Genomic DNA, 141,263 nt, shown 5'->3' on the forward strand with positions numbered 1-141,263 from the left:
AGCATCTCCTATGGCGGTTCCTGCAAAACAGACACTAGAAACTTCCAAGGTTAACCAAGTTCGAACAATGTTCAAACTTGGATTTAGGTACTGCTTTAGTCATCATATCCGAAGGATTATTCTCCATTGGAATTTTTCTTACTTCTATTTCTCCACTAGAAATAATATCTCTCAAAAAATGCGGTCTAACATCTATATGTTTGGACCTATCATGATAAACATGATTTCTAGCCAAATGAATAGTGTTTTGATTGTCACAATAAATTGTAACGGCTCCACTATACATTCCTAACTCTAAGCATAGTCCTTTTATCCTTATAGTCTCCTTAAAGGCTTCAATCATGGCAATATATCCAGCCTCCGTGGTAGACAAGGCTACCACCGACTGCATGTGAGATTTCTAACTAATAGCACTACCTAAAAAATAAAAGACCATACCAGACAAAGACTTCCCGGTATCTAGATTTCCAGCATAGTCAGAATCTACATATCATTTTAATCCTATTTCACAATGCATATCTTTTTTATCAAATATTAATCCTTGCTGTTTTGTTCCAAACAAGTATTGAAAATTTTGTTTTAAAGCATGCCAATATGGTTTTCCAGGTTTGCTCATAAATCTACTCACTTGACTTACAGCATAAGATAGATCAGGTCTAGAACATATCATAGCATACATTACACTACCAACCATAATAGCATAAGGTATTCTATTCATAAACAGTGACTCATCTTCAGTTTCAGGACACTGTTTGTTAAACAACTTAACATATTGTGCAACAGGAATAGAAGTAGGTTTAACATGGCTCATTCCAAATTTTTTTAATACCTTTGAAATATAAGACTTTTGAGACAAGGAAAGAAACTTTTTATTCCTTTCTCTAGTTATTTCCATACCAAATATTCTTTTAACAGGTCCTAAATCTTTCATTTCAAATTCAGATTTAAGCATGCACTTAACTTGATTTAACATATCCATGTCTTGACAAGCAACCAACATGTCATCAACATATAATAGCAAATATATATGACATTTATCACATGGTTTAAAATAAACACAACCATCATAATTGTTTCTACATAAATCATTTTGAATCATGTAAGAATCAAATCGTTTATACTATTATCTAGGTAATTGTTTCAACCCATATAAAGATTTCTTTAATAAACATACATGATTTTTATTCATTTCTGTATCAAAGCCCTCGGGAGGTTGCATATAAATTGTTTCTTCTAAAGTACCATGCAAGAAAGCAATTTTAACATCAAGTTATTCCAAGTGCAAGTCATGTACAACAACAAAGGATAATAGAATTCTAATAGAACTATGCCTAACAACAGGGGAAAATATTTCATTATAGTCTACCCCTTCCCTTTGTGTAAATCCTTTAGCCACTAACCTAGCTTTATACCTAGGTGATTCAACTCCAGGGATTCCCTCTTTCCTCTTAAAGAAAGATCCCCTTGGATCCTATGAGTTTTTGTTTTTCCGGTCTAGGTACTATCACCCATGTCTTATTCTTGTTTAGAGACTCACTTTCTTCTTGCATTGCAAGAATCCATTTTTCAGCCTCTTTACTATCCATGGCCTCTCTAAAAGTCTCAGGCTCCACCTTAATTTATGTTTCAGCAACAGAAATAGCAAAAGATGTTATATCAGTTTCCACATACCTTTGAGGAGGTCTTATGACCCTCCTCTCCTTAGCTCGTGCTAGAAGGTAAGTTTTACTTAATTCAGAGGTTTCCGTTTATGAGTTTTGCTCCTAAAAAATTGCAGCATCTGTTTCTAAATGGCTATGAGAAGTGGAGGGTTGCTCCACCTCAAGCTGCGAGTCACTGGTATCAGAATGCCTAACACTTTCATCTAAATTTTCTGGTTTTCCCCCCATTGTAGTTTCATTAAAAACTACATCCCTGCTAATAATACATTTTTGTTTTTCAGGTTCTATAACCTAGAGCTTATAGCCTTTAACCCCCTCTGGGTATCCCACAAAAATGCATTTAATAGCCCTAGGGACAGAAAATATCTAGATACACCATGAGAACTAACCGTAGCAGGCCCCCACATGTCGAAATGTATGTAATCAAGAGTTTGTTTCATAGTGTGATTGGACTTCTTAAAACTAACCCTAGTAGACTTACCCAAGACACACTCCTTACAGAATGACAATTCTTCAAGTTTCCTATCTCCAAGGAGCCCCTGTTTCTCCAACTCCTTTAGGCCCTGTTGGCTAACATGTCCTAGCCTCCTATGTAACAAGGAAACTTGATTGTCAACCCTGTGATTGATAGGTGAAGCCTCACCAATCACTGTCTTTCCTACCAAGATGTATAGCCCATTCTTTAGCACCCCTTTCATCACTAACAGTGAACCTCTACAAACTCTTAGGCTACCTCCTTCATGCTTAAACATGTACCCTGTCTTATCTAAGCTACCCAGAGAAATCAGGTTTCTTTTCAGTTCAGGCATGTACCTCACATCTCTTAGCACTCTTTCCATCCCATGATGCATTAGAAGTCTCACAATCCCAATACCCTGTATTTTACATGACTTATTGTTTCCTAGGATAACATGACCTTCTTCTAAGCATGTAAAGGACTCAAACCAGTTTTTCAATGGACACATATGGAAGGAACATCCTGAATCTAATATCCATTCGTTTCCCGAATCTCTATCAGAGACATTCAACACTTCTGCACTATCATACCCATCTAAAACTACAGCTGTCTTACCCTTTGATTCAGAGGTGGTGGCATTTGCACCATTTTTCCTCTCAGGGCAGTCCCTCCTAAAATGTCCTTCCTTGTGACATGCAAAACATTTTAGTGCCTTGCTCTTAAACTTTGATCTAGACCTCTTGCCTTTTCCTTTCTTGTTCCTCTTTTCAGACCTACTTCTCACATTTAACCCTTCCCCTGACCCTGATTTAGACTCAAACTTAGTGTGCAATTCCCTAAAGTGCAAAACGGCTTGCACATCTTCTAAAGTCAGTCTCTCTCTCTCCCATACATCATAGTTTCTTTAATATGGTCATATGTGGAATCAATAGAACTTAATAAAAGAATTGTCTGGTCTTCTTCATCTATACTAATATCAATATTAGTAAGATCCAAAAGAATTTTATTAAATTCATCTAAATGTTCATCAATCGATGTTCCAGGGGTCATTCTAAAGGTGTAGAGTCTAGTCTTCTTATGGAGTCTATTTGCTAGGGATTTTCTCATGTACAAACTTTCCAGTTTTGACCACACTCCAACTGCAGTATCCTCATTGGCAACTTCCCTAAGCACTTTGTCTCCTAAGGACAAGATAATGGCACTATGTGCCTTTTTAAGGATTTCGGGCTTCACTTTGTCGGTGGAGGGAAAACTTGGTTTCCCCTCTTGTGAAGTGGAAGCCCCTTTCTTTTCTTCAAGAAGAGCCTCCTCAAGCCCCTGTTGTACCAAGATGGCACACATCTTAATCCTCCATAAACAAAAGTCATTTTTCCCGGTGAATTTTTCTATTTCAAACCTAGCAATCCCCATCACATAGCCAGGCTCTGATACCACTTGTTGTGTGTATAACCAACTGATTGCTAATTCCAATTTTCAGATTTCAATCAATTGTAAGCAAGCCACAATAATAATCTGAATTTGTCCAAGCATCAACTACAATTACACCTAAACTTAAACTTGTTTATTTTTACGCGTGTGTGCTAAGCCTGATCAAGAAAAATATATGTTCACCAAATAATATTCAGAAAAGCATAAACATGCCAATCACACAGTCACAATCCACAAGAACACATTTACGTGGTTCGGCCCAAAAATTGGCCTACATCCACGGCAGAAACTCACCTCTAGAGACATTATATTAAATGGGTGGAAATAAATATACATACATAAATTTACCCTTTCTTGTCTTATCGATCTCCTCTGGAAATCAGCCCAAGAACAACCCAAGAAACCCCCTCTTTGCACCTGCGAATAACCCTAGGTTTCTTCCTATTGTTCCTCCCTGATTTCCCTATAAGAAATCCTCCCAAGAAACCAAATCTGAGCTTACCTTGCCTTACCCTTGCGCGTGCCTCCGCTGGAGGTTGGAGATCCCCCCAAGGCCGAGCCTCCATTGTCATCTCCTTCTCTCGTGCGGCTTCACTCTCCCGCGTGACTAAAGAACCCTCAGCTGCAGGTGCTCTTGCTCACGGCCGCTGAAAACCCTCTGTTGAAGACTCATAGCTGGCTATGGAAGAAGACACTAGGCTGAAGGAAACAAGGAAGACCCCCTCCTGCGCTCGGGTGTGGCTGCCCTCTGAAGCTGCAAACAGAATGTGAAGTCCAAAAGCCCCTCTCCTGTTTTGAAGTTGCCCAGCGAAAATAATATCCCTCGCCCCTCAATTGTTTGTCTTTTATTTACAAGAAAGAAAAGAAAAGGAACAAATTACATCATTGCCCCTCATAACAATAAAAAAAAAAAAAACTGCAGCCATTGGATCTCTCCAATGAAACGGACGGCCTGGATTTCCTTCAAGCCTTGACACTCCAACAACTGGATTAGCTTATTAATGTTGATGAGAGTCATTGAGAGATGAGAGATGCGGAATTTTGATAATTTAATTTTTTTTTTTTGCTTTAAAATTTTTAAATAATTACTTTTTAAAACAGTAATTATTTAACGGGCGAATTAGGATTTATAGTGTTGTGACCCATTTAACTTCGACCTGTTTACGATCCAACCCGTTTATGGGTCCTATTTTCTATCCGCCTGGATCCAGCTTGTAAATCCGTTTTGCCACTCGTAATGTATTAGGGCACATTATAAAGTGGACATGTCCTCCTGCTATCCCCAAATTATGAAGAGAATTTTATTCATAATAAGCATAATATTTGAAGAAGTCAACAGCTATATATTTTGCATCTAAATAAAAGACACATAAAAGTTTGGTCGATCCTATATAATTTCTCTTATATTAGTTGGTAGAGTTTGACGAAATTATGATATAACGTGGTTGGGTCATTTATAGGTTGAAGTCAATTTTGCAAACAAAAAATCCAATGCTACATCCACCGATAAGCCTCAAAAAGGGACTAATCAAGCTTCTCTTCTTTATTTTTTTCTTTGGTCCAAACAAAAGGTTTATTATTACGGAGAACATTAGTAGAAATAAGTGATAAAAAATATTTAAAAAAACAAAACAAAACAAAAAACAAAAACAATCAAAAACAAAACAACATAATGACATTTGAGAACAAAGAGTATCCAACAAGTGTAGTTAAGGTGATCTAGTAGGGAGGCCAAAGATGAAAACCCTAATTTGTAGTCAATTTTGTTTAGTGTTGAGATATATGGAAGTGCGGTCCTGAGTAATAGTGCTAGTAAGTAAAGAGCGAAGTTATTGGAATACCCTTACAAATAACTGCAATTAAGAAGAAACAAGCATTGTGTTGGTAAATAATTTAAGGTTTGATTAGTATCGTTGTTGTTTTTTATTTTTTGTTTCTATTTTTTTATAATGAAAAACATATTGTAAAAATATATTTGTTTATGTTATTAGTTTTCTATTTTTGTTATTGATTTAACTATTTGCAAAAAATTGAAAATCATAGTTTATAGTTTTCAATTGTTTCTACAACCTATTGTCGTAAAATTTTAATATCCAAAAATAAATTTTTTTTTATTAAATCATTCACTTTATACACACTTATTAATTAAAATTAAAATTAAAATTAAATGATCATATGAATTTAAATATAATTATCCCTTATAATATTATAAAGACATTACAAGCTCATAGAAGTGGAAGATAGAAGCCCTTTGGACAAATAGTCTTTAGGGGAAGAGAGAACTTAGAAGGCCATGGATGAGATAAGAACACCAAGAGGAAAATATATATATATTTTTTCATTCCAAACTGCTCTGCCTTACAAGAGGGAAGGCAATCCCTTATATAGAGGTCTGAGACCCTAAAGCTTTCACGCTACGCAAACATTGAGAGGGATATAAAGCAAACATGATAAAAATATAAAGTAGATGACGACATAAAACTAAAGTGGTTGAAAACTTTAGCGACTACTAATAACTGACATAATCAAAAGGTGACAGCACATGGGCGGCTGCATTTGTGCGGGAGTGACCCACCACCTTTAATTTTGCAACTACCACCTTTAATTATGCAACTACTTTTGACTCTAAGCCAACAACTTTTGTCTTACATACAAACTTATTACATAAGTAGACATAAGACGGCCTACCATTGTGGACTTTGGTGACAATAATACATAAAATATACATAAAGTGGTCTACCATCATGGACTTCTGTGAGATGGCGATAGGTTGGGGTTGATGTAATCCTCATCTGTGATCTCTCCGTAGATCGGATGGTGGTAAGTTGGCTGCTTCCAGAGATAATCTTCATTAGTATCCATAGGGTCTTGGTCAGGGAGGTCCTTGTCAGGTGGCTTGGGAGCTGGAATCTTATCTGGAATGGCTTTGACAAATTCAGAAAAGAACTTCAGTTCATTCATTTCACATAGATGATTCAATAGTGAAGGTTTGTAGCTAGGCTATGTGCTGGGGAAGTTGTACAATGTATCCCATTCGTAGACTTGATTCTAGGACCATAAGAGGTTCCTTTTTGAATTGTAGAAATACAGTCTAGATTGGTTGCTTTTCTTTGGCAGGTCTTAGGGCTCCCGACTCTCGTGTGGTATAAGAGCCATGACCTTTTCTTAGAGTCCAGGAGAGTTAAGATCGTAGAAGTGATTTTTAGAAGAACGAGGCACAAATAGTTTAAGGGGAAACTTCACCCATGGATTCTTACACTCAAAGTACAGAAATCACCTCTGCTTGACTTTCTTCTTCCATTTCTCTGCCTCCCTCCATAAAAAGAAACACTTCTTCCAAGATTACCAACCTAGTAGAATACTCCTACATTCCTGACTCTGCTCAGATCCAGGAAACCTCCCTTCCACTTGTAAATCCCTAAAATATTTTCAAAAGAAAAATATCTCTAGCCAATCAAGTCCGTACTCTTCTTATATCTTATAACAGACCTCAAGTCAAGGAATTCGTCCAAACTACAGCTTTTGACAAGTGTCTTGTCTCAGCCTCCTCCAAAGAGCAATATGTAGATCTTGAGCTTGATCAAGATCTGATCAATCAATGGATCAGAGAAGGCTATACTCATCTTCATTTTGGTGCTAACAAACTCCTTCTTACCCTTCATGGCTGTAAAGGACTTCCAGTTACAGCCAAAATCACTTTTCTTAATACTACATACACTCAGTGTGAACATGCAGCAATTGGCACTTTGCTGACCACTCTTCAAGCTGGTAGCGTCTGTCTCACGTTCTTTCCCAATTTCAATATTCCTCTGAGAGACAAGAATTTAAAGAACTGTATAAAGGTTCAACTTCAAATAACTGGTGCTCCGCAAGTTTCTACAGCCTACATGACTACTCTTCACCATCATCTCATCTACAGACTTCAAGATCATGCTGTTGATCTTCCCCTTCCGAGACAGTCTGAGGACACAATCCGGATCACTGCTGAAAGAGAATGATGTTCCCACTATTCTCCAAATTCCACGATAGATTCCCAGAGAAGAACTAAAGCAACTCATTCCTCTAGAGTGGATTTCCAGCTATGAGCAACTTCATCAGCAATTGTCACCCATCCATCTCTCAGATCCCAAGTTTCAAAGACTTCCATATGGAAAGGTAAAGACGGTGTTCAACCCAAAAGATACAACTTCATCCAGCACTCCTCCGATGTTTCAATCCTTGATGATAAAGCCTGTAACTTTTGAAGACAACATTCTTGTAAGTCACATTGAAGCAGACGGATCCCCCATCTACATTGATAAAATTGAAGGACATTTCATTTGGGATGTTGATCCTTCAATGTGCGATCCAGATTGTGATAGCCACAGATCACAACAGAGGGAAACCAAACCATCCTGTAAACCTTTTTCTCCTCAGAGAAAGCCTGATGACCCAAGCAGCCCATGGATAGGAATCCGACATCCAGATCCAAAACCTAAGCCCTTATGGATCTATGACAGAGCCCTTGAAATTCTTCATAAAGAAGGACTCTTTCCACCAGAGGAACCCAATCCAGAACCTTACCAATCTCCAGTGCCTAAACTGCCCCATTCACAACCAATTCCCTATTTCATGGCCTCTCCATATGACAAATAGTTTCCTCCCTTAGAACCCAGATCATATATAGATTCCAACCTTCATACCAGACCCTTTATCCAACCCTCTGAAGTCCAACCAGACGGTTCCTGAAAGCTTCCCTCACAGGCTGAACAAGTTCTGAATTGGCAAACTCAGAACGCCATATCTCAGAATACAACTCTATCTGCCATTGATCACAAGGTCGATAAACTCCTACATCATGGCACTCAGATGGACCAACGTTTTGGCCACCTTGATTCCAGAGTCAAAGCTTTGTACGTTGATCTCAAGAGAAGAATAGATAATCTTGATGCTGAGCTTAGACAATTTATTTCTGCAGGATATTTTGGATCCATGTTTAATGATAAAGAAGCAGAAATCAAAAAGCTTAAAGACCAATTATCTCAGATAGAACGAGATCATCATCCAATTTCCCCAGCTACCTATATTCCTAAAGCTTTCCCATATACTCCACCATACTCTTTGATTCCTCAATCACCACCAACTCCATTCTACCAACAGCCAGATTATTCCAAGCATTTTAAAGCCACTACTGAGATCTTTAAGAGACATTCTCTTATTCCATCCACACCTAGTACTCCAAGATCTCCAATCCCGGCAAAACCTTTACCCTTTGAACTTGTTGATCATAAACTCAAGAGCCTATATCTACCACCTGATCAACCTCCATCTTTACTTGCTGACTTTGTCCCTGAATCACCCACTGATGATAATAGTGATGTTTCTACTGAAACATCGTCCTCCACCTCAGATCAAGAAATCACTTATCTCACTAATATGTTGATGGCATCTCCCACTGACCCAGGATCATCCAGAACACAAGAATTCCATGAAGAGACTGATACCATGGTTCCCTTTGTAGAAGAACCTAGTGACGCTATTTTAGCTATTCCTCATTCGATTCCTCATCATTCAACCAATGGTTCTTGGTTCTCTTTTGATGGATTACCTCCAATTAAGTGGAGAGATCGAATTGGTGAATTTGGTGTATGGGTTGACCTTCAACTTTCCAAGCCTGGGAATACTTTAGAAACAGTTCTAATTGAATTCACATCCAGATTTACTAGAACTTTAAGAGACTGGTTTCAAAGTCTTGGTGGATACAGACAAGTGACATTCATTAAATCCCAAACTCTGTTGACCTTATAGGTCACGCCCTGGTTTTGATAATGACAAATACTCTTGTATTTAATAAATATCTAGTTCATGTACAGGTCCATATTAGCAGATCATTAATGGCACTTAACAGATCAAAAGCTTGAAGACAATTTCATATTCCAAATTGTAATATCTCTAAGTGAAATTTGTCTATAATAGTAATTAGGGGATTCGGTTTGTAATAAGCACACACATCATATGCATGATTTATTTTGTAAGCTCATACCGAACCATGAATGAGAGAGGACCGTAGAAAGACCTTAGGGTGCACCTTCGGTCGACCGACACCGGACTTTTTCGATGTTTCCAAATTGGACCCCAAGTGACCTTAGGACACACACATTCACATACATTTGTTAGGCACTTGATTAAGGACTTGTTTGGTTCAATACGGGATCGAAATACACACTTGGTGCACTTTCGATCGACCGAAACCTGTAGGTCAAAAGGCCCTAGTCGACTGAACCAGCCCTGGGTCAACAGTTTGACCAAGGCCCGGTCGACCGAGACCTTATAGTTCATTTGACCCCGGTCGACCGAACCACCTGGGAGTCAACATTTTGACCTCCCGGTCGACCAACCAACTTTGTACTCCAACAACCTGGTCGACCGAAGGGTCTCGGGGAAATTTCCAGCGGTATAGTCGACCGAACCACACAGTTCAAAAGGGCCCAGTTGACCGAACCTCGGAAATTTGGAAAATCACCTTGCCTCGGTCGACCGACCACTCAGTTCAAAATACCCCTGGTCGACCGAGCTACTTGAGTCCTGGTTGACCGAACCATTTCTGGTCGACCGGACCTCTTGGGTTGCTCCTATTTTTACCGTGGTTAATAATTTTTTAAGCAGGGTTAAATTGTTTTAAATGTCATTAAACTTTTCCAATAATTCCTAATAAGTCCCTAACGGTCAAAATTTTCAGTATGTCTATATATACTCCTTCATTTGGTGGATTAAGCACTAATTAGCAAAAAGATTAAGAGAACATCTCTCAAGCAAAAATATTCTATCTTGCCTCTCACTGCTTATATCTTTTTGAAAATATACTCAAGCTTACCTTCTTCATCCATTCATATTATTTGTAAGTGTATTGAGTATTGCTAACTAGAGGTTTGCTCTCCCAAATTGTTGCATATTTGAATCGAATCTTTTGAGAGCATAACCTAAGTTTTCTTAGGAGGCTTAGCCAATAAGCCTACCCTAAGAAAGACTTGTGGTGACTTCCCAAGTATTGCATTCTGATTACAATAACTTAGGAAGTTCGTATTTGTTTAGGGTTTGCAAAAATATTTTCAAACATATTCGAATATCTTGTGGTGTTCATATTAATATATTTGTGAAAAGGTATTTGTGTGTGTTATATTAATCTTTGTAGCAATATCCATTCAAGTCTATATCATTTGCTGAAATACAAAGATTGCATATATCTTGCAGTCCAAGCACATATATATATATATATATATATATATATATATATATATATATATTCATGGGATTGATGCATTCTATTGAGTGATATTATTGAGGCTGTTTAATATTCTGTGTGAACACGTTTGTTTGAACACTCTAAAATACATAGATTATTATTGACACTCTCACGTACTTGCTACACTGATAGAAAACATAGTTGAGAGTTGACATATTTAGATCACACAGAGCTTACATTATAAAATCAATTGTGGTGTTTGTGTTTGTGCGCATTAGTGGTACAAATCTGCTTTACGTGAAAGCATCCATATATTGTACCGTTTGATTGTATATCTGAGAGATTCCAGGCGTGGCCCGAGGGGGCGGTAATCCAGCCCGGTAAGGATTGGTGTAAAGGTTGAGGTCAGCCCTGTGGTAATTTAACCTGGTTTATATAGGTGCCGCTCCACCCGTTTAAGTGAGCAAGTTATTGTGATAATCCTTGTGCTGGTTAGCCAAGGCGGGGACGTAGGCAGTTGGCCGAACCTCGATAACATATCTGCGTGTCATCTTCTCTTTACTGCTTTCTGGTGCTTGTATGATTATTTAAACTGCTTTATTTAATTTATGGTATATTTACATTATTTGCACTAGATTGACCCTAGGCTTGTGAACATACTGCTGCTAGGAGGAATACCTAGGAGATAAAGTTTAAAAATACCAATTCACCCCCCCTCTTGGGATCACGGTAAAGCTAACAGACTCCCTCCTATGCTTTGTGTACACTTTATCGAGAATTTATTGGAGATCTAGATACTCATGCTAATGAAGTTCGACAAGAATAGTTTGAAATGAGATGCTACTCCTTGAAAAGAAAACATCTTGATTTTCACTATCAAAGAATGTCCAGGCGATATTATCTTCTTGGCGGATTTAATGATGATAATCTCAGACAAGTTTATATTAATTCTTTGCCAGAGATATCCAGCCAGATTTACAAAGAAAGATTACATCTCTCTCATGACCACTCAGAGATATCTCAATAGGAGAAATTCATCTGTTGACACTCTTTGCTCTTGAAAAATTATGTGATACCCATCACTTGTTTTCAAAAATGTTGAAACAGAATCATAAGTTTACAAAGCAATGTAAGAAGCCTTATTTGCAGATCAAGTGCAAAGAAAAGGATTGCATCTGTAGTCCTAAAAAGAAGAAGCACTTCAAAAACTATGGTTCTGACAAACGTTTCAGAAAAGATCCCAGAAAAAGGAAGAAGTTTAGATACTTCAAAAAGAAATTTCGACGAGGACATGACAAATCTCCTCGCTGTTTCATTTGCAAGAAGAAAGGCGACTATGCAAAACAATGCCCTATGAATAGGACAAAATCTGCAAAGCTTGCCCAACAGCTACAGAATGAAGAACTAGATGCAGATGCTGAATTTGTTCTTTCAGAACAAGAAGAGATGACTGAAGAGACTATTTTCATCCTTACTGATTTAGAAAACTCTAATTCAGAAGTTGACTATCATTCAGATGAAACATTCCAGGTCCAACCTATTCTCTCTTCTGAAGATTCTTAGATAAGTCCTCATGTTCAAATTCAGCTCCTCCTTGAAAAATATGGTAAGTCCATACCTGCTGTTGCATACTTTGATACGAGATCTCATAAGACCATGGTTAATCCAAAAGTTCTACCATCAGATTGTTGGTCTTCCCATACTCAATTCTTTAGAGCTGCAAACGATCAAATTTTTACTCTCACTTTGATTTCTAAAAGGAAAATTGGGATTAAACACCTTCCTAATTGCATCATTTGGACTCATGTTATTGGCCATCCACTTCCTCAAAAAGATGTTTTATTAGGATGGGATGTTTATTGTCTTTCAAAATCCATAAGGATTCTTCCCACTAGAATTAAGTACAAAAGAGAATTCAAGCCTTTTACCCAGACAAACAAAATCTATTCTCTTTCATATTCTCCTCTAGATTTCCAGCCCATTCAAAATAAACTCCTCAAGTTGTGTGCAGAAAGTCATGATCAGTTCATCCATGATCATCCACTCTGGAAAAACCCAGACTTTTTCATCCACATTCCCTTCAAGTTCAATGAAGATATCAGTCCAACCAAAGCTAGCCATCCGGGAATGACTCCATCAGACCTTAAGCTTGCCAGAGAAGAATGTTATTCCTTATTAAAGCAAGGTCTCATTGAACCAACCAATTCCTCTTGCGCATGTCAAGCGTTTTATGTTGAAAAAATATCAGAGAAAATTAGAGGAAAGAAGAGATTGGTTATCGATTACAAGCCATTGAATGTGTTCATCAGGGATGATAAGTTCCCTATTCCAAAGGCCAGGACACAATTCATCCATCTTGCTGAAGTAGAAATATTTTCCAAATTTGATCTGAAAGGTGCTTTTTGGCAACTTGGTATTCATCCAGATGATAGATACAAGACAGCTTTTTGTATTCCAAATGAACAGTTCCAATGGACTGTTTTGCCATTTGACTTAAAGATTGCGCCATCCTGTTTCAAAAGGCGATGACCAGGATTTTCAATCCTATCCTGCACAGTACCCTGATCTATATTGATGATATTTTATTATTCTCAAAGAGTCTTGCAGATCATCATCACCTTCTTGAACATTTCCACCTGCTAGCATCACAATACGAGATAATGCTGTTAGAAAAGAAAAGTATGATTGGACAGCAAGAAATTGATTTTATGGGAATGAAAATATCCCATGGAACCATTTGCCCAAGACCTTATCTTTTCAAGCAATTATTACAATTTCCTGATGATAATCTCTTAGTCAAAGAGATACAACAATTTCTCGGCATCATTAATTACATTAGAGACTTTATCCCGCATGCAAGTCAGTTCACTAGTACCCTATCACAGCTGTTGAAAAAGAGGCCACTCCCATGGGGCCCTGATCAGACACAGGTTGTCAAATACCTTAAGAAAGCTACAAAGGATCCACCGCCTCTGACTATTCCATCCATGGGAAATCTTATCCTCCAGTAAGATGCTAATGGCCATTATTGGGGTGCATTACTGCTTGAAGAAAAGGACAACAAAAGAGCCTACTGTGGACACGCAAGTGGAGAATTCAAAGAATCTCAAAAGCACTATCATACTGTGTTCAAAGAAATTATTGTAGTGAAAAATGGAATTCAAAAATTTGACTTTTACATTAAAGCAAAGCACTTCACAGTCGAAATGGACAACTCATCCTTCCCAAAGATGCTTGAATTCCAGAACAAGATTCTCCCTGATCCACATATTCTCAGACTGAAAGACTGGTTTTCCAGATATGACTTCTCTGTGAAGCATATAAAAGGCGACCACAATGTCCTTACTGATATGTTATCTCGCCCTTAGAAAACTTCCTTCCTCATATCCAAACACCGAGCCATTCCACTTATCCTCATGGCCTCATCCTCCTCTTCACCTCCAGACATCCTCTATCTTGGTGCCTCTACCCAGATACAATTTCCTCTATAAATGTATCCAAAAACCAACGAGCCATCCAAAATCAAATCCTATGCAAAGACCTTCTATGACTACTATGCTAGTCTACTAGACCATCACCTGACCTTCCCATCATACCCTTTCCTCAATCCATACATCATCAAGTCATCATCCTTTAATACTCATGTATTAGTATCTATGATATATTTCTGTTTTGCAGGTACATGCTGTATTCCTCCCACTCCAGGAGACGTACGCTCATCTTGATGATCCAGCCAACCAGAAATCCATGTTCTGGACTTTCCTCTAGCTGTTTGATCCTCTATTCACATGGAGAAAGAAATTGACCACCCTTATGGGTAATCACAACCTTTGGAAGATGGACCCAGCTGAAGCAGCCGCAGTACACAGTATCTTCATCCTGCAAAGACCATATTTCAACAATTCAAAACATAATAATTAAGTAAAATAATGGCAATAATTTCATTTTATTATAATATTTTTAATTTGTATTATTTTGCACTTTTATTATTTTTATCATATTTTTAAAATGTATTATTTGATTTAAAGACAAAATGAGCATTTTTCTAATTATATTTTAAATTTGTTTTAACTTTACAAATATTAGCCAAACAAGTTGTTAGTTTTTGTTTTTTATTTTTATTTTTTTGTTTATGATTTTTAGTTTTTGTATCTAATTTTTATTTTTTATAATTTTTTGTAGTGATATCAAACAACTCCTTATAAAACTAATGAGAGATGAATAGTAAAATCAAAATATTTTTGGAATGTTGATAGGAAAGTGTGTCATTGATGAATGAGCAGAAGAATCTAAGACCTCATAGTGTGATGTAGAACACAAATATCTAAAATAACCTTGTTGTCTATAGTAATTTGAGCAACTACCATCATACTAATTTGTTATTGGAAATGAGCCTTTTTTATGTCACCTGGAGAATTATAGTATGTAAATCCACATGGTGTTTGTCCAATTTGCGTGCAAATACCTTTTGAATGTGGTGAGGTAGCGATTGGTAGTAGTGTACAAAATTAACCGAAAAATCGAAAACTGACCCGAAACAAATTGAAATAAGTTTCGGTTCAATCTTTCAATTTTTTAGTTTCGGTTTCGATTCTTGAAAATAGAAAATTTCAGTTGTCGATTCGGTTTCGATTTCCAACCCAAAACCGAACTAAAAAATCCAAAAAACCAAAATATCTTTATATATATATATATATATATAAATAAATATTTCAACTAATAATTTTCCAGTAAATTCAATTTTGAATAAAATAGACATCTTCAAATTCTTAATTTTTTTTATTTAATTTTACTTTGTCAAATTATAAATTTGAAACAAAAAAAGATAGAGAAATAATTTGTGTTTATAAACTTGGAGAGACTCCCCTCTCTCACAAGTTTTCGATGTGGGACAGCAAGAGTGTAAAAACTCTCAATGCTCTCAGCCTCCCCACCTAGTCTTGTCCCACATTGGATGGGGGTAAACTCTCAATGCTCTCCCTCCCCATCTATTATTGTCCCACATTGGATAAGGGGAGAGATTTGAAGTCTCTCCGCCGCCTATAAATATTGTTGACTTTGGTGTATTCCCAAGAGGGGGGTGAATTGTGTATTTAAAATTTATTTCTAGGTATGTCACAATCAGTAGTAATAATATTCAATCTAGGCTCTGTCTATATACTCATAAACCCAAATGCGCAGATAAATGTAAGATGCAGAAATTAAATTATGCGCAACATTCATAATATAACATATACGTGCAGTAAATAAATTGCAGAAATGTAAAGTGCACACACGATATGTTATCAGGGTTCGGCCAATACTGTCTACGTCCCCGCCTCTAACTTGTAAGCTCGAGGATACCACTAATATTCACTTAACGGGTGGAGCAGCACCATTTACAACCAGATCAATTAACGGGGCTAACCACAACCTATAACCACACCTTACCAGGATGGTGCACCTAACTTTCCTAACTGAGTTTAAGTCAATCCAGGACTATTCACTAGGGCTAGTCTCCCTCTTTAGGCCCACGCCTAAAATACAATCAATTACAATACAAGATGTGTACAAAATAAATGCTTCTCAACCAAACAAATTTGTACCCGTATTAATCAACGCACACCAATAATGTAGAATTATAAGCTCAATGGTGTATATGTGCAATCAACACTCAAACTAATGATTTTCTCAAATTTAAGCACAAGAGTGTTTCTACAAGTTAATCTTTGAAACTATGTAAAGATAAATTTTAATCACAGTTTTAGGGTTTCAAAGATTTGTACCAAGAGAAATTTAAAATATCTCAAAAATTATTTTCTCAATATATAGGCACAAAGAGATATTCAAATATAAGCTTGTAAAAATATTTTTGCACAACCAAAAATACGAGTCCAATGAGTCTTGCAATAATAATGCAAAGACCCACTTAGCTATAAGGTTTTCCCAAACACAAATTTATTAAATAAAATCGGTGGAAAAACCTAACTAAACCCTCAATCCGAAAATCAAATATGCAATAAATCAATGAGGGTTTTTAGCACACTAAAACAATTAATAAACACTCACAAGGCTTTGATTTCTTAAAAGAATGGTAGTATATGAGTGTATAGAATGTGTATGAAGAAATAAGGTTTAGGAAATTTCAGAGGAAATTTTTGGCTAATCAAATCCCTAATCTCTCTGTAATTTTTGCAAATGAAGGTATATATATAGCCTTCAACAAAAATATAATTGTTAGGACACAAAGGGTATTATTAAATTTATTTAATGAATTTTAAAACCAATTTACCCTTAATTAACCCGAGTTAGAGCGGTTAAAAATTAAGCAACCCGAGATTTTCGGTTGCCTAGACTCTAGGTTCGGTCGCCCGAACACTCACAATAGGAAAAGACAATTTTGAAGTTCGGGTGCTCGGTGAAAACTTCGGGTGGTTGAACCAAGGCGATTTTCATTCTGTCTGAGGTTCAGTCGCTTGGTTTTGAGTTCGGTTTATTGAACTCACATGTTCGGTCGCCTGAGGGTATTTTGAACGTAGAGTTCGAGTGCCCGAGTTAGTGGAAAAGGTGAGCGTACGAGTTCGGTTGACTGAGGACGGTGAAGTCCTTTTTGGTTCAGTCACCCGAAGTCAGGTCAACTATTTGACCTTTCAACAGTTCGGTCGATCGAGGTGTTTTGAAAACCACAGTTCGGTCGCCCAAAATCTAACAAGCTTAGCCCTTTAAGTCCTGATTTATTTTAATTGATCCCCCTGATATTATATGTGATTTTGGGGATTCTCTTACATGTAAATGCAAGGACCTAAGGTATTTCTAAGGTTTTAGGCATTTTAACTTAGCCTAAAAAACTTGGCGTCGGTCGACCTTGTCTAAGGTCTCTTGATTTCCAAGTGATGTGTATGGACCTAGGGTCGTTCTAAGACCTTTGAGCTTGTAGTTCCTACATGCATGGTGCACATCAATTATTATAGACATTTTCCTATATTACTATTACAGACCCGAATAAAGCATAATATAAATTACAACAAAAATGAATCTTCAGGGTCTTTAGTCTTTAAGTCTTCATATGCCATCAAGTGATCTTACTAATATGAACCAGCACACAAAGTTGACAGACATTAAATACTAGAATATTTGTCATAATCAAAATAGGGTATGACCTATAAGGTCAACAAATATAGGTTCCCTCTTCCCTTCCTTTCCAACTCCCAGCTGCTAGCTAATGGGCCAAGGGCTTGCTTTATTGCACCTGACGCATATTTGGCTCTCAAGGCTCTCCATAAAGCCTCTTTAAATGAAGGCACAATTGTTGTATTGCGTTAAAATTTAATTCGGTTAGAAACCAAAAATATATATATATTTTTAAACCAAATCGTCTATTCACGGTTTGGTAATAATTTTTAATTATAAGAACCAATGTGTTTTGGTTTGGTGTTCAGTTTTATCCAAAACTGAACCAAAAAAACTGTACCCACCCTTCTTAACAACCTTTATGGAAAATAAATATTAAATATTTTGAAAATCGGTTAAAAATATTAACTAAACCGCGAATTTTCGGTTCTCCATGGGATAAAACATTCGGTTTTGTTTCGATTTTGAAATTTCAAAACCACAATTTTTGGTTCGATTTTCGATTTTGCCCATAACCGAACCGCACTGAACCAATTATACCCCTAGCAATTGGTTGCCAAGATGGTAAATTTGGGTGTGATGAGAGGTGTAAGGATAGATGCCTTATTACATAATGGAGTACAGGGACTTGGCATTGTATAAATTGTAGAAATTGTAGTTGGAGTGAGAAAATAAGGAAATGAACATATTCATATTGGAGGAGAAAAGCAAAGGATAGAGAAAATGAAGATGTTAAAAGTTAGAATAGTTAGAGAGATAGAGAGAGAGACGGATAAAAAGACACTATGGTCGGTAGTATTAGCACTAGGTTAATTCAAGTACGTTCAAGGTGTCTTTTATAATATTAATGTCAAAGCTACTTATACCCATCCCAACTCATCTCGAGGGTTAAAAATAGACTCATATTTGTACAAAATCTTGCTAATTGATAATCATATCATAAATTAGCATCAATTTGACAAACTTCTTAACATAAAAGGCCTTTTTTGACATTGGCATTTTTTACAATTGACTGTCCCTTTTACTTTTTCAACTCCTCCCATTCTCTCGTCATTAAGTCTGGCAAAATTTTTGATTCCCTTCTCATGAGTTTCTTAGGCCTTGTGGGCGATGGTAGCAAAGGCCAATGGTCGAAATCTCTACTATTTGCTTGAGTACCTCTATTTTAAGATGCTCCTCATAACTTCGTAAGCAAGGTTTATACCATTTTCACCTTCCCCAAATAATGGCCAAGGGGTATTTCATTTTCATAGTCCCTATTGCCTCTTGTCCTTAGTCACTTGTTGTGTGGAGTTCCAAGTATCTTTTCAAGCTCCTTCTAATTTTGATCACTGATTGGCTAATTGTAGATTCCTATTCTAGTTTCTTAGGTGACAACTTAATTATGAGGCAACATCTAGCTTTCCACACTTGCATGACCTTGTATATTCAAGTTGTGGCCTACTATCAAGCCTCTCGCACAACATTCTAGGAAAATGCACAAATATTACACAAACAATGCCCCCATGGTGGCCTGTTTTGGGCAATAAGATGCTCATAAACAATTAGGCATTGCTTGTGGAAGATGCCTTAATGGTTCATAATACCCTACATACCATGTCTTCGACAATTGGTGTTAGCACTCTAACGATTTTTCACTTAATACTGCACACTAAGTGTTGTCGCTAGTCCCCAAGGACGCCTTTAGCTTCTCAAGGGAGTCAATCATTAGGATATTTTCCTTCCAAAATTTGACATTTGACCCTATTTTAAACCCTTCTTCATTTCCACTCCTTCCTACATATCTTTCTACCATTGAGGAACTCCTATAAACTCCTTATATTCCCCCCCAATTAAGCAAAAAAAATCCAATTTTTGCCTTTCAGTGTTAAATTCCCTATTTTGTTTTGACAAATTATTTTTTTCCAATTTCCCTTCATTTCCTCATCTTTCACAATTTCTATGGCATCTAAGGGAAACCCCCCCATAGTTGATTGCTTTTAGGATTCTACTCCTCCTAATAAATAAGTTTCTCCACGTTTGTGACTGTAACGACCCGAATTTTAAATGGAATTTAAATAATAAAGAGAGAGGGAAATAGAAACAGAAACAGAAGGAGGCCGTAGACTTTGTCGACGACAATGCATTTGGGGAATAAAATAATTTTTAAGAGATTGCTTGAATTCGTCGACGAACACAGGCTTTCGTCGACGAAGGCTTAAAAGATTTCGTTGACGAACACAGGGCTTCGTCGACGAAGAAATACCGAGAGGGGTTTTTGAGCTAACTGAATTTCATCGATGAGGAGTGGATTTCATTGACGAAATTTGTTTCGTCGACGAAGGTCAGGCTTGTCGATGAATTCTGCTGTATATATATATATATGAAAAATCCAATTTTTATTCATTTGAAGCTTCCTCTCCTCTCTCTCTCTCTCTCCTCTTCGGCCCTCTCACTCTCTCTCTTCTATTTTGGCCCCGTCAGTCGCTAGATCGAAGATTTGAGGCTACCACGACGCTCCTGGCGAAGTTCTTTACGAGTTTGCCGAAGCGAATCGTTGGGAAAACAAAGTTGAAAATCATCCCAGAGTTGAGGTAAGACTTTTTAAGCCAAATTAGACTTTGTGGTAGTTATAAAAATTGATGTACGCATGAAAATACTGATGATTAATACTATGAGTTTTGAGTTTCAGGGTATTGAGTAGGAAATCCTACGGGGGTCAGGTTAGGATTTTAGGGGTTTTCTTAGTAGTCAGGTAAGGGAATAAACTAAAACAATAATTTCCCATGCAAATTATTATTGATTATGAGCAAATTTATTTTCAGAAAAAGCATATGTTATATTGTGTATTATGAATGAAATCTACGATTGGGAAAATACTGTTATGATGATTAAAATATATATGTATGTATGAGATGTCAAGAAAGCATGATTTTAGAATATGAAGTATGAATTTTAACAGCACATGTGTGGCATAAACATTATTTTTATGTGAAGTGAATCATGATATGAATGATTTTACGAGCAAAGCATATTTTCAGGTACTTTGAAAGGACTAATTATGCTATACTGAGTTTGACGAATAAATGATAAATGAGTTATTTTCAGAATATAAATACCTGAAACGATTTTGGCACGAGGCCACATGTATGTTATCGGCACGAGGCCGTATTTACTATGATTTTGGCACGAGGTCATATGTATGAGTTTGGCACGAGGCCGTATCTATGTTTTTGGCACGAGGCCGTGATGATGTTATGTATGTTTATGTATTATATGTTATTACGACCAGGAAGTTAGTTTAGTTCAGTTCAAGGCTCGGTACCATAGCTATATGTGTAGATCAGATATCTACGTCAGATTAGTACTAACCATCCCACGAGGGGATGGGAGATGGATAGTCGATGTGGCTTTCAGTAGAGTGTGGACGTCCACTTGGCAGTCTGGACCAGGGTGTGGCGGGCTCATCTTACTTGCAGACATATTTGATTCGACAGTGGTCGGCCAGCCATTGTCGGGTCCCGCCTTCGGGTTGCACAACCCGTCATGGGGGGTAATACATGACACCAGCTAGCTATTCGTCGTGGGTATATTTTCAATATTACAGTTATAGAAAATGTTTTATGTACGTTATGAGTTATTAACAAATATGAAAAATGTATGATTATTCAGTAAGATATGATGAACGTTTTTTCGATTTATGAAATGTACTGTATATGTAAAATGCATTAAATGTTCATGTTGCCACATAGCTGTATTTAGTTTATTTTCTCTTACTGAGAAGTGTCTCACCTCCAACATTAATTAACTTTTCAGGAAACCCAGAGAGACTGGCAGGTCAGGGCCGCCGTTGAGTGATTGGTGCTTCCCTACTAGAAGGGTAAGCGTTGAACTAGGATTCGGAGATTTTTGTTGTATGGTTCTAGTGTTGTTTTTGACTTTTTGGAGATTGTACATATAAACTGTATATTAATGATATAGTAAACTCTGGTATTATGTTTTATGATTGGATGTTGAGATTTATGTTTACTGCTGCTAGGTTTTTCACTGTGTTTGATAGATGTCCCCGCTACCCACGGGTTCGAGTTGACTATTTTATCTATTATGTGACATTTTATGTTTAGAAATTGAGGGACGTTACAGTGACGCCCCGATTTTCATACAATTTTTTTTAGAACAATAATAAATAAATAATTTACACATCATCGACAACATACACAAATCGGTCACGTCAACAAACCTACTACCATTCGTACGACCCAACCCGCATTGGGTACCGAGTAAAAAGTCATCTTATTTATAAAACCTAACAGTGGAAGACAGTATATACATATCAGTCAAAATACAATACCCAGAGTATCCATATACACATATACATAATACTATCTCATACCCAAAAACAATACAACCCTAGGGAATCACACTTCCCTAGTCCAAACTTACCCTCTATATCAAGGTTCCAGCTCCCTACTATCACAGAGCTCTATCACCCAGTCGGTCTCTATTCCCTGAAAAATTTAGATAAATTGGGTGAGACACATCTCAGTAAGAAAGAATAAATTGTTTACAGTGTGTGGCCATATGAGTTAAGTTATAACATGCTTACTTTTTAAAATAACATTTCATTTGAGAAAATGCATTGGCAAATATATTCTCATAGTTGTATAGATATACAACACAAGCTTTTATAAGCTTTGAAACCATTTCTCAAATTTGATTATTTCCAACAAAATTTATCCGCGAAGTTCTTGAGAATAAGGAAGATTACCCGCCCATACAAGTAGTTTCCCTCTGCTCTAACACATTATGCAACCAGATATGGTCACATTTGATACCTATCAGGACATTCACCTTACTTAGTAAGCCCTCAGGCGGAGAGTTTCACTTCGTCTCAATTATTTGTATTATTAACTCACACAGTTCATTTTTCATATTTAACATTCTTTATTTTTCAATTTCCATTCTTTCTTTCATTTCTCATTTTAGCCAATTTTATCATTCTTTCACTTTCCATTTTCATTTTACTTTTCGGCTTATGAGTATCCTTCGTATCAAATACCAACATCGCGTCTGTAACTCATGGCCACCCTGAGGATCTTTCTATCCACGCCATGCTTCCCCCTATGGTCAAGGTTGTGCGGCCCAGACTGAATCTAACTGCGGTTGGCCGACCCGGTTAGATCAAATATTAATCTAGTGTTGCTTTGAGCTTCTTTTGGATCACTTGTTAATTAATGTAGTTTGATGGTCGACAATGATCCTTGTTTTCTTGTCAAACCTGAAACACCATTACTCCACCATTCCAAGTTAAAATATCATTTGTTTGTTATCACCAAAACTGATTGAAAAGACCAATTAGGCCAACCAAAATCCAAGGGATTTCAAAGCAAATATGAAGTGGATGATTTCAAGCTTAGAGTATAAGGTTTTAAGAAGAACAATCTAAGTACTTCAAAGTTAAATATCTATTGAAATATCTTTTGAATCTCTTTAGGGGAATTATATGGATTTAGAACCTATTTAAAAATCCCAGAAAATGTTTTATAAAAGAATAAAAAAAGAGAGCAAAACATATTTTGAATAAAATCAGAAAACAAATTTGTTCAAAAGACTGAAGTTTCTACTCAGAAGCCTAAAGTGGCAACTTCAGAAGACTGAACTTTAAGTTCGGTCGTCTGAAAAATTACTTCATACGTCTGAAGAAAAAGTTTAGTTGTTTGAAGAATTTTTGGTGAAACACAAAAACTAGCAGTAGCACCTTAGAAGACTGAACTCTAACTTTAGTCGTCTGAACCCAACACTTCAAAAGCCTGAACCCTAACCTCGTTCGTCTGACCATGTATCCAGTTCAAAATTTTCAAAGGTTAAGGAACTTCAGAAGACTGACCTCGAAGGTTCAGTAGTCTGAACACTGTTAACGAGCAAATTTTTTAAATATTTCAAATTTTAAATATTAGTTGTTTGTGCTCCAAATTTTCTAAAAACTTGGGAAATACTCCAAGTAAACTTGGGAAACACAAAAACACTCTTGAAAGCCTATAAATACATGGTTTTCAAAAAAAAACTTACCAAGAATTGAAAAATCTGCTCTAAAGCTCTCTTGCATACAAAGTTCCTACTTGCTTAACTACTTGCAATCTGAAAGTGCTGGTATTCTAAAAGTGTTGATCATTAATCCTTGAGTTCTACTTACTGATTTCTCATCTGGAGAAAAGGGAACTTGGTGAATTCTAATCTAATGCTTTGAATTGTATTTGATTCTTGATATTTAAATTCTGGAGTATATAGATTTGAATTGTACTAACTTGCTATGTGTGTGAGCCCTCTTTGTACACATCCTCTTGCTGTTTCTCTTGTAGTTATTGGATGATTCCAGGCTTATTGGATCGTTGACCGAACGAGAGTACATCGTTTGGAGAGGCGGGCTCTAGCCTACTTCAAAGAGTGGTTGTAAAAGGTATTGTTCCACCCGGTAAAGGAACTACGATAGTGGAATCCTTTGGTGGTTTGCCAAAGGCGAGGACGTAAACTATGTTGAAACCGAACCTTGTAAAATCTCTGTGTCTCTCTCTCTTCCTTACTCTTTATTTTCTGCACAATATATTTTTGTGAATGATAAGGGCAGGTTGCAAGGCTTAAAAATCCATATTTAAAGAAGACTCTTGATTTTTAGAAAGTACGTTTTAATTAATCGTTTACGAAAACCCACAAGGGAGTACGTTGGTTAATTTGCAGAAATCTTGATCAAGAAAAGCGCAATACAAATTTCATTCAAAGCAAGTTTGCAAACAACTACCGGCCAGCTGACAAAAAGTATAAAAAATCTTGAATAATTGTTTGAATTTCATACTTTGGTTGATTGGATTATATGTTTAATTTTTCAGTACCTTGTGGTAAAATTTGGTTGTGGTCATTAGCTAATTGATTTATTTTCTTGTTGTTATATTAAAACAAGTAAGAAGTCAAAAAAAGGTTTAATTTTCAAATAAACCAATTCACCCCCTCCCTTGGGAAAGCTATTCTAATTTCAAGAGTGATTCACGCTAACGAGGTAAGAACCGGAGCGATTCACACCTGCACCATAACATGCCAATAAATGGCATTACAGCTTTGGGTCAACCTCCGTCACTATAAATAGGGATTTGGAGAATAGGCTAAGGTATCTCATCCTAACACACTTTACTGTTGCATAAAAACCTCTCAAGCCCATCACTTACTTAGGCATTAGAGAGGTCCCCCGGAGTACACCCTAGGTCCTCCAAGCCACTTTTATTTATCTCTTTTTAGGTGGTCGTGATCAAGGATCGATTCGTGAAGATTATTCAATTTTTGGTTGCAATAGTTGGTGCCGTCTATGGGAACTTCTTAAGAGGTATTCTCTTTTAATTCTTGATCATGACTACATCAAATAATTGAAGGTCAATCCATTGGCTTGATTGAGATCTTCTCAAATGCCACCGTCTGACACCTAGACTTACTCGACGTCGTTCGATCCATCGCCGATCAGGACCCTACCCAGCCCAAGCTCTTCATTCATGGCCTTGGATGGGACACTACCATCAAGAACCTCCACAATCTCTTCTCCACCTACGGTGACCTTGAAGAAACCGTCGCGATCCTTGGTAAGGTCACCGAGAAAAGTAAAGGGTACGGGTTTATCACGTTCAAGCACGTCAATGGCGCTTTTCTTGCGTTGTAGAAGCCAAGTAAGAAAATTGATAGACGAATAACTGAGACCCAACTTGTGATATTGGGAAATTTCGTATCTAATGTGAACCCGACTACAATTGATGTTTCTATGCGCAAGATTTATGTAGCCAACGTGCCTATTCTCAAGGTATGATTTTTTCTCCATTATACAATAATAATTCTAAAAAGAAAAGTAGTTGCCATAGTTTCAATGCTTGAAGAGCTCCACCTTGATGGCTAATAATAATTAATAGAATGCTCAAGTTATTTAATTGATCGAACAATGACCTATGCCCTAAATGCATAGTGGGGTCATGACAACTGCATTACCAGTCAAATAAACAAAATCAAGCTTTGAAATTCAAATGGGTTGGCCGAATGCACCATGGGGTCGGCAATAATGACTCTTACACATTTATGTGCGCTAAACGGTGCTCTGAATAGTGAATTTGAAATTGCAATTGGAAATTTGAGTTGAAATTGCAATGCACACTAAAATTGCACCATTGCAGCAACTGCAATCGGCAAAACCCCAAACAGCAAAACCGAACTCCTTAGTGACATTCTGTCGAGCACCTATAGCTCAATTAGCTGAACAATCCACACCATAATCAAAATAAACAGTAACAAAATCACCGTCGTCAATGGTAGACATCTCGCAGATCTCAATCTCAAACTTCAATCTACCACTGCACTCACAACCCCACGTCCAAAAAATCCAAGATGTGACTCACGGATTAACTAGGATACAATCGAATAATCTGAGTTTATAGACCCCACAGATGACATAGACGACACGAAAATAATCTCCTAAATGTATAACACTGCACACTCACCTGCAGTTCCCTTTGCCGCAAATGATCGAACACTTGGTTCATACACGTCCAAACCCTTTGAAACAAATCCATCTCGAATTGATTTTAAATCCTAACTGATATTGAAAAAACCAGAACTCACATTTTAACCCCAATGAAATCAAAACTGAAAGAACCTGTCAAATTGAACAACCATCCCAGCATCATAAAGTACCAAAATGTTACTGAAGATATAGCCCTGAAGATGAGCACAGCTCATTAGGAAAAGAAGAATCGGCTCAACTGACGAGCAACGCTCGTGAGGTCAGAAGACTGCCCAAAATATGAGCACAACTAATTAGGCAAGTAAGAATCGGCCCAACTGATGAGCAACGCTCGTGAGGCTAGAAGACTGCCCAAAAAATGAGCACAACTCATTAAGCAATAAAGAATCAGCCCAACTGACGAACAACGCTCGTGAGGCCAAAAGACTGCCCAAAAAATGTGCTTAACTCATTAAGCAAAGAAGAATTGGCTCAACTGATGAGCAATGCTCGTGAGGCAAAAAGACTACCCAAAAAATGAGCACAACTCATTAAACAAGAAAGAATCGGATCAACTAACGAGCAACGCTCGTGAGGTCAGAAGACTACCCAAAAAATGAGTTCAGCTCAGTAGGCAAAGAAGAATCGGTCCAACTGACGAGCAATGCTCGTGAGGTCAGAAAACTGCCCAAAAAATGAGCACAACTCATTAGGCAAAGAAGAATCGGCCCAACATACGAGCAACGCTTCTTAGGCCTACAAACGGCCCAAAATATGAGCGCATCTCATTAGACCAGAAACGGCAAAAAAGAAAAGCACGACTCATTAAACCAAAAGCAACTCAAAATGCCTCAAGAAGAACTGCTCAACAAAAAAAAAAAAACCAACAGCAACAAGAACAACTTTCAAACTTTGGAAGCCAGTTTCAAATATTTGAACCTAAGGAGGGGCAACTGATATACCCCAAATATATCACCTACTTAGAAGAGACCAGAGTGCAACATTATGAGAGCAGTTATCGCTCAAGTCAACCGCCCGGCCGGAGCAATTGATGTCCGCCTTATAATAAATAGAGTGATTCACACCAACGAGGTAAGAACCGGAGCGATTCACGCCTACACCATAACTCGCCAATAAATGGCATTACACCCTTGAGTCAATCTCCGTCACTATAAATAAGGATTTAGAGAAGAGGTTAAGGTATCTTATCCTAATACACTTTATTGTTGCATAAAAAGCTCTCAAACCTATCCCTTACTTAGGTATCGAAGAGGTCTCCCGGAGTATACCTTGGGTCCTGCAAGTCACTTTTATTTGTTTTTTTTTCAGATGATCGTGATCAAGCATTGATTCTTTAAGATTGTTCAATTTTGGGCCCTTCATGAATTCCAAATGAATATATGGTTTTACCTTACGCAAGAAACAAGAAAAATCTGAAGCATAGTTAACAATGAGCGTGGGAAGCCTGATTATTACTGACCTATGTGGAAGCCTCATTATCCTACGTTAAGGGCTTTGCAGCGGGGGCAGGCTTGGCTCCTTTTTGGGGTTTAGTGCCCATTGATTTCTCACAAATTAACATGAAAAAAAAAATAGTACACATTCCACTTTGCGGTGAGTGCCACGTTTTAAAATTCATAAGCATATAAAGGCATAAGACTCCTAAGCCTTGGCATCTGCTTAATTCATTTCATTACTGATTCATAGTTTAAAATTCATGATGTGTCATCATGTATAGCAGACGTTATTCATGCTGGTAAATGAAAAACTACATTAGAATATAAAGGTATTAGCTTTAGAAATGGAAGCTACGTCACGCTCAAAATATAAAACTAAATTGGAAGGCTCTCCCATAAAGGAAAATTGAAATTTTTATTGTGAATGACTTTATGCTATTTGTTTTTAGAAGTTAAGAAAAATCTAAGGTTAATGGCGTGTGAAATAATTTATTTTTTCATCAATTTATTATACATAAAAAGTGATTTTTAAAAATTTTTCCTTTTCTTTTCATTGCTTTTCAGGTTCCAAGGGATATATTGCATTACACCCTAGCAATCCAGTGGTGAATTTCCATTTCTTGAGAGAGAACAAAACGGGGTGAATGAGAATTTTTCAAGTAACTGGAACACTCAATTGAGAAAAAAATTCCACAGAAAAATGCTTCATCGAAATTATGAGAATAGTCCAAACCTATTTTTCTGCTAGTCTAACAAATTAATAAATTAGTTTGTCTGCTTGCTGGTCTCCTATTTTTATAGTGTTTCTACCATTAAATTGATTTGGCTGCTAGGGACTTTGTTCAAACTCTAACAAATGAGCTATGAGTTTGAACTTCTTGGTTCCAAGATGAGGCTTCAAATGTCCCCTAACATGATTAGTTGGTAGTTATTGATTTTAGGAACTAATTCTTTTATTATTCTTAGCTTGAAGAACAAAAAGCACAAGTGGGCAAGCTATCTTTGATTAGAATTGGCATTGTGGATCATTGGATTACATATATAACTTGAATTAGTATATTTTGGCTAGTCTAAATTGCAAACTGCAACAATGGATTGCTGATAAACTTTATAGCTGCTCTGCATATCATATGAAAAATCCCTCTACAACCAAAGCAACTACACATTTATTTCATGTGAGATGTACTTTGGGTGAGGATGAGAATATGTTGGCCCAATCTTCTCATATTGTCAGGCCATTGATGATAACCTACTATTTTCAAAAGATATAGCATCCCACGGCAAAGTCCTAAGGCAATTTATGGAGACTGTTGCACGCTATGGAATCATGCTGTTAGAGAAGAAGATGGTAATTGGTGTTGAAGCAATCAATTTTCTTGAAATGAAAATTATGTGGCACCACTTCACCAACTTTTGAAAAAAAAAGGTGGCACCCCTTAGGAATCCATGCACACAAAGACCGTGAAATGGCCACCACTTCAAATTCCTGACAAGGGCAGGAGAATCCTACAGACTAACACCAGTGATTACTATTGGGGTGCAACCTTAATAGAAAAAGAATATGAGACTAGACATGTATGTGGATATAAAAGTGAAGCATTCAAAGAATCGAAATCACACTATCACTCCATCTTTAAAGATATTTTGGCAATAAAAAGAGGAATTGAATCTGTAGCTAAATCTTCTAGGAGTGCTTTGTCTAAGATCCCACATCTTCATATTCTAATGGCAGAAAATCACAATCACAATTTAAAGGGCTTAGCATGTTAATCTGGGGAAAATCATCATATTTTGTTTCCTTTCCTTTGTATTTGACATAGTAGTCAAATTTTCCCAATAGTTCTCCAAACAAACCAACTTTTGAATCCCTGCCTTCGTATCTCTTCTTACGTTTCTACCGGGAGTTCTTCTTCTTCTTCTTCTAGTTTGAATCGATTTGATATTCAAATGGATTGGGTCGAGGTGCCAGCTTAGTTTTATCTTTTAAAAAAGCAAATAACATAAAATTATAAGTGCCATTGGACGTTTTAAAGAACCTTAACATCACAAGAACACCCACAATATTTAATGTTTGGCCCTCTCTCCCCCTTCGCTTGTTGCATTTACCTTTTTGTTGTCATATTCAGGTCTGATTGCACCTTCAATCCATCGTCCTACCCACAATTCAATTTGTGAGAAATTGCAATGCACAACCCAATCCAAACACTACGGAAACCAATATTTTCATGCAATTTGACTTGATTTGGGTAGGGTTAGTCAGTTCTATAAACACCCCTACAACCATCCTTTAAAAATTCAATAACCATTTCCAAAATTCGAGAAAATTAGATAAACTCCACCGAATCAGAAATGAGGGCCTTGTAGTCTAGAAAGTTTGAGATTGAACAAACTCCACACAAGGGGCGTTGATCTGCTTCCAAAACAGCCGTCCAGTCGTAGATATGAATTAATGATACGTTACTGCTTACATGGTTTTAAATTAGGGAATGGCCTGGCTTCTCCATCCACACCCACGCGGATTCCTTCAATTTCAGCGCACACACTCAGACGGTGCCTGCTCTGCTTACTGTCAAATGTATTTAGATCATGCCCTGGAGGACGTAATAATTTCTCCATTATCATACTTACTACTCCAGTAAAATATGAAATTACAATATGCCACAATATGAACAGTATATACTATATAGCATTGCTCTTCTTGAAAAGCAGACTTTTTGTTTGGGAACATGGAATTCAGACCTTAAATTTGAATTTATATATATATATATATCTTCCAAATCCACACAAATTCAACTTCATGCCCTGAAATTCATGCTCCCAAACACTGCCAAGAGCCATCATTTTATGTTTGCTCTAATTATGTGCATTGCAAGCCGCATCCTCATGCTGCCTGTCAGTGACTATTGACACAATAACAGGATTCCCAGAATTGGCTTCATTCTTCTCCAGAATGTCACAAACCAATCATAATATTTCATCAGATGGAGGACTTTCTTTCGATGGGATCATCACATGGACTTCAATTGTCTTTTGCAGAGAACTCTTAACAGCATAATGAAAGTGAAAAACTCACATCCCAAGTGAACATTCCCACTTTTGATCAGAATGAAACAACCGACTTGGGATTTGTCAAGGACTGCATCTGAGATACAGCAGTGTCGCATTCCTCATTCTCATCAAAAACTAGGGGGGGTGTTCCACCATGCCTCCTACAAATAAAATAATAAAATAGTAAGTGCAAATAAGAATAACATTCTGCAACATGATAATTGCATTTCCCTTCCTTTTCCTCCCTTAAAAAAAATAAAAAGAAAAAATAAGTAAGTCAAAATTTGTATATTATTCCCCATCTAGTTAAAGTTTGGGGAGTGTGTCTGGTTTGTTGTTGCCATACTGATTTTTTGCAGTTTGCAACAGGAAATAGTTTGGCATGCTGTTTTGAATTTCAAATGTAAACCGTTTTTCTTTCTTTCCTTTTCTTTTTTTATAAAACAAAAAAATCACATCTTACAAATCAAAAAATTTGAGGTTAAAACCTATGGCCACCTTTGAAGTATTCATGGTTCATAGATTGTGCAATTACTATTTTACGGATGAGGCCATTTCAATTAGTCTCTATATCCTACCATTAATGCCTTATATCCTACTCTGCATCATTCTGTTCAGCTCAACTGTTACCCACATTCAATTTTGTTTCATATTGAAAGAGATCAACACTATAAATACCAAAACTACAAACACCTATAGATATGGGCAGAAATTCCATCATCACATGAAATGTATACAAATCAATGTGACATTTCAAAAAATAACCAAAACCTTTATAGTGCCAGATTTGATATACCAATTATGGACAGTGCATTTTACCTGGTCAGACCAACCATAATTTGGGCTCATTCTTACACCAACATACTGCAAGCCTTGGTTTTAAAAAAAGGAATGGTGACCAACCCAGTTAAGCCATGTGATTGATCGAATTGGTCATAAGGGTGGTGATAGTTATCAATTAGTCAATTAGAGCAATGGAGTTACCGTTACTACCACAACACTACTGCTCATCATAACAAGCTTATTGCCTTTAGATGCTCAGATTATGGTTCCTTAAACATGTTAATATAGAGCAGAGTTCGGGCTTAAGAAAATCAGAGAAGCAAACCTTCGCAGAAGTTGTAGGCAGCGTGTCAACGGGGAGAAAGATAGATTCAGGAAAGAACGATAGGGAATCCCATGATTTCAAGAAAGGTTTTGTAACTTCCCTATCCAACCCAAAGTTTAATATTGCTTCTGAATTTAAAAAGGGAGAGGGAAATTTGGGCCTGCAACCAGCAGGCCTTTTTGACAACCACTAAATGAGTAATTAAAGGAAAAGGGGGTAGCAGGCCAAGCAATATCCAAAGAGGTGGTGGGTCTGTAACAGATTACAAGTTGATGTTTTTACCCAGTCCCAAGAGAACATTAAAGAAAGAAGTGAGGAAGGCAATGAGGGCAGAACTGAGACAGTGATTAAAGAAGCAAGCCCAGAGGTAGAAGGGACCAGAGAGCACACTAAGAAGTTTACTTAGAAGCTCAATATTTATACAGATAAGACTGAGCAACCTATAGACACGATGATGGAATTAGAGGGGAGAAGGGTGTTTCAGCCAAAGGGTAGGTAGCGATTTCTGATGATGTAGTCTTGTAGAGGGATAATTTAGAGGATCTTAAACAAAATTCAATTCAGTAGAAAGAGGGCAGTATTTTTCTCAAAACTGATCCTAGTAAGGGTTTGCTTTCTGTTGCATGTGAAGGTACACATATAGATGATGATGATGATGAGAGGTGTTCAGAAACAGATGATGATCTCAGCAGCTTTTGTGATCCTGATTCTGGCTTAGTAGTTGATCAGTTAAGAAGTGAGATAGGCATGAGAGGAGAAGATAATTGGGGAGAACTTGATGGGGATTTGTGCTTTAATTATAGAATGGAAGAGGTATTACTGAGTAAGAAACAATCACTTACACATCAGCTTACACAGGAAGAGTGGCCTTTATTGTCCTCTGATATCAGACAAGGGTTAGAAGGTTCTGTAAAGCATAGGTCTGATCAGAGTAAAACTTTGTTTGATAAGGGACTCTTGCACCTTGCTCCTGAGCCTATTCTTGAAAAGGTGGTCGTTGGTGTCAGTTCTCCGGTTGTCAGGAGAAGTAAGGATGAGGAGACTGTGGATCCATTGGGCAATCTGAATTCTCTGGAACCTGGAAAAGGTATTCTTCCTATTCCTGTTCAGTCCTTTTTTTCTTATGAGTCTTTATGCCACAATGAGGAAACTCATGGGGGGAGTGACTTTGGTGTTGGCTAAGGGGCTAGCGAGACAAATGAGTTCTTATATGATATGGGGTTAATGCTAGTGAATCCTGTAGATGTTGAGGTCAAGTTGGGGTTGAGTACAAAAACTTATAAAGAGGGGTGAAAAAAGAGGGTTGAAAAAGAATTAAAAAATATGGTTTCTTGCATTAATTATGGGGGAAGGAAGGGGACAGGGAAAGGAGGTAAAGCATGTTAGATTATGAAAATTATTATTTGGAATGTTAGGGTGTCAAAGGATGTTAAAAAAAGGTGATTGATTAGGGAGGTTTTGCTTAGGAACTCTCCTGATATAGTTTCAATGTAGGAGACTAAGCTTAAGTTAGTAGATGAGGAGGTTTTTAGAGGGATTTGGGATGGTTGGCGTAAGGATTGGGCTTTTGTACCCTCTCAGGGTGCAGCAGGAGGTGTTCTGGTGTTATGGGATGCTAGGTCTATCACTAGAGTGGATAGTTTAATGGGTTTTTTCTCTCTTTTGGTCCTTCTCGAAATTAGAGGCAGGGGTCAATGGTGGATTTCCTCTGTGTATGGTCCTTCTAGGCCTGCTCTTAGGGATTCTTTATGGGATGAGATTTATTTTGTTTCTGGGTTTTGTCGCCGAGGTGCATTATGGGTGGGATTTTAACGCAGTCAGGTTCCCTTCAGAAAAGAAGGGTGGTAGGGTCAATGCATCTATGCAAAAGCTTGATTTGGTTATTTGGGAGTGTGGGTTGAGGGATCTTCCTTTGGATAACGCCAAATTTACGTGGTCACTGCGTGGAGCTAGGGAGGTGGCTAGTAGAATTGATAGGTTCTTGTTTTCTAATGAATGGGGGGAGTTTCCTAATCTTTCTCAAGTTGTATTAGCTAGACCCACATCTGATCATTTCCCTATTCTATTGAAATCTAGTAAAGTTCTTTGAGGCCCCACACCATTTTGCTTCAACAATATGTGGTTAGACCCATGGCTCTTTTCAATCCTTGGATAGTGATTCATGGAGTAAGGATGTGGAAAGGGGTCGGGAGGGGTTTAGATTTAGGAGGAAGTTGAAGAGATTGAAAGGCAAACTGAAAGTATGGAATAGGGAGGTGTTCAGAGATATTAGGGTTAAAAAGTCAACTCTTATAGGAGATTTGGAACAGTTAGCCAAAAAGGAAGAAAGAGTGACTCTTTCAAGGGATGTAGAGGAAAGGATTTCTTTGACAAATAAATTGGAAGAGCTGATGTTGGTTTTTTGAGTCTGATTTCTGTTTTGATGTTGACAAACACAAGTGTCTTATGTGTGTAATTAGTGCTTGAACATGTCATAATTCTAGACACACATAAGGGACAGGAAGTGGATGCCAAGCCAGGACTTAAAGCGCATAAAACTTGGAATATTCCATGGAGTCTTCAAAGAAAAAGAAGAAGACATATTTGATTTTTATTTGTAATGCATTTAAGTTTTATTATTTTGATATGTAATAATGCATGCATTTGCATGATATGACTTGAATGCTCAAATGACCGTAGACAGACCTTAAGGCACCTAGAGTTTAACTAAAAACCCTTTTTCATAAAAATTAAAATCAAACAAAGGTTTTGGAACAACCTTAGGTAACTTCGGTTAACCTTCGACGTTGGATTTTTGGGCTTAATTTAAAAGCCCCGTCGACCGAATCCGTGGTAGTATAAATGCCTCGGTCGACTGAACCAAGCCCGGTCGACCGAATCCTTAGCTATATAAATGCATTGGTCGATCGAATAGGTTAGAAGTCAACATGTTGACTTTGCATCGGTCGACCATTCTATTTTGAACACATCTTTCACGGTCGACCGAATTAGCACGTGTCTAACCACCAACTACTTAGTCGACCAAACTCACAATTCAAATTGGCCACGGTCGACCAAACCATATGAGCGGTCAACTGAACCTAAGCCATCTACGACCGAACCTACGAAGAGTTCAAAATCGCCCTATCCGTAGTTCAAAATTGACACGGTCGACTGAACCTATTAATATGGTCAACCGAACCTTGAATATGGTTGACCGAACCTCTCGATTGGAAATTTTTTAAAGGGCTAAAACGTCATTAACTTTTAATTAAACTTTTCTAAAATACCGAACGTGTCTCCAACGGTCATAATTTTCAGAAAATCTATAAATACCCCCTCATAACTCCAGATTAGTAACTTTGATTAACTCCAAATTCTCTCTAAACCCTTTTTTAATCAAAGTTCCCTCAAATCAATTTTTATTGATAAAATCATTTCTTTGGGGCATATTTTTTATCAAATCTCTTCCACTCTCTTTCCGTTTATTTAATTTAAATTTTATTTTGAAGGAGAGCATATTTATTTTGAGCATTTATTTTATATTCATTTACATTTACTCTCATTTGCATCTTCATTTATTAAAATCGTTTTTTAGAGTAGCCTTAAGATTTCTTCCGGTTAATTTTCTTGATAAACATTTTTGGAAGAAATCTTTTATTGCACAAATATTTTTCTTGAGCTTAAACTTCAAATTCTCCAAACATTTTTATTAGCAAAAATCTTTGTTGGAGAACAGAATAATCATTTTGATATTTTCATATGTTTTCTTTATGCATTAATTATTTAGATAAGCATCATTTACTCTACTGAGCTTAACTCATATCATATTAGAGTGCATGTATTGAGTTGTAGTGTTGTACACATTTGCTTGTATTAGAAGCATATTTTGTTGTACAAAATATTTTATTTGATTATCTGTTGTATTCCCGACGCGTTGGTCAGAAGAGGGAGACTAGCCTTGTGAATAGTCTCAGACTTGCTCAGACCCGATTATGAGAGCACCGGATTGGTTTAGACCCGGTTAGGAGAATTAGGAGATGCACCCTCCTGGGAAAGTGTGCAAGGTATTGGCTCCACCCGGTAAGTGAGCTGGGGAATGTCCGCCCCGGAAGGACATTGTAAACAGTTTCTGCTCCACCCGTAAGTGAGCAGGGTTAGTGGAATCCTTGGGGGGTATGCCCAACGCAGAACGTAAGCTGGTTTGGCAAAACCTCGATAACAAATATCGTGTGTCTCTCTCTTCCTATCTCATTTTAATTTCCGCACATAAATTTCTATATGTGTATGCTTGTTCATTTACTATTACAATTATTTGCATGCACACACTTAAATTAAATAAGATATACTGCACACGTGAATGCCTGCACTCGTGGTTTAATTATTTTACATACATGTTTGTATTATGAATGGGATATGATTTGTGGTAAATCGGCGAAATGTTTAAATTAGCCAAAAAGTTTTTAAAATCCAATTCACCCCCTCCCTCCCTCTTGGGATTACATCAATTCCAACAACTGATTTTTAAGGAAATCAGAAGTTGGAAGCAAAAGACAAAATTTAAGAGGGCTAGAGATGGAGATTGCAATTCTAAATTTTTGCATAGGATGGCTAATGGAAAAATGAGAAAGAATTGATTAGGGAGATGGAGATGGAAAGGGGGGTTATTATCATAGACTCTAATAGAATTGCTTTGGAGATCACGGATTTCTATTATAATTTGTATTCTAGGGAAAATGAGAGTAGATAGATGGTGGAAGGATTAGAGTAGGATCCTCTACCTGATGATAAAATAGCTTGCTTAGAGAGACCTTTTGAGGAAGAGGAAGTTAGGGCTACAATTTTTGGGATGGAGAGGAATAAAGCTACTAGGTCGAACGATTTTAATTTAGCTTTTTATCAAGATTGTTAGACAGTGGTGAAGAATGATCTTAGGAAGGTTTTTAATAAATTTAATAGGAACGAGATTCTTAGCAAGAGTATTAATTCTACTTTTATCACTTTGGTGCCTAAGAAAAATAGGTCAATTAAGATTTCTGATAATAGACTAATTAGCTTAGTTTCTAGTGTTTATAAAATAATAACTAAAGTGCTAGCTAATAGGCTGTGTGTGGTGCTTGATAGGACTATTACTAAGGCCCAGAGTGCATTTGTGGGGGGAAGACAAATTGTGGATGCAAGTTTGATTGCAAAGAAAACTATTGAGGATTAGAAGGAAGAAGGGGCTTGAGGAAGGGTTTAGGATAAAAGTGGCGTAAATGGGTGAAAGGTGCATGTCTAATGTGAATTTTCCGGTAATAGTGAATGGTGAGCCTAAATCTTGGTTTAGGGCCACGAGAAGGGTTAGACAAGGGGATCCTCTTTCTCCATTTCACTTTGTGTTAGTGGTGGATGTTTTGAGTAGGTTGGTTCATAGGGCGGGGGATAGAGGGTTAGCGAAAGGTCTAAAATTGGGTACAGAGGAGATTATGGTTTCTCACCTTCAATTTGTGGATGATACTAATTTTTTTTTTCTAGAGGACCATAGGCTTCTTCGAATTTTTGAAAAGGTATCAGGGTTGAGGATTGATATGGGAAAGAGTGGTATTGCGGCTATCAATATGCCCATAGAGAGTGCTAGTAAACTTGCCTTGGAAGTGGGTGTGGACATTAGGAGTGGTTGATGCCCTATTTAGGGGCTCCTATGGGGGCAATCCTAGAGTAGCAAGGATCTGGTGGTGGAGAGAGTGTCTAAGTAGTTAGGTGGGTGGAAAGGAGCCTTTTTCCCACTGGGAAGGAAGATTACTCTAATTTAGGCTTGTCTTTCTGGTATTTCGTTATATTTTCCGTCTATTCTTAAAGTCCCAATGGGAGTTGCTAGTAAGATTAAGAGAATTATGAGTGATTTTTTATGGTCAGGGGGAGGGGGTTTTAAGGATCACTTAGTGAATTGGGAAGTGGTGTATAGGACTAAGAAAGAGGGTGGTTTGGGTCTTTGAAATTTGGTTTCTAAGAACATGGCTCTTTTGGCTAAATGGCTTCGGCGGTTCCCGTTAGAGGTTTCCTCCTTGTGGCATAAAGTTATCAAAAGTAAATTTGGTCTTGATGGGAATGGATGGGATACTAATTTAGGTTCTAGATGTTCTCGAAAAGCTCATGAAAAGCTATTTCCCAAATTAATTCTCTCTTTATTCCCCATACCAAACTAGTGATGAATAAGGATGATGAAAAAGGGTTGTAACATTTGTTTTTGGAAAGATATATGGTTGAGGAATGCTATTTTGGCCACTTCTTTTCCTCGATTATTCCCTTTGAGCTGAAGGCAAAATGATCCCATCTCTTCTTTTATTGTAGATTAAGGCGGTCCTCTACCTTCTTGAGATTTTTGTTTTAGGAGAGCCTTGAATGATAGGGAAACTATTGAATTATCTTCTTTGTTGGTTATGTTGAACAACTATAAGGTGTCGTCCAAGGATGATAGTTATTCTTGGTTGTTGGATTCCTCGGGTGCTTTTTTGTGTAAATCTTTCTTTGATTTCTTGGGTGGTACTAATCATTCCCTTCCACTCTACAAAGTAAATTGGTAGGTTAAAATCCCCCGAAAAATCAAAGTGTTTCTTTGGTTGGTTATAATTAATGGAATAAATATTAATGACTTGCTGCAGATAAGGAGACCTTTAAAGGCTCTATCCCCTGATAGTTGTATGCTTTGTTTGGATTGTTTAGAATTTGTTTCTCATATTTTATTGCATTGCAATTTTGCATGGAAGGTTTGGAATAAGTTATTTAATTATTTCGGAGAAAACTGGGTCTGTCTGAGAACAGTGGAGGAGTTCTTGGCAATATCTTTTGTGGAGTTTGGTAGGAGGAAGGAAGGTATTGTGCTATGGAATCGCGCTTTATTTGCAGTGTAATGGGGCTTGCGGAATGAACATAATCTACGTATTTTTTCAGGGAAGAAGATCCCATATTGGTTGGTGTGGGAGAAAGTGCTTTTTATGGCTTCCGTTTGGTGTGTGGACAATGAAAACTTTAAGGGGAAGTGTTTGACAGATGTTCAAAGGGATTGGAAGTCACTTCCAAGGGCATGCTGATTTGAGCTAGCTGTTTTTTCGTGTTTTCCTTCTTACTTTTGTTTTTTGGGGATTCTCAGATTTCGCTCGGGCGATGTCTTCTCTCTTGATTGTACATTCTTTCTTTATCTAATGAATTTCTTTTTCTATCAAAAAAGATTAATCAATATTTATTAAATGCAAAGTATGTTGCAAGTGTGTGTTCATGCGTGTGTAATTTGCTAAATTATAATTCCAAACTACTGAATGTGAGCAGTGGTAAGATCCTTTCCCATATTCCCCCAGCTTCAGTTTCAAATCTTGTTATGCATACTTTCGAAATGTCTCTGTTTCTTTTCTTTTCTATGCTTTCTAACTGTGAGGGTACACTCCCCCATTTTTTTGTTGAAGGGACCGGCTCAACCCATCTGGTCCACCAGGTCCAGCCAAGTCATTCAGTTTTAGTTAGTTGACACAGTATCATTCGATTCCAGTTTCCTACCTGGCTGATCAAGGTTAAAAACTATGCTCATATGCTGCAAGCCACACTTTTTTTCCTTCAGGCAAAGAGGTTGCAACTTGCAAGAAGGGGGGAAAATAAATAAATAAATAAAAGTAAAATGTAGTTGACACATAAATTGTTATCAATTTGATTCCCAGAAACATGGTAAGACAAAGGAGGCAAAAAGCAAACCTTTGTGAGATGAGACTTTCTTCTGATAATGCCTTTTCGAGTCTCTCCTCAAATGGTGTCGCATGCCAACTCACTTTCTGATCCTGCAAGTAGGACAAGCATACCCTTCAACATTGATTTTAAAGGAGAAATCCACGAGCATAGAATCTAGAGAGATTGTGATTACCTCCTTGTATTTATTGGTTGAATTAGGGATTCCATTCCCATCCCACCACTTGGTGGTGATATGAGAAAGATCCTCTTCATTCCAATGTGTAGCAACTGTTCCAAGAATAGGTCTGTCACAAGGAGTCTTGCCAAAATTGGGACTTTTACAAGATCTGCCCCCACAATTTCGATTTTTGTCATCCCGAATGGATGGCGGGGGCTTCAGCCAAGTAGACAAGCTTGCTTCAACCTTCAACTCTTCCATGTCAGAAGTTTCTCTCTCCCTTTTTTCAGATTTGGAGGTAGCTATTTTGGGCTGTTCAAGAGAATCTCTTAGTTGACCTGACAATTCATAGGAGTTGGAATCTTCTTCCTTCAGCACCTTCCACTGAGACAGATTCTCAACAGGGTTCAATACTGAGTACACGTACTGGGACCTGATCCGAGCATTCTTACCATTTTCTTTAATTTCTAAATTTGCAGGGAAGACAGTTCCAGGTGTTTGCATCTCATCTGTTAGATTTAATGGGGTTGAATAAGGTGAAGGATTTGACACACTACGATTACCTGACAATTCAGCTTTCTTCGACTGTTCACCTACAAATTCTGATGAAGAGCTTCTTAAGGAAAGGAAGGGTGTACTAGACTCACATTCAAAATGCACAGACTTGTATTTGCAGTGAATGTCTACCCCTGAAGAACCATGTAAGGTTGAAGAAGTTGAAAAATCATCACTTTGTTCAGCATGAAGTTTGACAGTCATATTGACACTTTTAGCCCCACTAGCTTTGCATGATCCAGGAGCAATCCACCCCATATTTTGCCCATCGGAAACACAGCTGTATAAAAAATTTAGAAAACAAAAAATGATATCAAAAACATAGCAGGCTGATGCAATTTTTTTTTTAAATCCAAGCATAACCAAACAAAGTATGAAATTAAACATGTGATCACATCAAAATGAGCCTCAAGGTCTAAGGCAAAAGAAAAAGACCAAGATATCCTTATGGTTTATAAAATTTAGAAGATCAGTTTGCTAAGATTGTGTTTGGTAACACTTAATTATTGAATAATCATTTCTGTAATAAGTGATTTTATATAAACACTTTTATAGTACAAGTATTATAATAATGAATACTTGTTTAGATTCAATTAAATTTCATGTGATCACATCAAAATGAACCTCAAGGTCTAAGGCAAAAGAAAAAGACCAAGATACCCGTATGGTTTATAAAATTTAGAAGATCAACCTGCTAAGGTTGCATTTGACAACACTTAATTATTGAATAATCACTTCTTTAATAAGTACAAGTATTATCATAAATGCTTGTTTAGATTCAATTAATCAATAAGCATTTTTTCATATTATAATAGCTTATATTGTAATAATATGTCTTTGGTGCCCAAATTAAAAAAGTACTTTTTTTCTTATAAAAACCAACGTGTAATAGTAGCAATTTAATCCATTTACAAAGTTAAGCTAACCGGTAATATTCAGCAAAGGAAACAGTAAAAGAACTCAAACAAAGTAATCCAAAAGTTACAAAACAAACCATAAATCATGAATAGAGCAGAAACAAAACCAATAAACCTGTTCATTACTACTGTTCACAGCACTGTTCATTGCTGTTACATCAATTCATTTACTTTCACAATCAGTTCATCCCTACTCTTTATCTGAATTGACTTTTCACAACTTTTTTCTGTTTCTTTAATCTTTCCCAGTTGACTCTTAAATCCGATGCTCCCTCTTGTTTAAAATTTGTTTTGGACCACTTGTAGTCTTGGGTTGTTTCATCTGTCAATGGATGCAATGTGTGGTCATAAGGTGCTGCTGATGTGAAAGCAGTTGAATCTTGATAGTAGAAACTGCTGTTGCTGGTGAATGTATCCTGGGTTGGTTGTGGTGTGTTTGACCATGTGAAATTTATTTGGAATGATTTATTCCCACCTGAGCCTGTTCACCTGTTTTAGATGTTGATAGTATTTTGACTTCCCTGTCTCTGTTCATGCCTGCATCTACATTCACTTGATGTCAAGCAGTATTTTTGTGAGCTTCAGCGCTAGTTTTCAAAGTCCCCTGCTGTTTGTTTGATTATGGCTAGTCTATTAGACTTCCAGCATGGTTTTCTCTCTGCCTTCCAACCTACTTAGGCTGCAGTAGTTGCTGTACTGTGTTGCTGTGCTTTGTTATGGCTGCGGTTGCTTGTTTAAGCCTCTGTGCATCTTCAAAGTGCATGTCTGTGTAGCTGTGCGCCATAACTGATACGTTCAGTGCTGTTTCTGATCTAATATGTGCTGTTCCTGCTGTGTTTGGGTTAAAATGCCATCTACAGAGAAAGCTTCACTGATACTGTCAATGTGCAGATCAACAGAAGGTTATACCAAAAAATATGCTCTACGAATAGTATGAACCATTCAAGTGCTTCCTCAGCTCGGTCATCCATTCCATAACACCTTATCATTGCATTCCACACCACAATATTTTATCACAATCAAAATCAAAAACATCCCGGAGCCTGCTTAACCAGCCACAATTTGCATACATTGAAATCATACCACCGCCCAAAGCATCATCAATCTCCATCCCAGACTTTACAGTGTAGAAATGAATCCACATGCCACCTTGGATGGCTGCTGCTCGAGCACAAGCAGGCAGAACACCTACAAGTGCAGCATAGTTAGGTGAAGGTATCCTCTTATCTTGCAGGAGTGCATGGAAAAGCACGAGAGCTTCCTCCACAAGGTTTCTGAAAGGCATTTCAGGGAACACTTTCCTTGATGTCCCAATGTCCTGGCTCTTGGCATAAAATTCACAAGAGCATTTCCCACGAACAGGTCAAATTCAAATCCGACCCTTCTTTCGATCTTTCATTGCATCACAAGCCTTCAGCACGTAAGGGTAAGTGTGTCAACTCACAAAAACACCACCCCTTCACATTTCACCATAAATATTCATATCTTCGAATAAATGACCAGAATTTGCATGCCCTTGAATCACCGTGTTTCATAGAAAACCATCTCTATCGGGAAAAAATCAAACACTTTACTTGCCTTTTCCATGTTGAGCCACCGTACTCAAATAAGATCTTAAAAACAAATCAAACTCTTCGATTATTGGATACCCAAATCAAGTTTGGGAAACAAATCTACTGCTCCAATTAAAGTGCATGATTCTTTTGTTAGAAGCTCAAATCAGATTTGAAAAGCCAATCTCTTCCTAAAACCAATCTTGACCTAATTCTTTCACTTGAGACTTATTTGCAAGCAGAAGTTAGAAATTTCAACTTCTATTTATCCTCTTAATTAAGTAATAAGATGATAATTACTTTTAATATAACTACTTATTTATAAACAATCCAAACACTACTTATTTTTATTAAAGTTACTTATTTAAGCTAAAATAGTTACAAGCGCTTATCTTATAGTGTTTCTAAACAAGCCCTAAGTGCATCCTCACTCCTAAGTTCTCAGATTGGTTGACGTGAAAAACTGATCAAGTTACTCATCCTCCTCATGTAAAGGTGACAATGAAAATTTAAATATGCATGCGACAAGCATAAAGCATGTGCACATGCGTGTGAAATGCATGAATTCAGTATATTCTATCGGACCATTTACGACTAAGTTCAAAAATCCAACCTGCTTGGTGTATCCTCTGAAGAACTGGACAACATTACCCGCTCTCCACTCTGTTTGGCTGGAGTATGGATATTATCAGATTGCTGATCTAACTGGAGCTTCTTCATGCATGTGTCAGGAAGCCATGAAGGGAACTTTGAAGGATCTGAATCTCTGTCAGGAGTTGGTGAACCTTCTGAGTTCTTATATGCTTTCCGTATTTCAGCGGGCGTCTCAAGCAAAGTACCACAAGCTTTAAGAAACTTGGCCTGCATGACACAATTTATTCAATTAAAATGTGGCTTCCTAACTGCAGACTTCAATAGAAAGGATTCGGACCATAAAATCCAATAATCATTAACAACACTTATTCATGCTCATTTATGGCATTACTAATATGAATGTATCAGTATCATCCATCAATTTTCTTAAAAAAAACAAAATACAAAAAAATAGGTATTGTAGAATATTAACATCAATTTTGTATTTATTGGGGCATGAATAATATCCTGAGAACTAATGAAGAAAATAGGTAAGGAGATCGAGACAAGGGAGGGGGGAGGAAGGAGGGACTCATGTTGTGCAAAAAAGAGCCTAGCCTTCAAGAAAGAAGAGGCCTCAAGTCTTTGACCCTTCAGCAGACCAGCAGAGAAGAAGCTTCGACCTTCAATGAAGGCTGAGATCTCGATGAAGCTGTATGGTGTCCAGCGATGAAACCAACCCAGATCGTCCTGTCAATGAAGGCTGGGAGTATGCTGAGAAGGGGTTGCAAGTGCCCTAGCAGGTTGTTCAACATTGCTCTATTGCTCATCTCTTGTTTGTCTACCTCTTTTCTTTTCTTTTTTTTTCATTTTGTATTAAGTAGCCAGAGCAAGCTAAACATGGCTTTTTGAGTTAAGACGCGTCTTGAGCTTGTCCGTTCCATGTCCATAGGTGTTTGGAAGTGTCCTTCCATGTCCAAAATAAGAAACAGTAAAATTAATTCTAGACACATCATACACACACCTGTTCATGTCAAAGGCATGTCAGCGTCCAATAGGTGCTGGACACATACACCACTACCTTTTTAAAGTATCTGTGTTTCCTATGTTCATGCATACGCAGATCTTCTAAAATAAGTTGAATTATGGTATTCCTATAAAACAATGGAATCAACACCATCAAATTATAAAACAGATAATGAACCATGGTATTAAATAACGGCCGTTACGCTAACAGAAAATCAAGCCTCCGATACCGTTACAGGCCGCTAATGCACTGAGCAGGAAATTCACAGCCATAACGGCTGTTACACTTATGTTACGGCCTGTAACAGCTGTTACACCACTAACGGATGCTGACAGCCCCCACACCTTATCTCCTCAAATCTGCTCCATTTTTTGTGTTTCTCTTTGCATGTTGCTGCTTCTTCCCTCTTCGTCTCCTTTGTCCAGCTTAGATCTACTAATCTGAAGCTTCAAAACCCCAAAAATCAGCTTCAATCTGTTGTTTGAAGTTGTGCTCTGCAGGTCAGCTGAGTCTCGGCCCTTCAACTTGTGGAGATTTTCACAATTTGTTCGCAAATTTACTGTTAGTTGGCAAAGTTTAGGGTAGATTCTACAAGGAAATCTTGAAATCAAAAAGAAATTGAAGGATTTGGAGTCTTCCAGCTCAAACTCACTCCATTCGCAGCTTCGGCCACTGTTGGGAGTCCCAACTTGGGTATATGTCTTCTTCTGACTCCAGTCTTCCCCCTCCTTTTTCTCAATCATTTCTTTTAATTTGAAGCAGCAGAGGCTCCACCTAATACAGTGCTAGTGTAAGCTGTGTAGCCTACTAAATTACTAATGAATTAGCAATTTATTTTATTTTATAATTTTAATTTTATACTTAGTATTCAATTACTTTTATTTTATTTTATGTATGTAAATTTGTAAATAATTATACAAGTAAAATTTATTAATTAATATAAAAAATTAGTACAAAATATAGAATCTATAGAGTACAAATTTATAATTAATATTTTAGCAAAAAAATATTAATTAATATAAAAATTTCTGCAAATGATAAATCAACATATTAATTTTTTTAAAAACATTGACAATTAATAATTAAATATTAGATCTACAATTTATAACAAATTCGAATTTCTACACAATTAGTCAAGTGACTCAAGTAGACTAACTTTTAAATATTTAAATTGTAAGATCTACAATTCTATAGTTATTTTGTTAAATTGTAAATTGTAATATATATGTATAAATCAACTAAAATTTTTAATAGTTAGCAACCTAAGGTCTTAAATTTAATCCATCATTTATGTTATATTGTTATGTAATTAGCTCATTTAGTAATTATGTACCATTTTATTCTTAATTTCTTGTATGAGGATCATAACTTTTTATTTTTACTTACGTGTACAAGTCATCTAATCAAGCATCAAGATGTTGCGTGATAAAAAAGGAAGTGAAGAGCTACCTAGTGAAGACATTGGTTGGCATTTTGCTCCTCCAGGGGAAGGTAGTAGACATGTTGTCTTATGTAAATTATGCAGAAAGCCAATTAAAGGAGGGATTAGACAATTGAAACAACACTTGGCACATTAAAAAGGTCAGGTGTCTTCATGTCCAAATGTAACCATGCAGGTTAAAGAAGAAATGACGAAACATCTACAACAATATGCAGAGAAGAAAGATAAAAAAAAAAAGGCAAGAGGAACTAGAAGCTCAAATCAGAGGAGATTTTGAAAATTTGAAAGAAGAAGAAAATTCAGATGAGGAAAGAATGAGATTTGCTCGACAAGAAAGCATACGAGCACAAGAAGAATGAGAAGAGAGGCAAAGATTTAGGGCAAGAACCGGTGGAAGTGGTAATTATTATGAACAGTGCGGTAGCTCTGGTAGTGGCAGTGCTGGTGGTTTTGGTAAAGCTCGGTCACAAAGTGTTCGAAAAGTTGGAGGTAGTGAATGACAATGGATTAATCCTAATGCCACTGAAGCTAGATTAAAGGCAATGAATCTGCCAAGCAACCTAAAATAAATACCACAATTTTGAAGGGGTATAAGGAGTGAATACCCTATGAGGTCTCTGAAATATATATGGAGCAAGAGTATCAAGAAATGAAAAATTATATATCTTCTTTTGCTGGAATTTGGAAGGAGAGAGATGTAACCATTATGTGTAATGGTTGGTCAAGGCCCACAAGAAAACACATAATAAACTTTTTAGTTTATTGCAATAGAGACACTGTTTTCTACAAGTTAGTTGATGACTCTGATGTGCCGAGTCGAACAGCTAAATATTATTTCAGGTAAATTTCTAATTTTGATTGACTTGAGTCACTTGATGACTTGCATATTTTTAATTTAATAGTAATTGTTAAACCTATAATTTCATTTTATATTAATGGACAAGGCAGTTGAAGAAATTAGGGAGGAAAATGTTGTCCAAGTAGTAACTGATAATGAAGATGTAATGAAGCGGGAGGAAAATTATTAATGCAAAAGAGACTCAATCTCTACTAGACAGCATGTGCAGCTCATTGCATAAACCTTATTCTTGAAGGCATTGGTAAGAAAAGCAATGTAAAGAAGGCCTTAGAAAATGCAAAAATAATAACCTCTTTTATTTACAACCATATGTGGATAGTGAATTTCATGACAAAATTCGCAAATAATAGAGAATTGTTTTGTCCTTCCATCACTCGATTTGCCACCAATTTTATTGTCTTAGAGACCATTGTTAGGCATAAACAAGCATTGAGGGAAATGTTCACATCTAATGTTTGGAAAAACTCAAGTTTTGGGATGGCAAAATCAAGCCCAGCATATGATGCAAAGAAAATTATCCTAGGGAAAGAGTTTTGGCAAAAGGCCTGCGATATAATTACAGGAACTCTTAGTGAAAGTTCTTAAATTGGTTAATGATGATGAAAAACCAACCGTGGGTTTCATATACGAGGCAATCGATAGGGCAAAGTTGGTCATTCAGAAAGATTGCCAATTCTACAAATATTATTGGAAAATTATTGATAACAGATGGAGTTTTCAATTGCACCAAGACTTACACGCAGTTGGTAAGTGTAAATAAAATACAATTTCTTATTATTTCAATTTTTAAATCATGCGTGGTTGCATTAAAAACACTATTATTGATTAATATATTTGTAAATTTAATTTTAGGATATTTTTTTTACCCCCAATTTTTTTATGGTGCCCCACTCTCTCTTGAAGTTGCTAGAGAAGTCATGGATGGGGTTAAAAAAGAGATAACCAAGTTGGTACCCAATATAGACACTCAAATTCAGGCTATTAATCAAGTAAGTATTGGTTCTATCAAATAATGAATTATTTTAGTATTTTGTCCTACTTTCTATAATATATATATATATCTAATTAATTATTTATACTTCACAATCCTCCTTTTTTAGTTGTTGCTATATTGGGATAGGCAGGAGACATTTGGAACTCCGTTGACACAAAGGGAAATGAAACAAACAAAACCTGGTAAATGTAGCTAAATAATGGTTGAATGGATCTATTTTATCATTTTTAATTCAAATTTGACTTTTCAAAAATACACTATATTGACATATGTTTTTCTTCAATTATTTATGCAGCCGAATAGTGGATTCATTATGGCATGTGTGCTCTTGAGCTACAAAAAATAGCAATTAGAGTTCTTAGCCAAACTACATCAGCTTCGAATTGTGAGTGTAATTGGAGCACCTTTAGCCTTATCCATACGGAAACAACAAATAGACTAAAAGTACATGAAACTACAAAAACTTCTTTTCGTGCATTACAACATGAGGTTAAAGTTAAGACATACAATAAGAAGAAGCCAACAGGACATTGAAGACAGTTTTAACCCTATCAATTTGGACTATATTTTCGAAGAAGATGATTCTTTGAGTCCTAGTTAAAGAAGAGAGAAACACCATTACTTGACGATCAGGACAACTCAAATTCATTAGATGAAGAGGATTGTGGTACTGCAGAAGGACCTGATCAACACCAATAAACGTGCATGATTCAAGTTCAAGTCCTGAACATACACAAAGTGACGATAATCTAGGTTTGAGCCCACCAAGTGATGATGGTGGTAGTAGTGTTGCGATTGGGGCTAGGGGTAAGTAATGGTGGTGATGGTGGCAATGCAAAATATGATTATGAGTATAACACAGGGACATCATTTGTATACATATCCTCCTAGTCGTTATGGACTACATAATATACCTGAAATTATGACTTGAGTATTCCTCCAAAGTACCAATCTTCACAACTCAGGAGGAGGAGTGCTACTAGCGGTGGCCCTAGTGGGAGTCATGGTGCACAAACTAGAAGAACTCACCAACATCGAGATCATGACTTTGCTAAAGATTCATATGGTGTGGTTCGTAGTTTTGGAGACTTTGCTTTAGATGACTCACATCTCCCCAAGAATATCCACCACCTCAAAACTATGATCCATATTACATGTCTCATCCATATCCTAGTGGGTCAGGATCTAGTGAGTCTTCTTCTGCACCTTTGTAGTTAAAAGCGCGCCCTAGGCAAGAGGCACAATGAGGCGACCAAGCTAGCGCCTCATCCTTCTTTCAGCGAGGCGACCTTCAAAAGGCGCAGATAGGTGCACTAAAGCAAACTGATTCTCCAAGCACAATGAGTCGCGCCTTGAAATTTTTTAAGCTATTAAGAAATAAAGCCCCAACCCATTTCCAACAATCCAACCTTCGACAATGTTAGGGGGAAAGGGGAGGAAACTAGTATACACAGATACATCCACGCAAAACACACAGAACACAAATCAAATTACGTGGTTCGGCCAAACTTGGCCTACATCCACAGGAGAGAGGAAATCTCACTATAAGATCAATAAGAGAGATACAAGAAATAAGGAGTAACACAGCTCAACTCAACTCTCCGGACTAACCTCTCTGCCTCACAGCTTACTCTTCTTTTGCACTCTATAAATTATTCACACACTCACAGCTTTACCAAGCAGTGTACAAATATATATATCAGAGGGGAACAATGAGATGGAACAGCAATAAAGGCAAACTGCATGCTCGAGGCTGCGCATGCTCCATAAGCTGCAACTTCCCAAGCAACAATAAATGCACCCACATGGGTAGGTCAACAAATCACCCCCTCCAAACATGTGGGGGCAACCAAGTGTCCGCTACTCTGATGTTGCATCACTGTGACCTCACCCTAGACCCAAGGCGTCAACACCCCCTCGCGAGAGTGCCCACATCCCCTTGCTAAGGTGCTCATGTAGGGATCATCTTCTGGATGGCTTCAGTAGATCTAGAAGACCCACTGAATCTGAGCATAACTTCAATTTCTCTCTAGTCACTGTCTTTGTCAACATATCTGCTGGGTTTTGACTGCCAAAGATCTTCTCAACGGCTAAAATCCCTTCATCGAGAAGAGATCTGATGAAGTGATAGCGGAGTCCAATGTGCTTGGTCTTTTAGTGGAATGCTGAATTCTTCTCTGAGTGTATAGCACTCTGACTATCACTATACAAAACACTCTTAATCTGCTTGAAACCCAACTCTGTCAACAAATCCTATAACCAGATCATCTCTTTGTTTGCTTCTGTCATGGCCACATACTCTGCCTCTATAATGGATAGAGCAACGATTTTTTGTATCTGTGATACCCAACTAACGGCAGTAGCACCTACTGTGAAAACATATCAAGTAGTGCTTCTTCTGTGATCTATCTCGCCAACAAAGTCTGCATCTACGTATCCCTGCAATGTCAGATCACTTTTACCAAAGTATAAACATTTGTTAATTGTACCTCGAAGATACCATAAAATCCATTTTATCGCTTCCCAGTGAATTTTTCCTGAATTCGACATGAATCTATTGACGGTTCCCACTACATGACTGAGATTTAGTCTCGTGCAAACCATGGCGTACATTAAGCTTCCTACAGCTGAAGCATATGGAATTTTGTCCATTTCTTTTTTCTCTTCCTCCGACTCTGGACACTGAGTCTTTGATAACCTGAAATGACCGGCTAATGGTGTGCTAACTGCCTTAGCATCACACATGTTGAACCTTCTGAGAATACGCCTGATGTACTCGGCCTGAGACAACTTCAGGGTTCCCTCTTTTATGTCCCTAATGATTCTCATTCCAAGCATCTGCTTTGCTGGACCCAAGTCTTTCATTTCAAATTTAGTGGACAACTGCCTTTTCAATTTTCTGATCTCGTCCATGTCTGATCCTGCAATTAGCATATCATCAACATAAAGCAAAAGAATTATGTAACTTGATTTATACCTCTTGAAATAGCAACAATGATCAACGTTGCATTTGCGGTAGTCATTCTTTTGCATAAAGCCATCAAATTTCTTATACCACTGCCTTGGAGCCTATTTCAAACCATACAAAGTCTTATTCAATCTGCAAACAAGTTTTTCTTTGCCTTTCTCTACAAAACCTTCAGGTTGGTGCATGTATATCTCCTCCTCTAGATCACCATGGATGAAAGCAGTTTTTACATCTAACTGCTCAAGGTGTAAATTCTCTGCTACAATAATGCTCAAAATTGTTCGAATGGTTGTGTGTTTCACAACTGGTGAGAAGATTTCTAAGTAGCCAATACCTTCTATTTGTTGGAAACCTTTGACCACGAGTCTTGCTTTGTATTTTCTCGAACCATCATGCTCTTCTTTTATGCGGTACACCCATTTGTTTTGAAAAGCTTCTTTTCCCTTGGGCAACCTATCTAGCTCCCAAGTCCTGTTGTCGGTGAGTGATTTCATCTCATCTTTCATGGCAAGTTCCCACTTGCTAGCCTCATCCACCCGACATGCTTCATCATAGCACTCTAGTTCACCTGCATTAGTTAGTAACAAGTAATCCAAATATCTCCTATTTGGTACATGCGGTCAGGAAGACCTCCTCAGAGTCGGAGTTGGAGTCTGTGGTGCTCCAGAGCACTCCTCTGTGATAGATTCCTCTGTCTAGGAATTATCAATAATCTGTTGTGCTATGTTGCTGCTAATGTAATCATCCAACTCTAAAATATCAGGGTTATATAGTGCAGGATTACTTGATGATGTCGCGTATTTGAACATAACCTTTTCATTGAAAACAACATCTCGACTTTGACTATTTTCTTGTTTTGATCATCCCAGATGCGGAAATAAAACTCATCTTCACCATATCCAAGAAGTGTGCATTTTTGAGATTTTGGATCAAGCTTGCTCCTAGCCTGATCACTTATATATACATAATCAATGCAACTGAAAACTTTTAAATGTGAAAGTTTTACCTCCCTTTTTGCTCCATACCTCCTCCGGTAATTGGAACTGCAATGGTACTGATGGACTTCGGTTGATTAGATAAGCAGTTGTGTTGATTGCTTCTGCCCAAAACTGCTTTGGTAAACTTGCTTGTAATTGCATACTTCTGGCTCTCTCAGTCAAGGTTCTGTTCATTCGTTCTACTATGCCATTGTGTTGGGGTGTACTTGGCACGGTTCTTTCAAATCTGATCCCATGCTCGTAGCAAAACCTTTTGAATTCTCTATTTTCATATTTACCACCATTGTCTGATCTCAGCTTTTTGATTTTTAAGCCTGTTTCATTTTCTACCATGGCCTTCCATTTCTTGAAAACATCATACGCTTCAGATTTATGTTCTAAGAAATAAACTCATACCTTCCTAGAATGGTCGTCAATAAAGGTGACGAAATAGGATTTCTCGCCAATGGATAAAACTGGGCTCAGTCCCCAAACATTAGTGTGCACCAGCTCTAATTTTTCTTTCTTTGGAGTTCTGCCGAATGTCTAAAAGCTAACTCTTTTCTGTTTGCCGAGGATGCAGCTTTCACATTGGTCAATATTAGCTGACTGGAGACCTGGTATCTTTCCCTTTGAGTTCATGATTTTCAAACCTTTTTCACTCATGTGACCGAGTCTCTGGTGCCATAGGTTTGAATCTTCATTCCCTGCAGCAACTGAAATTGACATGCAAGCATCTGTAGTCATATAAAGAGTACAAGTTTTCTTACCGCGCAAGCATGTCATTGCGCCTTTGGAAATTTTCCAACTATTGCCACAAAAGGTTGCAGTGTAGCCTTCACTTGCAAGTTGTCCAACAGATATTAAATTTTTCTTGAGATCAGGGATAAATCTAACATCAGTCAAACTCCAGGTGGTACCTGTCAAATTTATTTTTGCTTCTCCTTTTCCTGCAATTTCACAAGGTTTGTCATCACCAAGATAAACATTGCCAAGATTATTGGGTACATACCTGTTAAGCATTTCTTTGTTGCCTGTTGCGTAAAACGAGGTACCAGAGTCTAATACCCAAGAGTCTCCCTTCCTTTCCAAAGAGCATAACAATGCATCTCCTTCTCCTGAAGAAAAGGCAGCATTTGCTTTGTTCTTATTTTCTGGCTCCTTCTTCTAGGATCGACATTGATTTTTGTAGTGGCCAATCTTGCCACAATTCCGAACTCGATTTGCTTTTTGTTTCGAGTGTTGTTGGAATTTCTTAAAGTTTTTGATTTGGACCGTATGCTTCTTGATCTTCCACGGTTTTGATTTCTATTTTGATTTCTGCCCCTGGTATGTTTCTCACCTTGTGTGACCAAGGCACGCCCTTGGAGGTTAACAATTGGCTTCCTCAAGGTGTCAGTATCCTGTAGTGAAGTCATCACTTCTTCCAAATTCAAGGTTTCCTTACCAACAAGCAATGCTGTGACAAGACTATCATAAGAAGGTGGTATAGATGCCAGGAGAAGAAGTGTTTTATCTTCTTCTTCAACTTTTACACCAAGACTCATTAACTGGGTCATGATCTTGTTGTACTCATTTATGTGGTCAATAATATTTAGCCCTTCTACCATTTTTAGCTGATAGAGTTTCTTCTTCAAAAATAGCTTGTTTGTTAGAGATTTTGGCATGTATCTCTGTACTAATTTATTCCATAGCTCAACAGGTGATGATTCATCTAAAACAAAATATTTAACTTCATTTCCATCTCTGCCCAATCATCATCATTGATATTTTCTAGCTTCTTACCGATTAGCGGCTTGATCAAGTCACGCTGAATCAAGATATCCTTGACTGTACTCTGCCATAAATTGAAATTGTTCCAACCGTCAAATTTTTCCACGCCAAACTTAGATAAATTGTCATCCATTATAAAACAGCAACTTAGAGGCTGATTTTCGCAAAATCGACAGCACCAATGAGTCCGGAATGGCCAAAATAGCTAGGAATAGGTCTGGCATGATATATGTGGGCCTCACAAATGACGTGGCAGGTGGGCCCCACTGGTGACATGGCAAAAAAAACTTTGGCTGTGCTATCACTTCTACACACTTCTGTAGCTTCAATTAATTGGTGCAGGAAAAAAAAAAAAAAGTCTCCCACCTTACTTTTGTAAAGAAAAGGTGAAGTGACAACACCTTTTTTTATTTTAAAAATAAAAGACCTCCTTAGTGACTTGCTGGGGAAGAATTATCTCCTTCCTTCACCTCTCTTCGTCTCTGCACAGAGAATACTCCCTGCTTCGCCTCTGCACACAAAAAAATTGAAGACTTCGCACGCCAAGCAACCACTCCTCGCGGCCAAGTGCTTGACACGATCAACAGCGAACGAAAAAAAAATTCCCTTCACACCTCTGTGACGTGATTTGTGGTCGCAGCTCCGACTCAACGTCGCCAAACCCCGAACCCGAAGGTAAGCTCAAATCACACTCCTCACCCTTTCCAACTTTGATACCAGTTGTTAGGGGGAAGGGGGAGGAAACAAGCATACACAGATACACCCACGCAAAACTCACAAAACACAAATCAAATTACGTTGTTCGGCCAAACTTGACCTACATCCACAGGAGAGAGGAAATCTCACTATAAGATCAATACAAGAAAGGAGGAGTAACACAGCTCAACTCAACTCTCTGAACTAACCTCTCTGCCTCACAGCTTACTCTTCTTCTGCACTCTATAAATTATTCACACACTCACAGCTTTACCAAGTAGTGTACAAAATTATATATCAAAGGGGAACATTGAGATGGAGCAGCAATAAAGATAAACTGCATGCTCGAGGTTGCGCATGCTCCACGAGCTGCAACTTCCCAAGCAACAATAAATGCACCCACATAGGTGGGTCAACAAACAATTCGACTTGCACTAGCCCTAGTCCCTCGTCTTCAACACTTCGAAGCAGCATGAAACCAGAAGAAGAAGCTCGTTGTCGACCAATCGATCCTTCAAAGCAGTACGAAACCAACAGGAACCCTTCGTCTTCGACCAATCGATCCTTCGAAGCAGTACGAAACCAGCGAGAGCCCTTCGTCTTCGACCCTTCGAACCAACAGCAGCTCTTCAACTTCGAGCCTTCAAACCAACAAGAGCCCTTCGTTAGTTTGTATTCGAGCCTTCGAACGAGCAAGAGCCCTTTGTCATTAGGGTTCGAGCCTTCTTGAGTTGTCAAACTACTTTAATTTTCTTCTTCAGTTCTTCTTCTCCATCTTCTTTTTCTTCTTCAGTTCTTCTTCTCCATCTTCTTTTTCTTCTTCAGTTCTTCTGCTTCTACTTCTTTTTCAAATCTTTTTCTTCTTCTTCAGTTCTTTTTCTTTTTCAGTTCTTCTTCTGCTTCTTCTTTTTCAGTTCTTCCTCAATTCTGTTGCCTCTTGCCAGCTGCTTCTTATAATATTAACTTGCATTAAGCCTCTAAGTTAATATTATATAATGTGTAATTAATTGTGTAGTTTAATGTAAGTTTATACTTTATAATTAATATATAACATTTATTTACTGAATTTTACTGTTGTTTTGTAATTTGTTTGGAAATGCAGCATACAAACTATACATTTTTCCGAAATATATTAATATATAACATTTTTTACTAAATTTAGCTACTGTTTTATTGTACTCTTTTCTTTTGATATTGAAGATGCTTTCAGGCCTTCAGCTTGGCAATTTTATTTCATTTCACTTGAGATCTTGCATGTATAATTACTTATGTTGAACTATGTTTGTTTCACTTGGAACTTGGTTGTCATAATTACTATTGAATATTTTCGCATTTTAAATTCTAATATAACTATTGACAGGTTTTATTTCAATTACCCACCAAATAGCATTGTACACAAATTTAATAATTGTGCACCTCACCTTCATGAGGAGCACATCTTCGCCCCGCGCCTCGGCTCTAAGTACCCTTTGCGCCTAAGTGCGCCTTGCGCCTTTGACTACTATGTTCTACACACTACCCAGAGCCAACCACAACCCCAACTTATGGAGATTATTCAGAATATAGTCGAGGAGATTATGCACCTCCTGTATCAGTTGGATTTTCACCACCAATGGATTTTTAGGAGCAACAACGAAATAACATGAACACGAGTTTACTCAGCTATATATTTCCACAAGGGTGGGGAGATAATTCCCAATCCCAATCTCAAGATAGAGTTACAGATTATAAAGACCCTCCACATCATTCTTTTTGGTGGTGACATGTGCTATATTGTAATATTGTACTCATGTATTCGACTATTGATACCAATTTTTTTCAAATTCATGTATGTGTATATTGAGTATTGACTCATTTTTAGTAACTTTATGTCTCTAATTAATTGATTCTTCATTTTAATTACATTTCTACATTTTTTACCCATTAGAGTAATGCAAAATATTTAAAAAATGACTTTTTTTTTTGTAAATAGCACATTAAAATTAATATAAAAATCATAATGCCTATTAAAAAGCATTTTTAGGTTGAATAAAAGAAGTCAAAATTCATCAGAAATCATGTATTAATGGATTTCATGCTTATTCTTCAATTTTGGCATGGTTGTGCATGCATGAAACAAATTCACAACCATTATGACGACTTCCCGTTACGAACGTCTCCTGCATCCCACGACACCCGCGACCATTACACGACGTTACCCACAACCGCAATTTCGAACCTTGTAATATACACACATGTGACCCCACTTTGGGTTCGCAACACTATATTTTTAACATAATTTTAGGGAGAGGTGATGGTTTGATGATCTCCTGCTCTCACAAGACATTAAAAACACAAAGGAACCACTCGATCTAAAACCTTAAATAGTTAGTGTATACAAAGTCTTGACAATCCTTGCACATGTCGCTTCATCATGCATGGAGAGGTAAAAAACAATCAATATTACACCTATTAGTGTCAATAAGGAATTTTTAACACAGAAGATTAATGCGGTAATGCAGGGGCCGCATCAAGGATCCTTAGCCATGCGAGAGATTAAAAATAAATTGAATAGAAGAAGGGGAAGGGAAGGGAGAGGAGATACAAGGGGGAACTCACGTTCATTTCTTGAATTCAAATTCAACAATAACTGCCTACAACATGGCTTTCACACACTATTTATAAGAAAGTCTCTTAGCATGAAATTACACGAACCTCATATTACATTACATACCCCTAGAATACACAAATATTACAAACACGCCCCAAATACACATAATCCTAAACTAAACACACAGCTAGCTACTAACTAAACCCAATAATCCCTAATCACAGCTCTTCTTAGGTAGTGTTTGGTTAACAGTTAAAATTGGAATCGGAATCGGAATCGAAATTCACTGCAATCAAAACGAGATGTCAAATTCCTCTCTTTTGTTTGGTTTAACACAAAATCGGAATCAAAATTGTATCATAGTGTTTGGTATATATAGACATAGGAATCGGAAATGAGTCTAGTTAATATAAAAATTTTATTCAATTAATTTAATATAAAATAACAATATTATAAATATAATTATTAAACAATATTATTTTATTAAACCATATAATAAATAATTTTTTACAATAAAATCATTTTAGTAATCATGTACTTGATTATACTTCTCGAATTATATTTTATCATATTTTTTATTATTATTTAATTTGTTTTAACTATATTATTAATATTATATTTTATCTTATATCTTATAAGTATTATATTTTAATATGTAATTTATTAAATGCAAATAAAAATATCATATATTATAACACTATAACACAATTTATTATTTAATATAAAATTATGATATAATAAAACAACCATCATAGCATTATATTTTAATACACAATAGTATCTCATTCTTTTTTTGTATATTATATAATTAGTAAAATGTACTATTATATATTTCTATGAATGATATTAATAATATAATAATACCACGACCATAGCATTATATTTTATCACACAATAGTATTTTATTCTTTTTTTTGCATACTATATAATCAGTAAAATTTACTATTATATATTTGTATTAATGACATTAATAGTATTACTCTTATCTTATTTTAAGGTTCTACCGTTCTACGTAATAATATAGTAAATAAATAATCATACCACAATTACATTATAGTATTTTATAATTTAAGATTATTCTATTACTTTTTATGTGTTATAATATTATTGTATATAATATAAGTATTATATATAATAATGGTAAAAATATTTTATACTATAACATATAATAAATTATTAGATATTTATATTTAATGATGTCAAAATATTAATATTGTTTTTTAGATTTATGTAATATATATTATATTAAAATATATATTAATATTATTTTTATATTTATATAATATATATTTTATTATATTATATATAACATTTAATTATAATATATATGTGCCAATGTTACAATATATATGTGCCAGTGTATATTTAATATACAATAGTATTATATTTTTTCTATACTATATTATTATTAAATTTTATTATTATATATTTATAATTGATAATAATAATAAATATTTTATTTTATATTTAAGATTATAAATAATAGTATAATAAATCAATAATCATACCATAAGTATATCGTCAGATTTTAACATCTAATATTGTTCTATTAATTTTTATATGCTATCATTTTTATTATATATAGTAAATATTAAAATATATAATAATATTTTAAATATTAATAATGATATCATAATATTAATATTATTTTTAAAAATTTACATAACATATATTATATTATATTTTATAAATTATCATACTAGAATAAATATTGTATTTCCAGGAATCAAGATTTGATTCAAGAGTAAAAGTCAAGAATCAAAATGTAAGTAAAAGGGGGAATCCCATTCCTGCATGAAATGGGAATTGGAATAAGATTACCATAAGACAAACGTTAGGAATAGGAATCAACCATTTTGATTCTGATTCCTAGAGTCGATTCCCTATTACCAAACACCACCTTAATTATTCTTCAACATGGATCTTCCCAAGGTCCTGCTTCTTGTCCTACATCAACTCTCCCCCAGTTAGAAAAAATTTGGACTCTAATTTTGAATTCTTGGAGGATTAGAAATGAAAAGCAAACTTAGATTCTCCGAAAGCCAGCGGTTAAGTGACACAAGAAACCACAATCCATTGGCAGCACCATAGACTTGAATTGAGAGTTGGATCAACAAACATATTGGGAATAACAAACTCAAAGATAGGAATGTGTAAAAGACTTTGGATGTCTTCAAACACTTTCATTATCTTGCTTGTAGCGTCTTTAGATTGAGTAACTTTGACAAATTATTTGTCTTGGATGGTTGGTAGTGCGGACTTCAAGATAATCTTCTTACTATTATAGTGGATGACATTGTGCTCTCATGTACTTGAGTCACACCCAAACCATCCAACCAAGCACAACCAAGGAAGAGCACATGGTCAATCTTCATAGGTATGATATCACACCAAACATGATCAAAATAGTCACCCATTTGGATAGGAACCAAACATCTTTCATAAACATGTAAGGTAGTGTTTTCAATCCAAGACATCTCATAAGGCTCTGGTGAGGTTCTTGATGAAATTGCATACGAGTGACTCCATTAGTAGAAACCATATTCATAGGGCATCGTCCATCAATGATAATTTTGCAAACATTTCCTCCATACTCGAGAAAAGTGTGGAAAAGCTTGACATTGTGCCCAAGGTATGATAAATGGCATTCCTTTTTCCAATAATTTGTCACCATATTGCTGGATTTATACATATATACTGCAAATACATATCACCAAAAGCTCTCAATATATTTTAACCCCAATTCTCAATCTATGCATGTAAAACCACAAGTTGAGTCTCAATTTTCAAGAGATATCTTCAAGTCACCTTTAATCTTGAGTATCACATAGAAATGAAACAAATTCACCCAGCGAACTCACAAACGCAGCAACAAAACCTGATTTCCAATGCTGGCAATTTCTTGCTACTTGTATCAAATTATCAAGTTTACTTGCAAAATAGAAGATCCAAAATCAAAATATCATGCCGCAGATGCAAATATGGTGGAAAAACACAAAATATAATGACAGAAGGAAATTTCTCACAATTAGGAGATCTGGCAAAATCTCACTTGCAGTTGTCGGGGTGAGGGGCATGTGCACCACTAGCGAGGTTCCTCCAGAGATGATTTTCAGGGAGGTGGTAGATTGAAGGCTGGTGAGTCCAATGGTAGTGGTGGCATGTCAAAATAACTCCGACAAGGGTGGATTTTGAAGGGGTCGGCAACTGGAAACTCTCAGGTGGCCTGTGGGGCTTCACTAGTGGCCAGAAGGAGACAAAATTTTAGGAGGGAAGGTTTCAAGGGGTTCTAGTTTTTGTTGTGGTGGTGGTGGTATCGCAAAATTCTTCCAAGAAATTAGGGTTTCGGACACCACTGGAATTTTCAAAACTGTTCAGAACTGAATTTTTTTTTTTTTTAACTGAAATTTCTGAGCAGAGAAGAACCAGAGGGAATGAAGGAAGAGAAACAGAGAGAGAAGAAGTCAAGAAGGAAGAATAAGGGAGGACCAAAAGAAGAGGAAAAAGAAGAAGAAGAAGCAGCAGCAGCAGGGAGGGAAGAGAAGTTACAGAACTGTGGGGAGAATAAAAAAGAGAAGAAGAGGAGGAAGAAGAATGAATGGGGAAAGATGGGGGAATTGAAAAATGGAAGAATGAGATCGTGGATCAGCTCTGATACCAAATGATGCAGAGGCAGCATCCAGGATCTGCGGCCATGGAGAGATTAGAAGAAATTGAAGAGAAGAAGGGGAAGGGAGGAGAGAGGAGGAACAAAGGGCAACAATAACTGCCTAAAACATGGCTTTCGCACACTATTTATAAGAAAGCCTCTTTGCATGAAATTACACAAAAACCACCAAAATTAATTACATTATAAACATACCCCTTGTGAATACACTAATATTATAGACTTACCCCCCTAAACTAAACACACAGTTAGCTACTAACTAAACCAACAATACAACAACAAACAACAAAACCAAGCCTTAAGTCCCACCAAGTAGGGTCGGCTATATGAATCATTTTCCACCAATTTATGCGATCATGGACCATTTCTTTTGACAGATTCAAGGATATTAAATCCTTACTCACTATCTCCTTCCAAGTTATTTTAGGTCTACCCCTACCCCTTCTACTACCCCCCACAGTAACAAACTCACTCTTCCTTACTGGCGCATTACGTGGCCTACATTGCAAGTGTCCATACCATCTAAGTCATCCCTCCCTTATCTTATCTTCTATAGGAGCAACACCTAACTTACCGCGAATATGTTCATTCCTTAATTTATCTTTCAATGTTACACCACTCATCCATCTAAGCATTTTCATCTCGGCAACTTTTACTTTTTGAATATTCTGTTTCTTCGTCACCCAACATTTTGATCCATATAGCATGGTTGGTCTTATAGTTGTCCTATGATTTTACAATACTAAATGTTTGCTTTAAGAAGAGAGAAGAACACTTAATAACCTTTAAAAGTGGACAAAATAGAAGTCAAATAGATTTTTTTTTTAACTAGGAGGGTAGATCGTTTATCATGCAAGGATTGTAAAGTTATTCCAGATGAAAGCCTAATCACACAACATAAAGTCTTAGTGTTAAATATATGTATTAAAAAATGGGAAAAAAAGCATAAAATAAACCAATGTAAGAAAACTAGGTGGTGGAACCTAAAAGGAGAAAATATAATAAAATTTAAAGATAAAATAATCAAAGATGGGGATTGTACTATAGAGGATGGGATGGATACAAATACTCTTTGGAGTAGATTAGCTAGCTCTATTAAAAAAATAGCAAAAGAGATTTTCGGTGAATCAAGGGGAAGATTCTCAAATAGCAAAGAAAGTTGGTGGTGGGATAGAGAAGTACAAAAGGTCATAAAGACAAAAAAATTTTGGTATAAAACGTGGCAAATATGTAGAAACATGGATAACTTTGAAAAGTATAAGGAAGCAAGAAAAGATGCAAAAAAGGCCAATATTGAAGCTAAATACAAATCATTTAATAGTTTGTATGATAGATTGATACAAAAGAAGGGGAAAGAGACATATTTAAACTTGCTAAAGCCAGAGAAAGAAGAGTAAGGACTTAGAAAATGTAAAATGTATAAAAAGTGATGATGATATTGTCTTGGTTAAGGACGAAGACATTAAAGACAAAATCCTTTCTCCAAATTCTTCTTAATTATTCTCCAACATTGATCTTCCCAAGGTCTTGCTCTTGTCCGACATCAACTACCAAATGATGCAGGGGGCAGCATCAAGGACCTGCATTCATGGGAGATATTAGAAGAATTTGAAGAGAAAAATAGAAAGGGGGGAGAGAGGAGATACAAGAGGGAACTCACATTCACTTCTTAAATTCAAATTCAACAATAACTGCCTAAAACATGGCTTTCACACACTATTTATAAGACAGCCTCTTCACGTGAAATTACACATAAACCCCTAAAACTAATTACAAACATACCCCTAGAATACACAAATATTACAAACATGCCCCCAAATACACATAAATCCTAAACACAAAGTTAACTACTAACTAAACCCAACAATCCCTTATCCTAATTCTTTATAGGTATTCTCCAACATGGGTATTCCCAAGGTTTTGCTTCTTGTCCTACATCATGTGGGCAACAATAATTCTAAAACACGGCCTCCTAGCAACCATGACAATGAGTCTAAAAACTTTCATGGTCCACAATTGAGAATTATGTAGGAAGGTCCTATAGTGAGTTGGGCCATACACCAGCTTGGTCCAACCCAATAGCTTAAATCATGATGAAGATATCTAGCTAGAGTGTAAAACCATGACAATTCTTACTCTTGACCAATGTAGAACTCTTCCTTAAAAGCACAAAACAATCCACACAAACAAGTCTTGTATGTGGAGAACATAAACATGCTATAATACCTCAAAAGAGAACTAGTTACACTAGAAGTTTTAGATTGTAGAGGAGTAGTTTTATTTGTATATATATATATATATATATATAGTCACCTCCACGTTGACTTTATGCCTAGCGCAACAGATACTAAAATTTCAAATTTTAGATGCAAGCAAAAAGGTTTATGGTCCTAGTAACTCTCCTAAATCAATATGATATATATATATATATATATATACTGTCACCTCCACGTTGACTTTATGCCTAGTGCAATAGATACTAAAATTTCAAATTTTAGATGCAAGCAAAAAGGTTTATGGTCCTAGTAACTCTCCTAAATCAATATGATATATATATATATAGGGGTCTTTTCTAAGCAAAGCAAAACAATTAGTCAACTAAGTTCCTATTTAACATGGGTAGGACGGTAAACCTCGTATACAATATCAAACCAACTCAAGTCGAATACTTCCAACAAAGATAGGACAGACTAAAATCAAATGTGCATTGTAGTACACAAGTTCTCAACTACCCACAGAATTTCAGAACACATCAAATTTCAACTGAACTGATTCTTGCACTTCTCAGCTCCCACGCCTCTTAAGAACATATATATAAAAAGAAGTGATGTATAATAGCAAAATGTTGAATCCAATGTTTTAGAAGGCTCACCTCAAGGCAAGGCATGGCTAGAATGCCTTGAGGCTCAATCTAAAGTACCAACTTCCAAAAAGGCTAACACATTACATGTTGAAGTTTACGCATTTTTACAAAAGGAACACCTTTTGGGCCTTTTTAGTTGAAGCTTACGCATTTTGAGTGTGTGATTCTCAAGTTAGAATTGGTTATAAAATTTTAACTACATGTTTGTATAAAAGGAATGTCATAATATGAGTTGATTTTTACAACTCTTGAACATCAACCTTTCCAAAATAACTGAGAGTTGTATATTAGATCATGAAAATAGTTTGAACTTTGTAATGGTATAGCTATCTCTTGTCATGATTTATGTCATGTATTCAAGTTAGCAATGGCCAACAAGTAGCTTGCAAAGTATATCTAGTTTTTCTTTTTTACATTATATTTGTGATATTCTTAATTTTTTCTCTTTATTTTAAATATATATAATTTATTTAACGTATTTTTATCTTGAAATAAATTCCCAAAAGGCTTACGCCCCAATGCCTTAAGGCTTACGCCTCGCCTCTAAAGGGTTAAAACACCTTGCCTTACGCTTTCACCTTTTGAGATAGTTGAAAGGGCTTGATTGGCTATGGGAAGCATCCAATGCTACTTCTTGAGACAGGTGAACTAGAGCGCAGGCCATAAGAAGGTGAAACATTGGTTGAATCTTTTGAAAACATATCATTTATACATAAACACTTAACCACTATACATTTGCTGCAACAAAAAGGATCATAGGAGTAATAAAAGTTCCAAACTGAAATTACCACTAGCTTTGAAGCATTTTTGGAGAAACTTAAATTTCAAAGAAAATAATAAAAAAGAATCACACATCTCCAATCATATCTTCTAAGAACTTCAAAGCTACTAGAACAGAAGAAAGTTCAAAAATACTGTTTGAAGTCGGGTTTTTCATAAACGACTTCAGCTCCAACATATCTTATCATTGTTATGCGCTTCAGTTTACTTCTATTCTTATCATTAATTTGCATTCTTCCTCAATCACTCCATTCATTTTTCCAACATTTTTTAATTGTATTTTAACCAAAGGGAGTTCCATAATATATCAATCATAATCTGAATCCACCCAAAAAAGGCAGATTCAATCCATACAACCACATCGGTACATATAATGCGATTTCATCACCCATGCCTAAAGAGGGGAATGCTAAAAGCTAGTCTTGAACAAAAGGTAACAGAAGCTTGTAGCATTATCATTCAAAAATAAACTAAAATAAAATGGACCAGAACAACTTAAAAAATAAAAGTGTTCACACATTTGGATGCGCCATGGAAATTGAAAAGCTCCTTTTGATAATTCAAATATAACTTTTCAATCATAAATCCTTCACATCTACAGGTGTTATACAACTCTTCCCCACTACTACATTCAGATGCTCTTGATAGAACATATTTAACCCCTTGCTAAAAACTCTATGATCTGGAAAGTATAAAATTATTGAAAATTATACTACTTTATTTTATTTTGAAAATCATCTGCAAAAGTTTATTACATTTAGCATGGGTATTATCATAAAATTGGAATTTCACAGCGCCCAGTCCTATCCATGATTCACTATAAGAAACTATAAAATTACACATTTACATTGTGTTCAGCAATGTTCTTATATGTTTTTAAGATGGCTATGTTGGTATTATGCAATAACATACTAAACTGCTACAGGGAAACTATTCAACTACATGTAAATTTAAAATTTGACATGTTATGTGTTATCTTGACAGTGATTAATTATCAAAACTACAGAAAATGGCATACCAAGTAATTACTAGGATAAGAAACAGAGGATCAACCATATTACATATGACAAATGTAGAGCTGTAAATAAACACCAATTGAGATAGATGACAGCAATGCATCTGTTTTCATCAAAGCTGAGAATCATACAACAAATTGATTTTAAGTTGCACTTTTATTTCTTTAACATTAAAGCATAAGCACATATACTTAGACAACATCACACAAGAATAGTTGATTAAGATGATCCACCATAATGTATTAATCACATTTTAAAAGAATATATAACATAATGATAAAACACAATGCCATAAACTACCGTGTCAAAGGACTATACATACAATAATTTAAAGAATAGGAAGAAAGCACCAACTTGGACTAATTTAAGCAGAAAAATTTTGAAATCAAAACAAACCTCATCCTTGAGCCCCTTGTCATCAGTTCGAGCTAGTGGAGATCCCAAAGAGCTGTTTTCCTTATCCTTGCATGGTGAATCTTGATTTTCTTTAAAGAACGATGAAAATTGATACTCAAGTAAACCAAAAGAGAAAGGTACTGAGCTCTCAAATTAAAATATAAAAAGGATCAACAAAAATATTTTTTTAATCAACAATAAATTACAATTCTATGATATTGAAAGCATTAAAACACTTTAACAAACCCATTGAAAATAAAATATAGAGAGGAAGCCAACAAGAAAAAGAAAGAGACTTCACCTCCAGAAAGAAATAAAGTTGACAGACGATTGCTAGTTATGACAGCTTCCTGATTTGCATATAGAGACGGAGAAAATCAATTTGCTAAAATTTGAAGTTCTCTGATCTTTTTAAGCGAAACAAACACTAGAAGTGAGTAATATAAAACGCAAAGAAATAAAAAGTCATGCTTCTGATTTGGCGGAAAAAAGAAACCAAAAGCCAAGAAAATTAAATTTATGAACGTTTAGCTAAAGGAAATTGGAGAGGTACTCTGGCCTTCGGATGGACTGGCTCCGAAACAAGATGAGGCCGAGGGCGGTGATCATCCTTGATGCGAAAGCATCCGAAGAGGCATCCCATGGCTATCGCTATCCTGTACAGAAACCCTAAATCGCAACCTAACGAAGAGAATGTCATGAACTGCGCAGAGCAGAGGGAGGAAGAGAAACGTAAATGGCCAATCGATCAACAGAGCCCTACTTTTTCAATCACTGGTTAGATAGAGAGAGAGAGAGAGAGAGAAGAGAGAGAGAGAGAGAGAGAGAGAGAGAGAGGGACAGACAACGAGTTGCCATCTTGTATTTCGAAATTTAAACTGAATAAGAGGGAACCTGCGGACTCTCAGACCCGTTTTTAAAAATATATATGAAATAATAAAAATTACTAATAAATCGTAAAATTAATACTACAAAATGTTTATTAAATGTAATTTTTATAAAAATTAATGACCAAATAAATCATAAAACAAAAAAATATATAATTTAATATTTTTAAATTCAAGTAATTTATCATGCATAATATTAAAAAAGATAAATAAAATTTCAGAATTCATTATTTATAATTTAGAATTATAAAATAGGATATTAATTCTTTTATGTGTAAAAATATGAATGCTAAATGAATAAAAAAATCAAATTTGTATTTATTAGTTAACTATTATTTGAGATAATTTACCTAAATTTTCTTAATTTTATTCAAGTTTTTATATAATATGATATTCAAACCAAACCCAAAAGCAATCCACAATTCAAAAAATCATCTAATCTAAGTCAGTTTTTTAACGATATTTTATTTATTAAAGATATACTTAGTCATTTAATTTTCATGAAATGTATATAGTAAATATTTTGTCACGACAAAATTAATTAAGTATTTTTTTCTAAACTATTTGTATTATTTATTTATTTTTCATAATTTTAAATTTTTTAAAATAATAATTTAATTATGTTATCATACTTATGTCAACTGATTAACCCAATTTAGTGATTAGGTGTTCAATTCACTTATTAGTTTATTTTTTTAAATATATTTTAACTAATTGATCAAATTTTCTAACTTAATTTATCAAAATTAATGTCATTTTTTAATTTATCTTGTCAAAATTAGGTGAACGGGTAAAACTGTCGTTTTATTAAAGATAAAATTTATATTTTTTTCAGTGAATTTAATGGTTGATTAACCGTTAACTAATGGAAGATTCATATTGTCAATAAATTAAATCTCAAAAGGGTTTTGTGATAGTTTTCAAATATTCAGAGATTGGAGTGTCATTTTTTTTAAAAAATGAGGGGATATTACTGAATTTTACCCTTTTTAATTTTGCTATGCAAGTCTCGATATCGATTAAAAATTGAAGCATTTGGTTACTATTTTAATTTTTCATATTATTCTTTGAAGCATTTGGTTACTATTTTTATTTTTCATATTATTCTTAGATAAAATAAATCCTAGGTCATGAGACAACTCTTCAAACATCACAGCCACAGCAGAATACTCCTTAGCCCTTAGATGGAGAAATTATCATTTACATCATGATTTTACAAGTTTACATGAAATATTATTACTAAACTATTAATTTCCATGTTCGGAAAAGTTTTGTTATGTTTTGAATTAAACTTTTATTTTCACTTTGCGAAACAAATTGAAAAGATTTTTATTCATTTATTCAACAAGCCTTCAAATTCTTTGATGTTGCATTTGGGACCATGTATTTGGAACTTTTGATTTAGATTAAGAGAGGTTTGGTAAATTTTAATATAATTTTATACTATATTTTATTCAAATTTAAGATCTCTTCAAATATAAGAAGAGCCTAATTTTAATTAAGACAATAGACGTTCACCTCCCTTAAGGTTTGATATAAAACAAAAATCTTCCTTGAGGTTTTAAAAATGTCACAAACCTCCCTTGAAGTTTCAAAAATATAACAGACCACCCTTGAGGTTTGCCAAAAAGACACAAATCTTCCATTAAAAAAAAAAAACTCTCTTTTTACAAAATACAATAGGAGACTTGTGTCTTTTGACAAATCTCAAGATAAATCTATTAGAGTTGTTAGTTTAGTTGATAATTTAGTTGTATTTTTCATTTCATATACTAGTATAAATACTATTGTAAAATAACTTTTCATCAATTTCGAAATATATAATCTTTTTTTATTTAACATGGTATTAGAGAGTTTTTCTCTCTGCTCCGCTCACGCTCTCCTCTGATTCTCCTTTGTTGAGATCTCCCCTTAGATGGTTTCGCACTTCGCAGTCTCATTCTTCCAGCGAGGAACAGTCACTTCTTGCGCGGACTCTCCACTTGAACTATCCCCTATATGAGATCGCGCTCCCGCCTCCACCAGCAGAATCATCCTCTCCTCGGATCTTTTTATATTGTTTCATGATCTTCATTTTGATTATGGATTCATATCGTTCAATGAAGGTTTTGTCCTCTATTGTCTATTTCTTAATTTCAGGAAGTCCTTGGACAGTTGATTGACGATGGATGCCTTTAATCCCTACGAAGGCTTCATTTAAGACAGATCTTCTGTTAGATGCGTGATGGATTAGAAGATTCACGCGACGATCTCGATTCTGATGATGTTGTTGTATTCGAATAAGTGACATAGAGAAATCTATGCCTCTGGACCAAATTTGTGGATGAATCTTTGATCTGGTCGATGCAAATCCGTGAACGGTCAAAAGAACTTCTCTGTTGGAATTGGTGTGATCCCAAGAGGGGGGTGAACTAGGTTTTAAAACATTTTTCGCTAATTTAAACAATTACGCCGATTCACCACGGTTTATATCTCATTTAATATTGAAAGCATGTACATACAACGATTAAGTTATCAGTAGGTGCATACATATACATGTGTTGCATATCTCATTTAAATTAGTTATGCGTGCATGCAAGATGATTATAATAAAACATGAACAAGCATACACATACGAAAATTTAAGTGTAAGAATTTAAATAAGATAAAGAAAGTGACGCCAAATTTGTTATCGAGGTTCGGTCAAACCAGCCTACGTCCTCGCCTTGGGCATACCCCCCAAGGATTCCACTATACCTACTCACTTAACCGGGCGGAGTAAAAGCCTTTTACATCATCTCCTTACAGGACGAGAAAAACCTCAATTCAATTTTCGGGTTGAACCGTACCGGTCTCACTTACAGGGCTGAGACTCCCCAGTTCAATTTCGGGCTAAACTAAACCGGTCTCATTTACGGGACTAAAACTCCCCAGTTCAATTAACGGGATGAACCCAACCATTACATTAAAAACATTTTTTTATATATGAAAAAACTTCTAAATACAAGCATGGATGTACACATTTAGCTCATAAAATGTATGCACTCTCTTATGATATAATTTGAGTTCAGTAGAGCAAAGGGTGCGTTTCTAAATAAACAATGCACAAATATATGTATGAAAATATGAGTATTATATTCTCCTATAAATATTTTTGCAAATAAGGAACATATGGGGAATCTAGGAATTTAAACTCAGTAAAATATTTGTGTTGTAAATTTCTCCCAAAATATTTATCAACTAAATAACCGGGAGAAATGCAAGCAATACTCTCAAAAATTGATTTTCAAAAGATAAATAACAAGTGAGAGTATATGCATGTAAATACAAATAAAATACCCAAAATAAAATACTCTCTTTAAAAATGATTTTGAAATAAAACAAGTGAAAGAGAGTTGGAGAGATTTGTTTAAAATATTTTGCCCCAAAAGAATGATTTAAACAATAAAAAAAAATAAAATTGGGGGAACTTTGATTAACAATGGATTAGAGAGAAGATTTGAGTTAATCAAAGTTGCTAATTTGGAGTAATGTTAGGGTATTTATAGAGTTTGTGAAAATTATGACCGTTGGGGACACGGAGGTCATATTAGAAAAATATTAATGATGTTTAATTAAAAATAACCTCGTTTACTGGCGGTAAAAATTCAACAACCCGAAAGCTCCGGTCGACCATTTTTGTTGTTCGGTCGATCGTGGAGCCAAGTTCGGTCGACTAGGGAATTTTTGAACTATAGGTTAAGTCGACCAGACATGAGGCTATTTCCAAACTCATGCAGTTCGGTTGACCGAGTCAATTTGAACTACAAGGTTCGGTCGATTAGGCGATTGGGAATTCCCACGTGGCGATTCAGTCGACCAGGGCATTGCCCATATAATTATGGTCGGTCGACCGGGAGGTCAACCTGTTAATCCAGGGAAGTTCGGTCGACTAGGTCTTGCCTATATACTTCTGGTTGGTCGACCGAGCGGCCAACATTTTGACTCGGTGGGGTTCGATCGACCAAAGATCTCAGTCTAACTGAGTTCGGTCAACCGAACATGCCATCCTTTGGCATTTCAGTCCTATTCTACTTATAATGTTGCTCCTATACATATGATGATTAATTTTAAGTCAATAAGGAACATTTTTATGCATAATAGTGTCTTATGGCCAGTTTAAGGTCTTTGAGAGCTGATCAAAAAAATCTGGTGTCGGTCGACCAAGTTTTTGTAAACTTCATTTAGCGTCAATTTTGACCCTTAAGCTATTTTAAAAACTTTGTATGATTTTTGTCCTTTTAGTAAAAGGTTTTTAGTGAGATGTGCTAGTCCCTAGGGTCTATCTACGGTCATTTTGAACATTCAAACACATTATGTAGAAGCATGCATTATAACAGACCAGAGATATAAAAAATTAAATGCATTTACATACAATAAACGTCTTATTTGTCTTTTTGCTCTTCTGACTTCATGGAATGCATTTGAAAGTATATTCTTTAAGTACTGCAAGCTTCCATCGTCGTTTCCTTAAGTTTCCATTGTCGTTTCCTGCAAGCTTCGCTGTCTCATTCTTCCAGTCACTTCTCCTGTAGACTCTCCACTCGAATTGTCCCCTATATGAGATCGCTCTCCCACCTCCACCAGAAGAATCGTCCTCTCCTCGGATCTTTTTAGATTGTTTCATGATCTTCATTTTGATTAAGGATTCATATCATTCGATGAAGGTTTTGTCTTTTGTTGTCTATTTCTTAATTTCAGGCAGTCCCTGAACAGTTGATCGACTCTTGCGATTTTTATTTTGACGATGGATGCTTTTAATCTCTGCGAAGGCTTCATTTAAGACAGATCTTCTGTTGGATGTGTGATGGATTAAAATATTCATGCAACGATCTCAGTTCTGATGATGTTGTTGTATTCAGATAAGTGACATAGAGAAATCTGTGCCTCTGGACCATATCTATGGATGAATCTTTGATCTGGTCAACGCAAATCTGCGAACGATCAAAAGAACTTCTCTATAAGCTTTGGTGATCTCTTCCCACTGCAATCCCTTGCGTTCCCCATGTCTGTGGCTCCAGATTCCATTGACGCCATCGCCACCGATGGTGACGATTTCAAGTTCGGCTTCCAGCGTTCAGAGATATACAAGAGGTCGCTCGTCGGTACCATTGATCCGCCATATGACCGCTATGTTTTTGCTCTGCTTCAAGAGCCCCGATTTTTGTTTGGCCTTCTCATGTCGAGGACTTCGACTCTGATCCGCTATAAAAAAAAAAAACAATTGGAAGTCTGGCTATGATAGCTTCAAATAGGTCTTCAGAAAAGTCCTCAGTAATTTTACTTGATTTCTCGCAAGAATGACATCAATGTTAAGATCCTCTCTCGCGACCTCGAGTTTTTCGGCTACTTCTCTGGCTTTGGTGTCCTTACTCTAGCACCCGTGTTAGAATGCGGCTCGGTATCTCTATTTTCTTTGATTTTTTTTAGTTGCAGTGATTGCCGGTCTGGAGCTTCGCACTTTAGAGTGACTTCGCAACTCTCCACTCTCATCTCTGGTTTGATCTACTAGTCAGTGTCGTCGTCTTCGGCTCACTCGTATTTGGTCTGATCTGCTGGTCAGCCATTCCCTCGTTCCGGCTATGTCGTGTTTCGTCACTCCTCCTCAGAGACAGTTGATCTCTTCATCTAAAGCAACTTTAGATATTGCCTCAAAGTGTTTGATAAATTTTAGTTAATACTGCAGATTGATCTGTTTTGTCTTCTTCTTCTTCAGAAATTTCTTTTTGATAGACGGCGCTGTCTTTGATCAACGTCGAGTATTTTCTTTTGAGCATCAAGTTCCAGTGGTTCTTGTTTTGCGTTATCAGTTCGTTGAAATTCGATTGAAGAATTTGTATTTTACACGAGCTGGAGTCTCTTGATTTTTTTGAAGGAAAATTTTCCTTCGTTTTTGTTTCGTTGCTGTCTTCAGCTTGGCCATATTTTTGGTCTTCACTTCGCATAAATTTTCTTCTTCGCCGGCACATCTCGCCTGCTCTATTCATCGGCATCTCCTTCTGCGGATCATCTCTGTTGCCGTCACCATCGCCTTCTCCTCATTGCAGGTCCTCGTCGCCAAGTCCTGGAATCTGAGATTTCAGTTGCGTTCATGCTTCTCATCAGTGGAAGTTTTTTTTTTTTTTTTACTCCAAGATGGAGATGTTAAATCTTTATTCACCATCTCCATCTTGAGGGGGTGTATTAGAGTTATTAGTTTAGTTGTTAATTCAGTTATTTGTTTAGTTGTTAATTCAGGTGTTAGTTGTTAGTTGTTAGTTTAGTTGTCAATTCAGTTGTATTTTTCATTTCATATACTAGTATAAATACTACTATAAAATAACTTTTCATCAATTCCGGAATATACATTTTTTTTATTTAACAAAGTCCTTAAGAATTTTAAAACCTCGCGAGAGGTCTCTAGAATTTTTGAAACCCTAGGAGATGTTATTGTATTTTTGTCAAATTTCATGGAAGATTAGTATCTTTTGCCTTTTTAATTATTATACATTATAACTTTTAAATTGAAAAATATTTCCTTATTGTTTAAATTGATTGTTCGAAATTTGAATTGGTCTCATAATGATATTATAATTTTTAATGAGATTGCCTTCTCATTTGGAAAGTAATTTGAAGTTTAAAATGATTAATAAAAATAAGGAAAGTCAAGGGCTCATTTGGACATGAAAAAACACTTTTAATTTTCTATTGTAAATTTTCAAAAAATTACAAAAACAAATTAGCTTGTGAAAATAGTTTTATTTTTTATTTCTAATTTTTCAAATAATTAAAAAAATATTACTTTGTTTTAATTTTTCAAATTTATATAAAAAATTGAAAACATATTTTCATTACTTTCTAGATTTCTAACTCTTGATTCGCTAATGGGAGCATGAAATTTACATTTTGTTCTTTAATTTGTATAGATTATGCATAGAGTTTCTTCTAAATCCACACAATTTCAAATTAAAACTCAAAAATCTAGACTTCTCAAAGCAAATCAGGTCGAATAAACTCTTTATTTTCTACCTTTTTGATACAAAAGTTGAAAATTTAACAAAATGAGCTAAACTTTTTATAATCTATTGGAAAACTAAGAATTGAAAACTTTTAAAATTAAACTTTTTAACAAGGTATGCTTCTCTAAAATTACTTCTTGGTTTTTTTAAAATTGCGTTGACTAAGTATGAAGTCTTGCTAACTGAATATTGATGGTATCTTTTCAAACACATGCATTATCTCTCGTTGACAAGTTAACTTACTATGGAGATTATGGTTCACAACATCAAAAATATTCTTATGTAATGGCATTCTCATAAATCTCATTGATAACAATAGGATGTTTGCCTCATGAGAATATTTTTGTTCGGTTTGCATTATAAAATTTTCAAAAATGTATACAAAATTCTAATGTCAATATTAAGTTCAATATAGGAATTGTGGTAGGTATTTTAAGATGATCATTATGTTGTAACGGCAAAATTCCTACCTTTTAAAATTGAAGACAATAAAATTGGTACAGAAAATTTAATTTTGTATTAAGCAAAAGAATGGTACAATTTTTGTGTATTTTACAACAGATAAACTAAATATCCCTCACATTTGATCTCCTTGAAATTAGATTTACCAATTTAAGGATTTGTGAGTGTATCGTCAATTGAGGCGACGTTAAATCTTCCACACGCCGAAATTGTTGATGGATGGAAGAAGTTGGATTTGTGTGTGCTTAGTAGGCATAAGCTTGATCACGAATAACAGTCGTTTGAAAGATGAGTGGATTGTTAAAGTATAATCACAGAACGCTATTCTTCTCTTCACTTTACTGATTTTCATGATCTCCAATATAGACACTCAAATTTTAATCAGGTCTTTTTGAGGAAACCCTGCGTAATAAGAAGTTGACTTTGTATCCCGAGATTTGAAGGATTCTTTTTTAAAAATCCAATTGAGTCACGAGTCTTTAAAATAAGTCCTAGCTATGTTTAATTTGAGTCATATTTATTTTTTAAATTGAGTCATGGTATTTTTAAATTGAGTCCCAGTATTTTTAAACTGTGTCCCGATATTTTTAAACCGAGTCCCGGTATTTTAAACTGAGTCCTGATATTTTACACCGAGTCCTGATATTTTTAAACTAAGTCCTAGCATTTTTAAACTGAATCCTGGTATTTTAAAAGTTGAATCCCGATTTTTGAGTCTCGGATATTTCAAAATCAAGTCCCAATTGTCTTTTTAAAAAAAATCCAAGTTTCTTTTATTTTAATCAAGTCGTTTTTATTTTCAAGTCACAGTCCTTTTATTTTCGGGAATTAAGGTTGATATTTTTCCGGCCCCTCTTTTAATTTTTTGGAGAAATAAAATTGGAGAGTGCTATGCAAGAAGACGGACACAACTCACGGCCGCTGGAGGAACTCTCACGCAGACACTCTCTCCTGAGCCTTTCTCCCATCTCCCCTTATTCTCCCTCTCCCCTCCAAGACAGTCGCGGCTCTCTCTCTTTCTCACACACAGCTCGTTCTTCTCTCCCTCTCACGGCACACCAGACACAGCACAACCATCACCTCCTTCCCTCAACCTCACAGCCACCCTGCTCAAGCACTACCTCCCCCCTTACGTCCACACACAGTCCGGCCACCATCTCTCATTCCGGCAGCAACAAACACAAAAACACTCTTAAACACACAACAACACCCACAAAAACACACACTTAAACCCACACCCGAACATACACAGCAACACACACTTGAAGACACACACACCAACACTTCTCATGACCAAGAGAAGGCCGATCGATGCCCTTGATCTTGTCTTGCTAAAGTGGCTAAATAAATGTTGAGAAGTTAATTGGCCGATTGTCGTGAGATCTTGCGATCTCCATCGGCGAATCCGCTTCCCGAGCTTCTCACACTTTTCTTTACCATTCTCTTCGATCTATCATTTTTTTTTCTTGCTTATAGTTGTGCTTATGGACGTTACAGAGTTGATTAGACGTTCTGCCGTCGGTGCCTAACATAATCATACGCTATATTAACAGTGACCATCTTCCCTGCAACTCCAACAGCAAGCACAGTCGTGAGCACTCTCACGGCACAAACACATGCATTATTTTTTTAGTGTTTTAAAAATCCTATTAGTATTATTGTTATGTGTTTTATTATATAGAGTTTTTATGTTCTTATTAATTTATTATTGTCATTATATTATTGTTATTATTTTATTGTTAATATGATTAATATTATTATTGTATGATTGTTATTGTCATGTTATCATATTTGTAGTTTTGTATATTTATTTAGGGTCTAGATTTATCATGTTAATATTGTTTAAGTTTTCTTTTTAGAGGTTTAGGTTGTTTTATGTTATTATTATTTGAGTTCATTTAGAAATTTTGTTATTATTGCTTATTATTTAAGATTGTAATTATTTCACGTTTTATGTTTATGTATATTTAGGATTTTCATGTTTTTAGGTGGTTGATTATTTAAATATTGTTTTAGGGTTAGATTATTTTCCTATTATCATTTGTCATATTATTGCATATTGATTTCTAGGGTTCAATTTATCTCCATATTATTTCATATTAATTTTTAGTGTTTCCATATTATTGCATGTTGATTAATTTTAGGGTTTTCATATTATTACATGTTGATTTTTAGGGTTCCATTTGTGTCCATATTATTGTATGTCAATTTTTAGGGTTCAATTGGTTTCCTTATTATTCCATATTTTAGGGTATGATTTATTTCCTTATTATATTGCATGTCAATAGTAGGGTTTAATTGGTTTCTATATGTGTTAATGTATATTAATGGTAAGATTAATAATTATTGTTGTATATTTTACATATTAATTCTAAAGTTTGATTTATTTCCACCATGTCATCAATTGTTTCCATGTTATCCTTGTGTATATTTGCATATTAGATTTATGATTTGAATTGATTCCATAATTTCATTTGTTTTGTTTGGTTCCATATTTATATATTGTATATCATTTTTTTTTAGATTTAATTATTTCCATATTATTATTATTATTATTATTATTATTATTATTGTATTTACATGATATTAGGTGTCCATATTATTATTATTATTATTATTATTATTATTATTATTATTATTACATATTTTTGGTGTTTTTGTTTATTTCGTATGTCTATATTTTGTATTATGTATTACGGTATCTATTTGTGTATTATAGTATTATTTATGTTTGTATTGGGGAGGGGGGGGGTGTTCCTATGATTTCAAAAGGGGGCATGGACTCTTTCGGCCTCACATGTCTTAGTTCTGAGGGATACCTTACTTTAGCTATATTCCATAATAATATGCATACTTGTATGTTTATTTAATTGTATATGCTTAGATAATGTTTCTAGTTAAGAGGAGTAACCTAAAAGGCCATTGAAATTTAGTTTGTGATAATTTTTAATTAATTAGGCGTCATTCGTAGAACGAGTGTGTAGGAGGTGCTAATACCTTCCCTCGCATAACCAAACTCTCTATCCCAATCCATGTACACGTAGACCGATTCTATCCTTAATTGGGTTGTAATCATGTATTCTAACCATATTCCAAAAAGTTAGTGGCGACTCCAATTCCAATTTTTTCTGAAAATTCAAACTCATCATTTTTATTCGCCCTCCCCGGGGCACCCTCGTTCCCAAGACGTCGCGACATCCAAATTTTTATTCTCCTCCTTTTTCTTTTTCCCTTCTAGAACCCCTTTTGAGAAGCCAACCAAGGCTCTTATAGGCGAAAACTAGGTTAGTGTTAAATCCCAAAAATTCCTATGGCTTACTATGTGTCCTTGTGTGCACAAAGCTTGGGTTAATGGGGAAATAGGCTAACCAATCTTATTATAAGCCCACAACTCATTTTTCTTAATAAAAGCTCAACATCTATTTATTTATTAGACCCAACATAACTTTTATTAAGTTATTAACTAGGCCTTTTTAATATAATTAGCCAACATTTGCATGTTTAACTAATTAAATTATTGCAAAATATCTAGGTCTACAAATGTCCCCTACTTCAAAACTTGTCTATGTGCTTTGCATGTGAAACTTTTCCTACTCTTTCTAGCATTCCAGCACAACCTTCCATTAAGGCCCCACCGTCGCTTCAGTTGAAGCCCCTTTCGACTTCCCTCAAGTATGTCTTCTTAGGCCCCCACGAGGCCCTGCCCGTTATTATTTCATCTACCTTAACTAGTTTGCAGGAGTCTCGACTCATTCATATCCTAAAAAAAATATATGAAAGCCATAGGGTGGTTGGTGGTGGACCTTAGGGATATAGATCCATCTATTAGTGTGCATCGGATTCACCTTGAGCTGAATGCGAAACCTATTTATGAGATGCAGCGAAGGCTAAACCCCAATATGAAGGAGGTGGTGTTGAAGAAAGTGATAAAACTCCTAAATGCTGGGATAATATTTCCTATTTCTGATAGTGAGTTTGTGAGCCCCACGTAGGTGGTTCCTAAGAAATCGGGAATCATAATTGTTTAAAATGATAAGGGTGAAGGTATCCCCACTCGCGTCACTAGTGGGTGGCGAGTGTGCATCGATTACCGAAAACTCAATAACCTCACCCGCAAGGACTACTTCCCATTACCATTCATTGATCAAATATTAGAGAGGCTAGCGGGCCAGAACTTTTATTGTTTATTGGACTGGTACTCTAGGTATAATTAGGTTGTAGTCCACTGAGATGATTAGGAGAAGACCACCTTCACTTGCCCATTTCGGACCTTTGCCTATAGCAAGATGTCTTTCGAGTTATACATGCGACCTTTCAACTATGCATGTTAGCCCTATTTTCTAACATGGTTGAAAAATTCCTCGAGGTGTTCATGGATGATTTGTTTGTGTTCGGACCCTCCTTTGATGCATGCTTGGAGAACCTATCTAAATTTTTTGAAAGATATGTGGACACAAATCTAGCATTGAGCTAGGAAAAGAGCCATTTTATGGCTTAATAGGGCATAGTGTTGGGTCACATCATTTTTTCTAGGGGGATTGAAGTCGATAGAGCAAAGGTCAAGTTAATCTCAAAACTTCCTCCCCCTACCTCCCTTAAACAAGTTCGGTTGTTCTTAGGGCATGCTAGTTTCTACTGGTGATTCATCAAGGAATTTAGACAAATCCCTCGGCCCTTGACCAACTTGTTAGTCAAAGATGCACCCTTCGAGTTTGATCAAACTTGTCTAATTGCATTTTAAACTCCTACTGCTCTTCTTTCCACCGGTCTGATCATACAGCCCCTTGATTGGTCTCTCCCTTTTGATATTATATGTGATGCGTCAAATTACGCCGTAGGGGTTGTGGTGGGGCAATGAGCTGACAAATTGCCCCATGTGATCTACTACACTCGTAAGACTCTTCAAGGAGCTCAATTGAACTACACTACCACAGAGAAAGAGCTTCTAGTAGTAGTATTCGCTCTTGATAAGTTCCGATGGTATCTCCTAGGGTCAAAGATCTTCGTGTATTCCGATCATGTCACTTTGCGGTACCTTCCTACAAAGAAGAAGACCAAACCTAGGTTGATTAGGTGTATTCTGCTCTTACAAGAGTTTGATTATGAGATTCGGGATAGGAAAGGAATGGAAAATCATATGACTAATCATTTGTCCCGCATTCTAGTTGAGGGGTCGATCGACCCCTATCTAATCCGAGACTCCTTTCCTGATGAGGAGCTCTTTGCAGTGTCTTTTCGGCTCCCATGGTTCGCTATGAATGCAAACTACTTAGCCACGGGAACCATTCCTCACGATTGGACACGGCGGGAGAAAGACAAGTTCTTCTCCAAAGTGCGCCATTACGTATGTGAAGACCTTGACTTGTTCAAAATTTACCTAAATTCGATCATTCAGCAATGTGTTCCCGAAAGTGAGTACATCCACATACTTGAGTTCTGTCTTGCCTTAGAGTGCAGTGGTCACTTTAGTGGGAAGAAAACAGTGGCCAAAGTGCTTCAAAGCAGATTCTTTTCGCCCACACTTTTTCGAGATGCTCAGGAGTTTTGCAGAGCATGCTTGCGGTGTCAGTAGACTAGGAATATCTCCTGGCTTGATATGATGCCCTTGAACCCTATTCTAGTGGTTGAGCTTTTTGATGTGTGGGGGATCAACTTTATGTGTCCATTCCCTCCTTCTAATCGGTATGAGTATATACTTGCAACGGTAGATTATGTTTCAATGTGGGTAGAGGCAGTCGTGACTAGGACCAATGACCATCGTGTGGTCATTAAATTTATTAAGGGTCTCTTCAGTTGTTTCGGTTGCCCCTGAGCTATCATTAGCAATGAGGGAACTCATTTCCTCAATCGTAGTTTTGCAGCATGCCTTTAAAAGTATTCAATCACTCATAAGGTAACCACACCATACCATCTGCGGACTAGTGGATAGGTTCAGGTTTTGAACCGTGAGATAAAAAACATCCTTGAGAAAAATGTGAGGCTAGATAGTAAAGATTGGTCATCTCGTATCTACGATGCCCTGTGGGCGTATAGAACAGCCTACAAGACCCCTATTGGTATGTCCCCATATCGATTGATCTATGGTGAGGCTTGTCATCTCCCAGTCTAGTTAGAGCATTCGGCCTACCAGGCAGTTAAAAAGTTCAACTTTGACATGTCGCTACCAGGTCCCATCGTCACCTCCAAGTCATTGAGTTGGAGGAGGAGATCCGGAATGACTCGTATGAAAATGCCAAGATCTATAAAGATAGGATGAAGGCTTTTCATGACAAGCACATTGTCTTGATAACTTTCAAGCCAAACCAAAAAGTATGGCATTTCAATTCGAGGTTGAAATTATTCGCAAGCAAGTTGCGGTCTCGATGGCATGGTCCGTACACAGTGACTCGTGTGTTTCCCTATGGAGTGGTCGAAATTAACGATTCAGTGACCAACACCCTTTTTTAAGGTAAATGATCAACGTCTTAAGCCATATGTGGAGGGAGTTAGTGAGGGACTAGTGGAGGAGATTATTATTCGTGACCCAGTAAGTCTGACATGAGTTTCATTGCACCTGTCCAAAGATGGTAAACTTAACGCTTCTGGGAGGCAACCCAAGGGTTTTTCTTATTTATTTATTTTTATTTCTTTAGGTTGTATATTGTAGAGTGTGTTAGAGTCTAGAGTCTTTTTGATTAGATTTTCACATTAGTGTCACCTTCAACCTAGGTTCGACTAGGGCATCCCTAGGTGCGACTAGGTCCACAGCCCATGACCCTTAATTAGGGAAATGTGGAATTATTCATAGAAGAGATCGACCATCGCGTGGCCAGCACAACAGTGTGGGGTGACCTGCTTGCTGCTATATGTTCCTAGAGACTATTAATTTCTAGAATATGTCGACCATCACACGACCATCACTCCTATAGGGTGCGACTTGGTCGACAACCCCCTTTCCACCTTAAGTGAGAGGTTGACCAAGGGATCGACCAGCCCACTCTGGCACGACCTGGTTGTGTGTGTACAATTGCTTTATGTGATCTGTTCACCCATCAAGTGATTTTCTTTTTTGTCTTTATGCCTTGTGTATTGCTATTTCCTTATTGTATACCGGTTTTATAATGGGTGCGTTAATGTGCCGGTGATGTGTTCCTAAAATATACTATTTTAGGCCTGAAAAAGGAAGGTGTACTCTCAAGAGGGGAGGTGAATTGGGATTATAAAAATTTCTTTATAACCTCTTTTAATTCTTTCTCAATTGTTTTTAATTTCAGCAATCACAAGTTCAACTAAGAATTAATTCAATTATAAGTCTTTATGAATGAGAATACCAAATTTAAAACTTTGTAGATTTTCAAGACTTATTCTAGCACTTTAAATCAACACCTAATAAACCAATCCAATCAACCAAGATAAGCTTCACAATAGGAAACAATGTATCAATTTCAGCAATGCTTCCAAGATTCGGCTTTTGAATATGACAACCCACACAATAAGATAAGCTGGATTTTAATATGAAAAGAAATAAATATTTCAACCAAGCATCCAAAACTCGGAAATTAAATAAACTTCTTTCAATATTAATGAGTCTTGGGTGTTAATCAATCAACGTACTCTCTTACGATTTTCGAAATATGTATTGATCAACCAACGTACTTCCTTTTGGTTTCAGCAATTCCCAAAAGCAAATTAATTTTTAGCAATTTAATATCTAAACCACACAGTTGATATATGCGCAAAAAATTAAATAGAGTAAGGAAGGGAGTGATACCGAGAGTTTACAAGGTTCGGTTATCCCTGACTACATCCTCGCCTTTGGCAACACACCTAAGGATTCCACTATACCACTCCTTTACGGGTGGGGCAAATCTTTACAACACTCCTTCAATAGGATAGAGCACTCCTCTCCAAGTGATACCTTATGCTTGGTAAACCAATTCGACAATCCTAAACCATCAACAAAAACACAAGAGAATTTAGTATACAAAGACACTCTTAACAAGAGCTGATCAGTACAAGTTTAAAACACAGCTATATACTTCAAATCAAAATATCAAATATAGAGAATTTGAAGCTTTAGATATCTATCACCGTGATCTTCTTTCTTTGGTTGAAAGATTCAGAATTATTGTGCAAAGATCGATGAGAAAAGCAAGACTTAGTAGAAACTTTAGCAAGTATGTGAGCAAGAGAGCTTTTGAAGATTGTAAGTAATAAGGCTTGATGGCTGATTATAATTCTTGGTGTATGAAATCCTTTGTCTTGGGGGGTATTTATAGAGTTTAAAAAAATTTATTTCGTGTTCCCCAAGTGACTTGGAGTATTTCCCAAGTTTTCATAACTTTTAGAATTGAAAAACTCAATTTTGGAAACTACCCGTTACTTTTAAAGTTTTGAATTTCGATGGGTTAGTTTCCTAAACTTTTAAAATCAGTGAAATTTTAAAGTCAGTGTAGGGTCTGTCAACTATGCTTGCCAAGGTCAGTCGACTGGGCCTTTACTGTCTGCCCAATTTTGTTTTGTATAAAGTTTAGTCAACTGGACCAACAAGGGTCAGTTGCCTGGACAGTTCAAAAAATCTGTTTTTCATTTTGTTTCCAAAATTTTTTGTATTCTTTTATATTTGTCAAAACACTTTAAGACTCTTGAAAATATTTTTCGTAGTTTTTCAAAATATGGTCTTTAAGACGATGATTTATCATAATAAGCTTCAAAGAATCCATATTGACTTTTTAATGAAGTACTTACATAAAGACTTTCTTAAGACTTAAAAAACGTTCTAAGCTCGAAGTCTTCATGTTAGTCATTTGTTGAGTCCATCTTATCTTTGAGCTTTAATACTCTTTTAAGCTTTCATCAAATCATCTTTGAATCCATGCTTTCATACTCTTTAAGCTTTCATTTTTCAACTTGTCCTTGGAATGTAATCTTTTAATAAGGCTTGTGATTACTTAATCTTGAACTCATATAGTTGATTCCTAAAACATCATCACTTTAACCAAAAACTGTTAAATACCCTTGATTTCTTATCATAAAAATAAGATTTTTAAGCCATGTTAGGCCAAAAAGGCCACCATTTACTTTTGTTTTATCGTCATTTATCTTTTAAATATCCTTTTTTATCATAGTTCAAAGTTATGCAAGGTTCGCTCATGTGTTAGGAAAAACAGGTTAAAACTGAGGAGTTAAGTAATGTGAAAAGCCAAGGGAGTATTTGGGAAGCACAAAGCTTAAATCAAATGTTTAACTAAGCCCCTGAAGCCTCAATTCACCAAAGGAATAAAGACTCTTCTCGACCATGTAGGGCAACCAGTCAACAGAGGGGCGACCAAGTCACAAATTGCAGACTCCAAGGTTCTGACTGAAAGTGAATCGCTGCAAGGTTCGACTAAGTGCTACACCAAGTGACCCTAAGGGGCGACCAGGTCGAGATCCTGAAGATCTTCTGAAGCTGAGATACTGCAAGTCTCGACCATCGGCACGACAAGGAAGAACCATTGGCGCGACTAGGTTGAGAAGACCTAAATTTGAATCCCTTATTTCCCATGAGCCTCGACCAAGGCACGACCAAGGGAAGATAGGGGTGTGACTTGGTCGCTTAACGTGAACTACTTCGTAAGATTTTTTGCAGGACTTTGCTGTTTTGAATTTTAACCTTGTAAACCCTTTAGGGTATAAAAGATAGTTTCATCTATGTTTTTAGGGATCCTCTTTGGCCACTCTTAGGTTAGTGATAGACCTAGAGAGCCATTGGGTGCCACTTAGAGTAGGATTTATTGCTTTTGATTTCAATTCATTTACTGGTTCGTGCATGAAATCACTAAAGGCCTGTGACAACCTTCGTGTCCCTTGTGCTGCCGCTTAAAGTAGATGGTTCTTGGTTGTATTCCTAATCATTAGTGACAAACTTCCGAGTTGCAATTGGAACGATTTTTACATGCTTTCTGTACTACTTTCATTTAAATACATGCACTTTCAATACTTGCACCTTACTTTCCATGCAATTTTACATCTTCGGTTGTGTTGAAACCCTAAGGTAAAGGATAGCCTAGCTAAGGATTTAGTCAATTGTATAGACTAGGCTACGGTTCATGTACAGGGTGATCTCATTATTATTGTGATAGAATATACCCTGATTCCCAATCGTGCTCTGGACAATTGGTGCATCTTCGCAACTATATGTCATCGAATGGTTCACTTAACCGTTAGCCAAGGACAAATAGCTGATTAGATATAGTTAGCGCACACGATAGTCTAGGCTTGATTCACAATATGAGATCTGCTTTGCAGGAGTAGTGTTAATGTAAATTTACATGCTTTAAGTTGTTGTTACAAAAATATTTGAAAAATCTCAACTTTTAGTAAATTAAGCTAGAAATGGTAAAATACTGCACACTAGTCCTTGTGGATTGACACCTAACTTACTCACTATTCTACTGAACTTGGGTTAGTTATTTATATAAATTCTATATTTGGTAGTTAAGGACCCAAGCCTTGGCGAGCCTACCAAATTTTGGCGCCGTTGTTAGAGACTGTGTTATGGTAGTAAGCCAATTTCTAGTTTAGAGTACTATACTTTGTTTTTCTCTTTTTTTTTTATATTATTTTTGTTTGAAATTTTGAAGTCTTGACTGTGTGCTGCATGTGTAAATGTTGGGTTTGCGCTTTTTGGATCATGATTTAGTACCTATAGACCATGAGATTGAGAGATCTTGTAGGTCCATTAGGAAATCAACCTCTAGTCCCAAGTTAGCCGAGTCGTCTGAACGTAAAGTCATAGCTGAACGTAATCTAGTTCCCACCTTTCAAAACCTGGAACCCCAAGCTCCCCGCCAACATATGGTGGAAGAGCAACCTCTTCGGCCTCTTAGAGACTACTTCACACCCAACGCATACACCCTGCTGTCTTGCATCTGATTTCCAGAGGTTGAGGCGGCACAATTTGAGATTAAGACTTCCATCATCTCGATGTTTCCCAATTTCTATGGGAATTTGATTGAAAATCCTTACAAGCATCTAGATGAATTCCTCGAAATTTGTTCCACCATCTGCATACCTAATTTTGGGGATGATGCCCTCCATTTGTGGCTTTTCCCATTCTCTCTAAAGGATACGGCCAAATATTGGCTTAATTCCCTAGAGCCGAACTCAGTGACCAACTGGGCCACCATGCAGTATGAGTTCTTAAAAAAGTACTTCCCCATTGGGAAGACTAACCAACTGAGGAAGGCAATCATTAGTTTCTCACAATTGTATGGGGAACTATTTTTTGAGACATGGGAACGCTTTAGGGACCTCTTGCTCAAATGCTCACATCACAATGTCCCTAGATGACAATTAGTTCAGACCTTTTATAAAAGATTATCTAAGCGAGATCGGTCCCTGATTAATGCATCTTGTGGAGGAACTTTCCTCACCAAACACGAGAATGAGGCCTAGGCTCTCTTCAAAAACCTCGCAAAAAATTCTTAACTGCATGTTGTTGCAGCTCGTAGACCATCCCAACCTTCCTCTTCTAATCCTAAAGGAGTCTATAAGTTAGTCGCGGGCCATGACCGTATGCCCACACTGCACACCATTGTGAAAAAGTTAAATCAGTTCTTGTCCTTAGGACAGCAACCTCTGTTTGTGGTGTGTGCAGAGGTATGTTCCATTTGCTCTGATCCTTCACACACATGTTATAATTGCCCCCATGTGCCTCCCTGCCCGAGTTTGTGCAAGAAGAAGTTAAGGCCACCCACAATTGGTACAATAGGCTGAACAATGACCCTTATTCGAACAAGTACAATCATGGGTGGTGTTGGCCTTACAAGGCTTAAAATCCTGCTATCTTGTTTTGATGCTAACAAACAAGTGAAATTTAATGTATTTGTATGAGTAATGATATTTCAGGGTTCATATATGTGAAAGTAAGGTCAAAGTGCCCACAAGGATCAAATATGATGGAAGCAAGGTCAAAGTGCTCACAAGGATCAAATGAAGCTTAAATGAGCCAAGGCATGAATTGTTGAAGAATATGAGGACATGAATGAGTTGTTGAAAGCCAAGGCATATTAAATTCAAAAGAGCCAAAGAAAGACAAAATAAGAAAGCTCAAAGAATATGGAAGCTTGAAGAAAAGATGGATTCAATCCAAGGACAAAGCATGAAGACTCAAGAACTTAGAATGTTAATATTTTAGAAGTCTCATGTAAGTGCTTTAATGTTTAAAATATCGTTTGAAATATTTTGAAGTTCTCAGGTTAACTTCTTAGACCTGGATATTTTTTAAAATACCTGAAAAAATATTTTTAATAGGTCAAAAATTATTTAAAAAAGGTTAGAATTATTTTTGGAATAAAAAGCACCAAAAAGGTTTTTTCCCAAATGCTGTAAGTTTTTATACAACCACATTGAGGTGAATTTTTCTCTATCAAACACTCATTATTTTAAAGAGTTGTCAACATGGAAGTTGTATTATTTTCTATTAGCTTTCTTTTGACACCAAGAACATATAATTTGGAGTTATACAAAAAAAGTTATGGCCAAAACACTGAAATGGGGTCACTGTTGTCAATCATTTAAATACTATTCAACACGCAAATTTTTAAAATTCTAATGTTTTAAATTATAGCCGTTTGAACATTAAATATTCTAATAAATAGGGAAACTCTTTAAGGAAATTTTTTCAAGTTTGAAAGCCTATAAATATATGTTGTTGCAAATCAAAATATATCCAAGAATTGAAAAATCTGTTTTGAGAAGCTGAAAGTACTCTTGTTCTTCCTAAGTTTTCTTGCTCACTCATTGAAAAATTCTTTTGCTGAGAACTCTGAAGTGCTAATCCTTCTTCCTTTGAATTCCTACTACTAATCTTCTTCTAGAAAGGATATTGGTGAATTCTACACTTGAACTTCATTCTATTTCCTATTGGTATTTTACATTGAAGTATATAGTGCTGAAATTGTACTAACTTGCTCTTTGAGAGAGTATACTTGTACGTAGATTTTATCTTGTGTTTCTTGTAGTTCATTGACGTTCCAAGGTGTTTGGATCGTTGGCTAAGCAAGGGGATATTGCTTAGAGAGGTGGACTCTAGCCTATGTAAGGAGTGACCGAACGAGGGAATATCGTTTGGAGAAGGCAGGCTTTGGCCTTAACCAAGGAATGTTGTAATCGGTTTTGTTCTACCCATCAACGGAACAGGTTTAGTGAATCCTTTGGTGGTTTGCCAAAGGCGAGGCGTAGGCTGGGTATAAGGCGAACCTCGTAAAAATCTCCGTCTCACTCTCTCTTTCCCTATTCTTTATTTTCAGTTCACATACAACTGCGTGGATGATTTAAATATCTAAATTATACATACTATGCATATTTGGAAATCAAGTAAACTTAAAATCCAATTTTGATTTGGGTTGCGGAAACTGAAAGGGAGTACGTTGGTTACACCTTATCTTGCGGAAACCATACGGGAGTACGTTACTTTGTTAACACCCCAAAGATAAATTTACCAAGAGTTTATTTGAATTCTAAATATTTGGAAAGAGTGATTGGATTTATTTATACAGGGCTTTACTTCAGTAAGCATAAATTATAATTCATAATCACAGGGCTTATATATAAACAAACAAACCATCTCAAGGTCTTATATTACCAAAGTGCTGAATACTTTATTTCTTGGTTTGGTTGTTTGTTGTTTAACTTGTACTTGGCAAATAAATTGATTGTTTGGTTTGAAGATTATGTTTAATTGATTGGATAAAAGAATTAAGTTCTTGATTGATTAAGGAATTTAAAAAACAAGTCAAGAATTGGCTAAAAGAAAGAAAAGAAGTTTAAGGTATTTTAAAAGGAATCAAAAGTAGTTTTTAGAATCCAATTCACCCCCCCCTCTTGGGAAGCTATTCCTAATTTCAAATGGATTAAACATCCTAACTTCTCGTGGAGGCTACAAGCTCCATGTTTTCAATCTTAATGACCTCAACAATCACCCATTGCTCCACCTCCTCGTCCATTTCAAAATCGTCAAAATCCTTCCGTGTCTGCCCCTAGACCTTCATCTTATCAGCAACCATCTCCTCCTAAGCCCAAATACGATAGATCTTTTCAGGAGACAATGCTAAAAGCCCTCAAGGGCATTGAGGTTGATCTCCAAGTGGGTTGCTAATTACTCCACTCACTCGTAGTCTATTGCCAAGCTAGAAGTCACTATGGGGCAACTAGCTACCTTTTTGAGTAGGAGAGAACCCGATCATTAACCATATAATCCTCCTTCTCCTAGTTTGGTAGCTGATACCGAGACACGTACCCTCTCTAATGATGGAGCACTTCCCTATCATATCCCTGCAGTGCTGGTAGGTTCACCAAGGCTTGGGTCCTCAACCACCAAAAATAATATTTATACTATCTAACAATCCCAAGTTCAGTAGAAAGTGGGGAAGCAGGTGTCGATTCACATGGACTAAACCATGTAGTTATAAACCTTTTCGAAATTAGTTTATTATTGCTTCGTGTAAAATAAAAGTGAATAAGATTGTATTTTGCAATAAGTGTGCTAACAACTACTGAAAAGCAAATAAAATCTAAGTTGACCCTACTCCTACAAAGCAATGTTTAGACATGAATCAGACTCAGGACACCATGCCTCTGATTACACTCGACCAGCTATACATAAGAGTACTAACCTGAGAATCTCAGGCTAAGCAGGAGAGGGTCATTCGTGGGCATAGGGTAGCAAGGGTGCACCAACCGTCTGGAGCATGCTCGGGAGCTAGAGTATACCCTGTCTCAACGATCACACGAGCACCTCCTCAGTTTCGTAGCCAACTACTTCTGCCTGGTTGATACTGTAGTAATGCTTATCCTATCATGCAAGGCTTCATCATCATCAAAGCAGTAAATCAAAGTAGTAAATTAAATCATGTAAAGGAAAGCAATAATAATGGTTTCTTATTGCAAACGAATTTGTCTGTCACTAACGATCATAAATACAAAAGAGAACCACAACAGGAATGTAAAAAAAAGCAAGTAAGTCTACTCTACGGTGGTTCTTAATGGCATTCTAGGTCGGTCACTAACCTAGAATTGGCCAAAGAGGAACCCACAGCTCATGTTCCTAGTGAATATTTATAGGCTCTAGGGTTTACAAGGTTTGATTTTCAGTTTAGGAAAGTTTGCAGAAAATCTTGTGCAGAAGATAGTTGTTGTTGACCAAGTCACTCCCATGCTTCCCTAGATTGCGCCTTGGTCAAAATTCGCAGGAAATCAGGAATTTGAATCTTTGGCACTTTCGACTAAGTCATTCCATAGGGTCTTGTAGTCGAGTTTATGGTCGAGATTTGCAGTATCTCAAACTTTAGGAAATCTCGGGAACTCAACATAGTCTCCCCTCATGGTCTCTTTGATTGAACACTTCGTCGATACTTTTGGTAGTTTTGGCTTCAATATGTAACGGTATCTCGAAGTGGTCGCCCCTTGAGAGTCACTTGGTCAAAAACTTGGTCGATCCTTGCAGCAATTCTTCTTCAGTCTGAAACCTTGGAGTCTGTAGATGATGATTTAGTTGCCCCTTGTGTTGCTAGTCGCACCACTTGGTCGAACATAGTATTCTTTTCTCTTGGTGATCCGAGGCTTTAGGAACTTGGCTGAATATCTGGATTGAGCTTTGTGGACTCCAAATTCTCCGTTAGCTTCTTATACGCCTAACTCCGTGGTTTTAACCTGTTTTTCCTGAAAAGACCAACAAACCTTGCATAGCTTCGATCAATGACAACAATGGGTAAATACATAGTAAACTAAGGATAAACAAAGGTAGATGAGGGTCTAAACTCATGCATTTTAGGGACTCATCAAGTTCCATTCCCTGCAACACTTTATGCACCATCAAAATCTAAGAAGGAAACCAATACCAAGTTCATCATGGACACATTTAGACAAGTCAAGGTCAATATTACTCTCTTAGATGCTATCTAGTAAGTGTCTGTGCATGCCGAGTTCCTCAAGGATTTGTGCACACAAAAGCGAAAGTCAAGGGTGCATATGAACAAACAAGTTAGGTTGGCCTAGCATGTGAGCTCAATTTGCTTAGAATACCTTCCTCTAAAACTGAAAGACCCCAATGCTCCTACTATTTAATGTGTAATTGTCAATTACACCATTGATAGGGCTCATTTAGATTTGGGGGCGAGTGTGAACTTACTTCCGTACTTGGTATACCAAAAATTTAGTTTAGGAGAGCTGAAGCCCACCCCAATCACTTTGATTTGCTGACCGATTAATAAAAAGACCTGAGGGTGTGATAGAGGACGTTTTGGTTAAGGTAGAAGAGTTCTATTATCCTGTCAACTTTGTTGTCTTTGATATGGTACCTTCCAGCCCAACCAACAATTTGATCCTTGTCCTATTGGGACGACCATTCTTATCTATGGCTAATGCTTGCATTCAACATGGGACAGGGATCATAGATGTGTCTTTTAGCAATATGCAGCTCTAGCTGAATGTGTTCCACACTTCCCAACATCCACTCGATGACATCCAAGTTGTGGACGTTGACATGATTGATGAATGTGTTAAGGAAGTGGCTCCCTAAATTCTATGGATGGACCCTATAGAGGATACACTTTAGCCAAAGTGCCCCTCTGTATATGGCCTGGAGGACCCGAGTGAGCAGGTTTTTGACATTCATTATTCAGCCTCCAGTTTAAAGGGACGGTGGTGCGTAGGTGAGACGTGGTTTAATGAGAAAATGGTGGAGGAAACGCTTGGTTTCGAAACAGGGTGAGTTTGAATTAAGCTTTCATTGCGTCTGGATGAAGACAGTAAACTTAGCGCTTCCGGGAGGCAAAACAAATATTTTTCTTTTTCCTTTTGAGTCCTTACGTTGTGTGGTGTAGTGTGGATTGGGTTTAGGGTTCTTAAAGTAGGTCATAGGTTAGTTGCGGGTGTGACTAGGGTGCGAATAGCATGCATAGGTGCAACCTGGTTAAGCCCTGAAAGTCTTCTGAATTTCCAAAGTACCAAGAAGCTCAACCATAGGCACGACCAACATTGCCTTTGGCACGACCTGGTTGAGCCTCTTAGTCTTCTGAATTTGCACACTACTGAGGAATTCGACCAAGGGCATGACCAACACTCTATGCTCGGGTGACCTGGTCAAGAATATATGGTCTTGTTTTAGTTGGGGTGTGACTAGGCCACAACCATCCAAAGGTTGGCGCGACCTGGTCAAGTAGTTAAAATCGTGTTTTAAACCCTTTTCTCCCGCGAAGCACGAAAAATCCTTCCTCCTTGTCTCCTTGTCTGCCCTCAATGCACCCACTCCCAACCAGGTCCCCTGAGCCTCCTTCACTTACCCTGAGCCTATGGCGACCCTGCAACCACCTGCTTTAGCCTCAGCAACTTCCCCTTTATGGGAGAACTCAATTCATGCACCTAGGGTTTCACCCCTTACCACTTCCCCAGCAATCATGACCCTTCATTCCTTCTTCGAGCACCCATATCTCTTCCTCTTCTTAACCTTTCACCTTACATCTTCCCCTCCACCTTCAATCATCCTTCACCAGAAATGCCTCGCCATTTATACTCAGGAGCTACTTCCAAGCAACCCCAATCTACCAAAGTCGCTGCCAAGCGAAAGTGAGTCTAGGGACAGTTGAGGGATGAGCCATCATCTAGGATTGAGCATATACCACCAACACCAGCACCTTTAAGGGGTCGAGCGGCCTAGAGAGAGCAGACCCAGTCTTCTAGGGGGCCGAGTGCATCGAGGATGACCCTCGATGACTGTGACTTTTGGCCTATAAATCGATTTCAGCTGAGCGAGAATCGTGCCTACAAAAGAATGAGATGTTGTATAAAGATCCTGGAGTGGTGGAAGATACCACTACATGGTCCCGCTCACCGCCTTATATGATCCAAAATTGGTGTCGGACTCAGCGCATGCACTATGATCCAAAAACGGGCGTTTGGTCCATTATTGTCTAGGTTATCAGGTTCGCGCTCACTTGAGACCTGATTGATAGAACGTGGTCTCATGAGGAGGTCGACAACATACTGTGGGACACTCTAGACTCTACCAATGTCCACCATATCACCACCAGGATGTTCCATGGCCCGTACTATGATGGCGAAAACATATAGCGTGGTACATGCATAGCCCGGAGCAGGGTACCAGACTACCTGATCCTGTTAGATTTGAACTTCCAACGCAACATTTGCGTATTCGGCCACCACTCAGAGCAACATGGTATCCACCTACAAGTTCTGTATGCAATGCACAACAACATGAAGGTGGACATACCTCAGCTAATCATGGACAAAATGATCACGTTCTATATGAGGAACCTAAAGCATCTGAACTTGAGGAGGCCGGAGCTGAAGCCTGTGCATGGTCAGACCTTATGGGAGCCAAATAAGCCCCTCGTCCCATACACGCAGCTTATCATGGCCATCCAGAGATTCCAGAAGATCAACCTGGGAGATCTAGATGCACATATCCCCATTGGCAAAATTACCACAGAGAGGACGTGGCGTTAAAGCCTGTAGTTGGTAGCCACGACCAGGTGGAAAGTTAACCTATGGGCACCATTCGAGGGAGTACCGAGGTTCAAATTTATTGTGCTAGAGTTCTTTCATGACCTTGAGGAGATACCTGCACGACCACCAGAGCCACCTTATCGCCACACACCGAGGAAGAAGAGATGGATGATTATCGAGCCCTCCACTTCAGCGACGGCACCTTCGAAGGCCATTCCTCCAGTGACAACACCTTTGGAGGCCATTCCTCCAGTGACGGCCTTTCCTCTATCAGCGTCCCCCATTATACCTCTAGCAGGGGATGACCTGGGCCACCTACACGATGAATTCGATATGTTCCGTGCTGAGGTATGCCAAGAGCTGATGACAACCAGAGAGTCGATTTCCTAGGGATTCAGGGTGTTGGTTGAGGCGCTTAGAGTCTGTTTCCTGCGCGAATTAATGAATTTTTGGGTTCTGGGATCTTTTTTGCAGACCTCAACCCCTGGCCCACCTCCATCGCCCCCATCTCCTGCAACTTCACCAGTAGCGCCTTCTCCTGCCCATCCGTCTCCCCTCCTCAGGCCACTCATCAGCAAGTCCGATTATTATGATTGAGGTTGAGTCATTAGATGAGAGTGAGGCAAAGGCCCCTTCTGAGGAGATCACACCCTCAACTGCTACTACCATGGCCAAGATGCATTCTATTGAGGTTCCCGCTATTATAGAGTCAACCACTGAGCCATCAGCCACTCCGACACCAGCCCCTACCATGACGACAACCCTCATTTTGTCAGTGGACATCCCATGGGCCCTAGTGCCTCTCCACATGGTCACACCACCACCTCATGTTATTCCTTTCTTACGCCACATGGTGGAGGAGTACATTCCCCCTAGGTACGTTAGCACACCATCTGCCTCATCTACACCACCTCTTGTTCCACCGAGAGCTGTTGCTCCACCGCCGCTTGTCCCCACTCCATTTGATCCAGCAGTGGCACCTGAGCCGGTGCAATAGGCGCCAGATGCTTATGTGCCTCCGTCCACTCCTGCTTCGCCTGATTTGCTAGCTCTGTCTGACAGTGTTTCTAAGAAGGAGCAGAAGGAGGAGGCTGCTTCGAGCATGCATTCTAACATGACCTGCCAATCTAAGGAGGGCACTCCTTTTGATGCGTCCGTGATCTAGGGGGTAGCAATTCCGATTATGATATCGGCAGATTGACCGCGGAGGATTAGGATAGGATACTTAGGATCCATTATCTGCACTTTGCATATGTACTATGCTTTTGCACACTTTTTCTTTTCTTATTTTAGTTGTATTTTCTTCTCTTTGTATCACCATACTTTTGAGTAGTTGTACGTATGCATTTGATGTTTCTATCTACATTGTACTGCCTCTGAACTTAATGAATATACATGATGCTTTTGGTCTCTACTTGTTTTTTGCGCGTTAGTGTACCATTGCAACTTCTTTTTCTTTGTCTGCATTTTATATGGTTGTTACTCATGCAGGTACACTAGTTGATCTTATAGCACTATGCAATATTTCCTTTCCCTTGCCTTCCAGGTTCTTTCTTTCCATACTTCAGTAGGGACACTAAAGTTTTAAGTTGGGGTAGGGGGGTAGGAAAACACTACACGGCACATGTTGAGTACAAAAATGACCCCATTTTAAAACTTTTCAACGCACATTATCTGTTTTGAAAGTAGAATAGTGTTCCCAAGAGGGAGGGTGAATTGGGTTAATTAGAAACATTTAAATTCTTTTCAATTTCTTACTTGTTTTAATGCAACAACAAGAATGTAAGTAAATTTATCAATCTATGATTACAACCAAATCACACCACAAAGTACTGAAAATTTAAGACAATCCAATCAACCACAATATGAAAATCAATCAATCATTCATTCAAGAATTTGATGCTTTTAGCTTTTGGTAGCAGCCATGTACTTATTTGGAAGCCCTATTTTGATTTTGATTTGTAATGCGCTCTCTTAACCAAGATTTTTGAAAATTAACCAACATACTCCCTTGTGGGTTTTCGCAAAAGGTTAATTAAAAACATACTTTCTAAAAGCAAGAATCTTCTTTGAATTTAGTGTTTAAGCCTTGCAACCTACACTTAGCATACACAAGAATATATATAGTGTAGAAATTAAAGAGAGTGGGGATGAGAAGAACACCAAGTTTTACGTTGTTCGGCTTATCCCCAGCCTACGTCCTCGCCTTGGTCAATTCCACCAAAGGATTCCACTGTGTACACTGCTTTCCAGGCAGAACAAACCTTTTACAATAATCCCTCTTTTTCAAGAAGAGAAACCTCTGCAAGCGATCAACTCACGTTTGGTACAACGACCCAAATCAGCTTTGAACCGTCAAAATACAATGAGAAGGCTACAAGAATATGAGTACAATGAAACTCTCAAAATAGAGCAGATTTGTACAAGTTAGAGCCCAGAAAATACTTCAATCAAATAATAACATAGAAAGTATGAAGCTCAAGAATAGAGATCACCAAGGGTTCTTTTAGTGATTGAGAAACTCAATCTTAGAACCGTAGGTTGAAGATTCAACAGCAATTTCAGAAGTTATCTCCCAGATGGAATTTAAGCAAGAGAGAACTTTGAGAGAGATTGAAAGCTTGAATGCAAGAATGCTATGTGATTACTTGGTTATTAATTTCTTGTGATTAAGGGCGTATGTATAGGCTTTTTAGGATTAGTTTCCTTGTTCCCCAAGTTACTTGGAGTGTCCATCAAGTTTTTATAACGTTCATACTTGAAAAACTAATTTTTAAAATTTTCTCGTAAAGTTTAAAAATTTGAAATCCCATGGAGTCAGTCGGTTGGACAAGCGAGTAGGTAGTGTATTTCATAGGGTCAGTCGGCTGGACAAGCAGCTGGGACCCTTTTTTTTGTCAGAAAATAAATTCAGTAAATTGTCAGTCGGCTAACTAAACCATGTTCAAAAAAGTCAATCGGCTGGACATTGTCAGTCAGCTAAGTAAGATCAGTTCATTTGGTCAGTCAGCTGGGCAGTTTATTTAACCATTGTAATCCTGTCAGTCGACTGACTGATCCTAATTCATAATGGTCAGTCAGCTGGGCAGATTTCCAACATATAACTTGTGTTAGTCGGCTGAGCCATTCTAAGGTGTTCTGGTCAGTCAACTGACCAGTGCATTCTTTTCCAAAAACTTCCAATTTTGATTTGTAAACCCTTGTAATTTAAAAGACTAAAATGTAACTTTACAAAATCATTTTCTAAAGTTTTCAAAAACTGGTCTCTAAGTCTTTGTACCCTAATGAACTTCATGTTTCTAAATTATATTTGATTTGAAGTGCTTACAAACGACTTTACTGAATATGACTTTTTAAGTACTAAGTCTTCAAGTCTCTTGATGTTCATTTTAACTTCAAGTCACACTTGGCCTTTAAGCTTTTTTATTTGTATTTTATTGCTTCAATATTCTGAGAAGCTTTCACTTGATTGGCTTTGATTTCCAGCTTGCTTCCATGACAAACATGAGTGTAGTTTTATGTAATCCTGAAATAAAGTCACTCAACAACACATGTTAAAACATCTTCATTTGTTGTCATCAAAACAAGATTGAAAAGCCTAGTTAGGCCAACATGTTTCATGCCTAACAACACTTTTTGTGCTCGTTGCATACTTCTATATCACCTATATGTTACATGCATAGGCTTATCATTTAGATGATTTTGTTATGCTCACTAACGAAGTAGTGAGTTACTTGTGCATAGTTTCATATAACATAGCCAATGTACTTGTTTTGCAACTCTATGTGGGTTGACTAGTGGTTCATTCACTTTGATACTGTGGTATAAGTTCTTGTATTCACATGGGAGTTCACAAGGTTAGGACACTTTTTCACATGATTTGTAGCACTTAGGGTTCCTTGAGAGCCTTGAGAGAACAACTGTGGTGACTATGACACCTTGTGAGGTTTTGTTGAGCCTTTTGTTTTTTTGTGAGAGTCATTTACATGAACTCCAAGTTCACAAAACTCAACTTTTCTTTCCCAGATATCCTTTGCATGCTAGTCTCTATATTTGCATTTACTAGCCTAGAGGTGATGTTTAGTAGGGAAATATAAACCTACATCTTGTAGCCTACTCAAGAGGAGAAAATTGAGCCACCTCTAGAGATAAAAGTAATTCATGAACCCCTTTTTGAGCTTAGTTTCTTATCAGTAACATGAAGATACAAAAGTTGTGATGATTGTCCTAGCTGACCATGAAAGAAAAATGTATAAAGAAACTAATGAGGAGAAGAAAAAGAAATGAAAAATATATAGAATACCTGTTCCAAATACAAAAGGGTCAAGTTAAGGACACAACACATCATCCTTACACGTATGAGGCTTCTTCAGTTGTCCGATGCATATGATGTATTTACGCCTGGTTTATGAATAAGTCAATTTAGGGTGGCATTGATTGGATGTGACGAGTAGATGAGAAGGCACTAGGGTGAAGGACTCGACACCTCATTAATAGGCTGGATCCCATTCTTATGAGACTAGTTCACTCTGTTTTCAGCATTATTTCTTAAAAATATGTGAGATGTTTAATCATGCATATCGTCCTCATATACAAGAGTGAACCCATTTTCTTGAGTGCTTTTGAGAGTATACCAGTGAGGTTGAGTCAAGTCGATAGTTCTGTAGGTGTTCAAGGGTGACATGAGTGTGATGAATCATTCACTTTACACATGCCTTGTGATATTGCCTATTTATTGAATTTATATGATGATGTTAACTCTGACTCGCAATTGCAGGTTGATTCTCTATCAGTTATGCTTTTCTTGATGGCTATACACTATTGATACTTGTACGAGTGATTTTCTTTGGAGTTTTTCGTATAATAGAGTTATGTTTGGAATACTGGAGGGGACACCAAAGGCCTCTGCCCTCCCTCTCTATCTATCCAAGGGGACAAAGTTTTTGGTTTTTTCATGTTGTCAAAGAGTTGAACAATGAAAATAGATAGCAAATGCCTAGTCGAATTGATCGGGTCATGTAAGAACAAGGTTCAAGTCTACCAATCTGTTAGGATGCTCAGTTGTATACATCACTGCACTTCCACTTGTACGTCCAAGGAGACGTCAGTGACTACGGCTGCTATGTATTTTGATGGTTCAGCCAAGTTCTGGTGGTGGACTAAAAGACATAAAGAAAACGGAGCATGAAGTGCAATTAGATCCATTTTAGGGATGAGTAAGGCGGAATGGAGAAAGGAAAGGGACAAGGGCGGTCTTGCTTGGCGCGAAGGCTGCTGGTTCGGGGGTAGGGTACAATGCTAAAGGTGGACAAGGCTGAGTGTGTTCAAACGTTGCACATTAGTGAATGGTAGTCATAGATTAGTGGCTCAAGGAGTTGCCTTGTGGGAGCTTTAGAAAGATGGCTACTAGCGCTTTAATAATAACATAGAAAGTAAAGGCTCTTCCTTGTTCTACGAATCTACAACTCTCTTTACTGAGCGAGACTCCACCCCTACTTGTTGTTATTCTTAATTTTCCATTCTATCATTTGTTTGACAAGGGCCTGACAATTACTAGCCAATATAATATGCTTTTCTCTCATGTCTATCAAAAAAGAGAAGAAGGGATGCTTGCTATCGTTCCAATGCCAATTGTCCAATCAGTAAGTCAAGCATGTCTGGCCTTTCAAATTCAAGGCCATCTTAATCAAATTATTTTTTAATATTTAATGTACTTACCTTTTACCATTTATCTAACAAGTTATAATAAGCTAAGCTTCTCTATTCTGTCTTTTCTAGGACCATTCCACAGGAGTTGGAACTGGACGAACACCCCCTCCTCCCCGTGGGGAGGACTACAACCCTCGTGAGACTATAACTCATCCACTAGAGTCATCTAGGGGTTTAAAGCCTTGTTGCATGCAGTAAATGTAACTGTGTTTCCCATGAAAGAGGAGGTAGATAGAGTTTTATAGTTTTCTTAGTTTTATGCTTTGCTCGAGGACTAGCAAAGTGTAAGTTGGCGGTTGTGATGTGATCCTAAATTGTACTATTTTAGGCCCCCATTTACCTTTATTTTGTCTTCATTTATCTTGTAAATACCCTTTCTTATCATAGTTCAAAGTTATGCAAGGTTTGTTCATGTGTCAGGAAAAATAGGTTAAAATCAAGTTAAGCAATGTGAGAAGCCAAAGGAGTATTTAGGAAACAGAAAGCTTAAATCAGATGCTTAACCAAGCCCCTAAATCCTCAATTCACCAAAGGAATAAAGACTCTGCTCAACCATGTGGGGCCACCATCCAATATAGGGGCGACCAAGTCAGAAGCTGCAGACTCTAAGGTTTAGATTGAAAGTGAATTGCTGCAAGGTTCGACCAAGTGCTTGACCAAATGACTCTGAGGGGTGATCGGGTCGAGAACCTGAAGATGATTAAGCTAGAGATACTGAGAGTCCCGACCAACAACTCGACCAGGAGACCTTGAGGGGCTAATCAGGTTGAGATCCTGAAGATCATCTAAAGTTGAGATACTGCAAGTATCGACCATCAGCGCGACGAGGAAGAACCATTATTGCGACCAGGTCGAGAAGACCTGAATTTGAATCCTTGATTTCTCGTGAGCCTTAACCAGAGTGCGACCAAGGGGAGATAGGGGTTCAACCTGGTCGCCAAACGCGAACTATTTCGTGAGATTTTCTGCAGAACTTTCCTGTTTTGAATTTTAAACCTTGTAAACCCTTTTGGGTATAAAAGATAGCTTCGTCCATGTGTTTAGGGTTCCTCTTTGGCCTTTCTTAGGTTAGTGACAGACCTAGAGAGCTATTGAGTACCACTTCGAGTAGGATTTACTGCTTTTGATTTCAATTCCTGTACTGGTTTGTGCATGGAATCGTTAAAGGCCTATGATAACCTTCGTGTTCCTTGTGTTGCCGCTTAGAGTAGATGGTTGTTGATTGTATTCCCGATTGTTAGTGATAGACTTTTGAGTTGCAATTGAAACCTATTTTTACATGCTTTCTTTACTACTTTCATTTAAATACATGCACTTTCAATGCCTGCACTTTACTTTCCATGCAATTTTTCATCTTTGGTTGTGCTGAAACCCTAAGGTAAAGGATTGTTGAGCTAGGGATTCAGTCACTTGTATGGACTAGGCTATGGTTCATGTACGAGGTGACCTCGTGATCATTGTGATAGAGTATAACCTAGTTCCCGATCGTGCTCCGGACGATTGGTGCACCTTCACTACTCTTTGCCATTGAATGGTTCACTTAACCGTTAGCCTAGGATGGATAACTTATTGGACATAGTTAGCACACACGACATTCTAGGCTTGATTCATAATATGAGATTTGCTTTGTAGGAGTAGTGTTAATGTAAATTTATATGCTTTAAGTAGTTGTTAGAAAAACATTTGAAACATCTCACCTTTTTATGTTTTACACAAGGTGTAGTAAATTAGGCTAGAAATGGTAAACAACTGCACACCAGTCCTTGTGGATAGACACCCGACTTACTCACTATTCTATTGAACTTGGGTTAGTTAGGTTTATAAATTCTATCTTTGGTAGTTAAGGACCCAAGCCTTGGCGAGCCTACCTGCAGGTACACTCGTTCTTCTCTCATCACCGTGCAGTGCTCCTTCCAGGTTTTTTCTTTCTTTACTTTAGTGGGGACACTGAAGTCTTAAGTTGGGGGTTGTAGGGTTAAAAAGGCACTACACTTTGCATTTAGGGCACATAAATGAGATATTTTTAAAATTTCAATGAACACTATATGCAGTAGTCCATGTTAACACAACTTAGGCCCTTTACATAGTTTTATATAGCATTTTTGTTACAACTTCATGTTGTATCTGTTAAATAACTTTATTATGATCACTAACGATGAATTGAGTTGTTCGTGTATATTTTCATGAGGTATAGTCATTTTTCATTTTTTGGCAACTCAATGAGAGTTAATTGTTGTTTATTAGTTTTCATGTTGTTATATAAGTTTTGGCACTTACAAGGCGTATTACAAGGCTTAGTCACACTTACACATGATTTGTTACACTTAGGTTTCCTTGTGAGCACTGAGAGAACAATTATGGTGACTCTGACACCTTATAAAGATTTTGTTGAGCCTTTTGTTTTTTGTGAGAGTTATTTACATGAACTCTTAAGTTCACGAAACTCAAACATTCTTCTCAAGATACTCTTTTCATGCTAGTCTCTGTATTTGCATTTGCTACCTGGTGGTGATGTCTAGTGGGGAGATATAAACTTAAGTCTTGTAGCCTACTCAAGACATGAATACTAAGTTAACCCTAGAGATGAAAATAAATCATGAATTTTCTTTTCTTCTTTTGGTTCTCTATCGATAGCACGAACATAATATAAAGTGTATTGGTTGTCCTTGCTGACCATGAAAAAGAAAAACAAAGAAAAGAAAACCGATGAGTAGAAAAGAAAGAAAATGATAAAATGAGAAAAAAAAAATATAGATGTCTACTCCAAAAAAGCAAAATAAAAAATAAAAAGTAGAATGGCCAAGCTAGGGACATCACATTCCTACAAGTATCAAGTGTCTTGAGGTGCTCCAATGCATATGGATGGATTCACACATGCTTTGTGAATTGTTGATCTAGGGTGACCTTAGTAGGATGTGGTGAGTAGGTGAGAATGCGCTGGGGTAAAGGACCCGACACCTCAATATTAGGTTGGATTCCATTCTCTTGGGATTAGTTCACTCCATTTTCTCCATTGGTTCTTCAATATATGTGAGATGTTTGACCATGCATGTTTTTCTTCATATATGAGAGTGACCCCATTTTCATGAGTTTTTTTGAGAGTATACTAGTGAGGTTGAGTCAAGACAACCGTTTTGTAGGTGTATGAGGATTATTTAAGTGAAATAAGTCATTCACTTTGTAACAAACCTTATGATGATGCTTGTTGATACTAATATTTATATGATGATATTAACTATGAATATGAATTGCTGATTAATTCTCTGAGGGTTATGATTTCTTGATGAACAATATCTTGTTGAGACATGTATGAGTGATTTTCTTTCAAGTTGTCTTTATAATGGAGGTATTTGTAAAGGAGCATGTTTGTAATGATGCTATATGTCTGTATGTGAAATGGTATGGTTGTGCTACTTGTTTGAGCTTTTAATTATTATTCATTGGGATAGGTGTTTGTGGGTATCATCCTGGAAGCCCTCACCAGACTATAATTCTTCACTAGAGCCACCTATGGGTTTAAAGTCTTGTTGAATATGGGAAATTCAATCATGTTTCGCATGAAAGAGGAGGTACTTAGGAATTTATTTATCTTTTGTAGGTTTTTCATAATTTTTTTTTTCTTAAGGACTAGAAAAGTGTAAGTTAGGGGTTGTGATGTGTTCCTAAAATGTGCTATTTTAATCCCACATTTACCTATGTGACATTCTTATTTACTTTGTAATTATCCCTTCTTATCATTGTTTAGAGTTACACATGGTGTATTTCATGTTTCAGGAAATTGAAGCTTAAATCAAAGAGTTAAACAGTGCAAGGAGTCAAAGCTATCAACTTGGAAGCATAAGGCTCGACCCAGTGCTCAACCAGGTCTCTAAGGCCTTGATTCAGCTATAGCAGCATGTCCCTGATCGACCATGTGGTGGGACAAAGCAGTCACATGGGGCAACCAAGTCAAGATAAGAACACTCCAAAGTGCTGGTTAACAAGAAGATTCACGTAGACCCTCGACGAGGGCGCGACTAGGAGACCTTGGATGTGCAACCTAGTTGATGATGCTAGCAGCTGAACAATGAATAAATCGAAGATTTTCCAGAATGCCTCCATTAGGGCACGACGAGGAGAACTTGGATTGCAACCAGGTCAACGTCTATCGAGTTTAGAAATCTGTTCGCGAGATTTTTGGCAAAAGTTTCATGAATTGAATTTCAATGCGTGTAAACCCTAATGTGTATAAAATCAAACTTCAAACAAATGATTAGGGGTTCCCTTTTGGTTCTCGGAGGCTCTATTGAGTGCCTTCAAGTCCCTTTTGGTGCCTATTTAGATAGTTGTAGTTATAGGTTTACATTGCTTTGTTTAATTTTGAATTGGAATTTCAATTGTATTTTCATTCTTGCTTTGTTTCAATTTCGAATTTCAATAAAAGTCATGCTTTCAGTTTCATTTTCCATATTGTCTTTATGTTTAATTTCATGCACAATGAGTAGCTAATTTACTTAGTTATCTGGTTGTGATGAAACCCTAGGCAAGGACAACATAGCTAGGATTTAGTCAATTGTGCATAATAGAGTACAGTTGCTATAGAGGAATCCATGTTTTCTAGATAAGGAATACCCCGTTCTCCCAATCGTGCTTTGAACGATTGGTGCAAACCCAGCTAGGCTATGCTACTTGAGCGGATTACTTGACCATTGAAATCCTAGTATGGATAATTGCCCGAACCTAATTATCGCAAATTAACTAGGGTGGATTCATAACAAGGGAATTACTTTTCCATAAGAAGTCTAATTCAATTTTAATTGCTTTCGTAGTTTAATAGAAAAACCAAAATCACCCTTTTCTTCTTGTTCCAGCCTAGTAAACTAGGTTAACTTGGTAAACCGTTACACTGAGTCCTTGAGATCGATACCCAACTTACTCATTGTTCTACTAAACTTGGGATTAGTTAGGTTTTATAAATTTTATCTTTGGTATTTAAGGACACAAGTCTTGGCGAGCCCACCAACTGCTGACATTGGAATTGAGCCTTCTGTACATGTTGATTTCATCAACAATGATGAAACTAATGGGGAAGATGAAACTATGGTCAAGTACTGTACTGAGGAGAAAGACATACTAGAAAGTGATGATGAAACGGATATTGATGATTTTTATGGGGTAAGAATGTTATGTTGTCACCATGTATCTGATCTCTGTAAATAACTAAAAATATATTTACCATGCATCCATTTAATATGCAATTTTCCTATTCAATGTTGTGTATAATATTGCAGACATGGCACTAGAAGGTCCTCGAACCCAGAGGCATGGGCTTGCTAGTACGGCCACCTAGTAGCATGCAGCAGTTGCGATCCAGCCAGAGCATGTCAGTGCTGATGCATCATTGTCTGAGCCTTCGGGAACCTATCCCAATCTGTATCCATTAGCTAGGGAGACCCAAGGTGAGTTGCCCACCCATATGAGTAGCATTGGTAAGATTATAATTCTTTAATTTTTTAAATAAATTGATTATCTTACACATGTGTGTGTGTGTGTGTGTGTGTATATATATCTATAATGAATTCTTGAACTCTTTTTTCAGCATTGACCTTATCATCATAGATGAGGTCAAGCCGTGGTGCAACCAAGAACACCACGCTTCGCAGGCACCTCCAGAGGACGCTGCGGCTTGTCCAAATTGAGATTCCATTAGGCTACACCACACCAATGGGCGATTGGTGCGCAGCCTAGGTACGGGTGGTCGGTGTTATATGCCATGAATATGCTCCAGTCACATGCTTCACTTGGCCACAGGTAAGTGAGGAGCAGCGTTTGGTTCTGTATAAGCACATATTGGTAAGATTTCCAACTAGTTCTATTACTTTTAACATACTGTATTATTTACTGTTCAACATTTTATATGTATTTCATATGCAGGACTCGTTTGATATTGACATTCTCACCAACCCTCATGTTAAATGGGCGGTGAACCAGAACTTGTGCTCTCAGTTTAAGACATATCACAACAAAATGCGCAAATATTTTAAGGTGATGGGATATGAAGCTGAACAACACCCGTATGATAAGATCTCCCATGAAGATTGGGAGCAAATGTCTCTTTATTTCCATGACACTCACTGCTAGGTGATGTGCTTAGATTAGAACTACTTTTTGGTATCGATGTGGATTATTATCTCATTAAATCTTTTTTTAGGCTATCTTTCGAATAAATGCAATGAACCAAAGAAAATTATATACGACGCATTATGGTGGGTTGAAGTTATTTGTGTATCGTCGAGCAGTAATTTCTATAAAACTAGCTTAATATTACATTACAAATGTTGTATATGTTTACACTTCCAAAGTTATTAATATAAGGTTTTATATGATAATGTCGCCTGATCCCGTCACTGGACAACCGGAGAGCAGATCTTCCCTTTTTTGGCCTTATAAGGCTTAAAATCTTATTTTCATGATAACAAATCAAAGTAACTTAACATATTTGGTTAAGTGATGATATTTCAGGATTCAAGTATGTGAATACAAGGCTAAGTGCACACAAGGATTATTGAAAACTTATACTCCAAAGAAAGAAGATCTCATAAAACTTATACTATTAAAGCATGGATTCAAATATGATTTGATGAAACTTAAAGTGAATTGAAGTTGGAAGTCAAGATAGACTCAAGAGATGGAAAAGCATGAAGACTTTAGTGCTTCGAATGTCAAAGTCTTATGAAGTCTTTATGTAAGTACTTCAAGTAATTTCAATATGGATACATGAAACTATCAGGTTAATTACTTGGACCTAGATACCTTTTAAAATACTTGGAAAATATTTTTAAAAGGTCAAAAGTTATTTCAAAATAGTTAAAATTATTTTTGGAATGAAAAGCACCAAAACATGATTTTCCAACTTCTGTTATTTTTTCTATATCCGCATTGATGTGTATTTTTATCTATTAAAAACTCCTTATCCTAAAAAGTTTTCAACATGAAAGTTGTGATATTTTCTCTTAACTTTCTATTGACGCTAAGAACATCTAATTTGGAGCTGTGTACAAAAATTTATGACCAAAATACTTAAAGCTGGTCAAAGCTATCAAGCAGCTGACCTTGTCTGTTCAGGCGACTGGATAGCAGACGGAACCACTTCAGGTGACTGACCCTGTGAGTTCAAGTGCCTGACCATGTAATGACTTCCAAAATTCACTGAAATTTAAAGTCCAGTTGACTGACCCCTTGAGTTTAGGCGCCTAAACCTTCGAAATTCAAATTTTAACAAATAAGAAACTTTCCAAAAGTGATTTCTTGGCCACCAAACTTTGTAAAAACTTGGGGAATACTCCAAACAACTTAGGCAACACGAAAAATACTCTTTAAACTCTATGACTACATGATTAAACCCAAGGATCCAATACACCCACAACTTACAAGTAGCAAATCAATGAAATTCTTTCTACTCTTCAAAGTTACCTTGCGTATACTTTTCTTGAATTACTTGCTGCGATTTTGCTGAGAAAATCACACGGATCTTTGCATTTTTACTGAGTTATTCAACCTAAGAAAGAACCCCGGTGATATATATACTTGAGTTTCATCTTTTTATATTGTGATTTTGATTGAAGTATATAGATTTCAATTGTACTAATCTACTCTTTTGAGAGTGTCATTGTATACCAAATTGTTTCTTGTTTCTCTTGTAGTTTTTGACGGTTCAAGGTTGGTTGAATCGTTGTATCGAGCATGGGGTATCACTTGGAAAGGGGGCTCCACCCTAAAGTAGGGATTGTAATGGTTTGTTCCGCTTATAAAGGAACATTATAGTGGAATCCTTAGGTGGTCTTGCCTAAGGCGAGGACGTAGGCTGGGTATAAATCGAACCTTATAAAAAACTCGGTCTCACTCTCTTTCCCTAAACTCGTTTTAATTTTATGCACTTATATAACTGTGTGGTTGTTAATTTCAAATCTATAAATTGTGTGGATTGAATATTAAATAAACCAAAAATTAATTTGAATTTGGGATTACGGAAACCAAATGGGAGTACATTGGTTGATCAATACTTTTTGCGAAAACCATAAGAGAGTACGTTGATTGATTAACACCCAAGACTCAATAATTGAAATTTTATTTAAAATTTGAGTTTTAGAAGAGTGTTGGAATTTTCAATTGTGCTTCATTAAGTACTTTTATCAAACTCTAGCTTGAGTTACTCAATCACTAAATCTTGGAAGTTTTGCTCAATTCATTCTTCAGTGTGAATCTTGTTTTGGTTATCTTGTTGAGAGGATTAAATTATTCAAAATCTGAAAACATTATATTGTGAATCATTGGTTTGTGTTGATTGAATCAATTTATTGGTTGGGTGTTAATTGACATTACTACTAAATCAAGTTGATTTACTCATTCTTAAAGTTTTAAAAGTGAATATTGATTTCTAACTGATATTGTAATTCAAATTATCCTTTTTTGAGTACTAAACTTACAATAAGTTGAGAATCTATAAAAGGAGTTAAAAGAAACTTTTAAAACCTAATTCACCCCCCCCCCCCATTTTGGGTTGTACCTTACTTTTCACCTTAATCAGAAAACACATCAAAGGCCCTCGAGGGAGTGGTGTCAGGGTGCTAAAAGCAAACATGTTAGTCAGTTATAGTATTAAGTTAATTATTGAATTCAAAATGCCACAATTGCATTATTATTTAATCATTTTCTAAATTGTTATGATTGAAAATCAGAGAGGGTTGTCTAGATGGGGGATGCAGACGTTCTTGAGGGTAGTCAGTCACCCATAGATGATGAGATTTGTGATCAGATGCTTGGGCATCAACCAAGGGATACATGAAAGGTCTTAGGAGTGGATACGTAGCCCCAATAGCATCTTCGAGTGCAAATGTGACTTCTCATGTTGAGATGGAGCGAGCGCGTCATGATACCAAGGCTCGGGAACACGCTATGTTTGTAAGGCTAGACCCGCTTAGTATGAGGAACTATATATTGGAAGCGTGGGTGCAAGAAATGATGGTTTGGAAAGCGGAGCTGCAAGACCTAAAAAATTGGAAAGTGCAGATGGATGAAATGCTTCGCCAATAGTGTGGAGATGCTATAGGTGGCTCCTCCTCTCATTAGTATGCATGTAAATTGTAATGATGCAGTACACACCAATGGTAGGGTCCTAGAGAAATAGGATGACTTTGACATGGTCCAAAAGTTGTGACTTTGACAACTACTAGTATTGCAAACATTTCCACACTCCAATCTTCTACACAAACTCATCCAACATTAAAATCTTTCCAAAATATAACAATGGATAAGATTAAAACCACCCTACTTACTTGTGGTTCAGATTCAAAACAACGTGATGTTTTCTACTGCGTCATTAGAATGTGCAAATGTTTGCAATACTAATAGTTTTTAAAGTTCTAACTTTTGGACCATGTCAAAGTCATCTATTTCCCTAGGATCTAACCGCTGCTTTGTATTGCGTCATTACCATTTACATGCATTATTCTTCTTCTTCTTGACTATAACCAGAGCAGATTAAGTATGTGTCTCTCTTAATATCGTGCTTTCCTAATCAACTATTGTGCATAATCCACGCCTTCTTCGTTTTTCTTACTATGTGTCGTGAACTTTGTGCTTTTATGTTATATATTGTTAAACAACACTTCATGAATGAATATTCTGATAAATTAAGTACTTTCGTTTTTTTTTTATTAACTTTACTTAATTTTGAGCCAACGCAAGACCTTGGATGTGTCTAAAAATGCAAATAATGAATATTTTATGAGTTCATATTAAGAATAGATAAGGTGCTCAAAAACTCCTTTCCGGGAACTTTTTGCACACTTAGAAGCAAAGTTAGAATACAAACAAACTTCGCATACTTAGTGGATTTTATCACTCATGTTTCCAAATTGGGCATACAAGGTCCAAATTGAGTGGGGTCAGTCCCGAAATGTCCGTCACATTGAGCCCGATGTGCTAAATCAGATGGTGCCCAAAATCTCCTCCATAGGAGCTTTCTGCGCACTTAGAAGTAAAGTTAGAATATAAAAAAATTAGAAAATTTAGTACATTTTAGAACACAGGTGTCCAAGTCAGGCATACGAAGTCCAAACCAAGTGGGCTCAATCCCTGCAGGTCTATCACATTGGGTTGGACATGCTGGAGCTGACGGTATCCAAAAAATCCTCCCCGATTGAAAATTATGCACTAAGAGATGAACTTAGTAAACTTAGTTGATTTTAATCACTCAAGTATCCATTTTGGGAATACGAGGTCCAAATTGAGTGGAGTCAGTTTCAACATGTCCGTGACATTGAGTTGGACCTACTAGAGCTGACCCTACCCAAAAACTCCTCCCCCAGAGGTTTTTGCACACTTAGAAGTAAAGTTAGAATACAAATAAACTTAGTAAACTTAGTCGATTTTAGCACTCAGGTGTCCAAGTCAGGCATACAAGGTCCAAATCGAGTGGGGTTAGTCTCCAAACGTTCGTCGCATTGAGCTTGACATGCCAGAGCCGACAGTGCCTAAAAACTCCTCCTTGATGGAAAATTATGTGCTTAGAGACGAACTTAGTAAACTTAGTTGATTTTAAGCTCTCAGGTGTCCTACTCGAGCATACAAGATCCAAACTGAGTGAAGTTAGTCGTGACATGTCTATCACATTTAGATGGACCTTCTAGAGCTGACGGTGCCCAAAAAATCTTCCCTAGGAGCTTTTTACGCACTTAGAAGTAAAGTTAGAATACAAACAAACTTAGCAAACTTAGTGGATTTTAGCACTCATGTGTCCAAGTCGGCCATAGAAGGTCCAAACCAAGTAAGGTTAGTCTCGACACATTCGTCACATTAAGCTCGACATATGAAAGCTCACTATGCCTAAAAACTCCTCCCCGGTTGAAAATTATGCTTAAGAGACGAACTTAGTAAACTTAGTTGATTTTAAGCACTCAGGTGTCCAATTCGGGCACACGTGGTCCAAACTGAGTGGAGTTAGCCTTGACATGCCCGTCACATTGAGCTGGACCTACTGGAGCTAACGGCACCCAAAAAATATTCCTCAGGTGCTTTTTGCACATTTAAAAGTAAATTTGGAACATAAATAAACTTACCAAACTTAGTGGATTTTAGCACTCAGGTGTCCAAGTTGGACATATAAGGTCCAAATTGAGTGGGGTAAGTCCTGACACGTCTGTCATATTGAGTTCGACGTGTCGGAGCTAAAAGTTCCTAAAAACTCCTCCACGGAAGCTTTTTATGCACTTAGAAGTAAAGTTAGAATACAAACTGTTAGCTTTACCATGATCCTAAAAGGGGGGTGAATTAGTACTTTTAAAATTTTGCCCTAGGTAAATATCCTAACAGCAGTATATTCACAATCCTATGGTCAATTTAGTGCAAGTAATGTAAATCAGTTAAAATATGTACCAGAAACTAAATAGAGCAATTTAATTCACAACACATGCACGAGAAAACAATAAAGAAAAGTGACACACATAAATGTTATCGAAGTTCGGCAAATTGCCTACGTCCCCACCTTGGTTAACTAGTACAAGGATTACCACTATAATTGCTCACTTAAACAGGTGAAGTGGCACCTAAACAAATCAAGTCAATTAGCACAAGGCAGACTTCAACCGTTACAACCAATCCTTACCGGGTTGGATTACCGCCCCCTCAGGCCACACCTGGAAACACTCAGATTTCACAACGATGAAATTGGTACAGTGATCAATTATGCTTTCATGTAAAGCAGATGTATACCTAATTACGTGCAATCACATATACCACCAAATTATATAATAAAGTAAGCTCAATGTGGTTTAAGATATCTACTCTCAAATATATTTGCAATCGTTGTAATCAGTGCGTGAGGGTGCAAACCATATGATCTTTGTATCACAAAATGTATTCAATTTAAATGCTCAAACAAAGATATCAGTCAAACTTCATATATTTTCAACCAACAAGTTCTCTCAATGTATAAAGCTCAAGTAATGTATAAGTTTGGTTTGCAAAAAGGATTTAATCTTTGTTTTCAACAAATGATATAACTCAATGAATATTGCAATAAAGATTTCTATCACATAAACAAATATCTTTTCAAAGATTTGTCAAGATGAAACACACTAGATATTTGAAAGTGATTTGAAAAGATTTTGCAACCAAAATCAAATACGAGGTTCTTAAGATGTTGCAATGAATATGCAATACTCAGAAGATCAAACGAAGTCTTCTTAGGAAAGACTTATGAATAAAGTCCCCTAAGAACACTTGGGGATTTGCTCTTAAATAAAATCTTATCAATCAAGCACAACACTTAGGAGAGCAAACCTATAGAACAATCAACACTCAAATCAAACTTACAAAGGATTTTTGGCAATATGGCAAGGTAAGCATGAGTGTATGGAGCTTAGAAATGAGTAATATGAATTTTAAGATTGAGAGAGAATTCACTAATCAAGTTTGCTAATCTTGTTCCTAATCATTCCAAATGAAGGGGTATATATAGACTTCCCCCTGATTATAACCGTTAAGGACACAAATGGAATTATTATAAAAATTTTAATATTATTTAAATAAATTAACCCCATTTAAAATTATTAACTACGGTAAAAAATATGGGACAACCCGAGAGCACCGGTCGACCAAAGTGAGTTCGGTTGACCGAAGTGCTTGAAGTTTGGTTAACCGGGCATTAAATGAACTATGAGTTCGGTCGACTGGACTTGTAAGTCCAAGGGCAATTTTTCCCTTTTTGCGAGGTTCGGTCGATCGGGGACATTTTGAACTACCTTGGTCAGTCGGCCAGATCGTTGAGTTCCCACACGTGGGAACTCGGTCGACCAGGGCGTTGATATACAATTTATGTTCGGTTAATGAGAAGGTCAATAAAGTTTACTCCTAGGGGGTTTGGTTGACCGGGGTCAAATGAACTAAGTGAATTTGGTCGACTGGGAGCTTTTTTTACATGGGAGTTCAGTCGACCGAACATGTAATTTTCATACATTTCGGTTCTTTTTAATTTGTGCAAACACCCTAATCAAATGACCAAACGTGTATATGCATGAGTGAGTGTCCTAGAGTCATTTCTAGATCCCTTTTAGTTTTGAGTTTACCCATCACATCATGCAGGTGATGCACGTAATTATTACAAGTTAAGCCCTATTTACTATTACTGACCCTTTGAATAATAATGAAATAAAATACAACATGCATATATTGGGTCTTCAACTTCATTCTCTCTTTGTGCTATCATTTTGATATACCAATTAGAATACCAGCACATAACCTCAATTGTGCATTAAATATAATAGGTATTTGTCATTATCAAAACTGGGCGTGACCTATAAGGTCAACATTCTCCCCCTTTTTATGATGACAAATACATCAAGCAAAAATATGGGTATGGCCTAAGAAGGCTCCCCCTATCAATATGCATTAAAGAAAACTTAATTTTTAACCCAATCATTTTTGCCCTCTTCATCTCCCCCTTTTGGCAACAGCAAAAAGGGCCATAAGAAATAAGAACTCTAAACAATGGGTAAATATCATTTTTATACATTATAAGTCTTGGAAAGTTTTTGAAAATTTTGGGCAGAGTGTCGTTTTAAAATAGGACTTTCCAAAACAAATCCTGTATAAACAATGACTTGTTTGAGTTTATAAATCCTAGCAATTTATCCACAACTACTCGAACAATTCCAGTATGATCAAGGCAATAAACATAAAATCCAACATTATCATGCTTTACATATTAAAAGTATGGATTACAAACAACAAGCAATGATCAATGTTTACTAAGTCTAAACTAATAGGAAATATCAACAATTATATATTGTAGTTAGACTTGTAAATTTTACTTGAAAGCTCCCCCTAAATTCATGCAAACATGAAATATCTAAGAAGCCTCTCTATTGTGCATTAGACCTAACTCAAGTCTAATTTGTGTGAACCTATCTTCGAGAAGTGGTTTAGTAAATATGTCCGCCCACTCCTCATTTGTGCATACAAACTCAAGTGCAACATCCCCTTTCTGCACATGATCACCAAGAAAGTGATGTCTAATCTCAATGTGTTTAGTTCATGAAAGTGACATAGGATTTTTAGAGATGTTGATTGCAATAGTATTATCACATTTAATCAGTATTGTATCATAGTGCAATCCAAAATCCATAAGTTGTTGTTTCATATAAAGAGTTTGAGCACAACAACTTCCAGCCACAATATATTTCGCTTCGACTATGGATAAGGCAACTGAGTTTTGTTTCTTAGAGAATCAAGAAACAAGAGATTTTCCTAAATAGTGACAAGTGTCGCTGGTACTTTTTTTATCAACCTTACTATTAGCAAAGTCAACATCAATATAACTCACAATCTCAAAGGTAGTATGTTTAGGGTACCATAAGTCTAACTCAATAGTCCCAACTAGATACGTAAGGATTCGTTTAACTGCTTTTAGATAGGATTCCTTAGGAGCAGCGTGAAACCTAGCACACATATACACAATAAACATAATATCAGGCCTACCAGCAGTGAGGTATAGGAGACTCCCAATCATGCCACGATACAACTTCACATCAACAGAGATTCCTGTCTCATCTTTATCAAACTCAATGGAAGAGTTCATAGGTGTACCAAGAATTTTACAATCTTTCATATTAAATTTCTTTAGAAAGTCCCTGATATATTTAGATTAGCATATGAAAGTTCCACATTTAGCTTACTTAATTTGTAGCCCTAAAAAGAAACTAAGTTCACCCATCATGCTCATTTCAAATTCATTTTGCATGCATTTGACAAACTCATTACACAACTCATCATTAGTTGCACTAAAAATGATATCGTCCACATAAATTTGAACAAGGAGCATATCATTATTTTTAGATTTGATGAAGAGTGTAGTGTCAATTTTGCCACGGGTAAACCTATTTTCTAGTAAAAAACTACAAAGTCTCTCATACCAAGCTCTAGGAGCTTGTTTCAATCCATACAAGGTCTTAGCCAACCGGTATACATGATCTGGATATTTATGATTTTTAAAACCGGGTGGATGTTCTACATATACTTCTTCATTAATATAGCCATTTAGGAAAGCGCTTTTAACATCCATTTGAAACAATTTAAAATTTTTAAATACGAATGGCTTCTAACCTAACAACGGGAGCATAAGTTTCATCAAAGTCAATCCCCTCCTGCTGATTATAACCTTGGGCAACTAGTCTAGCCTTATTCCTAGTTACTACCTCATTCTCATCTTTCTTATTTCTATATACCCATTTAGTTCCAATAATGGTATGATCACTAGGCCTAGGAACTAGGGTCTACACTTTGCTTCTTTCAAATTGATCAAGTTATTCTTGCATGGACATCACCCAAGACTCATCTTCTATCACATCTTTAATATTTTTATGTTCTTCTTGGGTTAAGAAAGCAGAATGACTCACTTGGTTTCTCAAGGAGGATCTCGTGGCTACACCACGAGATGGTTCACCTATGATTTGATCAATAGGATGGTTTCTGATGAATTTTCAATCTCTAGGCAACTCCTAAATTTCATTTTCATTATCTTCAATTGATTTTTCATTTGCTTTTGAATTTTCACTTGCATTGTTTTCAATAGACAATTTATCTAAGTATTTTCTAATATCAATATCATCTTCATCATCTTTCTGAGAAAATGGATTAGATTCATCAAACACAACATGAATAGATTCAATGACAATCAATGTTCTTTTATTGAAAACCCTATATGCTTTATTATTAAGTTCATAACCTAGGAAAATACCTTCATCAGATTTAGAGTCAAATTTCCCTAGGTGTTCATTATCCCTAAGCACAAAACATTTACAATCAAACACATGAAAATAGGAAATATTAGGTTTATGGTTGTTCCACAAATCATAAAGTGTTGTATTTATTGATGGTCTAATTAGCACCCTGTTCATGACATAACAAGCAGTATTTATGGCCTCGGCCCAAAAATATTTACGTAAGTTAGGTTCATTCGGCATAGTTCTACCCATTTCTTGTAGTGACTATTCTTTCATTCTACCACACCGTTTTGCTTAGGTGTCCTAGGTGCAGAAAAGTTATGTTGTAACAACCCGAAAAATTTTAAATAAATTGAAATAATAAGGAAGATAGAAGGGAAGGAAGAATAAATTCAAAAAGGTGGCAGCAAACATTCGTCGATGAATAGACTAGTCGTCGACGAATGTTCTTCTTAACTCGTCGACAAGGGTACGTGTCTCATCAACGAGGAATTACCGAGAGGGGTTCTTTGCATGACTGAAACTTGTTGATGAGTTGGTTGTCTTGTCGACGAACTGTGTACTAGGACTTGTCGACGAATCAACGTGTCTCGTCGACGAATCCCTGTGTATAAATAGTGGATTTCTTTCATATTTAGCGCGAATTTCTTGCATGCTTCCCTTCTCTCTCTAAAACCTTCAGCCATACCACCTTCTCTCTTCGATTTCGGGTCGGATTTAGCTCAGTTCGACGATCAGAAGCTACCACAAGACTCTTGGGAAGATTCTCTGCAATATAGGCGGAGTGGATCTTTGATTGGAGTAGTTTGGGAAACATCAAAAAACCAAGGTAAGTGAATTATTTTGGAATTTCTTTAACAAATATTGTTCTTTGGAGCTTAGGAAGTACTGTAGGAGTATTATACTAAGATTTGAGGAACTTGGAATTTTGGATTTCAAGGTCTTGTTTTGTTAATTTGGGTCAAATTTCGAGGAGCAAGTAAGGGAAATATTTTATAGTGGTTTTTTCATAATTTTAAATAACTAGTTTCGAGTATGAATTCTTATATACATACAGGTATAATTTTCTAAACCTTGATGGTATGGAAAATAATGTTTTTAGGTAGATAAATTATATTGGGAAAATTCGTGTGGTTGAAACCATTTTTGAAAATTAAATGATTGTGATTAATATCGGATGAGGAATTATCGAGACTGTGAATATTGTTTGGCTGTGAAGTTTGCCTAGTTAAATATACTGATTGATTGTGGGTACTGATGTTGTGTATACTGTGGTAGAATTGTGGATGTGTGGCATGATTGATATGCGGTTGACTTGTGTTGTGGTTTATGTAAATTACGATATAGCGTTAGCAGTGGTATGAGAAGGCCGTTTTTTCGTACCTGGTATAACGATCATATAACATTGGCGGTGGTATGAGGAGGTCGTTATATGGACGTTTATATTGGGAGGTAAACATTGGCAGTGGTGTGAGGAGGTTGTTTACCTATTTACTATGAACGGAGTGATTGTTTTATAACCTGTGTGGTTTGTTTTGTCCTGTGTGGACCGTATAATCTACGTGACTTGATTAGTCTTGTCTGGACCAATCTTGTGTGGACCAGTGATGGATTGATTAGTCCTGTGTGGACTAGTCCTGTGTGGACATTTATACTGTGCTTTGATTAGTCATATGTGGACCAGTGATGGATTGATTAGTCCTGTGTGGACTAGTCCTGTGTGGACATTTATACTGTGCTTTGATTAGTCATATGTGGACCAGTCCTGTGTGGATATTTATGCTGTGGATTGATTAATCTTGTGTGGACCAGCCGTGGATTGATTAGTCCTATGTGGACCAGTCGTGGATTGATTAGTCCTGTATGGACCAGTCCCGTGTGGACCAATCCTGTGTGGACATTTATGCTGTGGATTGATTAGTCCTATGTGGACCAGTCGTGGATTGATTAGTCCTGTGCGGACCAGTCGTGGATTGATTGGTCTTGTGTGGACCAGTTATGTGTGGACATTTATACTGTGCTTTGATTAGTCCTGTGTGGACCAGTCATGGATTGATTAGTCCTGTGTGGACCAGTCTTGTGTGGGCATATGTGTTGTGTGGATCCTGTGTTGATTAATTATGAAATGGGTGTATTTGTGAAATTTTGTGAAGTGATTATGTTAGTTGTGTACGACTTTTAATTAATTAAGTATTTTTGGTAAAGTAAATTACTCGACCTGAGAGCTTGCCGAGGAAGGCGAGTACTCTGGTAATTATTTATGGATACTAGAGTAGAGGGAAGCCACTTGTATGGGCGGGTGATCTTCCCCATTCTCAGTGTCTTTACCTGGATGCATAACCCGAGGGCTTACTGAGAAAGGTGAGTGCCCTAGTGTTAGCACTAAAGCAGAGGGAAACTACTTTAATAGGCAGGTAGATTTCCCTTTTCTAAAAAATTAACAATAAAATATTGATGGTTGCGAATATGCGAATGGACGATAATGACGTTGATCTTGTGTGATTATAGGTATGACATCTAGGTTACTTGTGGATTGTGTGTACACCTTAGATGGATATTTTAATTATATTATAAACACTTCAGCCACACACTATTATAAACTATTTCTTCCTTACTGAGAGGTGTCTCACCCCGTCATATGTTAAATCTTTTCAGGTTATCCAATTGATCGAGCTTAGATAGCTCCAGGGCAAGGTAATTTTGTGAGCGAGACCTAAACGGCCATTTCTTAGTTTTTATGCTTTATGAAATTTTTGTCAGGTTTTGTATTACTGAGAACGTGGATGTGTGAAATGAGTTTGATGATATATAATTATAGAACTCTGGTATATTATATTCGAGGTTGCTTTATTTATTTACTTATTTTTTTATCCGTTGCGTGAATGGTATCAGAGACACATGTCATTCTCATAACGCTCCGAGCCCCACGTGGCGGGTACGGGGGTGTTACATATGTGATATACCCTATAAGTCACAATAATTTTCTATGCCCTCATTTTTAAATTTCTATCAATTCTTATATGAGTTATCATATATCCCTTTTCATTTTGAATTCTCCTACAAAGTTTGGTAAACTGTCCACATGATTCATTTTTATGTGCAAGAAATAACACCCATGTGAACCTAAAGAAGTCATCTACAATAACAAAAGCATATGATTTACCACCTAAACTTTACACAGAATTAGGACCAAACAAATCTAAATAAAGCATTTCAAGTGGTCTAGTGGTAGATATGAATTTCTTTTTCTTAAAACTAGATTTTGTTTGCTTACCCATTTGACATGCATCACAAATTTTATCTTTTACAAATGAAATTTTAGGCAAGCCTTTTACTAATTCTTTTCTAACAAGTTTAGACAACAAGTCCATGATAGCGTGTCCTATGTGCCTATGTCATAACCAACTAGCTTCATTTACAGCAAAAAAGCAAGTTATTTGTTGTGAAGCTATGTTATCAAGAGAAGTAGCATAAACATTTTCATGGCGATCGGCAGTAAAATGCACTTTGTGATCTGACTTATTTTCTTCTATGCATTTATCATTTTCAAAAGATACCTTATATCCTTTATCACACAACTGACTTATGCTTAGTAAATTATGCTTCAGCCCATCAACCAATAAAACATTATCGATAGTAAGGGAAGAATCCTTACCGACCTTACCTACCCCGATGATGCGTCCTTTTGTATTGTCACCGAATGTCACATATCCTTTATCCTTGGGAATGATTGATGCGAATTTACCTTTGTCGCCGGTTGTGTGTCGTGAGCACCCGCTATCAAGGTACCATTTGTACTTAAAGGAGGACGATCTTAGGCATACCTGCAAGATAAACTAAGTAACTGATGCTGAGCCCCAAATTTTGTTGGGTCCATGGGGGTTAGTAGCTGGATCACCCTTAACTACCCATACTTTCGTAATTTTAGCATGCTTATTCCTAAGTGGACAATGAAATTGAATATGGCCAATTTGTTTACATGTAAAACATTTTATTCTACACTTAGGATCTTTAGGAGGGACATGAGATTTTGACTCACATGTGAAGTGTCCTAAGTAAAAATTAGGTCGTCTAACATTTTCAACACCATAAAACCAAGACTCTTTTTACTTAAGGAATTCCTTTGGGTACCAAGTAGTTTCAAAATTGTGTTTGCACTCAGTGAATTTAAAAATAATTTTGGAGCTATCCTCCAATTTCCTCTCAAGTTTAGTAATAGTCACATCTTTTTCTTTTAAAATGGAAGCACGAGAGGTTTTTGCAATACCAAAAAATTTTGACCAATTTTCACATTTCTTTTTCAAATCATCATTTTATTTGGTCATTTTGCTCAACTATTTAGACACACGAATATATTTAAATTGTAATTCTCTAAACATAGGCATGCAATCAAAATCACAATCATCAGATGAATAATATGAAGATAATGAACAAGAAGATGATACCTCATCATCGTGTGCCATCAAGCATAGGTTAGCGACCTCTGAGTCGCTGTGGTCTGATTCTGAGTCACTATGGTCTCATTATAAGTCACTGCTGCTTAATTTGTCCCATGAGGTGCATGCCTTCATGGTTTTCCTCTTTTTCCCCATATCATCATCAGTATCAGGTTCGCTGCATTCACTAGATGAGTTAGTGGAAGTTTTCAATGCAGACACTTTCTTCGCTTTATTGTGTTCATTGAGTCTCTCATTTATGGCTAACTCATAGGTGATCAGGGAACCTATCAATTCATTTAGAGTCATGGCCTTAAGGTCTCTACTCTCAGCAATGGTCGTAGCCTTGGCTTCCCAAACAGGAGGTAAGCCTTTAAGGATCTTACTAATCATCTCATATGTGAGATAGGTCTTCCCTAATGCATGCAGTGAGTTTATTATGTATGTGAATCTAGTGTACATGTTCTGAATGGACTCACCTACATTCATCCTAAAGGCCTCATACTCACTAGTCAACATTTCTATCCTACTATCTTTCACATCCCTAGTACCATCATATGTGACCTCTAACTTATCCCAGATTTCTTTTGCAGTAGAACATGTCATAATTCTGTTAAATTCATTTACATCAAAACTATAGTACAAAATATTCATAGCAGTGGCATTTAAACTAACAACTTTCATATCATCATCATCATCATATTCTTCTTCAGTCTTAGGAACTCTTGTTGCACCCTCAGTTTTCGTAAGGACATAATTTCCTTTAGAGATGATCCTCCACACCTTCCAATCAGTATTATGGAGGTAAATGCGCATCCTCGGTTTCCAGAAGGTGTAATTAAAACCACTAAAAACCAGAGATCGTGTGGAAGATGGTCCCTCGGGGAAAGGGGACACGGAGCTATGAGTCATATATGATCTTTTGAAAAATAACTACTAGTTTATGCTACGTGGCTTTGATACCAATCGTTATCTTTACTGTGATCCCAAGAGGGGGGTGAATTGGTACTTTTAAAATTTTGCCTAGGTAAGTATCCTAACAGCGGTATATTCACAACCCTATGGTAAATCTAGTGCAAGTAATGTAAATTAGTTAAAATATGTACTAGAAATTAAATAGAGCAATTTAATTGACAACACATGCACCAGAAAGCAACAAAGAAAGTGACATGCAGAAATGTTATCGAGGTTCGGCAAATTTCCTACGTCCCTGCCTTGGCTAAAAAACACAAGGATTACCATTATAATTGCTTACTTAAATGGGTGGAGCGGCACCTAAACAAACCAAGTCAATTAGCACAGAGTTGACCTCAACCTTTACAATCAGTCCTTACCAGGCTAGATTATCGCCCCCTCAGGCCACTCCGGGAAACACTCATATTTCACAACAATGAAATTCGTACAGTGATTATACTTTCATGTAAAGCATATGTGTACCCAGTTACGTGCAATCACATACACCACCAACTGATATAATGAAGTAAGCTCAATGTGGTTTAAGATATCTACTCTTAAATATATTTGCAATCGTTGTAATCAGTGCGTGAGGGTGCAAACCATATGATCTTTGTATCACAAAATGTATTCAATTTAAATGCTCAAACAACGATATTAGTCAAACTTCATATATTTCAACCAGCAAGTTTTCTCAATGTATAAAGCTCAAGTAGTGTATAAGTTTGGTTTGCAAATAGGATTTAATTTTGTTTTCAACAAATGATATAACTCAATGAATATTGCAACAAAGTTTTCTATCACATAAACAAATATCTTTTCAAAGTTTTGTCAAGATGAAACACACTAGATATTTTAAAGTGATTTGGAAAGATTTTGGACCAAAATCAAATACGAGCTTTTTAAGATGTTACAATGAATATGCAATACTCAGAAGATCAAATGAAGTTTTCTTAGGAAAGACTTATTAATAAAGTCCCCTAAGAACACTTGAGGATTTGCTCTCAAATAAAATCGTATCAATTAAGTACAACACTTAAGAGAGCAAACCTAGAGAACAATCAACACTCAAATCAAACTTACTAAGAACTTTTGGCAATATGGCAAGGTAAGAATAAGTGTATGGAGCTTAGAAATGAGTAAAATGAATTTTGAGATTGAGAGAGAATTCACTAATCGGGTTTACTAATCTTGTTCCTAATCATTCCAAATAAAGGGGTATATATAAACTTTCCTCTGATTATAACCGTTAAGGACACAAATGGAATTATTATAAAAGTTTTAATATTATTAAAATAAATTAATCCCGTTTAAAAATATTAAATGCGGTAAAAAATATAGGGCAACCCGAAAGCACCAGTCGACCGAGGTGAGTTCGGTTGACCAAAGGGCTTGAAGATCAGTCGACCGGGCATTCAATGAACTATGAGTTCGGTCGACCAAACTTGTAAGTCCAAGGGCGAATTTTACCCTTTTGCGAGGTTTGATTGACTGGGGACATTTTGAACTACCTTGGTCGGTCGACCAGACTGTTGAGTTCCCACACATGGAAACTCAGTCAACCAGGGCGTTGATATACAATTGATGCTTGGTCGACAATAAGGTCAATAAACTTGACTCTTAGGGGGTTCGGTCGACTAGGGTCAAATGAACTAAGTGAGTTCGGTCGACCGGGTTGTGGTTAACCTGTTGACCCAGTACCGTTTTGGTCGACTGAGAGCTTTTTGTACATGGGAGTTCTGTCGACCGAACTTGTAATTTTCATGCATTTTGGTTCTTTTTAATTTGTGAAAACATCATAATCTAATGACCAAACCCATATATGCATGAGTGAGTGTCCTAGGGTCATTTCTAGGTCCTTTTTAGTTTTGAACTTACCCATCACATCATGCAGGTGATGCATGCAATTATTACAAGTCAAACCTTATTTACTATTATACCCTTTGAATAATAATGAAATAAAATACCACATGTATTTATTGGGTCGTCAACTTCAATCTCTCTTTGTGCCATCATTATAATCTGCCAATTAGAATACCTGTACATAACCTCAACCGTGCATTAAATATAATAGGTATTTGTCATTATCAAAATTGGGCGTGACCTATAAGGTCAACACAAACAAACTTAGCAAACTTAATAAATTTTAGCATTCAGGTGTCCAAGTTGGGCAAACAAGGTCCAAATCGAGTGGGGTTTGTTTTGACACATTTGTGACATTGAGCTCGATATGCCAAAGCTGATGGTTGATTATACGCTTAAATTGCGTAACTAGGTGTTTTAATTCATGCATTGAGGCTTATATTTTTAATTAAATACCTAATTACTCTCATTATTTTAACGTTGTGTTCTATTTATAATATTTGGGTTTTATTGATTAATTTATTAATTTTTGGTATTTTTTGTCGCAGGGAAATTATTGGAAGCGAAAACCAACACCTCTTCGTAATTTGTGTGTAATTTTCTCATCTGAACTCCGATTGAGACAATTCAAAATTCTAAAGAACTCTGAGAAAGTGTCCTACGACTTTCATGTTTTGAACTTCAAGAGATACGGGCTCTAGGAAGGTCCAAAGTGGACTTGTTCCCTGGGAAACAAAAAGAAGAAGAAAAGAAGAAACAAGAAAAAAAAAAGAAAAAAAAATAATACCACATACCTTTCTTTGATCTGGTTATGCAGTCATGTCCTCCGTGCACTGGCGTAGGGCTAGCCCCCCCTCTCGCTTATTTATTCCCTTTTTTCTTCTTCTCTAGTAGGCCGCCCCAGCACCCTCTCTTCTCTTCACTCTCCCTCTTGCCTTCACATTGCTCTCTCAGCCTCATGCTCCCTCTCTTCTCTTTTCTTTTTTTACTTCCATTAACTCTTCTCTTCTCTCAACTCTCCCTTGCTTCATTTCTCTCCTCTGTCTCTCTGAACTTTCTCCCTCTCTTCCTTCCCCTACTGCCTCTTGCTGTGTTGCTGTGCTTGCTGCAGTCGTAGCTATTGCTGCAACTACTCCCTGCTCTGCTATTGTGTCTTGCCGAGAACCTCCAACCTGCTGCTCCTTCGTGCTATTGTAGCTACTGCCAAAGCTCTATTGCATAGTTGTTGCAGTGCTGCCATCCAAGCCAAGCTGAGCCGCCTCCTCCTCCTGCTGCGTGAGGTTGCTGCAACCAATAACCTGAAGACCTCTCTGTGTGCTGCTCCTCCACTACTAATTGACATGGCTAGCCGCTACTCTTTTCTCTCTCTCTCTTTCCTTCTTCTTTTGTTCTCTAGTTTTTTTCTTTATTTCTTTCTTGTATTTAAATATTGATTAATTACTATTAATTTGGAGTTGAATTTTAATTAAAGTTTTGAACTTTAAATTTCTTTTGGGTTATTATTATTAGATTCAATTTATGTTTTTCTAATGTCATTATTAGAATTAATTTTGGTTAGGTTATTTTTCGTCATTAAGGTTCGGTTTAATCTCTTAAAATTAAAAAAAAAGGAAAAAATATAACTTCTTTAGGATTTAAAATCTTTGTCTTAGAATTTAACTTTTGTTGGGTTTTAATTATTTTAATTTCAGTTTGATTAGAGTCCAAATTTTTATCGTGTTTAGTTTATTGTTTAATTGTCAAAGTTTTAATTTTGGTTAAGTTCTTGATTAAAAAAAATTTAGTTTTTGTTTGAGATTGTGTTCAATTGAGTTTTTTTTTTTAATTGCGTGCTAGAGTTGTGCTTAAAATTATTATTTTCAATCTCTTTCCGAAGTTCAATGGGTGTTTCAATTCTTGTTTGGTTAGTAAACGTAGGATTTCCGTGTTTCCTTGTTAATTTAGTGCGCGTTAGGATGTAGGATTTAAATTGCATGTTCTTTTAATCATCAAAAGAAAATCTCAACATCCAAAAAAACCCGAATCTGAACTGTGTTCAGTGCCATTTTGTTTCTTATTTTCTAATTGGAATTACGTAAAATTTGGAATTAAACTGCATTCCCTGAGGAGACGACCTAACCTTTGGGTTTAGTATTACACAACTTAAGTCTTATACTTGAGATAGCTTTCGAGCTACTCATTTTTTTGAGTCAGTTAACGGTACCTAAAAACTTCTCCCTGTTTGAAAAGTATGCGCGTAGAGGTGAACTTTGTAAACTTAATTGATTTTAAGCACTCAGGTGTCCAATTTGTGCATACGAGGTCCAAACTAAGTGGGGTCAGTCTTGACACGTCTATCACATTGTGTTGGACCCGCCGGAGCTGATGGTGCCCAAAAACTAATCCTCGGGAGCTTTTTACACACTTAGAAGGAAAGTTAGAATACAAATAAACTTAGAAAACTTAGTGGATTTTAACACTCATGTGTCCAAGTAGAGCATACGAAGTCCAAATTGAGTGGGATCAGTCTCAACACATTCGTCACATTGAGTTCGACGTGCCGGAGCTGACAGTGCCAAAACAATCTTCCTTGAGAAATTTTTGCGTACTTAGAAGTAAAGTTAGAATACAAAAAACTTAACAAACTTAGTGAATTTTAGCACCCAAGTGTCCAAGTTGAGCATATGAGGTCCAAACCGAGTAAAGTCAATTCTAACACATCAGTGACATTGAGCTTGACATGCTAGTGCTGGCGGTGCCCAAAACCTCCTCTCCAATTGAAAAGTATGCTCTTAGAGGTGAACTTAGTAAACTTAATTGGTTTTAAGCAGTCATGTGTCCAATTTGGGCATACGAGGTCCAAACTGAGTGAGATCAGTCCTGACATGTCCGTCACATTGAGCTGGACGTGTCGGAGCCGACAATGCCCAAAAATTCCTCCCCAAGAGCTTTTTGTGCACATAGAAGTAAAGTTAGTATACAAACAAACTCAGAAAACTTGTTGGATTTTAGCATTCAAGTGTCCAAGTTAGGCATAATAGGTCCAAATCGAGTGGGATCAGTTCCGCACGTCCGGCACATTAAACTCAACGTGCCAAAGCTGACAGTGCCCAAAAAATCTTCCCCAGATGCTTTCTGCGCACTTTAAAGTAAAGTTAGAATACAAACAACCTTAACAAGCTTAGTGGATTTTAGCACTCAAGTGTCCAAGTTGGGTATACAAGGTCCAAACCGAGTGGGGTCAATTCCGACTTATCAAACTTAACTATTTAAAATTGTATCATTTTTTGTTTAACTACGTTCGATCATTTTTCTATCAAATCATTTTTACTTATGGCACCACATACACACACACACATATATATATATATATTCAAAAATTGTATACTAATTTTTTATATAATTATTACCATGTAGGGTTTGCGAGCTATCACAAGAAGATGAGGATGATGTCGAGCACTATAGTCGGATGCAACTTTTTTTTTCTGTATTTTTTGTTATATGAACATATTATGTATTCATGTTTCGAAAAATTTGTATTTGAATTTTGAACAATTTATGATTTTTTTTAGTAATTTTGGTTCAATATTATGTATGTTGAAGTGTTATTACAGGTTTTTACAGGAACTAATGAATGATTTCAAAAAAAAATAATCATTTTAAACTATTAGTGACGGTTCTACAACCTTCACTAATAGTACCACGTCATACTATTAGTAACAGATATACAAACCGTCACTAAAAGTCCAAGTATTAGTAACAATTTGAAAAACGTCACTAATATTATCACTAGTAAAGTGACGATTTTAAAACTGTCACTAATAATTGGACTTTTAGTGATGTTTTTCAATTGAGAAAATGTAGTATTTATAGTGATGATCTTAAGCTTTTAGTGACAGAATAAAACCGTCACTAATACACCATTATTAATGACAATTTTAAAAAACGTCACTAATAATTAGTTGTCACTGCCATTTTAGTGACGAATTCAAAACCGTCACTAAGTCGTCACTAATAAGTATTAGTGACAGTTTGGGATTATTAGTTAGGGTTTCAATCTGTCACTAATAACCTTATTTTTTGTAGTGACTTAATAAATGATTTCGAGTGAGCCATTACTGAGTCGAATATTGAGTGGCTCAATGCATTTGCAATCCTAGACTTGTTGTGCCTTTGCTAAGAGGGCTCAAACCCTTGTGTCATCAACCATAAGAAATGCCCTTGGTACGTATCATGATTACATCTCTAAAATAGTGCATAGCATCGCTCTCGTGTGGAAATGGAGACAAACGTTTTCTTCTCCAATTCTTGCAGTTAGGAGTCGAAGAACGTAAGCATAGGATCCTTAACCTGTAGAGAGAAAGATGCTTCAAACTTTAGTGCAACAACTAAGGCATTAAGGTGAAGAACAAAAGGAATTTACCTTGCCTTCTTAAGCAACTATTGTATTTGTAGCCTCTATAGGTGCAAATATGGTGGCTCAGCCATTATTCGTGGAGATTGGGTCTAGTCATCCAACCTTTGTTAATCAAACAAAGTGTTAGGGCCTTTGAAGTCTTAGATAGCTTTAGTAAAAAGTTATAATACTTATATCTCGCATGCACAGGGTGCTAGACACTAAGTACTCACCTTCACGTTCCTTGGCATTAGATGCGACAAGCTCTTAGGCAATCAATATGCAAGAGGTGAGTATAGGGACAAAAACACTGAGAAAAAATTTAATTCCATGAGTGTTTACCTGCAATATAGGCATCGAGGTGGTAACATCTTCGTCTCCAATGGTAGGGTTTATAGTATAGGAGAGCACTTGGATTATAAGAGGAGGGGAGGATCTTGCAATGTCCATATTCGAATGGCAAGAGATGTGCATGAGGTGAATCCCCCTTACCTAATAAGATTCAAATCAACCTATAGAGTTTTTTGTGTGCTTTCATTTTTAATTTGAGGCCAGATGCTAGACTTTATATTTCACCTCATTGGAGATTGACTGAGGGTGTTTTATGTGGGGCACAACTATTGGGACAAGCATCAACTATTAAAATGCCCATTGGAGCTGAAGAAGTGTGGGTAGAGGTTGACCAACACCTTGCACCTTCAAAGGAGATGACCATGCCATTGCAAAAGGGAATATAAAATTATTTGAACATGGATGAGGTTGGACATAATTGCAAAAAAATGAAAAATTAGTTGAGCACCTTGAGGATAACTTAACATAAAGGTAGTGTCGCCAATTTACCCAGAAGTGGATAACTTATACCCTATGTAGGTTATTTGCTCTTCAAGAATTTCCCCCAATCCAAAGTGCAAGCAAGAACAAAAGGGTTTTGGGTACTAGAGGATACTTGCTTAGGTGAAAGGGATTCTTCCCCTAGTCTAAGGTGGCTGTTGGAATTTCTTAAGGAGCTAAGCAAAGAAGCAAAGTAGCTTGTCATCATGGTCTTTTTTTGAAATGCTTTAAATCATCCATTCTAAAATCCTCCATATTGACCCTATACATTGAATCATACACTATTTTGTAATAGACGCTCACCTATTAATCATCAAAAGGGTAAGGAATTCCTCATCCACAAAGACCACCACTTATCATATAGCTTAGCGGTCTTGAGACAAAGCCCACATGGTGTGAAGTGAAAGTGCATGTAGAATAGCTCATCGGGAATCAAGGTTCATTCCATGTTGGATGAATCCTTGAAGATTGGTCTCCTCAAGAACTTATTGGCAAACATTGGTTGATAAGGCATAGGAGTCGCCTGGATTAGATCAACCCGTTGGGTGCCAAATTGGGGATGGTAAAGATCCTGTTGTATTTATTTTTATTTAACCCCTCGATCACCATTTGATAGTGAAGGTTGCAAATATACAAATCTTTGACCTCTTTGTCGAGCTAAGGAGACTGAAGTTAGGAGGCAAAAAGGGATGTCATGCAAATCCTTTCCTTTTATGGTTGTCATAAAGTTGCTAAAGGTTCTACTTCAGTCTTGAAAGCCATAGGTGACATAGAAGGAAGGATTGTGTGTATATAAATGCTAACCAAATAGCATAAGGCAGGGGCAAGTTGACGACCAATTCATGAAGTAGATGAAAAAAGCCAAATTGGATAATTCACAAGGCACTGCTTATGCTGCTGAAGGTTTTGCATAAATCCTTTGACAATATCTAGTTTACCAACTCTCTGTAGTGATAAGGAAAGTAGATAGGTACCTAGGGGCAAGCTTTTGACCCTTGGCGAAGTAGATGACAAGGTTTTTATAAGCCTTAACAATTTTGATAGAGGTTGGGCAAAACATGAACTCGTACAACTAGTAAAGGGAGAAGGTTGAATGTTCTAATTCAAACATAGTGGTGCCTCCTCATGTGCATAGTCAGGAAGCTTGGGTAAGAGGCATTTGTGTTGGAAAGATTGACTTTACTCTCATACTTAACATGGCATAAGTGTTACACTTGTGTGGACAAATACTTAGTAGAGTGGCCAAATCAAGTGGAGTCATAGTCATATGGCCAACTTAGGATATAAATGTGTAAGACTGGAGTGATTAAAAGACCGAGAAAGCTCCCATAACCTTGTGGAAGTAAAGGATCATACCCTAGTAAGCTAGATAAGGCAATATGCACTTCATCAATCTAATGAACATGGTCCTTAGATGTGGTTGGCAATGAGTGTAAGGCAAACTTGTTCCTTAAGGTAGACATATTCTATAGAATCTTGCTTTATGAGGATGGGTGTTCTTTAATAATAAGGAAGGAATCTCACGTAGCGAGAAGTAAGATGTAACGACCAACTTAATTTCCACATATTTTTTTTCCATAATATAATAAAACCAATATCACAAAACTCAGAAAATCATAATCCACCTGGACCCATGGGTACTAGGGATATAACAGTAATACAATGCGGAAGCCTAAGCAGCAGGAAACATAAAATCATAAGTATCTCATAATATCATACACATAATACCATCTATCTCAATACCAGAGTTACCACATCCATTGTATTTAGGTATATACATCCTAAAAAGAAAGTCCTAGGGACATTTCCCACAAAATCCATCTATCCCTACCAAAACTTACCCTTCAAAGAGGGCAGATCAACAGTACTATGTCAGTAGAGCTTTATCCGCTCTCCTATCAGGGGTTCCTAAAAAGTTCATGTAATTCGGGGTCAGACACCTCTTAGTAAGGGAAATAAACTAATACTAGTGTGTGGCAACATGAGTATTTCCATATTCTATACAGAATCATACATAAACATATCAGTACAACTATCTGTATCATATCTGGTAACATATATTATCATATCATGACAGAACATACATGATTTTCATAAACATAATTCATCTCATATAATATAATACGAAAACAATCCTAGTAGGTTAGCTGGCTATTGTCATGTACTACCCCCACATGACTGGGTTGTGTGGCCCGAAGGCAAGACTTGATAATGGTTGGCTGACCACTGCCAAGTCAAAAGTACAGTCTGTAAGTCTAATGGGTCTGGCAGACCTGGTCCATACACCAGGGGCGCTCACACTTCTTAAAACCACATCGACCATCCAACCTCACGCTACTCCGTACAGCAGCGTTAACACAAATATCATGATGAATCAAGAACACATAGCATCGGAACCGTGCAAGTGCTAGCCGAGACCAAGCCAACCAGATTTTAATAACATATAACATATAATGAAACTATGATACATAGAAATTTCATACCATTAATTACCAGATCAATATCATCATATCGTTTTGCATATATACGTATATCATGAAAATCATCGGCCCGTATACCGGCAAATCATATATATAACTCGGCCCGTACGCCGGCAAATCATATACATAGCTCGGCCCGTACGCCGGCAAAACATATATATAAAATTCTCAGCCCGTACGTCGGTTTTCATTACAAAAATCCATATCATTAACATGTTCCTAGAAAACAGTATTTCATTATAAATTCCACTTATGCCACACGAATTAGGTTTTTAGTATATTTAACATACCGTCATTTTCAGCAGTATTTCCCAAATATAAAACATATATAAAGATATTTATTTTCTTGAAATCAAATGCTGTAATAACATACATACATTTTCATAAAATAACTAGCTTAATTTATCCCCTTACCTAATTCCTGAAAAAGCCCCTTAAGAAAACAGTCCTGTAGCCACAGGGTTCCCCAATCAACACCCTGAAAACGATATTCCCCAGAACTAAACTTCAGTATTTCTAAGCGTACTATGCTTTCTACAACTGTCAAATAGCCAAATATTGAGTAGAAAGTCTTACCTTGAATATGGGATGAATTTCAAACTCGTCCCACTAACGATCTGCTCCGGCAGACTTGCAGAGAACTTTCCCACGAGCATCGTGGTGGCTTCAGGTCGTCGAACCGGCAGAAAATCAGCTCGAGATCTTAGAGAGAAGTGAGGGGAACCAAGGGAAGAGAGAGAAAATATTTCTGCGGCCAAATTAAGCTGAAAAATCGCGTTTAACACTATTTATACACTGGCCTTCATCGACGAGCCACGTCACCTCGTCAACGAGGTCATGAAGACAACTCATCAATGATCTCTCTCCTCGTCAACGAAATTCATAATCACCCAAAACCTCTCTCGGTATTTTCTTGTCGACGAATCACACCCTCGTCGACGATCCCAACCTGCTTTTTCCCCTTTTAATTTTCTTTTCTCCCTTCCTTTTATTATTTAAATATTATAATTCCTCTGGGTCACTACAATAGAAGTTAGGTAAAAAATGGATTGAGGATTAATATATCTTTCTCATTAGTTAGATACGAATGATTTTCTAACTTGGAGTTTCTCCTAAAAAACTCAACAACTACCTCTTTAGAGATTTGCCCCTCAACCTTAGTGAAACATTGTAATAACCCCAAAAAGGGATATATAAGATTAGTGGAGTGATTCCCATAATAATAATAATAATAATAATAATAATAATTAATTACATTTAAAATAAAAAATAAAAAAATAATAATAATTAAAATTTATTTGTATTTTTATTTTTATTTAATAAAATATATTATTATTATTATTATTATTATTATTATTATTATTATTATTATTATTATTATTATTCCTAAAGCTTTTGTGAAGCTTCAGGATGTTCTTCGTCTTGCGTAGCCCCCACCTTATTTTTATTTCTTCTGCAACTTCTTCTTCTCTCTCTCCTCTCATTCTCTTGCCCTCTCTCCTAGATTTCGTGGCGGATTTTCGCCCAATCGAAAATCGGAAGATACCGTTAGACTCCATTCTCCGTTGTCGTCATTTCTACAGGAGCGGATCGGTGGTAGGAGCGGCGTAAATGCGTCTCGTGGGGTAAGACAATTTCCCCTTTTTCTTTAATTTCTTGCAAATTATAAGCTCAATCGATGAACGAACACTACCACGAGAATCTAGGGATGATTCTCTACAAGTCTAGCAGGACGGAATTCTCGTGGGGTCGTTGTGGGCAAAACCCCAAATTTGGGGTACGGGGGTTATTAAGGAGCTTATTTTTAAATAATTAGTATTAATTTAGAAATGCTAAAATGTTAAGCATATGGGGTTATAGTAAGAATTCTGAAATTTCGGGTCCGAGTGAGCGTCGCAGGTGTAATTTTGGGATTTGCATGTAAAATTCAAAAAATTAAGTGGGGGTGTTAAATAATAGTTTAAATGATAATTCGAGGTATATGAAGCCTAGGGAAGGTTGGATGGGTATTATTTTGGAGAAATAGATTAATTAATTTAGGAAAAATGTGAATTTCAGGATTTGAGTTTCGAGTGCCAAGGGCAAAAGATTTGGGTTCTAACGAGACTCTTTGTAAGCCACGTAAGGGGAATAAATTATAGTAGTAATAAAGTTAGTTGAGAGTGACCCTCAGGTATGTATTTCCAGTTTAGTGGTATAGCTTACTCTGCAGGAAAGGATTAAAGCTACTCAGAAAGACGATCCAAAATTAGCAGAGGTTGGTTAGGATACAAAATGGTTAGGAAGAGGAATTTTGTATTACAGATGACGGGACTCTACAGTTTCGTTATTGATTGTGTGTTCCTGCTGAAGCTGATATCAGAAAGACCCTCTTAGATGAGGCTCATAAATCTTTGTACACAGTTCATCCCGGTAGCACGAAAATATATAGGGATCTGCAAGAGTCTTATTGGTGGAGTGGTATGAAAAAAGAGATTGTCGAGTATGTAGCACAGTGTTTGACGTGCCAGCAGATAAAAGTTGAGCACCAAAGGCCAACAGGTCAATTGCAGCCACTTTTTATCCCAAAGTGGAAATGAGATCACATATCTATGAATTTTGTTTCAGGGTTACCATCGGCATTGCATGGCCAGAATGCAATCTGGGCGATTGTAGATCGTTTGACTAAGACTGCTTATTTCCTTCCTATCAAGATCAACTACTCCCTTAACTGACTGGCAAAGATTTATATTCAGGAAATAGTCCGTTCTCAAGGTGTGCCAGCGTCTATAATGTCAGATCGAGACCCACGTTGCATGTCACGATTTTGGAGTAGCTTGCAAAGGACTCTAGGGTCTCAGTTACCTTTCAGCATGACATTTCATCCCCAGTCAGATGGGCAAACTGAAAGGACGATTCAGATATTAGAAGATATGCTTCGAGCATGCGTGCTGGATTTTAGGAGTAGTTTGACTCATTTCATGCCACTGGTGGAGTTTGTGTATAATAACAATTATCAGACCAACATCAACATGGCACCGTTTAAGGCACTCTATGGTAGACGGTGTCATTCTCCTTTATACTGGAATGAAATAGGAGAATGACGAGTTGTAGGATTGGAGTTAATACAACAAGCGTATGATAAGATTCGGCTCATCAAAGATAGAATTAGTGTAACTCTGAGCTGACAGAAAAGTTACGTCGATAACCGCCGCAAGAAATTGGAATTTGATATTGGTGATCATGTGTTTTTGAAAATAGCTCCGTTAAAAAGGGTTATGAGATTTGGAAGAAAAGGTAAACTTGGCCCTAGGTTTATTGGCCTATTTGAGATTCTAGAGAAAGTGGAGTCGGTTGCCTACATGTTAGCTCTACCACCTATGTTGTCCGGGATACATGACGTATTCCACGTTTCTATGTTGAGAAAATACGTCCCAAACCCTTCTCATGTGATCAGTTATGGTGAATTAGAGCTTAGTGATTCATTAGTTTATGAGGAGGTACAGTACAAATTCTGGACAGGAAAGAGCAGGAATTGTGTAGTATGAAGATTTCTTTAGTAAAAGTTCTATGGAGAAATCGCGCAATAGAAGAAGCTTCTTGGGAGCTCGAGGAACAAATGAGGCAGAAATATCTGCAATTGTTCAGTGAGGTTCAGCTGTAATCAGGAAGTATAAATGGTTAAGAACTGTTTCTTTTGCAGGTTAGCTAGTGTATGTATTAGTTTATTTAGTAAGTAATATTTTAGTTTTGGGGAAATTTTTATTTTATATATATGTAATCTCTCAGAACTCTGAATGTAACCACGGTATTCCGTCGTGGGGTAAGTAATAAAATAAGTAGACTGGTTATCCTTAAGGGATGGTGGATCGGTTGGATAGTAAATTTCAAGGATGAAAATTTTTATAAGGATGGGAGAATGTAGAGACCCGAAGAAATTATAATGATTACTTAATTAAGAGGGAGAAAAAAGAAATTGTAAAGGGGGTCACAGCAGGTCCTCATCGATGAAGTGGCTTATTGGGATCGTCAATGGGGACACGTGTCTCCTCTACGAGAAGATACCGAGAGGCAATTTTCAGCTCTAAATTTCGTCGATGAGGAATAAGCGTTTGTCGACAAGCTCCCTTTTTGGCCTCGTCGACGAAGTGACGTGGCTCATCGACGAGTGCAGGTGTATAAATAGCCTAAACTCGATTTTTCTGTAGAAATTAAGCGAAGAAACTCTCTCTCTCTCTCTCTCTCTCTCTCTCTCTCTCCTGTTCATCATTTCCCCTTCTCTCCAAGATTCTTGGCCAGATTCTTGTCAGTTCGACAATCCGAGGCCACCACGACACTCCTGGAAAAGTTCTCTTCAAGTCTGCTGGAGTGGATTGTTGGTGTGGCTAACTTGAACTTCATCCCAAATTTAGGGTAAGACTTTTTATTTAGTATTTGACTTTCTTATAGTTGTAGAAAATGTAGTACACGAAAAAAATACTGAAGTTTTGTTTAGGGAGATGTTATTTTCAAGGTGTTGAACGAGGAACCCTACGGGTATAGGACTAGACATTGTAGGGGGCTTTTTAGTAGTCAGGTAAGGGAATAAATTATAGCAATACATTTTCATGAAAATTATTATTATTTAATAGCATGTTTATGTTCAGAAAGCATGTATTATATATAAGCATATTTGTGAAAATATATGTTTGGGAAAATACTATTGTTACACAGGAATATGTATTTTTAGAATAAAATGTCAAGAAATGTGATTTCAGAACAGAATTCATGATTTTATTCAGTTTGTGTGGCAAAAATATTATTTTACGCAAATTGTATTATTTTAAGGCAATTTTACCGGAAAAGCATATTTGCAGTTATTCTAGGAATAAGATAATAATACGGTAAACCATGATTTCAGAATACATGATAAACAGTACATTTATTCAAATCAATATGTATGTTTTGTTCGGCGCAAGCTCGTGGATTATGCATGTTTTCAGCCCAAGACCGCAGTTATGAATGTAATCGGCGCAAGGCCGTAATTATTTATGTTATTACAGAAATTAGAAAATGCTATCAATCTATATATGTTTAAACAGTATATTATCATGTATTATATGTTATCAGAACTCAGATGATAGTTTAGATTAGCTATCAGGAGCACAGTACCGTAGCTATACAGTTCAACTCAGTTCAAACTTGTGCTAACTACCCCTACTAGTATAGGGGGTGGGAGATGGATAGTCGATGTGACTTTCAGTGTAGAGTTGTAGACGTCCACCTGGTAGTTCGAACCAGGGTATGGCAGGCCCATCGTACTTACAAACATTTTTTACTCGACACTGGTCGGCCAGCCATTGTCAGGTCTCGCCTTCGGGCTACACAACCCATCATGGGGGGTAATATATGACATCAACTAAATATTCATCCTCGGTAAATTTCAGAATTACTAGTTATATCAGATAATTTTATGAACATGTAGTATGCTGCAGTAAAACTATGAAATTGTATGTTTACTCAGTTATGATATGATCAGTGTTTTCAAGTATGTGACATGTATTGTATATTTATTATAGCACTAAATATTTGTGTTGTCACATAACTATATTTAGTTTATTTCTCTTACTGATAGGTGTCTCACCTCAGCTTAAACCATTTTAGGGAACCCAGAAAGACAGGTGGACCGAGCCCGCCGTTGAGGTAGTATTACTACCCCACTAGGAGGGTGAGTTTTTGAACTAGGACCAATAGGTTTTTGCTGTAAGATCCTAATTTTATCTTTTGATGTTTTGAGGATTGTACATACACAGTATTATGGTGGAATGTAGGTAACTCTGGTATAATGTATCTTATGGTTTGGTGAATGAAATTTATAATTACTGCTGCCTAGGTTTTGGTTGTGTATGACTGGTGTGTCCTTGTTACCCACATGTTCGGGTTGACTTTGTTATGTTTTAAGTTGATGATAATTAATATGCTTGATTATGTAGTAAATTAAGTAGGTCGTTACACCGCTTTTCTTATGAATGTCAATATGTGATTGGGGTCCAAGTTCAAATGGCTAACTACTCGTGCACAGATTTCTTTTGGAATATGAATTTTCTTTAAATTTGAAACCTAGTGCAATTAATTTAGCCATTCAACTTCATTTAATATATGAAGCTCTAAAGGATTTGTCTTGAGGTTTGAGAGCTTGTGAAAGAAGTATAGGATGAATACTCTTAAAGATTAAATTTCTATTTTGTTCAAAGGAGTATTCTGGTGAAGCAGGACATATTTCAAAATCATTTCGTGCTAGTGATCATATCCAAGCTTGAGCAAAGAGCATCAAGGAGTATATGAATTTCTTTGAATACTGCTCTTTGGTGATTTCGGATTTTCCACGAATGGAGGGTATCCTCTAGATATGACAAGGATACAAACCATTGAGAGGATGAATCTCTACTTAGATATGATCATGGTTTTGTAGAGATTTCCTATGGAAAGGAAGGCATTAGCATGAATCAAAACCATAGAATTTTATATCTAAAGCACAAGGGATTATTTCGATTTAACAATAAAGCATGAATCCCTTAGTCGATGACTTTAATTTTGATTACGAGAAGGATGTCTATTAATAAAAATGTGACGAATAAAGAGTTATGATCAACAGTGCATAAACTTGAAAGTGATGGTTAAAAATTTACTAGGCTTTTAAGACTCCAAGATGAGTTTAGGATTAGATGATGCTTAATATATTATTTATTTCCTAAAGCTCAGTCTTACGCAATTGACAATGTTTGCTTAATGATAGATTTTCATACTCAAGTATGAGTTAAGCATTTAAAATTAAATACTACGCAAACATGCCATTGTCCAATTGGAAGTGGATTTTTATTCAAGCAGCCAACAATTTCATATTTTTACCAATAAACATATGCATTAAGTTCAGATTGGCTATATACTTGGATTTGCAAATTGACATTCTCAAATGATCTTAATATACCAAAGGTGGAATGAATATGCTAAGATTTGACATTTTAGGGACTGATCACTTCCTAGGCCAATAGACATCACTCCCCCAAAGCCTAGAACCTAAGGAAAGCATTTATGTAATTCCAATTGGAATCTGTTCATCCTTAAGTTCTAATAAGTTTGCTTTCTTGACAACCCACACCATTTTTCTATCTTTGAGTCTTTATTTACGACTAGGTGATACTTTGACTCTCCAAACCTGTTTGCGTTTCACACCTTTCCTTTTAAACTGGCAATCAAATTTGATGTGCCCATTCTTTTTGCACAAGATGTAGGTGGTGTGAGTGTAGTAACCCGAAGAATAATAGTATTTTAATAATAAAAGAGAGAGAAAATAGATACAAACACAGAAGGAGGCATTAGACTTCGTCGACGAACACAGGGTTTTGTCGACGAAGGTCTTCAGAATTTCGTTGACGAACACAGGGTTTCGTCGACGAGAAAGTACTGAGAGGGAGTTTGGGATAGCCTGAATTTCGTCGACGAACACAGGGCTTCGTCGACGATTTTAATGAAGAACTCGTCGACGAGGTGACGTGTCTCGTCGATGAGCCTGGCTGTATAAATAGTGGAAAACGGGTTTTTTCTCATTTTCTCTTGCAGCTCTCTCTCTCCTCTCTCTCTTCTACGACTCTCTCTCCCTTCTCTCTTCATTTTCGGCCCCACCAGTCGCCGAATTGATGATCCGAAGCTACCATGATGCTCCTGGTGGAGTTCTCTACGCATCTACTGGAGCGGATCGTCGGGAAATCAGAGTTGGAAATCATCCCAAATTCAAGGTAAGGCCTTTTAGTCTCCTTTTGGCCTTGTGGCAGTTAAAGAAAATGTTATAGATGGAAAAATACTGATGTTTAGTTCTAAAAAATATTGGTTTCAGGGTGTTTTGTAGGAGGCCCTGCGGGTATCAGGCTAGAGTACAGTAGGGGCTTTTCAGAGATAAGGTAAGGGAAATATGCTATGCTAGGATATTTCTGAATGTTATGCAGTTTATGTATTTACGAAAATTATGTATTTTAGTATGGTGTGGCACGTGATTATGTATATGATACGGGGATATGTTTATGAATTTAGTTTCATGATTTTACGAGTTTTAGTATTATGATTATACGAACTTCAGTATCATGATTTTATGGATTTCAGTACCATGATTTTACGATATTTCAGTACCATGATTATACGAATCTCAGTACCATGATTATACGAATTCTCGTATTACGAATATGCAGTTCCATGTTATGATTATTCAGATTTCAGTACGTTACGTAGTATCATGGTTATTTCAGTACTTCAAAATCATGGTAAATCAGATAGACATGTATATAGAAATATATATTATACGATATCAGACCCTGTTGGACTTGCAGCTACAGAGCACAGTACCATTGCTACAGATACAATGTTACTTTATGAGTGCGACCACCAATTCAGATATACGTGGTACGGTCGACCACCTAGGCCTTTGAAGAGGTTATGCTTCCTATCCAGATATGGGTTGAGGTGGGCAGGTCGACTGACGGAGTTCAGTGATTTATTCTTAGTTGGCCAGCCAGGGTAAACCCAGCCTATGGGCCGCACAACTTCGTCATGAGGGGCATGTCATGACACAGATAGCCACAGGGAACAGTTTCAGTTACTATTACTTACGTATTGATTTACAGAATCAGGGATCCTACCATATACACTATAAGTATTTTGAGTTATAACCATAATACTGATATGTTAAGCAATAGGGAAAAGGGGTGGTGTGCTTTATTATTTGTCCTGTACTTCTGTACTCAGTTATTCATGTTTATATGAAATAGATTTCATGTTATATAGTGGCTTATTTGCCACACACTAGTAATAACATATTTTCTCTTACTGAGCGTTGGCTCATCCCAGTGTTGATATATTTTTCAAGTGATCCAAGTAGGCGAGCTGATCAGACTCACAAATAGAAGGGCTTCAGTAGTGCCCTGACAGAGAGTGAGTATCATTTTTGGGAGCATTTTTGTATTACCCAAGCTAGTTAAGGGCAAATTTTGGGGATACAGTTATGTTGTATATATTGCAAAAAAATTTCAGAACTCTGGTATTGAATGTAATGGTTTAGGTTATGTTTATATGATTCTGCTTCTCGCTGCTTAGGATAATGTTATGGTATGAGAGTATGATAATTATTACAGTGGAAAAAAAAATCAATTTATTAAGCAGGTCGTTACATGTGAGTATACAGACTGGAGGAGGTACTAGTATAGTGTTTTGATGCTCTTACAAAGTACCCCATGTATAGGTTCTTTCTTTTCTTATTTCCAATCCCATTATAACCTATACCTTCTTTGTGTAAGGTCATCTTTTGTGAACCTAGAAGCTTGTCTAAGTTTTCTTTACCCCTAGTAAATGTATAAATAATTTTGGCTTGGTCCTCAATTTTTCTTTCTAGGCATTGAGTTTTTGAATCTTTTAAACCTTTGCAAACAACTTGTATTTTTATGAATTGATTGGTCATTGTGTTTGCTTTACACTCAAGTTTTGAAATGAGAAGATCCTTTTTATTATCACTTGAAATTTGAGATTTTAAGAAATTAAGCTCTTTTTCCAATTTTTCATTCTTGTTTACTAAATTTTTGATTTTGAAATCATTTTCCATTTCAACAAGAATTTTTTATTCAAGTTCTTTCAACAATGCCTCATTCTTGTTTTTCAAAATAGTATAGTATTTAAGTGCTTTAACAAGAGACTTATAAGTTTTAACATATTCAACTTGCAATTCCTCATAAGTAGACATGCTTTCACTACCAGAACTATCACATGATTCAGTATCAGATGCATCACAAGAATTATTGCATGAATCATTGCATGAATTATTCAATTAAGTTGAAGGAGACGAATTTACCTCTTCGTAGGTCAAGGCTATAAAACACTAATTTTCTCCTTCATGACCTTTTGAGCTTGAGTCACACGGAGTGATAACCTTTTATTACTTAGTTACTCCATATCTCTTTTCAAGTTCCTCCCATATCTCTATAGCCCTATGACATGCCATAACTTGATGAAGAATGTTAGAATCTAAAGCATGTAGCAAGGTGTTCATGGCATCAAAATTTATTTGCATTAAATATATGTCATTATCATTCAACTCATTTTCTAATTTGGGAACTTCAACAAAATCTATGTCTTTCATAGGCACAACATTTTCCTGGTCAATAATTTTCCAAAACCTCAAATTCAAAACTTTAACAAATATGGTCATTCTAAATTTCCATTTGGCGAAATTTTCACTGCGAAACACTAGAGGATTCATAGATAACCTTCCCTCACAATATGGGGATGCACCAACACGAGCCATCATGATTTTTTTACAAAATAACGTTTAAGTGTGGGTAACAAGGCTTTGATACCAATTGTTGACTTTGGTGCAATCCTAAGAGGGGGATGAATTGGAAAATTAAAAGTTCTTATGTTGATTTCAATTTCACAAATAGTATTTCCTAACCTAGGGTCTTTCTATGCAGTATCCAACTCAGCAAAAATCAAACTGAGTAGAAATGTAAAGCAATTAAAGCAATCTCAGTATTTCTCAACCAAACACTGTAATTAAAATAACAACATTTAAGTGCGTAAATTTAAGTGCGAAAATCAAAAACAGGCACAAGAAATGTTATCGGGGTTCGACCAATACTGCCTACGTCCTCGCCTCAACTCGCAAGCCCGAGGATTACCACTATGACTCACTTAATAGGTGGAGTGGTACCAGTTACAACTAGGTCAAATTTTCAGGGCTGACCTCAACCTTTACAAACTCTACTTGCGGGGCGGAGAAGACCCTACTGATCCTTACAGGTTAGATCAACACCCCCTCAGGCTACGCCTCAGTAAGCACAAATTTCGTGTACAAGATAAATGCTTCTCCAATAAGCAGATTTGTACCAATATCAATCAATGCACCTAAAACGGATAGGAACTATAAGCTCAATGCAACAATGTGTAATAACACTCAATCTAATATCAAAGATCAATCGAGTGCAAGAGTGTATAGACAATTTATCTTTGAAACAATATATTAATATTTATCAACCACAAGTAGAGTTTCAAAGATTTCCAAATAGTGTAATCAAAATATCTCAAAATGATTTTCTCAAAATTTTAGCACAAGGGATATTTGTAATAAAAGCTTGTAAAAAATATTTTGCTTCACAAATCACAATATAAGCTTAGGAGTCTTCCAATACGAATGCTAAGATTCACAAGTTACAAAGTTTTCCCCACACAATTATTATTAATTAAACCGGGGGAAAAAACCTTAGCTAAACTCTCATTAGAAAAACAAACCCACAATCACAACAATGAGAGTTTTAGCAAGTTGGAACAATATAGAATCACTCAAGGGCACTCTCACCTAACTTGATTTAGCAAAAGAATAGCAATGAGTGAGTGTATAGGCTTTGTATTGGAAGAATAAGCTTTCAAAAATTCATAGGATTTTTCTTTTAATCAAATTGCTAATCACCACTTAATCTTGCAAATAAGGACCTATATATAGAGATGCCCAAAATTTTTATCGTTGGGGATATAAGGGTAATTCTTAAAATTATTTTAAACATGTTTAAGTAAAATTACCCTGATTTACCCTTAATTATTCGCGGTAAAAATTGGCCAACCCGAGAGTTTTGGTCGACTAAACCTGGGTTTGGTTGCCCGAACTAACACATGAAGAAAAGTGTATTTTTCACGTTCGGGTACCCGGTGAAACATTTGGTTTGCTGGTTTGGGCGATTTTCCAACTTGCTTGAGGTTCAGTCGCCTGGTCTTAAGTTCAGTCTGCTGAACTTGTAGTTTTTGTCGCCCGAGGTAAAAAGGACCATGAAGTTCGGGCGCCGGGGTTGTTAGAAAAGTCTTTATTTTGTGTTCGATCGACCGTGAACACTTAGTTCATTTCAGTTCGGTCGTCCGAAGTCAGGTCAACTATTTGACTTTCCCTACATTCGGTTGACTGAGTCGGTCGCCCAAAGCCAAGTCAAATTAAAACCTAAATCATATTTTTATACCATAAGATACCCCTGATTGCATATATGATAGTGGAGATTTTCCTAAGTGCTAGTGCAAGGACCTAGGGTTAGTCAATGGTTTAGGCTTTTCAAGTACGTCTAAAACTTGGCGTCGGTCGACTGAAGTCTTGTCTAAGGTCATTTGAGTTTTATAGCTCCTACCATGCATGTCATGCATTAATTATTACAAACTTTAGATCAATATTACAGACTTGAATGAATTGAACTATAAATTACAACAATAAACACTTTGGGTCTTCATTTCCCTTCAAGTCCATGTACACCATATGATACTGCCAATTAATCCTACACACAAACTCAGGGCAAATATTAAATATTAAGATATTTGTCATAATCAAAACGGGATATGATCTATAAGGTCAACTAAGTGCTGATTGTAAGTATTGATGAAATAAGAGGTGTATGGCAACTCGTTTTTTTTTATTTTTTATGAGACAACTATGAATTATTATTATTATTAATTAAAATTTATAATAAGAT

General features: G+C 36.7%; 1 protein-coding gene and 2 non-coding genes across 10 annotated transcripts; 1 reads left to right on the forward strand and 2 right to left on the reverse strand.

Moving 5' to 3' along the window:
• Positions 1 to 30,051: 30,051 nt before the first annotated feature.
• LOC131149694 (protein JASON) lies at positions 30,052 to 66,395 on the reverse strand. Of its 8 annotated transcripts, none has more exons than XM_058100377.1 (8): positions 66,051 to 66,356; positions 65,799 to 65,847; positions 65,498 to 65,637; positions 43,491 to 43,738; positions 39,868 to 40,687; positions 39,702 to 39,784; positions 30,915 to 31,050; positions 30,052 to 30,432 (listed from the first exon to the last, which is right to left on the reverse strand). In XM_058100377.1, the coding sequence occupies exons 1-7, from the start codon at positions 66,195 to 66,197 to the stop codon at positions 30,942 to 30,944; spliced, it is 1,596 nt and encodes a 531-aa protein (XP_057956360.1). In that variant the 5' UTR covers positions 66,198 to 66,356; the 3' UTR covers positions 30,052 to 30,432; positions 30,915 to 30,941. The 8 variants fall into 8 exon arrangements, with proteins under 8 accessions (XP_057956360.1, XP_057956362.1, XP_057956366.1 ...); XM_058100379.1 differs by having other exon boundaries at positions 65,498 to 65,586; positions 66,051 to 66,355; XM_058100383.1 differs by having other exon boundaries at positions 30,405 to 31,050; positions 39,868 to 40,319; positions 40,416 to 40,687; positions 65,498 to 65,586; positions 66,051 to 66,395.
• An 8,798-nt stretch (positions 66,396 to 75,193) lies between these two features.
• On the forward strand, positions 75,194 to 75,291 carry LOC131150046 (small nucleolar RNA snoR109). Its single transcript, XR_009135432.1, has one exon. It is a non-coding gene; the product is annotated as a small nucleolar RNA snoR109 (small nucleolar RNA).
• Positions 75,292 to 85,058: 9,767 nt separating this feature from the next.
• Positions 85,059 to 85,164, reverse strand: LOC131150001 (small nucleolar RNA R71). The gene has a single exon (XR_009135388.1). It is a non-coding gene; the product is annotated as a small nucleolar RNA R71 (small nucleolar RNA).
• Between the last annotated feature and the right edge of the window lie 56,099 nt (positions 85,165 to 141,263).

This window comes from Malania oleifera, chromosome 2 (assembly GCF_029873635.1).
Source record: "Malania oleifera isolate guangnan ecotype guangnan chromosome 2, ASM2987363v1, whole genome shotgun sequence".
Taxonomy (NCBI): domain Eukaryota; kingdom Viridiplantae; phylum Streptophyta; class Magnoliopsida; order Santalales; family Ximeniaceae; genus Malania; species Malania oleifera.

Excerpts from the sequence above, each read along its gene's own strand:
- LOC131149694 (XM_058100377.1), bottom strand. The coding sequence starts at position 66,197 with ATGACATTCTCTTCGTTAGGTTGCGATTTAGGGTTTCTGTACAGGATA. Across the intron at positions 65,848-66,050 it reads CAGTCCATCCGAAGGCCAGA|GAAGCTGTCATAACTAGCAA; the intron begins GTACCTCTCCAA and ends TATGCAAATCAG. Across the intron at positions 43,739-65,497 it reads ACAAGGGGCTCAAGGATGAG|GCCAAGTTTCTTAAAGCTTG; the intron begins GTTTGTTTTGAT and ends TGTGTCATGCAG.